Here is a 112,979-nt window from a genome sequence, read left to right as displayed (position 1 = left end):
GAGGTCAATGAGTAGCGGGGTGACGTGTGCCCTCTTCGGTTGGTTGAACACCAGACGCGCCGCCGCGTTCTGGATCATTTGTAGTGGTTTCACCACGCAAGCCGGCAGGCCCGTTAGGAGGGCGTTGCAGTAATCAAGGCGGGAATTCACCAAGGTTTGCACCAGCAGCTGGGTGGCATACTGGGTTAGGTACGGCCTGATTTTGCAGATGTTGAATAGCGCAAAGCGGCAGGACCTAGAGACAGAGGCAATGTGGTCCGTGAAAGTCAGTTGGTCATCAATAATGACCCCGAGGTTTCTTGCTGTTTTGGATGGAACAAGAGACAAGGAGTCAATATTGATGCTGATGTTGTGGTGGATGGCCTGTTTGGCTGGAAAGACCATCAGTTCCATTTTGGCCAGTTTCAGCTGAAGGTGGTGGTTTTTCATCCATGTGGATATATCAGCAAGACAGTCCGAGATCCGCGCCGAGACAGTGGTGTCCTCAGGAGGGAAAGACAGAAACAGTTGAGTATCATCGGCATAGCAATGATAGGAAAAACCATGCGAGCGGATGATAGGGCCCAGCGAAGTGGTGTAAATGGCAAAGAGAAGTGGTCCCATCACCGAGCCTTGGGGCACCCCTGTGGTAAGGTGGTGAGGTACAGACAGCTGACCTTGCCATGACACATTGAACGAGCGCACAGTGAGGTACGATTCAAACCAGGAGTGCGCCTTGCCAGAAATGCCCATACTTGACAGTATGGACAGAAGGATGCGGTGGTTGACTGTATCAAACGCAGCTGATAAATCAAGCAGGACGAGAGCTGAGGATTGAGCTGCTGCTCTAGCTGTTTTCAAGGCCTCTGTCACAGACAACAGGGCTGTTTCGGTGGTGACCACTTTTGAATCCAGACTGGTTTGGATCGAGGAGATTGTTCCTTGATAGGAACTCTGTGACCTGTTTGGAAGCTGCCCTCTCAATGGTTTTTGATAGGAGCGTGAGAAGTGAGACCGGTCGATAGTTTTCCACCTGAGTGGGATCGAGAGACGGCTTCTTGAGCAGCGGTGTTACCCGAGCCACTTTAAATGAAGAAGGGAATGTTCCAGAATTAAATTAAGTATTAATCACCTGTGTTATTGCCGGTAAGACGGCAGGCAATATGGCTTGAAGGATATTGGATGGGATGGGGTCCAGCGGGCATGTAGTTGGACGGCTACCTGTTAGGATTTTGGAGACCTCACTCTCGCTGAGAGGGGTGAAAGAAGGAAATGATGAGCCATTGACGGTTGCGCCCTTAAGGGGGGGAGACAGTTGGTTGAACTGTTTCCCGATGGCTGCCACTTTCTCTGTGAAAAAGGAAGCAAAGTTATCAGCAGTGAGGTTAGTAGCTGGGGGAGGAGGAGGAGGGTAGAGCAGAGTTTTGAAGGTGGAGAATAGTTTCCGAGCGTCAGTTGCACCGTTGATCTTGTCGTTGAAAAAAGTCTTCTTAGCCGCAGTGATGCTGGATGAGAAGGAGGCCAGCAGTGTCTGGTAGCTTGCAAGATCGTCCAGTGCTGCAGATTTGTGCCACTTTCTCTCAGCCGCTCTGAGATTGGAGCGCTGCGTTCGGAGGGTATCACTCAGCCACGAATGAGACTGGGTAGAACGAGCAGGTCTGGTGGAAAGTGGACACAAAGTGTCCAAGCATGAGCTCAGAGTGGAGCAGAGTGATTCTGTGGCATCATCGACACCTAGTGAGGAGAAAGTGGATAAAGGTGGAAGAGCAGAAGAAACCAGAGAGGAAAAGTGGGTGGGAAAGAGGTTGCAGAGGTTGCGCCGGGACGAGACCATCGGAGGGGGGACAGAGGGTTGCTCAATGAGCCGAACATCGAAGCGAATGAAGAAGTGGTCCGAGCGATGCAGAGGGGTTACCGTTAGGTTGTCCGTGGTGCAGTTCCGAGCAAGGAGCAAGGATGAGGTCAAGCTCTTTTCCTGCTTTGTGAGTTGGAGGAGTGGGGACCTGTTGTAGGTCGAACGAGTGAACCAGGGTTCGAAAGTCAGCTGAGTTGGGATTGTCTAGGTGGATGTTCATGTCGCCAAGGATGAGTGTTGGACACTCCTGCTCAGGGATGGATGACAGCAGGGTGTCCAGCTCATGGACGAAATCACCCTGTTGTCCTGGTGGACGGTAGATAACAATCACATAAGTTTTAACAGAAGCAGTTACCATAATTGCATGATATTCAAAGGAGGCATACCTGTTTGAAGGCAGCAGTGGAGTGAATTTCCAGTTGTCTGTAATCAGCAGCCCCGTCCCACCTCCACGACCAGATGGCCGGGGAGTATGGGAGAAGGCATAGTTGGTGGAGAGTGCTGCCGGGGTAGCATTGTTTTCAGGTGTGAGCCATGTCTCCGTGAGAGCTAAGAGCCCTAGGGAGAGGTGGTTGGCATAACCTGAGATGAAATCAGCTTTCTTGAGTGCAGACTGACAGTACTTCCTCAGCTCAGGTCTATTAGCTTTTCTGCGATCTGGGTATATTACACCTTATTATCAATGTGTTGATAGTTTACTGCAAGGTAGCTGAGCAGAATTAATGTATTTTTTTTCTATTAATTAGCAACAATACTTAAGCCTTATAGTTTTCATATCAATAATATACATTGCTGCTACCTGAATAATAAGTTATAAGGATATTATTTAGCCTTAAAATCTTAAAGTATGAATCATGATCATTAATAAGGTTAGTCAACACATTTGTTTGCTAACTAGGCTATACAAATAAACTTGCTTGAGACAAACACTGCTCCAGGCTCACGTTACTATATGAAATAGGGCCTTTCATTTGCTAATTTGGTTTTAAAATATTTCGTACTACATACCGTGTAGGTTATTTATTTATGTGTGAAATGCTACTATGTATGACATAGCCTACCCTTCATCATGACAAGTGTTCCATATGTATCATGTTTCATACTGTAGTAGACTGTAAATAGCCTACTCCTGATGTGGTACCAGGACACTATTTTTGAACATCTCTTATAATGTCATGTCAATCATTGCTTCAGTCTTACCGGATGCTGTAATGCTGCCATTTTACGAGAAATCCACCTGCTGCTTACGTGCCTTCCAAATTTGAACTGTTGTCAGTTTAGGTTCCAACGACACAAAGTATTGAGAGGGAGGGGATGCGCCCTTGCGCCCTCTCTCAAATGTCACACACATCAGACACTTGGAAGAAAAATAAATAATAAAATACAGATGTCCAAACCTCGGGTGACCTCATACCCAGATCGCAGAAAAGCTAATAGACCTGAGCTGAGGAAGTACCAATGCTGGCGGTCCACTGGTGAGTTACAGACAAACTGCCCACCATTTTGCGACTTGCTTTAAAAAACCTTTTATTCTTTATTAATGTATACTTCCTCATTCATTTCACCAACTCTTAACATTTTATATATGTTACTAGTGTGTTACATAATTGTTTTATTGACCAAGTCATTTTTCACCTTGAGAGCCCTCTACTTCTGTTTAGCGGCTGGTGTTTTAAATAAACTATGCTAAGGATATGATTGAGAAATTACAGTGATTGCTAAAAATGTTCTTAACATCCACACCCAGTTAAACTAAAGATGATGGTGGTCCGAGAGCAGACCAGAAGTGGCACACCACCAGAGGGGTGTCGACCAAAATCCTCCCGTGGACCGATGCTTCCTATCTAGGTAGCTGATTATGGGCTTGACCAAGGACTAGCTAATATGCGCATGCTAGAGCTAAGTGTTTTTAAAACTGACGAAGAACATTATATTAACAACAAATGAGGTCAAATATAATGACATAATGCTTGATATTAAATATATTTAAATAAAATATTGCACTCCAAGTAATCAGATCATTTAAGGAATAGCCTACCTCCGGGCATTATAACAGAGAGTTCATGCACACACATTCAGTAGGATACTGTGAGAATTCCAGGCAGCTTGTATTTCACTGAATTTGTCTTGGAGACTGCGCCATTGTCTGCCTTCTATTTGCCACAGTGAATTGGGTTTTTACAAGAAATGGACTCACATTGCTCTTCACTTAGTGTCTGAGTAAATAAACCACATGTGTTCAGTCGGCACATGGCTATTAATAGTCAAAGCTAGGCTATGTCATCTTGGACACAAGCTCGCACCTGCCAGAATGGTGGAAATGCATGAAAAGTGAAAGGTCTGTGACCAATGAAGGGCTATAATATATGGACCTGTTGAGCCTGGTGTCCTTTACTCTGTTGTTGTAGTTGTGATTATCTCTGCTGAGGGCCAGTAAAGCTGCTTGTGATAAATATGTCTCTGGATATACTGCATGTCCATCCTCAATGACTGGCATCTGTGCACAACTGTGCAGAGGAGTGCAGTATTCTTAGGTCCGAGGAGGCACGCCTTGTGCTGAACCAAAGAAAGAGTGTAATAGAGATTCATCGTGTGTAAGATGGTCAGTGCATGACAGATGTAATGTCTCTTCTCTGGGTTCATGTCCTGGCGAAACTGCATTGCACAGTCATGATCACTCCATCTGAAGAGGTTGGATAAAGTTATTTTATTCAAGTGGTTTGCCCAGTAAACATCATGGAATACATATGTATCTCCATTTCCTTTGTCCTCATCTGTGGCATACATGTTGGAATGTATAAAGATGGCTATGTTATTTCACTGAGCCTAGAAAGCATTTGTTTGTATGCTAGTTAGTACTGGCGCTTTACTGTCACTGTCACAAGTGAGCAAATTCTCAAATGGGATGTGAGAAGGGATATTGAAGGCAGGGAGTTGAGTCAGTGTTACTTTCTAAGTAAGTTAGTAAGTTATCTTTATTTGATCAAGAGGGACAGTGTACATTCATGGACATTAAAATGTAAATGCACCCAATTATAGCCAATAGGCTAGTTTCCGTTGGCAGTCACCCTGCCAGAGTGAAAAAAGGCTATACAACCTAAAAAAAAGGCATTAAGTGACAATATATCAAACACAAAATCCCAAAACACAAGCTCCACTAAGTCCTTAACCATGGATAAAAAGGAAAAAACAATGGGTATACAAACAAGTGGTAAACAAAAATAATTCTACTGCTTACCCACTAATGATCACATTTTTGGTTATTTATCAACAATTTTGGTTATTAGATTTCTTTTAAAGCAGTTGAATGAGGTTGATTCTCTAATGTTCTGTGGGAGATGGTTCCATTCCCGGGCTGACCTAACTGAGAAAACGACTGTCCAAATACACTTTTTTTTAAAGGAATTTTACAGTCTCCTCTTGCTGCCCCTCGAGTAGCACTGGTGGCTGCTGTTCTAAAATTGACTAGGCTGCATAGTGGTGGGGGGGCCAGGTCAAACCGGATTTTGAACATTAAACATCAGTTCTTAAATGTGATGAGGTTGTCCCAACTTAAAAATCTGTACTTATGGAGGACTGAACCGTGATGGTGTGATTTAGGTTTTTTGTCAAGTATTTTGAGAGCCTGTTTGTAAAGAGACATGACTGGTTTAAGGGTTCTAAGGACATAACTGGTGGCCTTGAACACTTAACTACCATGGACACTTCACTTGCTGTGCTAATGATGATTAGTGTAATACCAGAATTCAGACCTGGAATTCAATTTTATTGGAAGAGCTATCTAACGAATAAGTGCCTATGAGTGTTTACAATAGCAATGGCAGAAACTTGCATGTGAAGCTTACATGATTTGCCACCTTCTCTCTGTCATTCCAGTTCTCCAGACCAGAAACAAGAAGACAAAAAGTGGCAGAGGTGACATGGACAGAGGTGTGTGTAGCTTCTGCCAATCCTTATATGGTGGCCAAACAAAGCATGGTCATACCACAAAACCACTTTAGCAATCTGGAGAAAGAAAAATGGATACAAAAATATGTATGAAATATACCAACGCAGTATGAAATATACCAACGCAATTGTCACTCACTCTCACTGAGGTAAATCTTCTCTGTTGATTCTGATCTGATCCTTTTGGATTATTGCATTCAATTTATTTATATAAATCCACGTCCCAGTATAACCCAAGTTCATTGTAAAATGTGTCAAACAAACCATTACATTGCAAAACAGGATGGGTGAGCTTAGAAATCCTTTAGACAACAGTTATGGAATTTTACAGTGTGTTGAATGGAAGAACAATTACAAATTAGTTCTAATTTATGGTTTCTTGATTCTTGACATAAAACATAGCCATATAACATATGCTAAATAAGTAAATAAGTCAATAAGTAAAATATGTTAAGCCTGTAATAGGAACCTCTCTTTTTTTACACAGACATTTGTTTAAATATGACTTCCCTGCTACCTAATTTAATAGAAGAATTCATGAATAATATATGTATTTTCCTTCCAATTCGTTTAAATATAATCTATGATGAAACAAAAAAATAGGTAGAAATTTAACTTAAAATATATTTGTGCACATTTCCACATCAGATAAATGTTCCAATTTGTCCCGTCCACATGTGTTACGCTTTGTTTTAATACGAAGCCCTCATCAACATTTCATTTAGAAGAAATTGGAGGTGTAATATAATACATTTTTCCATTTCTTTATACGACTGCCATATCACTGTTTGGGGAACATGACACCAAAAGTACCCTAATACTAAGAGGATGACGCTAAGCTCTACTTTGTACCACAGCTGACTGATCAAAAGAATTTTCACTGCCCTCTTCAACAAACAAAACATACCTTGAAAAGAGCTGTTTAAGTGCTTTGCTGATCCTGATACAGGAAATGCATTTCATCCAGAATATTTCACTACACTCTACTGGCCATTTGATAGTACTGCATGTGCTGGTGTAATCAAGGCCTTGTGCTAATAGTGAATAGTTGCAGATCTCTGCCTCTTCGCATCTAAATTTCTTTTCATTTTTGGCATTACTGTTATTTGTCTTATTCACAGGGAGCATGACCTGCACACATTTATATGTCTTGAGTAAAGTATTTTATCAAACTGTTTCCATTCAAAGGTCTGTGAAGTGCTAAATAACCCAAACCAGTTTCTTAAGGAGCACATTATTATTATAGTTATAGTTTAGGTATTTAGCAGACACTTAAGTTTAAAGGAATTTACAAAACATTATTCAAATCATTCTGAACATTTTCCCTTTTTTAAGTGGAATTTTGAAACATTCATTATTTTATTAAAAAGACCAATTAAAGTTTCTACATGCTTGAGTTTGTGTCATATTGTTGTATGTAGGCTATTCTTTCATATTAATTCCAGTCTCCTGTCCTGTCATAGAATGAATAATAACCAATAGGTTATAAACGTTGTATAGGCATATTCTAGTCTACCTCTTATGATCGCTCAAACTCATACTGGTCCCATGTTAGATCAGATGTCTGTCTAATGTGAAAGAGCTAATAGTCCAAATGCTGCAGTGCATAATGGTGGCTGAATATATCAACAACTGGTCAAAATAGTGACGCACTATACAGATGGGCACAAGTGCATTATGATTTCAGAAAACGTTCTAATCAAGCCGTTATTAATTACTCTGCCACACAGGTTGAAAACGAACTAGGTAGGCTACTCATAAACCTTAACAGGATCAAGTAGGCCATCCCAATTTAGGCTTTCTAGGATTGCATTCTTCGTCCATTAGTTTCTGTCTTGAACTAGTAAGCTAATCAATAACTGCACCTATACAAATAATAAACAGTAGCCTAAATTCTATATACTGCAAATGACTTCTTACCAATCAAGGCCAAGTTGGCCTATGTTTAAATATGAGGTTATGACATGATCTCGAGCTGTCATTTTGTAGCTGTCAAATGCCTCCTGGAAACTGTTGCTATGGTGATTACAGACGTCACCCATCGATGGTTACCATGGTCCGCATGACGTCAACCGCCCTGTAAAATGCCTAGGAAACCCCGGATAGAGGTTACCATAGATACTGGCGGGGGGAGGGGTGCGGTTTAGAGGAAGCGGAAGTGTCAGGGAGAGCGGAAGTGGTACTGCCCTGAATATCCCGAGCAACGAAACGGAGGACAGCTTGATACTGCAATTGTTCAGAGAAAAAAAGGATTCAAAATACATTTTAAATGTGAGTTCCCTTTTAGAGATACGATTATAATATCCAAAGCTAATCGATAAGCCTTCACTTATGTTCGTAATATTGCAGTGATGGCACCCACCGTTGTCAATGGCGGAAGGTGCCTATTGTGGTTTGGGGCTGGGTACAAGGACTTAGGCCGAGGCGTGTGATGTATAGCGAACTAGACCTCTCAAATGTGGTTGCAGCATGATATTTTTTAGGTTTGTCATGTCATGTATACACCCTTGACAAAATCTCGCAGTGTTACTCCAAACACAAAACACGTAGCATGTCGCTATGCTACAGCTACTCTGATTTCATTTAGCTGGCCGTCGTGATAGTAGGCTAGTAAGTTAGTTACGCTATCCAGCAAATTTAGGTGGTGACGGTATTGCTAGCTAGCTGTGCACGGGCCTTTGGCATGCGAGAACAATAAAATGTCATTGATAGTTGGGGCCTTTTTTGGTTACTCTGGTGAATTGAATGTGTGCGATTAATTTGTTACAGCTATAGTTATCCTTCTATCTGATGAGCTAGCTAAATTCCACAAGGGAATGTGACTGAGAGGGCGTAACGTTAGCGAGTAACGGTAAGGTACGCTACCAGGAGTCGGGAGGCTAATATGAGCTAGCAATTCGCTAGCCATCGCTTGAAATACAGCTAAGCATGTAGCTTGCTAGCGAACTACCGATTTTTGAACGCACTGCAGTGCAGTATTTTGCAGTGTGCATATTGCTAATGTTTCACACTTGCTAATGTTTCACACTTCAAGCCAGCTAGCTTTTGGTCTTGCGGCATGGATATAGAAAGGTTAATCTCCAATTTGGTGTGTCGATATGTAGCCTGAGTACAGATACTGTGAGGTACCTGTCGTTTGTGGCATTTTGTTTGCTAAGGGTTGGGACTGTTGTCAGGCCGTGTCTCGATGGCTATCAGTGCAACCCAATTATACGTTAGCGATAGGGTTGTTACAGCTGGTTTCCAACCGTAGACTGTAAAGCCGTTATGGCGACGGCCATCGTAACGTACTTAATTGACGCTATCGGTACACAGATCTTTTACAATCATGTAACTTTCTGTATAACTACAATCATCTCGATAGACTCTCATGTACATAAAATTATGTTGACGTCTAAACGCTTCGTAATGTTAGCTGAGTTTAGAACGTTAGCTAGCGACCTAATGTTAGCTATTTTTGGTTAATCGGTGCCTTTTATGGGATTGCGGGCTAACGTTTACGATATAGCAATGTGACCAGCAGCATTAACCAGCAGAACATTCGCACCTGGTTGCCGTTTATCGATCAGACACATCGATTGGTCATGCTTTATTGTAACGTAGTTACCAAGCTATGCTAACACCCTCCCCTGGGCGTTGTCGCAGTAGTGGGAACACCTAGCTTGCCGTTCCAGCTAGCTAACATGACTATTAGCTTGCCAAACACTTAAAGAAAAAGCCAACTTGAAGATGCCGATGCTTTGTTGCGCAAAATATTATTAGCATAATATACCTTTAATGGTGGACACTTTAATTAAGAATGTTAAACAATAACAGAAATGGACCATTGACGTATCAGTTTACTGTAAATTGGTCTTTAGTTCGCAACTTAGTTACCTAACGGCAGGTTGTTGTGATCTGTGTCAGTCAGTGGTTGTTCGACGTTATTATTGATTCATCTCGCGTTAATTTAAATGCAGGAATCTGCAAGGTTGTTTGGGTGCAGTTACACAATACACAAATAATTTAAATGTATTATGGGAAAAAAAACATGAAATTCTTCAACTGATATATTTTGTGTAAATGTAATCTCTATTGCATGGTTAGTTATAATACAACACTATGATAGTGGTTATTACGTTTATTTTACTATATAATTCAGGAGGACTATAATTCAGGATCGTTATTCATTTTACTTTTGAACAGTCATCAGAAACCAGATCCACTTAGCCCCTCTTGTTGACCTATCCCTCTTTGAGCCCTGGTCATAAATAAACAGTTATCAGATCAAATGGAAAAATACTTAAACTGTGAAACCAAGTTGGAACAGAAGAAAATATGTAGAAAAGGGTGTATATATTTATTGACCCACCTACCTTCATCCTCTGGCAGATTCGACATGGACAAGAGCGACCTGGTACAGAAGGCAAAGTTGGCCGAGCAGGCTGAGCGCTATGATGACATGGCAGCGGCGATGAAGGCCGTAACGGAGCAGGGTCACGAGCTGTCCAATGAGGAGCGCAACCTGCTGTCCGTGGCCTACAAGAACGTGGTTGGTGCTCGTCGCTCCTCTTGGCGCGTCATCTCCAGCATTGAGCAAAAGACAGAGGGCAACGAGAAGAAGCAGCAGATGGCCCGCGAGTACCGCGAGAAGATTGAGACTGAGCTGCAAGACATCTGCAACGATGTGCTGGTGAGCAAGACTTGGCTTAACATAACATGTGTTTCGAAAAAGTGGTTGTATGCGGTGTCCCTGAATTAAAAATGGAAATTAATTTAAATAATTTGCACCAGTTTAATTGGTAAAATTGTTAGTCATAATACTGATGTTGACCTCTCCCTTTTAAACACAGGGACTCCTCGACAGTTACCTCATTGCCAACGCTAGCCAGGCAGAAAGCAAAGTCTTTTACCTGAAAATGAAAGGCGACTACTACAGATATCTGTCTGAGGTGGCAGCTGGAGACGCAAAGAAGAGTAAGTAGATTGAAATGTACTGGGGAAGGGCACTGAGTCAACCCTGTGCATCCGCAGTAAAAGGCTTGTCATTTGATCCCAAAGCTTGACGTGTCTACATTCAGCACGGGTTAATTAACTAAATTACAAGAGATAATCCACAGTATTTTCCATCACATAGCTTCAAACCTTTTACATTTTGTGTGTAACCAAAGTAACTTCAATTTGGAGCAAGACACTGTAAATGGTTTGCCATAGTTCTCCTGAAAAAAAATCCTCTTCTCTCATCACAGCTACAGTGGAGAACTCCCAGCAGGCCTACCAGGAAGCTTTTGAGATCAGCAAGAAGGAGATGCAGCCAACACACCCCATCAGGCTGGGTTTAGCTCTCAACTTCTCCGTCTTCTACTATGAAATCCTCAATTCCCCGGAGCAGGCTTGCAGTTTGGCAAAGACGGTAAGAGCCAATAACACGGCCCTTATTAGTCTCCTTGTGAGCTGCAGACACTCTGTTCCCAATATAATAAAATGTAGCATGGTTAAACTGGACAGGAAGTGTGTGTGTGCCCAACTGTACACTCTGGATCAGTTGTGTTGTATTGTGTTATATTATTTGTTTCTATGGAGTGACTTGTGCATTATTCACATCGGTAATGCTGTCATTCAAATGGATCTGTGGAGCTGTACCTAATTTCCTCCATACTTGGTTTCTGCAGGCTTTTGATGAGGCGATTGCTGAGCTCGATACTTTAAATGAGGACTCCTACAAAGACAGCACTCTGATCATGCAGCTACTAAGGGACAACCTCACTGTAAGCACTCTTACCCGCTGTGCTTTTGTACAGATGTCTTTTTCTTGTTTTTTTGTCCAGTTTACATGTTGTGCTGACAAGAAAGAAGCCCTATTTTTATATAGCATGACACTTCCTTGTTTGTTTATGGATCTATAAATGATTATCTAACTATCTATGTTTCTTCACCCAAACTTTTTCTCTGCAGCTGTGGACATCGGAAAACCAGGGTGACGAGGGCGATGCTGGCGAAGGGGAGAACTAAAAGGCGTTGCACTTCACTGTTAATCCACCCACACTCTATCTTACACATATACAGCCCATACATCCCTGCTCCATCTGCCCCACCATCCCTTTCTGTATGACGAGCAGCATGAATTGTACCTGACCTACCAGTGGTGCCCTTCTCAGAGAAGTTTCCGAGGTGACAGGGTGACGTTCAGTTGTTGGCAAGCCAAGTCTTGTGTGTGAAGAAAAAGAAAATAATAATTTACCCAGTTGAGTAGTAAGGCCATTTTTGTCCCCCCCTTTTCCCTCATAACATTTTTAAAAGGTATATGTTCTTTCACCTTGCAAGTTATGCATTCTAGTACCTCCTTTTGCTTTCCTAGTGTACTGGCATTTGCTGGTTTTATTCAAAGGTTATTAAACTGTCAGTTTAATTTAACAAACACTGTGACGCTTAGTTTTTCTCTACATTTTCATGAATAAATTGTGATTGCTAAAATTCAGGACTGTATGGATTGAGTGGCAGTACAATTCTGCTGTGGCCTCATACAGAATGGTAGAACAGGCTGTATTGTGACACTGACTAACATGCATTTTGCTGTGTAATGCACACCATTTTATTTTGCATATGAAACAAAAGAGAAAAGGGACCCTAGGTTTTGCCATTCCACATCTGCTCAGTTGAAAGAAAAGAAAGACATTCCATCAGAGTGTAACATTGAAGACTAGACCTTTTTTGAACAAACTGGACCATTCTCCTAATGTGCTGTTTATGAACAGTTAACATAAAGGTGCTGTTTGACATCAGTACGATGTTCCCTGTTTGTTCTTAAATGTTAACTTTTCCCCCTTTTCCTTGCATAACGCAGACTCACACTTCAGTAAAACAAAATATTAAAAAACTGTAAAATTGTAAACAATTTTAGAAGTAAATATAAATTTGTCTTAAAATGTAATGTTGTAAAACTTGCTTGCAAAGAAACACCTTAAAGCCGTTACTTTAATTTTTTTTTTCTTGGTTTAAGCTTGTCCTGCAGGCCTTAAGTTGACAGTCCACACTGATCAATCGAGATGCTTCAAGTTTCCTTCTCTAAATGATAAAAGCTATAAGGAGGGACTATAGTAGATGGAAAGCAATGGTCTGTAAGAGCCTGAAAGTGGTTTGAGTACAGAGGGCTGTTGTGTGTATGTAGGAGTTGATGGCCTGATTTCTATCAGAAGTGGACCATCGTGTAGAAGGTTTTGAGAGAGGTTTCGGTTAGTCAGGACGAGTAGACTTTTTCAGACAGATTTGAAGACGTAGCTGAATATCACTCAGTGTCACAATACCTTGTCATCACCATAACATTCCACTTAGGTGTAGAATTCATCTGTCTCAGACTGTCTTGCTGAAGACAATGTTTCATGCACTGAAGAAAAATCTCCCCCTTAGCTGAACAAATGGCAGTTACTCTACGCTTGATAAAAATGCAGTAGTGAATGTGGAACCGAGCCTGTCTGTATATCTGGTATCTCCAATTGCTTTGTTTTTACTGACCAGTATTCTGCCTAAAGTTTGCTTCTGTGACGGTTTTATTGCTTAGCGCGCACGTGGTTGTGAAAATTTAGAATAGCTTAAAAAATATAAAATGACAAAAAAAAAAGAAACCTGGTTATTGACGTAATACTAGATTTGTGTATGTCTTTTAAAACAGTTCTAGTTTCACCTTACATGTTATAATCAGGAAAGTGTAAAAGACAATTTAAAGTGAAATAAAAGTTTTATCAGTTCCAAATTTCCCTGTTTTATTTTTGAAATCAAAGTGTGGCTTTAATTGCATGCTTACCTATAACACTTAACTCTACAATTTATTCAGGCACACACACATTCTTTTCTTTAGCTAGCATAAGTAGGCTTGGTGCATTTTAAGTTTAAAAAGTGCTTTTTACATTGGCAATATCCTTGTAATGCATACCAATATGGTCAGATATTTAATCACTAAAGTAAAATATTGCATGTATGAAACTATTATCATTTTTAATTATTTGGTATTAGAATGATAAGAGATGAAATTACTACTACTATATCCAAATCACACATTTTTGTAAATTACCATATTTTAATGATGCTCTAAAGAAACTTAAAACTTACGGTTTTAAATTCAGTACAAAAAATGTTAAGGAACAAGTCAAGATAACATACTGACAAAGAGCACATAATCATGAATGCAATGTTTTTATTGGATGAAAAAGTGGGCCAGTGCTGAACTTTCTCACAAAGATCCACAACTCAAGTTGTAGAGATAATACACATTCCATAAAGTTTCAGACAGAATCAAAATACACAGATTTTATATAGTTACTTGGATATGCAGTTTGCTCAATAATGTAAACATGAAGTTAACATTTTCTTGCTTAAAGCAAGTGAGACCTGAGAGTTGAACATTTTAAGGCCGTCATCAAATGCAACAATGCCCTACAGTTAATTCTGAGCTATTACAAAATGTAAGCTTAATTGGAGAAATCCGAAACTGAATTAAGAACTTGTTTTCTGAAGGTCAATTTAAAACCCTGTAGGTCATGTTTCTAGCACATTTCCGGTAGACTATTTAAAATAATTGGTTGGTAGGTAGGTCTCTGGAAGTTTCCTAATCGGTAAATACAGCTGAACAGTACTGACATTTTAGTTGTTGAATACCGAGGCCAGAGGAGTTCGAGAGATAATCCCCCTTTATGCAATGGCTATCAGAATGTAAGAAATACATCTTAAATTACTCAAAAAAGTACTTACAGCAGTCTTAACTAACGTATGTCTCAACAACTGGTTATAACATTAACATGGCTGTGTTTAATGATAAAATAGGGCCCCAAAACATTTTGAATACGGCAAGTAGTCATTACAAAAGCATATATAAACAATACCAATCTTTATCTGCGAACAACGGTCATCATGCTTTATATGAATAAAACAGACAGGGTTATAAGTATAACATCCTATATTTTTTATTGAGTTATGTGAGCCAAATTCAAGGTGTGTGTGACTTGTGTATATGCTATCCTCTGATCCTCTGATTTAGGACGGAATTCATGAGTGATTCTGATAAGCTTTGCCCTGTACATCTGACTAAACTAAACCTCAGTATTATTACTTAACAATTATCTATGTCAGTTACCATAATTACCTACACAACATGGTCTGTATTTTGCATTTTAGACAGTATCAATGAATTCACAAAGAAAAAAAGGTTACAGCATAATATCGAAGTGATCTTTCATATTTATATCTTCTTGACCCAAAGATATTCAAAAGAAAACCAAACATTTTGTGAGTGACGCAGATTCATAATACCTTCTGCAACTGCGCAGATTAAAAATATCTATTCACCACATTTGGTTCCTATGTCATGCACAACTTGAAAGCAGAGGATAATTCAACTGACAATGGCCACACTTGTGAGGAAATGTGCGTAATGCGAAGTCTGAAGATTGATATATAGGAGGAGAAATCGAGCTTAGGCTGTCTTGTAGGCACTTGGAACATAAACAGCAGGTCAGGGTAGGGTCCCTCATTTCAATGGGCTGTTGCACCACAAGATCACTTCGTCTTCTGCACTTCAAGCAATAATTTCTCTGCAGGGATGTTCTTTGGATCAATTCTAAGCAAGGTGTTCAGATCCTCAATGCATGCTTTGATTTCCTGAAAGGACAAAGACATATTCCATAATATTAGCAAAACAGTAACATTGGATGTTTAACAGGTATTCACAAATCATACATTTGCTTTTACTAAGGTAATTACTTTTGGAATTATAGCTTTATACCATCCACAAGCAATTTGTTATTATAAATAAAGCAGACAGTAAATGTTCCCATCCTTCCCTTCAATTTCGGTTAAGTGAGCAACTAATTCCACATAACCTCCATGACACAATTAAGAAGGATGGACCACGCCACATGCGAAGATTTAGTTGAATCCCTTTAATTCCTTGGTGGGGCATAACCTTATGTTTTTGCAGAGGACCTGTGCATCCTTAACTTTCTTACTTTATTCGCAGAGGATATCTTTCCAAATCTGACAATTTATACATAAATGATTGTATACGAATAATGCTTGAAACAAATTCTAGCCATCGTGATTTTCTGTTTTTGAGCAGGGATGTGCATCATATCTCTTATCAGGTAACACTTGTGATTTCATACAAAGGCATAAAAAGTAATCCACCCTGGATAGCCATCACATGTTAAAGCTCAATAAGGAGTTTTAGTCTAAAACTAGCGAGCTAACTAAATAAAAGGCTTGCAAAAACCCTGCAAACACCAAAAGCAGCAGAGCTGGCACTTGCTAGCATGCTAAACTGGTGTCTTGGTGATAAAGTTGGTGATGTGTTGTCAGAGCTTTTCTTGTATTTTCATGGGGTGGTCCAACCCGAACCACAGAACTACATTGTGCTTAGCCTGGGTGTTTATCGGTCCTCCACATGATCATATATGAATGAAATGACTTTGATGATGATATCTAAATGACTAAAAACATACCTGAAAAAGTGGCAAATTGTTGCATACGTTACACTCACCTTCATCTCCTTGTTTGCTTGTGCACGTCTGTACAGGGCTTTAATATTGGCTGCATCCAACTTCAAAGCATCTGAGCAATCTTTTACTGCTTCTTTGTACTTCTTCAAAGAGAGGTAACACAGTGCCCTGGATTTAAGAGACAAAAGAGCATTCCTAATAAGTTTACTAGCTTCATGTGCAACTCTTCAACATTAACTGTGAGCAACTATATTATGTTCGCGTGCTGTACCTGCAACCTCTGGTAGGGGGCATTTTAGAAAACTCAAAGGAAATTCACTCAACTGATACACAGATAATGTGTAATGCACACTGCAGGGTGACAAATGTCTGTCAATTATCAAATTGTAGGCTCCTGTAGATATTCCAGTTATAGCTTATAACTTAGAATTGATTTGAAAGCGATCAGATGTATTTGGAACCAGAAAATAGTCTTAACTTTTTCAAATTCACAAAAGGCAATAGCACTGCTTACAATGTGATGTTGTGTTCAAATACTTTTCCGCGTCCTTATAGCCCAGCTACTTGAGACACCAAATGAATCGACATAAAGGACGAAAGATAAGCCTACCTCAACAAGAAAACCTTACAAAGTTAATATGTATATAATACATCATTACAATTCCAGCTGGCAGCGTAGGCTACAATGGCAAACACTGTCTGAAAACATGAGAAGGCCCAACAAGAGCAGAGCTAACAGCATCCACTGTTCAAGCTTTGGACAGCATTTAACAGCTCATAACATTTTACTGGTATACTGAGTACAAGAATCTACAGCGAAAGAGCCTCCAAATCAAAAGATGCTCACCCAGTCTTCATGGTGGTGCATACCTGTTAGTGTAAGTTGTGACTTCTGCAGGGTCTTGTTTGAGGCTCTGTGTGTACTTCTCCACTGCCTTCTTATGCTCTCCTTTCTTCACCAGTGCATTACCCTCTTCTTTCAAAGTCTTGCCTTTTTTGATAGCCACATCACTTAGAACTGAACATGTACAAAGTACAATGAAAACAAATAATGCAAACAAGGGATCTGCATACTTGAAAAGCTCCCAGAATGCAACTTAGGCAATTTGTTGTCCTGTCAGATAGCTTATTTTGTAAGAGTAACATGACCCTACATTGCATATCCGTTACATTGTAATATCAGCTTGGCAAAAATGAAAGTAAAACCACTGTTCTACTATGGGAATAGGAAACTAACTGTCAAAAAACATGAGACATGAGATAATCCTGACAAGTGACCGTAAATACCTGGTTTGTCGTTTTCTTTGATACCATTTTGTTGTGTGTTTGGGGCTGGGGCTTGGGCTGGGGCTGACGCCTGTAAAAGCTTTTCTTTCACTTCCATTGGCACAGTTGGGATAGGAGGGAGCTTCTCTCGCCAAGATAGACCATCCATTTCAGTCAGAACCTTTGTCATTCTGGGGAAAACCAAATCGTTTTTATCAATATTAAAAACTGACTAATTACATAAAGCATACCCTCAAAACAATTCACACTTTTACCTGTTTGTTCCATCATGTGCTGATGGAACATTACAGTCTATCTGTAAGACTGTTTTGTAGTCCACATAAGCCAGTCTGTATCTTTCCAGAGCTTCATAAGCTGCAGCACGACGCATGAGAGACTTCATACCAAAGGGAACCAAGTCAAGAGATCTGTTGAAGACAAACTCAAATAAGTCTCCCTAAGTGTGTGAGTGTACTTGAAAGAAATCTGTAGTGTGCAACAGTGTACAAACAAATCATAGTCTTGTATGTGAAGTGTATGTCCAATTTTAATATTAGCACATAACGTGCAATACTCCCATACTCATTCCCTTGGGTGAACTTACACAGTGCAATCCTTCACACACTCTCCACAGTTACCGTCCTTCAAATAACTGGCTGCTCGGTTTGAATACAGGATGCTAAGATCCAGGTGTTTAGTCGGACCTGTGAAGTTGAATTGTGCAGTTTTTTTAGCCACCATTGTGAACAATTTATAAGAATGGCCTGGAGCTCTTATTAAAAGCATTTCCATACTACAATGTGCCGTTTGGCAAGGGTATGTGGACATCCATATTCTGTTTAATGTTATGTTATATTATATACATATATATATTGTGTCTAATATTTCCGACCAAAATTAATGATCTAAAAAGCACTTAGGTATTTGCTTAGAATTCACCTGCTTTCTCCAATAGCTGAATAGCCTGGCTGTAAAATGATGCAGCATCTCCATACTGGCCGTTTTTAAAATATTCGTTGCCCGTCTGCTTCAGCTCAGACCATGCCTGTGAACGCCGCTTATGAGGCATGACTGCCCAGTCTAATAGAGAACAGATAAGATGTTACATAGCACACAATCCACAACAAAACGATTGTTAGGTGACAAACACTTGCGCGCTTTCCCGGGTGGCCAGTTTAGCTAGTCAGCTGGCTAACGTTAACTTCAATACTGTTAGCTAGTAGCTGCTAATATAATTGGAAGCTAACATTAGCCAGCTAAGCTAGCTAACATTAATCAGTCAGCTTGGCTATGTAGCTACGTATACCCACCTTGAATATCTGCTGCTAGACCAAAATTGAAATATAACGTTATGTTATGCGTCAGACGAAAGGTAGTCGAAAAGCTTGGCAACTTCTTTCAAGTCCCGTCAATGATCCACTAGCTTGCTAGCGTGACAGTAAGTGCTAGCTTTCAGTAATGGTATCTCACTGTACTTTAACTTATTTCAGTGACGTTGCTACTGAGCTAAATAGGGCCCTTTCGCCAAATGACACTGGCAAACGTTAATGTATCCTACCTAGTTAAAAAGATAATATACACAGCGAAAAACATACAATCACACTACAAAAGACGCGGAGAATATCTCAAACGCGTGCTGCCTCACGCACCAAGCTGATCCTTTCGCCGGTTCTATTCCTTCGGCTCCAAGCGGTGTTAAGTTTCAGTTTCAACTAGGACAGCACCAACTTGCGTTGCTATTTGAAGTATAGGTAACGTTGCTATGAACAATCAGTAACGTAGCTGATACGTAACTTCCAAATGCACATCATTTCCTTTATAAGTTAGTTCCAAAGACACGACTGATACTGATTCTCCTTCTCAACGCAACCATCGCCCCTTGTCCCTCATATATGCACGCGCATTTGAAGGCATACCGTCACGCACTTTTGTAGATTTTGATATTTTTGACGTTGGTTGGGAATGGAAACACGTGGAAACCAGGAATGCTATCCAACCTGTGGACGTTAGTGAGTTGTCTTTCATTTCAAGAAAGAAACACATTGACCCCGTAGTGTTATATTTAGGGTTAGGTTATCTCTAGGCAGCATGTTAGCTAAACAAAGAACATCTGAAATGTATGTATAATCAATAGACATAACGTTAGCATATGTGGTCTTCGGGTGCTATCGAAAATATTGTATTGTTGTATTGTTCCGAGCTCATGTATGATCAAACTAAATGGTAATTACTAGTGGTAAAATCGATTTAAAAAAATTATACCCGAGTTGTGACGTCGAGAGAGGGCGTGTTTCTACCAATACAAAATGGCAAGACATGACATCAATACATTATAATAATTCCTTTATTGAATTCGTGTACAAAATGTGTGTTTGGCAATACTTCCATGAAGTCATTTTCATAAACAGAATGTTTATATTTAAGTTAATATGATTGCTAAACATCTGTTGGAGTCTGTTTTATGTTGGTTTTAAAGAGAAAACGTTACACATAAAAAACAGTGTCTTTAACAGGTCGTTCATTTTAAAAGGATACTTCCTTATACGTTACAAAAGTTAGTTGTGCTTATTATCGATTAGGCATGCATGGTTAAGCATGTTTGCTTTTTTACATCAGAAGTTTTTTTTTATTTAAACACACGTGACCTTACATTTAGCTTCCTTTTAAAAACAACACATGGACCAGAAGAACGCAGCAGCAAAAATGTTTTGGGTTAAGTGTTTAGTGCGGCAGATCAGAGACATATATCTGTCCAGATTCACAACGTTGCTTGGATTGAAGACGGTGGTTTTCCACAACGACTTTCTCGTGTCCTGAGTTGGCCCCTGTTTGTAGTTCTGATTGTCCCTCTTAAGTTCACGTAGACCTAGAACATATTCGACTCCTTGCTCTCCTCTCACCGATACCAGTGAAGGTCGTTACAGTAAGTGGTATGTTTGTTGATTATGAAGTTTGTTGGGTTTACATATACCATTACATACAGCAAAAATTCAGGTATTGTCAATACTTGACGTATTTTAAATTAATAGAAACACACGTTTGGTTCTTCTTTTAACCTATTTGCTAGCCTGCTAGCACGCTATATCTCGATATCATACATCCTGTTAGCAATCATAGCTAGCTAACTAGCTAAGTATCTAGTGTTTCGTCGCACCCTAATATAACCTTACTGACGAGGGCATTTAGTTAGCCGACTTTTGATTCTTTTGCATTTTTCTTTCTTTACCATGCAGCTAAATTGAGTCAGCTCTTATGTGATCTTATTTCATGCTGTTGTCCTACGTAGCCATTTAGCCAACGCTAGTCTGTAGTTTAGTAACCTTAACGTGAATTTTAGGTGTGAAATAACGTTAGATTTGCAGACCAACATATCTAACAATAATGTAGATATGACTATCTAGTTCACATGAACTATTGTTGAAATGATAATATTCAACAGCCACCACGTAAAACGAATTGTCCATTTGTACTACAGGTGATGCTAGTTTACTGTCAGTTAACTGTTAGCTAACATTAGGTATGGTAAGTAAAATACCCAAGGCTGGATAAGTGGTCTAATTTAAATCTGAACAAGTTTGTGAATATATTGGAATGTCGTATTTTATTGTCCTCTATAAACCACATCGAAGCTAGATAATATGGTGTGATCCAGGACGCAGTTTCTGTTGTGTCACTGCCCTGCGCACTAAAGAATGTTTGGTTCACCTTTAATGACAAGAGGGCATTATAAGCTTCTAAGTGTGTGGTTTGGTGTGAACTGGTATTGTCTTTTCCTAAGCGTGCACCAGAGTAGCTGGTTCTAGTGTAGTTACTGTCCAATTTACAATGTGTGTTTGTTCATTGCCAGTCTTTGTTCCCCACCCTTTAGGCATTTGACAATGTCCCTGCAAAAGCCAATCATGCGAGGGCTCCTTGCTAAGCGATTGAGGTTCCACTTGCCCATCGCTTTCGCTCTGTCTTTGATTGCAGCAGCAGCCTTCAAGGTCAGTCTGTTTTATGACTAGCATATTTCATTAAATAGGCTCACATATGTCAAGGCACAGATCAAGAACAGTCATTATTTTGTGATCATAAATATGTTTAATGTCAGCCACACAGTTCACAATTCAAATTCAATTTGTTGTACTTTTTTGTCTACTTTAGTATGGTGTCACAGAGCCAAGGAAACAGGCATATGCTGATTTCTACAAACAGTATGATGCCATGAAGGAGTTCAATGGCATGAAGGAAGCTGGTATTTTTGAAAGTGTTCGACCTTCTGGTGAATAAACAAATGTGAGTTTCTTCAATGGGAACAATGATTAATTTGATATTTGTAATATACACTTGACATGGTTACCTTTTGTACCTTGCCAGAATTGGTTAAGATGTCACGTTTAAGGTTATAATTAGTGATTACAAAAAATAGTTTTTTAAATAGGGTGTTTTAGATGGAACCTTTGTAGGAAAATCAATCTTCAGTGGCGCCACTCCTTGTTAACCTCCAATAAGATGCTACAATAAGCCACGAAGGACCGATCGCTTGCATGGATATGGCTTTAAATGGTATGCATCCTTTAACTGCAGGCACATCACAGCCATATGCTAGCATACAAATGGAGTTGATCGCATTCCAAGGGCTTACTGCCAAGTGTGTGCCGTGTGTCACACAGGCTGCCTTTTTTTGTCAGCGCATTTGCTATATTGATGGCAGCCAGAATGTGACGCAACTATTAAATAGTTTATTCATTGTTGAAGTGTGAGATGGAAAGCTATGAATTTAAATGACAACCACTCATCTAACATGTGTTTAATGACTGAATGTAAATAATGAAGAGCAGATACATGTTTGAGTGTCCTTTGTCTTTCACCTTTTTCCTGATTCAGACTGCCTGACTGAAACAAACGCTGTGGTTCGAATAGTAAAAAAAAATAGTGCTATGTCCTTTCCTAACTACTTTCCCTTGACCTTGATGGAAAATGTCATCAGGGCAAAAATTTGAAAAATAGAAAATTCAATCAGGTCTTTATCATGGTTGCTAGTTGCATACTTCCGGGTCATTTCACTCCGTTAGAAACCTTCATAAGCAAAAGAGACTATTCAACCATGGCCAAAGTCTGTGTTTTGCAAAACCCATATAACATTTTGGATGAATGATCTTTGAAGAAAACCTTTGCTGTCTGTTTCTTCTGTGAAAGGAAAATATTCAAGTGTTTATTACCTAAATTGAGTCCAGTGACTCCAGTAATTTGTTTGAAGGTACATGTTTAGTCTAGTTTTAGTTTATAGGTTTAGCTTAGTGTAATTGTTTCATGCTGTTGTATGATTTATTGAAACAGTAATACCCTCTGCTTTCTACAGGTGCTGTCCCACTGTCCATTCCCAATTTAAATTTCTTTGGTCTTCCTATGGACTAGAACCTTTTATGTGATGGTATGAATAAAACAAACATGCTCTACTACTGTGCAGTAGTGCATTGTGTTTTCTTGTGAATGTTGTGTTTTTGTATGAGTGAGTTACCATACCAAATCTGTTTGATGGTTATTCCAGAATAATATTAATAATAATACATTACATTTATATAGCGCTTTTCACACTTCTCAAAGACGGTTAGATTAATTTAATTAGTTTTAAACTATGTTTATTGTAAAATGGTACACCTGTAAGTTTATAATTTGTCTTAAACTTAAATACCTTTTGGACAAGAATAAAACTAACAAATTCCCCTGAGTGGAAATCTGCAACTGCTTATGCTCTTGAATTTATCATGTAAAATCCTCTTCTCTTTCTGGCACTGGTCCTACTGCACACAATTTACTTTTCTCTTTTCATTGCTTTTAGTGTTCTTGTTTGATCAGTTATTTCACTTGCAAATCAGTTTCAGTCAGTCAGTGCCTGCCAAATAACTAAATTTAAATGTGTAATCTCCGTGAATAAGTGGCTTTGCTTTCCCATTGCACTCTTCTGCATATTGTGAACCCACTCTTTTAAAGCCACCTTTTAAAGTTATTCGCAGGAATATAACTTGGCAACCAGTGTATTTAAAAGGTGCTAGATGAGCTAATGATTGATCAATTCTGAGGCATCTTGTAATACGACAATTACTTGGAAGAAAGGTGGGCTAATGCTTTGGTTGCCACAACAAGGTGAGTTTTAGAGGGTGAAAGTATTTAGCCAGAGGAGGTAGATGTTGGGGCAGTGCGCACGTTATAGGCAGGGCATGGTGCAGCGTGAGGCTCAGCACAAGAACTAAGACGCTCAAATGCAGTGAAACATGTTTTGTCATTTGGGTGTTCTGTGTAAACATGACAGTGGAAGACTAAGGGCTTGTAAAAACAGTTCTTCAATTGGAGGCCAACAACAAAACAGGGAAGATCATTCCTTGAACTTTAGCTGGGACGAATGCATAGGCTTCTTGGTGAAGGTCTGACATTTTGCCTCCAAGCAATGTCACCAGAGCACAGTTGTTCAAAATGTTTAAGCTGAATTACAATAATTCGGATTTGGAAATGCCATGTTTTGATATTCAGGATCAGGTACTCCATCTTACTTTTGTGCCAGTTTTTCAAAGCAACATTGTGTCTGGACCAGGGTGATCCAATCCAAACTTTTCAAGATTACCAAATCCAGATTCTCCCACTCTGTTATGACGTTTATGATGCACCTGAGCTTGTTGAAGACCCAGACCAACCTCCAGCATTCTCTCAGAATGAGGATCTGACTGGATGTTTTGATTGGTTAATCTGTGATGATTGTGTCATTATAATTAATATACAGTGATAAACAGTTCAAATGAAATATATTTGTTTGATATTGAAAGCTGTTTGGGAGCCTGATGTTTACTTGATCACTGTAATGGTTTAACAAATGCCAAATATAAATATATGTAAATATACTACATGATACAAATACAATTTTAAATTTGGATTGTAAGCACTGTCCTGATTTTTTGGATCTAAGGTATCCCAGTCCTACTAAAATGTTTTCAACAACACTTGCTGAAGGTTTGATCCAGATCAAAAACGAAACTCATGAGTTGTGTAAATCGTGATCTAATCCTTTTTTCTTTTGAACAACCCATATCTGAAATCTGATCAGATTACTTCTGGGACCAGAGGAGGTAGTTAATCTGTGATATTGCCATAAAGAAATATATTATTTTAGCCATTGAAGTTTGTAACTGCATGGCCAACATAGATGTTTCCTGTCAAAAACAACAGTGATTGTATATTAGACATGCTGACACCTTGATAGCAAATTAAGCCTGTGCAGTGAAGGCCGACACAAGTTTTTGACAGTCGATGAAGGTACAATAATGTGAACTAATACAAATAATTTCGATAATGTTATTGGAAGTTATTAAATGTAACCTTGTAACTGTAAATCAAGTTTTGTAGTTTGAACAGTAATGCATTTACAACCACAGGACGCCCTCTGTCGTCCGAGTTCCTCATTAGAGATGATTTTCCTATAGTCGCTAGTCTTTGTCGAGTACTTCCGTGCCTTGCCTCTCGACTTGCTTCCTGATTATCTGTAGTTACCGTCTTGGTACCCTTCTCTATAAACTAACGTTAGTTAACTATCCTAACTCAGTCTACTGGTACACTGTTGTAGTTAATTGAATATGGCGAAGACCGTTTCGAATACGGGGAAAACGTAAACCATTGTAAAGTTGTATATTCCATACCAGCTATATATCTAGCTAGCTAGCTAGCCAGCTACACCTGCCTAGCCATTCGAGTTAGCGCAGTCAAGATAGCTGAGTGGGCTTGCTATCTGGTCCCTTGTCGCCGCCTCACCTAGCTAACTATCTAGCTAGATAACGTTACCCGGTTTGTTGTCTGAGGAAGGAAATAGTGGAAATCTTTCTCAGATGTCAAAATAAACCATGGAGAACACGGAAAAGGTACAGCTAAGGAGCCATCCACGCAGGTAAGAAATACTTACGGTTTGTTTTCTATCTAGCTGTGTTAGCCACCAAACTAACTAGCAGTTTGAGTGCTTGCTACCTAACGTTACTTAGCTTGAACTTTATAACCCTTAGCTGATCGGCTAACAATAACCAATTGCACATGATTGCAATCATTTCCATGCTTAAGTTACGTAAGCAAGCGAGCTGACAGACTATTTCAGTAATGGTTATTATCTTCTGTTGTCATGACAGGTGACGGTAACTTAGGTGAATAACGTTAGCGGTTGACCACTGTGATCAATGTTAAACCACTTGAGCTCGACTCTCCGTTAACGTTACCAGGTTCTCACGTTGCTACAGTCAGATTTTGTGAAGTTCACTACACCGTTATAGACTTATCTTTGGTAGTGACTATTTGGTTATTTTAAGTAAGGTTAGAGTTCAAAAGCAGAGAAGAACAGAAAACTGTTGATGATGGTTATTGACTTGACAGCTAGGTTGGCCATTTAGTATGCCTCCTGTATTTTTAATCAGCATACTCTCTTGTCTGGCAACCAGCTTTCATAATGTATAGGCAAAGGCATAGGGTTGACAAATAACTTGCATATCCCGCCAGTACACTACTTAGTACTGATAGTAGTTGTTAGATGACAGGAAAGGCTGTTACTACTCGTGTAGAGAAAAAAAGTGTAATGCCGTCAAACAGGCCTGCCGGTACCAGTGCAACAAAGTGGCTCACAAGCCAGAACAGTGATCAGGCTGCTTTGACCTATAGCTCTGGCTTAGTTATTTGGTTGGTATATAGGCTAACCAGTCACATGGACCTGTGAAGTTCTCAATCCTTATCGGCCAGTAGAGGATGGTTTGAGAAGGGTAAAGTACAAGCTCTTGACTTTGCATTTGGTCTTGGTGAATCCTGGGCTATCTGTGTTTAAGTAGGGTTAGGTGGTTAGTGTAGCTAATTCGTATCTGTGTGTGTTTTACAACTGGTCTCTATGTTAAGATCCTCATAGCAATGGGAATTGATATAGCCTAGTACTCACCTTAGGCCATAACTGTGGGATAAGTCTATGCGCTGAGCCTTGTATGGTTTAGACCTTCTCCTGTCACCAGATGAAGATGTTCACCCCTGAGTAGTTTGGTAAATTACTTTGGCTGTATGTAGGTAATGAACATTGTGTTGATCTTCATTGACAGTTTTTCACTGACTGTTGCCACTGGCAGTGCCTCTGCTGTGAACTGGTAGGCTTATCGCCTAGAGCCCTAGACCGATGATGTTTTCATGGAGCAGCTTACAAGCACATTGCATTGGTTTAAGTACATTGTTTGTGAATTGTTTTGAGTAGAGTAAAGTCAAATGTCTTGCGAACGTATTGCACATGTTGTTGACTGGTCTGACATTTCTGGTCTGACCCTTTGAACATGTGGCGTTGGAAATAGTGTAAGCGTGGGGTCTAATCTGGTTTTTTCCCCTTATGAAGAGGCCTTATCTGGAACACTCAGCAGAAAAGAAGAACATAAGGAGTCATTTCCTATGACGGGCCTCGGTAGTTTAGTCATGTTTGTTTTTTAAACAGCCAAAGAGGGAGCATCACATCATTTTTCACAATAGTTCCACTGTCTGGAAAGAAGTATTGAAGTAGATCCTTTGTTTTCAGGGTACCATAGTGGTGGATTTGCTCAACTCCACTTGACCTGTTGACTTCCTCTTTGTCACTACAATGAACACTTACCTCTTCCATGGCCACTTAGACACAGAACACACTTGTACCTCTACCCCTGGAAAAAAATAGACTACATGCAATAAGCTTCATGTTATATCTAATAATATTTTTTTTCATGGCGAGGCAGTATTGATCTATGCTATAATTGTGCTTTAAAGTGAGAGAAAATTACAATACTTTGTTAAGCACAAATTTGTTTCCTAAGTCATGTTATCTCAGACAAGGTTTTAATGTTGCACCATCCCACCCTCCAAATCTCCTGAGTTGTCAGGTTCAGGATGTGTTCAGGATGGACATGGTACCAGAATTGAGGAGAAAATAAAACTTGACTGCATAATTAAGCGATATGACATGAATGAGAGTTGGGTTGGTAAAGGATATCCTCATGGCTGTGCCAATTCATGCATAAGAAGTCACAAGTTTTTAATGTTTTCCTTGTTGGAGAAATGTGTACTTTGATGTTACATGCTTTTTCTCTCTTTTTCCCCTAAAGACAACTTAAAAAGTTGAGCGAAGACAGTTTGACAAAGCAGCCAGAGGAAGTCTTCGATGTATTGGAGAAACTTGGTGAAGGGTGAGTCCTGGTGGTATTTGTATGAGCTCTACAGAAAGATTTACAAATTGAAAACACATTGTGTTGTAGGGGTGGGAATCTCTTGGCACCTCACGATTCGATTCCGATTCAGTGGTCAACGATTCGATTCTAAACCGATTATCGATTCTCAATTCTAAAACGATTATCGATGCATGTCGATTTTTAAATATTTGAGTTTGCTACTCAGAGTTTCAAATCACTTCCTACTTTGTGTTTGATAATTAAAGAAAATCAACAGATGAATTACCTTCTCTATTTTTTATTAGAGAAAAAGCTTTTCCTTGTCACAATTATGACTTTCAATGAACAATGCAATAATCGATGCATTTTAACACAAAATGGATGTGTAAAAAAAAAAAAAAATTTAATTTTTTTTATTTTTAATTTTTAATTTTTTTATTAAAAAAATCGATTATGAACTTTTCTGAATCGAGACGGAATCGTTCTAGAGATAATCGAGATAAATCGAAAAATCGATTTTTTTCCCCACCCCTATTGTGTTGTGTAGTGAGAGTTGCAGGTGAACTATATATATAATATATATATTGCTCTCCATCTAATCTTGGTAGTCTGCTGTTTTTGCAAAATATAAATAGACCGTTAGAGTAACCGCTGACATCCAGTTACCTCCTTTACCCATCACTGAGCATGCCTCTTCACTTCCTCTTACTCAACTTCCTATAGGTGTGTCTTTGTTTTCTCTACTGATGCATGTCTTTTTTTGTTAGTTTTTTCTCTCTCAATCATGTTTAACTCTCAGAATCAAAGTTAGATAGAGGCTTACATCATTACATTTGAACCCTTTTTGCTCTGTTGGTATGAATCAATTTGGTTGTTATCTTTTTTGCAAATATACTAATTTTCGGACTGAAATGCCACAAATCAAACGTCAGGTCCCAAAATTAGGATTCCTTAAGTCAATGGAAATATAACTTTCTTTTAAGCACTTCAGCGCATAGCAAAAGCAATATGTTTAGTTTTTCTTCACACAATGCGCATTAAAGGGACGTTTTGCAGGGTGTTGCCTTTTCCCATGTGAATGGAACTTCCTTTAACTTTGTAAAGGCCACTACTACCCCTGTCTCACCAGAAGTAGCCATACAAAAATCTCTGTGTGCGTCATCATAATTGTTATTGCTGAATGATGCAACCCCCAGCATTACTATAGCCTGCAACTCAAATAGGTCAGTTACATCAGTTATATCATAACCTCAAAGAGAGACTGTGACTATAGTTAGCTGGACCAGAAGAAAGGTTCTGCATGATTAACTCCGCCAAGTAGGTTATGTTTTCACCCATGTCCATGTATTTGTTGATTGATTGATTGGTTGGTTTGTTTGTTAGCAGGATTATGCAAAAAGTTACTGGCATGAACTTGTAGATGTAGTGTAGAATGGGCCCATTGCAAGAATTTAACTGAAAGCCTTTATTGTGTTTGTATTTGCATACAATGAAATGTGGAGCGCTGCTCCTGTTGGTGCCACGAGGGACAACATATAACAACACAACAATATAATAAACTAAAAAGATTTAGAGTAGAACAACGTGCAGTGGTATGAATTACAAGTACACCCCCTGAGGTACATTGCAAATAAATAGAGTAACCCATTCCATTTTGGAGTGGATCAGACTCCTGGGGTGCCTGCATGAATTTATTGTTGCTTTCGCTAACATTTCACAATATATGGCACCTGCACAAATGTAATTTTGCTTTCGCTAACATTGCGAGATGCAACGTTTTCCCCTTGGTGAAAGCGTATTGTAGCAATAAATTCTGTCTTGGTCAGAATAATCAGATATTGTGTGCTTGCGTGGGTGTTTATGTTACCTCAACAGGTCCTATGGCAGTGTGTTTAAAGCCCATTTCAAGGAGACGGGGGAGATTGTGGCCATTAAGCAGGTCCCTGTAGAGTCAGACCTGCAGGAGATCATCAAGGAGATCTCAATCATGCAACAGTGCAATAGGTGATTGCTTTCAGTACCTTCTGTGTGCACCTTGATGTAACAAATGCAGCATTTTAATTAGTATTCTTCTGATATTGTCCTTGAACTTCATATCGTCTCTGGTACTTTGAAAACAAGTCATAACATTTTTCCTTTTGGTTTGTGTCTGTGCAGTCCATATGTTGTGAAGTATTATGGGAGTTATTTCAAGAACAGTGATCTGTGGATCGTCATGGAGTACTGTGGAGCTGGCTCTGTATCTGACATAATCCGGCTACGCAACAAAACGGTGAGACAGAAGTCAACCACTTCCACTGTCCTTACAGAGAAGTGGTTTCGCTGCTGTTGTTCCTCCTGAATAAGCCATTAAAGGCTCTCGCTCACAGACAATATTTGCTTTAAAGATGAAGTGAGCGCATTCCAAAATCTTCAACATCTGTCACAAGAACACCATCCTTGCCCAGAGACCCTTGATTGTTGGACCTAAGATTTTGTTCTTTCAGTGAATTTAATAGATTCAGTGGCATCTATTTAAGAGATGAGAATGGTATGGTGAGAGCTAACCATTATTGTGCTCTGCAGTTGACGGAAGATGAGATTGCCGCTATCCTGCATTCCACTTTGAAGGGACTGGAGTACCTTCACTTCATGCGGAAGATCCACAGGGACATCAAAGCTGGGAACATTCTGCTCAATGCTGAGGGACACGCCAAGCTTGCTGACTTTGGAGTGGCCGGACAGCTAACAGTAAGATTGTCTCACAGTATCCCGACTGTAACGTTAATCACACTTTTAATTGTTTTTGTAGTTATGCTTTCATATCAGATGTCCTAGGTCTTAACAATCTTCACCTTGTGCCATTTTTCTTTGTCTGCCAGGACACCATGGCAAAACGCAACACGGTTATCGGCACACCATTCTGGATGGCTCCTGAGGTGATCCAGGAGATCGGCTACAACTGTGTGGCAGACATCTGGTCTCTGGGCATCACAGCTATAGAGATGGCCGAAGGCAAGCCTCCCTACGCAGACATCCACCCGATGAGGGTGAGTATTTTTCGTTGTAAACATGCGTTGTAAACAGCCTCAGGAGGGGGCCTGATTCTGTAGTATCTTAGCAGACCATTGCTGTATTCTGTAAACTGTAATGCAACACAGTCCTGCATAGAGACAATTCTGGTCAGGCACTTTGGTTTCAAAAGTCAAAGCTTTTACTTTTGTTTCCTAAAACAAAAGGTTTGATGATCTTCTCGGTATGGAAAGACCTCTCTAATATCATGTGACTTCTCTTTTTTTTTTTTTTTTTTCAAGGCAATTTTTATGATCCCCAGCAATCCTCCCCCTACATTCAGAAACCCTGACCAGTGGTCTGAACCTTTCAAAGAGTTTGTGTCACAGTGCCTGGTGAAGAACCCTGAAAACAGAGCCACGGCCACCCAACTTCTGCAGGTACATCAATCACCCTTTGCTCTTTCTCTCTCTCTCTCTCTCTCTCTCTCTCTCACGCACCCACACGCACACACGCACACACGCACACACGCACACACACACACACACACACACACACACACACAGTTACACCGACACAGTTATGCAGCCTGTCTTTCACTGTACTTTACTCACTTTTCATCTCTTTTATGTCTCTATCGGGTCTGTTTTATATTTTTTCATATTACATGGTAGTGATTCCCTCAACACCAATTTTTTTATTTTTATTTTTCTCTGCTACCTCTAATTTCCCTCAGTATTTCAGCTTGTTGTCTTGACTGCGTATTTATGGTGTTAATATTCTCCCTCCTCCGTCCCCTAGCACCCGTTCATTAAGAGCCCTAAGCCCGGCACCATCCTGCGAGCTCTGATCGCAGACGCCGTGGAGGTTAAGCTGAAGAAACAGGAGGCCCAGCAGAGGGAGCAGGATCAGGATGAGGAGGAAAATTCGGTATGGGGTTCAGCCGCACACTCCCCACTTAAAGGGGAATAGAAGAGCACAACGTTTAGAAACCTTGTAAGCTAGGGAGAGATTCATCAGAGCAGTGCACAGCCGTCTGCTCCCTAAATGTAAGCCCTGAGTTTGCATTCATTGTCTTTGTTAGGAGCTTCACACACTCAGCTGTGTAGGTTTGTTGTCTCTGCCTGGCGAATACTTTCCACTCTTACGGCCTTCTTTGTGGCCTGAGCCTTTTGTAATTGGATTAAAACTGGGCTAGGAGCATAGCCAATGAGCATTAATCCAAATTATATTTATTGTAATCGAATCACAACCAGACTCAAAGATCATTCTTGGGGGGTCCCCATTAAAGACCTATGTGACATCAGCCTATCACAATTTCTCCATGCAAGTTCTGTTTGAACGGAACCAAACGAAAATACATGGTCACTTGACAGTACTCACTAATTAGAACTATAAACCAGTGCCGACAAGCCCTCTTGAATTACTTGTTTAAAGACCGAATTCTGAGCGAAAAATGAGCTGGTGACACACAGTCTGGTTTTATACAGTTTGCCATTATCTATTATCCAATATCTAATGTCCAATCATGGAATATAATACAAAGTTCAGAGTGTCCAGCATTAGTAATGGGTAGGACATCAAATGTTCTCAGTGATTTGGGCAGATATCTTACTCGTTTGTGTCATTTATCACTTGCTGTCTTTTTGATACAGTTAAAATTCACTTTGTTTGCATGTGCATATATATTAAACCAGGACGAAGACGAGGTGGACCAGGGCACCATGGTTCGAGCGGGCACCTCTGACTTGGGCACCATCCGGGCAGCTGGATCTCTGGGCAGTTCGGCGGGCACCATGATTGACAGCGGCACCATGGTATCTCAAATGGGCACAATGGTCATCAACTCGGATGATGAAGATGAAGATGCAGGAACAATGAAAAGTAAGTGAGACTTACATTCAGGTTGCCTCCACACTTAATATGTCTGTGTTATGGGAAACATTCCCAGTCATTTTGGAGGGGTTTGTGATTGTCATATTGAAGGCTATTGGGGTTGAAATTAATTGAGTCCTTTCTTGCTTGGCTGTGGCTGTCTTAATTGGTATAGTTGGTGACACTTGAGAGAGAGAATAAATTGCTGCAGTATATCCAGGGTGAATTAATATCATATAATGAAAGTACATTCTTTGTACATCCAGGGAGTTCAGACAACAATCTTACCTGCATATACTGTAGCATGTACTGTATTTTTGATAGAACAAGTTTTGTCCCATTTATATGAATATCGCCATTGACATTTTTGGACAAATGATATATTGAAATCATTTTGAAATTGAGTGCCAGCATGCCCTGTGGCCCTACTGGACCAGGTTGTGGTACATCTCACGTAGGTCAGTTAATGAGTTATCCACTAGATGTCAGTACTGTTTCATTACATGGGAAGGTGTTTTGGCGTGAGGGAATGTGGTGGGTTTTCTCGCCCCTTGTAAAACTAGTTTATGGTAATACCTATTACATTTCACATGCAAATTAACTGTCAGTGTTTTGAAAAATAAATGATGCTATAGAGGGGTTTTATGCATTTGCATCTAAGTACTACTCACTTACTAGACTTTTCTTATGGAGAATTATGATGGGACTCTTTTAGTAATGTTTACTCTTAAGAAAAGGTTCCCTTTAAGTGGAAAATCATGTAGATGCTGATGCGCACTGTTTTCTTTAATAACTTTTACTTTATTGAAGAGCACTCCCTGGAGAAATTTGTAAAATGGAGTAGCCTAAATGTTAACATGTTTGGCTTACTTACACACTCCCATCCATTGTTCTAGGGTTAGATCATAATGCTAATCAGTCATCAGTCACCACATCAAAATGGGCAGTGATTGCCTTAGCAGAGGAAGCTCTATAGGCCCTAGAGCAGGGGTACTCAATAGGCGGACTCCGGTCCGGATCCGGACCCAGACGCAATCAAATTTGGACCGAAGCCAAAAGCAGCATTCTAATTTAATCATGATCCAAACGAGTTTTCATTGGTGTGTGATTTCGCGCTATATATTTTTTTCCTACTCGATGTGGTTTCTATCTTCTGTGTCCAATCCAGAGGTCCAATCAGGAGCTGTAATAACAACATGTGTGTGTCAATGGCAACAACGCAGAAAACGAAAAGTTGATTCCAAAAATCGCGAATTTAAGACAGAGTGGACTGACAAGTATTTGCCTGTGGGGAGCACAAAACCGATGTGTTTAATCTGCAACGAGACGGTTGCCCTAGTCAAAAGTGGTAACGTGAAACATCACTATGAAACAAAGCAGGCACACTTCAAACAAAATTACCCCCAGAACTCTGAGGTAAGGGCCAGAAAAATAAAACCAACTGCAATCATCATACCAAGCAACATGCATTGTAATAGTTAGATCAGCCACACAACAAGAGAGTGCATACCTCAACATACTGTTGTGAGTCTGCCTTTTCAACCATGAATATAGTGGAGCACTCACAGGAGCACACTCACTAATGAACACTTACATCAGTGCCTCCGCCTGGCCTTCACACCTTTTATGCCCAAAAAGCACAAAAAAGCTGTCACCTTTCACACAAATAAGGCCAGACCACATCACCTTTTGTGCATATTTCGAACGTTTTTGTTGGAGTTATATTTTTGGATTTTGACCGTCACTGTTCCGGACCCTGGACTAAATGGAAATTTGTAATTGAGTACCCCTGCCCTAGAGGATGCCAAACATGGCTGACATTACCTCATTGTTGTAGCCAACTACCGTTATACAAAGTATCTTTAAGGCAGCATTAAGAGTGTGTAAATTATAGTGAGATCAAGATATCAATGGCGGCCCACTCTGAGGAGCAGTTTTATCTCCAGATTGATTTTGAATTACATGCTTGCTCCTTCCTGCATTAATGGTGCTCTTATACACCCTTCCTTCCTGATGAGAACATTATATTCTCAGTTGCTCTTCCATTTTAAAGGTATTGATACAGCAAAATAGCCATCTCTTTGTTTTGCTTTTACTGTTTTACTTCCATTTTAGGGCTTTATTTAAACATATACATTTTTCTAGCTTATGTATCTGTGCAAATTTGCGTGCTCACCTGCAGACTGTAAACATCTGTTTGTGGTTACTTTCTGTTAATGTTGATTTACGTGGTATATTTATGACTTCTATGTGGATAAATAGTTTTTTCACATATTCACAATCGTAAATCCTCAGGCATTGTTTTGTTGCAGTAAACAGACTGCTGATGTTGTGGGCTCTCTTTTTAAAGTCAGTTTAGTGCTCCTCAGTGTGTTCCGCTCCTGTTGCAGCACAGACACATTGGTGTCTGCTAGCCTAAATGAAACCTATCTATCAGAATCGAAACAGAAGCTGGATTTGCCCTCAGATACCAAGTGGTGAGAAAATCAGATTTGTACAGATCGTCAAATTGCTGTAAAGCTGACGTTTCTTAAGAAACCTGCACCTGGAAACCCCATTTCCCCTCTAAAATTAAATGTCCCTTCTAGTCACATCCTCTTGGTGACAGATCTGCATTCAGTCCATCAGACTGTGGCCCAAAATAAGTTATTGATTTTCACTAATGGCACTTGGAGAATTAAATGGCAGTTAGTTAGAATTGGCAGGTTCCGGAAAGAGACACTCAGGATAGAAATGGTAGCCAGTGGTATTAGCCTAGTCATATCCAGCCCAATGACATCAGTAATGTTTTAAGACTTATTGGAAGTCCAGTACCTTAAGTACTTCTCAAAAAGATAAGAATATAAATGAATATTAAATGAATGGCCTTGAATTATAGTCAGCCTTCTCTATAACCTCACCAAGGTATTCCATCCACTCTTTTATACTGGCCACTGTGAAGCATACCAAAGGCATTAAGCTAAGATCTGTATGGATTCGGTTCACCACCTCTCGTATGCCTGACACCAAATCTGCACTTAACATTGGCTTGACATTTAAACTTAACATGCATTACTTAGCCTACTAGTTTCCATGCACCCCTATGTAATGTGTGGTGGAGGTGGCGGGGAGGTTGGTCTTGCTTTAGTTTCAGATTTAATTGTGTTTTTGGTGAATAATCCACAATTCCTCCAATTGGAGTCTCCCACGAGGTGTCTGCTCAGGGTGGTATCCATGGTAGTAGAAGGAGAGTTGGATTGCATTGGATTTAAACTAATAATATAATGAGTAATGCCAGGAAATAACGATGAGTCATAGGCTGATCAGAATTTCAGGGAATTGAAGTGCATGAGAAGATAATTCAACTGTATTACAAAATGAGAATGAGAAATCTATGCATTTCACAAAACTTAAAGGTAGTATATGTAAGCCTGGCTAGCTCTCAGCTAGTGAGTTAAAGGATTTCATTGCCGAGCAGATTGGAGGCAGTATATTACTACAGTTGTGCACCCCTACCTTCTCTCCCTTTGCAGAGGTAACCAAATAGTCTGGCCATCTGGCGGAGACTATAGGCTACATGTAGTATGACAACATTTGAAGAGGACCTATTATGCTTTTTCAGTTATTCCCTTTCCATTAGAGTGTTATATAGCTGTTTTGTGCATGTAAACTGGCTTGCAGAGTTACTCTCTCCACCAGAAACAACTTTTCTCAGCTGCTCCTTTGAATTTCAGCCCTTTTCTTTTGTTACAAGATGACGCAAGTCGTAACACAACCAGCTGTCGTAGCTGACCAATCAGACTCTCTGGGCTCTAACAGAGCATTTCAAACAGGGGGTGAATAGAGATGTATATAAACCATAGAAATCATAATTCTTGCATATCCTATGCTGCAAGTTATATCCTATAAATCGTTTATTTGTCAACATCAGCCAAACGTGCTTTTGACGAACAGAATTGTCCCAGTATGTTGAATAAGCCTACTTAACCTTCTTAAGGTTGCTGGCATTTACCATCACATTATATCAAACCTTTGTTGGCTTAGGCTGCGTATGTTCCCAATAGATTATGCCTTCCTCATAGATTAGCTATTCATGTCTGTGTGTTCTGTTCAGATTGAAGCATCATAGAAAATGAAATGTGATTTGATCAAATCCGTTTTCTGTCTAATGGGAGTAGGAAGTAGTTGGATTTTGTGATGAATCAGTAAAATATACAATAAGATATGTTCAAGGATACATTTAGTGTTTTGTATGAGCATTATTAACAGAAATGTTGACCGGCCATTTTTCAATTTATCAAGCAAAAACCAGATCTGCACTTGCATTAGTAATGTGGAAATATTGCCTACTGTGTTGAGACTATGCCAGCATTACAGATGTCTCAGGAGTCTCCTGATCTGTTCTTTTGTGTAGTTGTATTAATAGTTTCATAACTTGAAGACTGATGTTATGTAGTTCCAGTGCAAAACCAACCTCTTGTGCATTGCTTAGTTGTGCACTAAATCTACTCTAAAGAGGGAAGAGTGGGCAAGACAATAAGGAAATGTCTGAATAATTTAAGAGCCTGTGAATAAATGATAAGCAGAGGGTCTTAGCTCAGTGGGGGGTTTGAGGTGTTATTTGTGTCAACATGAGGTCTTTTTGCACATATGGATTATGCGCATGAAGTGGGTACACGTATGATTGACCTTCCAAGATGCATGTTCATGTTCTTAAGGTTCCTCCCAACTGTCCACAAGGTTACTGCGGTGGAACGTCAAAGCCAAAGCCCATTTAATCCGGCTATAGAGTGAAACCATTAGAAAGGCCACATAAACCTATTACTCAGGCCATGGCCTGCCTAATGGAGCACTGTAATGACCACAGAAATTAAGTGTTGTCTCATAAAAATACAATGATTCATATCAAGCGTCCTGTGGTTATATGTGCAGAATACAGATAAGAAAGTGGTCAGACATCTTAGGCCTGTGCTTCTTATACAGCACTTCAGCTTCAGTCAGGGAACAACTGCTTAATGCAGATGTCAAGAACTGTTGGTGAATACACACACGTGGTATCATCAGACTTGTGGATGGTTTTGTGGAGTTGTTCTTCTGTAATGACATCTCTGCCTTGTGCTTGTTCTTCAGGGAGAGAGGAGACCATGCAGCCAGCCAAGCCGTCGTTCCTGGAGTACTTCGAGAAGCAGGAGAAGGAGAAGGAGTCCAACAACCACGGAGAGTCTCAAAACGTAGCCAACAATGCAGATAAAAGCAAGATCCCAGCAGAAGTAGACATGGAGGTGGTAAGTGAAATGTTCATTGCAAACAGTCCCAGGTATGTTAAAGGCCAGTCTCAGACAGGTAATTCATTTCAGCAAGACTTACCTGGAACATGGCTGACACACAAACCCCCTTTTTTACCTACCCCTTGAAGCCACACATTAAAAACATGCCCATGCGCACAGAGCAGATGAGTATGTCAAGGAGGAGACTACTTTTAGTGCTGTTGTCTGAGTCACTGCCATGTCAGCGTGGTTCCTGATGTCCTGGAAAATCAGCAAACAGATGAAACTTAAGTTGAGGGAATGTAATGATGACATGAAGTTACATGTGTTTTGGATTTGTAATAGCCCTGACGTCGCATTGTGTAAAAAAAAAAAACAACATTTTTATTTTTAGTAAACAAACCTAAAATATTATAGTTAGTAAGAGACCCAGGCAGTGGTGGAGGAAGTACTGAAGTTTAGTACTTAAGTAAAAGTACAAGTACCCAGGAAGATAAAAGTAAAAGTAAAAGTACTACATCAACAATCCTACTTAAGTAAAAGTAAAAAGTACTTACTTTTAAATTTACTTTAAGTGTTAAAAGTAAAAGTACTCACGCAATGGGTTGTCTCTCAATGTCTAGGCTGTGCCATTTTGATAAAGAAATAGCTACTGGTAATAAATGCCTCTACAGATGTCACTACTAGTAATAATTATAAGCAACAACATTTGTTAATTGGAAAGGTTGGTGTACTTATTGTGCCTACCATCTGTAATACTGTTCACACTATATCTTATAATTCTGCGGATGACAAGTTATCTACCAGGGATTATTTGCAAAGTTAATACCATTAAGCCAAACCAATAAAGACACCATGTGATATCTTTAAATCTTTTATTTAATTGTAAACGTGTAAAAAAGGGAAACATGGAACATGAAAAACAAATGTGATTGTAAAACTTGCCAGAACAAGGCACGCTAGCTTGACATAGCTAACCTACCAGCTTTATCTTACCACTATGTTAAATATATAATGAAGGTCCAATCATGTTTTTTTTTATGCTATTGCTGTATGTCAACATGCATTTCGCTAGATAACATTATAATATCATGTCAGTAAACGAATTAAATACATATATCAATATTCAAAAGTCAGGGACATTAACTTAGCATAGCAATCACTCTGCTTACCTCGATATGCTACTTTAAATTTGAGGGCGAATTATTGAAGGCTAGCAACTCCTTTTTTTTTGAGGGAGACAGGAAATGCATTGAAACCTCCAGGAGTCATTCTTGGGGCCTTTGAACTCGAACATATCTTTTAAATAGGGCCAAGGGTGGCTCATATCAGAGGGCTCAGTTCAGGCCGACTCTGGATCCATGTTGAATAGGCAGTAGTCAGGCTGAATCTTCAACTATAACAGGCAAAGCTACCGCTAGTGCTGCTGCCAAGCGCGAACTCTGATATCATTGGAGTTGATAGAGCCACCTGATTGGTTTAAACTTCCAGAACAGCAACGCAATCCATAGTTTGGTGTAGGCAATATTTTGGCGAAACTATGTTCATAAAATGTAACGAGTAACAGCACATATTGTAGAAATGTAGCGAAGTAAAAGTATAGATAATAGCTAAAAAATGTAATGGAGTAAAAGTAAAAAGTATGCACTATTATTTTTACTTAAGTAAAGTACAGATACGTAAATATTTACTTAAGTAAAGTAACGAAGTAAAAATACTTCGTTACATTCCACCACTGGACCCAGGTAAGTGTGAGTTGACTGTATCTCTGAGTTCAATCAAGTCATATCGGAATGGTCTGCGGAGAAGCCACAAAAAGACTTCTATCTTTGTCACGGTACCATCGGTTGTAAAGAAAAGGTCTTTCATTCAGACAGGCTTTCAGATTTTCGCATGCCTCAAGAAACAAATACATTCCTGTGTCATTCCACATCACCTGTATTGGCTCTGGGACTATATATATTTTTATCACATTTATATCACATACGCCGCCTTTTTGGAGGTGAATGATTGATGGTCTGTGACATCCTGAGGACAGTGACTTTGTTCTCTTCTGTAGTCTTGTCACAGAGGTTTGTTTTTCAAGCTCACCGTAACAATGATACACAGTGACAGAGTACTGAAGACGGCACAGTTGCCTCATCAGATGAACACACAGGCTCTGGGAGTTTTTCTGTTCTGTTCTGTTCATTCTGTGTTTTCGAAGGTCAAAGAAGTCCTGCAAAAGTTTCTCTCCCTGGTGCTATGCAAACAGCCTGTTGTAGAAATGTAGTAGCCTATTATTGCAGGAATAAACTGTATCACACTTCATGAAGGCTCAGCCAGGAGTGAATCCTCCGAGGTGTGAACATGTTTAGTATTTGAAGTGTCAGTTGTTAGAATTGGTCTGCTGACTTGCTGAAAGGGAATGGTGGCGTGTCCTATTTTTAGGCCCCTTTCAAGCAGTCATTTGCTTTTATTTCTGGCCCGACTTGACGCTCTTTGTGAAGCAATGTCTCCAAACTGTATTGACATCTTGAGATGTCTGTCTGAAGGAGCTTTGAGAATCACAGCAACGCTCGTCAGTAGCCCACAAGCCTCTCCTCATCCACAAATAAAATGTACTGCTTTGGGGATATACAGTGCAGTGCTTAAGAGCCCTTACAGTTAATAGAATTTCGTTTATGCATGGTGGGCTTGTGGTTTTAGTTCTTCTAGTGCTTCTCCTCTTGCAGCGTGTGCGGTGAGCTTGCAGTGAGCCTTTGCAATGCCTTGCCATTCAATTAACCAGTTCAACTAATGGATTGATTTAGTTATGTGGCTATAGCCTAGTAACGCTTAAAGCTGGTGCAGCCATTTCCTACAGCTAATCCTTTGCCACGGTTTAATGACTGCCTGCGGTATGAATGCACTCACTGCAGGGTTTTCAGCTGTGCCAAGAACTGAATCTCACTACAGTGTGTGATCATCAAACAAGTTGTATGTATAATTTTCAATACATCAGCCAGAGTGGATGTAAACAGAGTATTCAGACATTGCTGACGAGTGCCTTTAAAGATGTGGAAAGTCTTTAGAGTATACTCCCCTTGCTCTTGACTCAGTTTTTTCCTGTTTCAGTCTTAACTCCTCTTCCCAGACAATAACATCATTTCAGATGTATTCATTTTAATATGGTGTAGATCATTTAAAACTCACCATCTAAATTGTACTGATTGTAGATTATTTTACTCTAAAATTGAATATGCTTGTTTTTCAAATTAGTAATGAGTCTTTGAAAGTATAATTAATGTTTATGTGAAATTACAGCATTTCACATTTGTAGAAATACACACTAATTATAATTGTTAACTTATTGCAAACATGTAAGTGCCTTTTTATTTGTTGTGCAATAAAGCTACATTTAAATTTAGTAATTTACCGTATTATAGTAGTTGAACCATTCTGAAAGTGCATAACAGTATGTTCTCTACAGGGAATGTGTAGTGTGCTGCAACAACCTTAACGCATAGAAGATAAGATTGGCTTCAGTCTATTGATCTGATATATTTTTGTCTCCTACAATGACCCTGTAAGATGATCCATGGTTTGTAAGACCATTTGCCTTATCTTTTTTTCTGGACACAGTATGTAACAGTACAATGACTTCACAGATCATTGATCTCAGTGGCCATAAATTGTGACGTATATTATTATATTTATATATAACTCATTTATTTACTTATTAGCTTATGTTCTGCTATTTATCCTCTCCTGTCTTTATTTGTGACAAAGAACATAGTATTACAATAAAGAAAAATGTAACCCAGTAGAGGTAGTTGTGTGTCAGTCAGAATGCCATTGAAATGCTTTAGTCCTAAATTACAGCTAGCCATGCCAAAAGCACCTGTTATTTTTTTCCCCGTAATGGAACCATTCCTTTCAACTTGGACCTGAAGTTTTTCTTGGCCATATCAGTAGCCAATCTATTCAATCTTAATAGAATTAATTTGAGGCAAGCCACCACTAAATCTTCATTTCCCTTTCCTTGTTAGCAAGCACCATGACTGACATTGTGCCAATTCTAAAAGTTTCCTTCAGCAAACTGTTACTGTCGGTGTACATGTAAGTGTTCAGGCTGTAAAGTGCAATGCATCCATCAGTTGAGCCCTTCACAGAAGTAACTCCAGCTATAGGTTAGTATAGAGGCATTGTGTAACTTCAGAAAGCCCACAAATATATAGGCATCGCCTCTGTAGTCTGTATATAGTTAGATACTCTACAGCAAAGTACAACATGTCCTTTTCTACACTTCCTTAGAGTTTGTAGACGTACGCAGAGTCTATGTAATTCCGAAATGAGTTGGTACCTGACATTAATTCCCTGACTTCTCTGGTTAGTGCAGGGTATGCCTTTTCCCGCTCACCCTTGCTGAATGACTGTTCAATCTGCTTCTTCTTAGCCTGAAGGGTCAAGACTCGTCACTTAGCACAAAGATACCAAGGTCACTGTTATTTTTTCCTCCCATCGATCAGGGCAATAAATAGCCACAAACTGTGCTTGTCGGAGCCGCAAGGAATCCACAGAGGGAAATGTAATAAAACACAAGGCCATGACCCAGGTTTACTGAGCTCGTTGCTGATGGTGTGAAATTGCTGTGACATTGGTGTTTGGGGCAACAACTGTTCTGAGACCTATGCCCTGGGTCAAGCTGTTTTTGTCCATCAAGTCTACATCGTTTTGATTTGTCGACACAAGACCATGTTGTCTTTTTCATCCACTGCCTCGATTGCATCCTTACCGGCACAGTGTATGTAGTTGCTGTTTTTAATGGCTTGCTGTTGAATGTGGTGCAGAAGAACTTCCATGACATTTTAGGTTTGTGTGCAGTGGACTCTGCCCTGATGGTGGTTGTGTGTGTTTCTGTAGATGCGCTCGTGGAGCGTGGAGGAACTGAGGAGGAGGCTGGCATCTCTGGACCCTCAGATGGAGCAGGAGATCGAGGAGATTCGTCAGCGCTACCAGACCAAGCGCCAGCCCATCTTGGATGCCATCGAGGCCAAGAAACGGCGGCAGAAGAACTGAGCCGCCACAGCCAGCCACTCAAGGCCGTGATTACTTCTGAAGTTTGATCGAACACATTCCACGCTGCCTGGCATGCAGACTTGCTCGTTAAGTTATTTCAGTGCACTTGAAATTCATGTTGTTATTCTCTGTAGGTACTGCTAGATTGCGGCTGTGGATGGTACTGTATTATTTCACTAGCAGGAGGGTCAAAGTTGCATTTTTGTCTGCCATACACTGAATTGTACTTATTTTCTTAGTTTTGTCAGGTTTTTTTCTAGTTCTGTCATAATGACTGGTACGAACTGATGGTTCTTAGCATCCCTTTACTGTAATCTGCCATTATAGAGCAGGTCTTTTTTCAGCTTCATTTATTTTTCGGTGTAGTATCCTTGCAGCCATTCTATCTCAGTGCTTTGTTCAGGCGTACATAGTGGACCACAGAGAAACTGTCCAGAGCACTGAAACCTTATATAAGTCAAGCACTGTAGCAGCAAATTAGACTGATGGATTGCAAATGGATTGTACTATGCTGGAGACACTGCTTTTTCATGCCTTTTCCTTGACTGTAAAAAAGCTAGATTCTTAAAGGGTTTGAAAGCAGTCTTCACAAAACAGACATGTTCAGGCCTCATCCTGTTTAAAGTGCTGACTAAAAACGTTGCATTCATATGGATTTTCTGGTGAAGTGCGTATGCTTGTGGTCAAATGATGTAAAGAGCTGTGCCCAAAGCTAAAACAGTTATACACAAGTTACAAGTTACAAACAAGTTCAAAACAAAATCATGCACGCTCATCATAAACCTAAGGAGTGTATATCTGCCAAGTCAGAGCCAGTGAACATAACAGCCCAAAAAGAGGAATCACACATCAGTTACAAAGCCAGTGTTGAAAAGTGAGGGAAACAATAATTTTGTATACAGTACAAGGGAACAAATCTTAATACAATATTGCTTCTTGGTCTGTGTGAACCAGTGAATAATAGTGCACTTCATTGATTTATTGCACTGTGCATATTTTAAATATATGTCTAGTTGAGTAACAGCACAGTTGAAATTTTGCTATTTTTCTACCAAGAAAAGATTTTGAAAGCCTTAGGAACTTATTTTTTTTATACTGAAATTGTATATCGTTCCACTTTGAAAACGGAATACATATCTGGCATTTATTTTCAAACAGGATTTGCATGTTTGTGCGCATAGCCTCTCAGGTTGTATTGTCTCAGGTGATTTTATAGATATTTCATAGTTATATGAATACATATGTACTACAAACGAGTACAATTCTATCCACGATTATTATGTCCTGCTGATTTTAAAGGGAAGATGCATGTATTTATTTTCAATTGCCTTATTATGTGCTGTTTTTGACCTATTATGATGTCTTAAAGCATTGGGTTTGGTATCTATTGAATTGTTACATGTTATGAAATGATTACCTCCAATGTACCCCATGTGACTGCCATAAGGACCTTGTGGAGAACTATTTGAAACCAGCCTTATATATTCGTGGCCCATCACACTGTTTGTGTAATTTTAGGATTTGACTCTGAAAATGGGCTGTTGTTTTCCCCTGATACAAGTCCTGGCTCGTAGATTGAGGTAGCCATTACTGGAAAGATTTTCTTCATATAATGTGAATGATGTGCTGTTGCTACTATTAGTTTCCTTGGTTGTGGAATTAAGTTCTGACTGGCCCTGCCTTAAATTACAAAAGAAAATATCTAAAGAAATTGTCATTGTTTTGCATTTAGAGTTTGCCTGTTTTAAATTGTCTGTAAAATTAAACCGACCCCAGTTTATCCGTGGAATGTTTAATTGTGTTGAAACTGAATGGGGAAAGAACGTTTTTTTCCCAAGCCCTCTTATATATCGCCTTGGTCGCCAGTTGCATTTCTTAAAGTGGAAAAAAAAAGTTTGTTCTCCCAGGGGTTTTATCGCTTACTGATGTCTTATATCCAAATAGCCCAGATGAATATTTAATAAGGTCAATATTTGACTTTGAGCTGGACTACGATGCACTGTCTGGTGCAGTGGTGTTTGTTTCATAGACTCCCTTCAACTCAACCGCCCTCATCCTGCCTTTTGTCCCATCCCACACCCATCTCGTCTTGTCAGATACAGATTAGGATCACTACTCTAAAAGCGGGCAGTGCACATAGCTACCAAAAGAAAAGGGACATAACATCACAAGTACTCTTTATTAGATATATTTGTTAAATACGTCATATCCCTATGTTGCAGTACAGACTACTTTTCTGATGAAACCTCGAAATGAACACACCGATGTGTAGCCTAGGTCTTGCCAGTGAAACCATTTCTCTTCTAGCCTGTCAGACCATGTAACAAACTAATGATCCATTCTCACATTACACTTAAGTTTGCTTAGGCCATTTAGGGACAAACGTATTATAAATGAATGGCAAAAGCAATTTTTTCTGCCAATTCATTGGTGTCTCATGCAGTTTTAACGGTTGCAACCCAGCACTTCTATACATCCATTAATGTTATTCACACCGCCTCTGGAGAGATATTGACTGAAGCTGTTGCAAGAAATTATTTTTTATTTCTGTTGGGTGGTCAGGAGCAGTTTACAACCATTTCTTGTATCCCTTAAGTAGGCACTACACAGCATTGTGATGCTTTATGCAAGGTAGATCGTAACTGAAAAATTGGAGAGTATTTCATATTAACCACTGCCTGCAGTCTATAAGGGGTTAATGGCACAGGTAGCAAGCACAGTTGCTACACTATTTCTAACCTAGCATACATACATGAACCATGTCATGCATTCTGAATTGTGTGGACTGTTATGACATGTAGCAATGTGAATGCTTGTTTTGGAATACAGTACCTGTTGTATAGAGGAAGATAAACAATGTGGAATCTAGCATAAGCGACAAACACATTGATCTTTATGCATTATCTGTTCAATGATGCAAAAGACCAAGGGCCCTATTTTAATAGAGAAAGGTGCCCATGCAATCACAATGACTTATTGCAAGGTTAAAAGGTCTGGCCGACAGCAGTTGCTATTTTTGTTTGCACGCACTATCCGCCCAAGGGTTGGGTCAAGTCCAGTATAAATAGGAGGATGATATCAATTTGAACCTTCCCTTAGTCTAATGGAAGATTCCAACCAACACACACCTGAAGAAATGTTTAGGTTTTCTTTTATGTTTTTTTGAGAAACTATTAGCTAGGGGTGGGCAAGCTAGACAATAGTGAATGTTACCTACATATGGAGGCGTTTAAAGTTGCAATAAAAACATTCAACATGTGCGATATGTATGAGTGCTTACTCTTAAGACTAGATTTGTTTCATGGATCTCTTAAAAACTGTGACAGTTTTCAAACTGTCTGACATAACAGTAAAATGATTGGCACTAGCAGACAATTCTAGAGTTCTACAATTCTAAGTGCCAAATCTCTGTGACCAGAAATTCAGATCTTACTAAAACCTCTCGATGTGCAACATATGATGCAAGTCTTCTCAAAATATTTGACATGTTTTACTTGTTTTCTGTGAAAACATTACAATAAGTTATTATAGAATGTATTTTGCCTTCTATTTTTAATGGCATTTTAACGCCTCAGTAAAGAATGCAGCATTGGTTCTGTTTTAACAGCTGTAACATTCACAAAATACATGGTCTTTCTTCAGATTCATAATATGGTTGATGGAAGACATGTAGATATAGGCCTAACGGACAATATGTTGTGAAAAAGAAGCTTATATTACATATAATGCGCATCCAAAAAACGGAAACTTACGGAAAGTGAGCTTGGAGTGCAGTTTGAAAGCATTAGTGGTGGGATGTACATTACAGCGCTGCACTGTGTTATGGACTCAGAAGACTGTGTTTGAGGTGGGCAGTTTGTGCAGGGTGTGAAAAGAGAAGAATTGAGTAAATTGTTCCCAGGAGGAGTAATCCCTTCAAGACATATCCAAACTGTGAAACTTAAGTGTAGAGCCACGGCTGATTGATCAGGGATCAAGGCAGACAGTCATAAAAGCAAGCAGAGGTCCTGCACAGTTATTTTTGAGCATGCTGTAAACAGGGTACTGCCAAATGTAACTATATTGTAGCCTGAATGTTTTCATTTATGCAGGATCAACATATTCTTTCAAGACCATGACATGTAGTTCAGCCATTTAGCCAGGGAAAGAGAGAATACTCTTCTTAAATTCTATAGTGTATCATGCTTCAGGGAAGCAATACTGAAAATGAATGTCTTTGATTTTAATATCAAGATATCCCATGTATAAGTGTTGAATATTTGAGGATTAAAGCTATGTGTAGATAAGATTTGTAACTCAGAGCTGGTAAAGTTCTTTCTTTCTGTCTACAGGAGGTAAGTGCTCAATGTAACTATAGTTCACCACCCCACCGTCATCGTCATCATCGTCGTCATCTTCCTCCTCTAGATACTGACTGTCCCCGTCGGATCCAGCATCCACGTCCATCTTCAGCTTCTTCTTGTTGCTGTTGCGCACTGACGCTTCCAGGGCTTTCTGTTTGCGGTAGAAGTGGGAGAACTTGTTGAAGATGATAGTGATAGGCAGGGACACCACCAGAGTCCCGCCGAGGATGCAGCCGGAGGCGGCCAGCTTGCCCGCTACCGTGACGGGCACCACGTCCCCGTAGCCCACAGTGGTCATGCTAACGGTCCCCCACCACCAGCATGCTGGGATGGTGTCCAGCCCAACGTCCTCCTCATACTCAGCTGTGTAAGCCATGCCTGAGAACACGGACACGCCCACACCCAGGTAAAGCAGCAGGATGCCAACCTCTCTGTAGCTGTGCTGCACAGAGAGACAAGGGGAAGCGAATGTAAGGGTTAAATTCAGTAATATCTATTAGTAGTCTTTATTTCCCTCTAGGCTATACTGTGTATTTGTGTTGAATAAGTCATTGTCAAGGTGATATTCCCGAGATATTTGGGCATTTCAGTCTGCACCAAACATAACAGCAAAACATTCAACATCCAACCCAATAACATTGTCATTAATGAAAAAGTGAGAATTGAATACCAAACAATTTGTATTAGAATGTAGTTTTGTACATACTGATTATTAAATTCATTGTGAAGCATATTATAATAGGTTTCGTTCTCCTCAGATTTTCATTACATACTTTGATTTTCGGCAATAACTAGTACTAGGACATATCATGACCAAGCAGCTCCAGCTGCCACCATGGCAGCCCTGATCTCTTACTGTGGTGTTGCTTAGAGCAGGAGAGTACTGAGAAGGATCGATGTAATGCTCTTCTCCCTTAAGAATTCTACAGGATCAAATTACTACACATTCAGGATGATCCAGGCTTGGATTCCATTAATAATGCAATGTGATACAACGTTGTACATATTACAGTGTAGGCTAGGCATCTGCACATACTAGCTTGTCTCACCCTTAGTGTTGCTCCCAGTGACCGTAGGCCTGTTGAGTGTCTGGCCAGTTTCAGCACTCGGAATATCCTCATAAGTCGGAACACCTGCATCACCTTTCCCAGGTTTCCTAGCTCGGATTCACTGCCCACCACCAAGTCAAAGAGTAGAGTGACATAGATAGGCAACACTGAGATGATGTCAATCATATTGAGTGGCATCATAAAGAACTTCCACCGGTTTGGTGCCAGAAGCATGCGGCTCACCACTTCGAAAGTGAACCAGCAGATGCTGAAGGTCTCTATCGTCTGCATGGTGGGGTCCTCTATTTGCTTCCCACTCTGGTCGTAGACCTGGTACTCTGGGATGCTGTTAATGCACATGGTTGCAATGGAGGTCAGGACCACAGAGATGGACAATAAGCTAAAGAGCTTGCTGGGGATGGAGTAGCCTGGGTTCTCCAGGGTCAGCCATAAGCACCGACGGACATTGCCACATTTCATGTCCTGGAATAGCAAGATGTCTTTGTTGAGGTCTGAGATTTCATCTACAGATGTGTCCACACTGCTTACGTCACTGTCCTCGTCCCAGTTCTTGTGTCGGTTCTCCAGCTTGCGATCATGGTAACGGTAGCTGCAGCAACTGTCCAGGAAGAACTCATTGATGCCCCAGTACTCAATCTCTTGGCAAAATGAGAAAACGCACACCCCCTCCATGATGTGAAGCTTGCCCGTCTGGTAAAAGTGCAGGATGTAAGGGAAGAGACCCGGGTTGCGGTCAAAGTAGAACTCCTTCAGCTGCTCGTCGTAGTCGTCACAGACCTGCAGGATAGCCTCCTCAGACTCGCAGGCCAATAAGCGTCCCAGACGAGTATCGGGGAACTTGCGCAGCGTGCTGGAGAACATGCTGCGCTTCAGCCCTCCAACGTTGATATCCACCAGCATATCTCCTGGGTCCGGGGCCCAGCTAGGTAAGTTGTCCTTCACCATAGTCCCCTTCAAAACAACATAGAAGCACCTCAAATGATGAAATGTGATATTTTGAAGAAAGTCGCCAAAAATAAACCCATTGAAATTTCCCTTTGCACTTCAGAGTTAAGAGATCTACACAAATATTGGTTATAGGACATTTTTACTTCCCAAAAAATTGTGAAGTCAAAGATATCAATGGTTATATCTCTAAGTTATAAAATATAGGTGTATTTCTGCAAGAAAATGGTTGCGATGCAACAGCAGTCGACCTTTGCATACCATAAGGTTTGACTCTCCTACCACCTGTTGTTGGGGCAATAAATATCATCTAATAAGTCGCAGGGCAATCATTTTCTAATACCAATGACCCACTGACATTCTGTCACACATAGGCTGGTAAAACAGACACTGCTATTAAAATATGAATCTGTCAATTTTCAATGTTCATGCGGGAGGCGTCTTCCATCAATTATAAGACTATGGAACAATGATTGGGTTGGCCTCTGATAGGATATGAAGATAACACTTGGTCTTATGCAATGGTGAAGTATGGATGATATCGATGATAGAGATTTCCAACCAAATTTAATATGGTTAGCCGCATCAGTGTACTAGCCTAATCTATTATATTACTCGAAGTTAGAGACATCCTTGAGAAATCCATCCACCACTCACAATTATCGCACGTTTATTTTATCACAATAAAAATAGGGAAAGAAAATTTGCCATTTTCTGTTTTATCAAAGAACTTGCAAACAACTGTTTTATCATTCTCTGCTGTTGCCAACCTCCCTCTGTTTGCCAATGTCTCTAACTGGAAACTGAGTACGTCCGAGATTCAGCAACACATGATTAACAGGAACTTGTTAATGTTAAGTTGCAACTCGAGAATTGATGTAACTGCTCCAGTACTCTGTGCAACCCCTAGCAGACGTTTTTGTCCAAAGCAACTTACAAAGGGAATCAAACCCGGGTCAACTGCTTAGACGGCAGCAATGCTAACCACTATACCACCAACACATAGGACTTCCCCCCATTCATTTTCAATGGGAAATTCAATCAATTAAAAATGAAAACTAAAACAAAATCAGTGGATCAATTAGCTGAGTAGGCTACAAGCACACTACAAAGCATTAGAACCGGCCTGTTTTGACTGCAATGGAATCGATATGGTGAAAACTAGGAGTTGAAGAGGTGCCAAAAATGACCAGAATAATAATAACACTTAGGGAGACCAATATGTGATTGCTTGCTTGTGCAATCACATACCTAAGGGGAAGCACAGTAGGCTATCATTATGACTTAGTCAACATTTTACAGTATTTATTCTTTTCAGTTTTGAAATATAATGTATTTTTACAAAATCTCAAGCTCAAAAAGACCTCAATCTACATTATAGAGAGTCCACAATAGTGTTGATTACATTTCATATTTTAGTAAGGAAACTAAGTAAACAGAGCAAAGCCTAATCAAACCTCTTAATGCAACATAACTTCCTCATGCAACAAGGTATCCAATAATAGACAGAAAGGGGAGTACTCTCTTAATGGTACCACATCTGGGAAAAAGAAACCTCATGTTGAAAGTGAAGCTATCTATAGACTGGATGCAAATGGCGCTACAGCAGAAAGTGCTAAGTGCCCTCTTATTGAGTAATAATTTCATGTAGGTTACATTCTCTTGCCACAGCTGTTGACATACAATATGCACTGAGGGGCACCTGCTTTGTTAGTAGATGCTCCCTAAAATAGACAGCAAGTCCTTCTCTCTGCAATGAAAAACTATGAAATGCTACTGGTACTGTGCTATTTTGCTGCCATACAAACCATCAATTTTGAACACAAACTCTGAAGTAATAAGTTAGTAGGTTGTTCACTATGTATTTAATATTCACCAATTTCACCAACTTTTCTGTTGTTTGGGCTGTGTATGTCTGTCTTTGATGACACTGAGAATCACTAACAAACCTGAGGTAAAATTTTCGTCACTTTCATTATCTTTTGCTAACCTTGACGCACATAAATGTTGCAAAAATGCTCTCCTCTCCAGAGACCTGCCTATATCTGTTAGAGAAGACGAGATGTATCTATAATTGAAGAGAATGAAAGCTCTCAGGTCCACTGTGTTTGAAAAATCAAATACATAAGATACAATTTACAGTGTCTCTGGGTGATGTTAGGAAAAGCATTTGCAATGTCAGCTGTAAGCATGTACCCCAAGCCCAACAATATTCGACACACTTATTCTGATGTATATTCTAATATATATTCTAATATTCTAACATCTAACACACTTATTCCCCCAGATTCAGTGCCAACAAACTTAGAATGGACTCTAAATTGTTTGTTGTCTATACCTTAGGCTACATCTCCTATATGAACGGTTATCATTGATTTACTAAAAAATAACAGTCATTGTACATTGTAAGGACTTACTCTCAAAACTCGAATTATCCTCTTCTTTTTCTTCTCAAACGTCCATCTATGTTCTTGAATTATAGAAGAGCTGTAGGGAGCTGACCCGAATAAATCCTAAGTTTACCGCCATTTCGTGCGTTGTTTTGGGTAAGAACCCACAGGCTATGTATTTACGACTCTAGGAATCTATGAGCCATTGTATCTTTTCATTTAAAATCGCCCCCTACGAAGCTATTACTTTACTGCACAGCAACTAATGTGCTTGCGGTCGGCATATCGTCGGGTGCGCGCTTTGGTTGCTACTAGTGGCTCAGAGAATAAGGGTTCATCGGAATTTTACGTGCGTGTCTGCGAGGGATCGTGTGTAAGTTGTGTCTCAACAGAAAATGATAGTTTGGTATCACAACACCGGCTAAAGCATTTAATTGCAGAATAATAATATTACACATCATATTATAAGCTTAACGATGAATCATTGTTTCGACATTCTTCATTTTTGGCAGACTAGTTTATATGGGCACGATTGTATTGTAAGAGAACAGTTTGATTGGTTCCAATAGAACTTTTGTAAAGAAAGAGGCAGAATAGGGGACAACTGTTGTTGGTACTTAACGTGAAAAGCATGCCAACAAATGGTTAACCATTAAAGACATATTAAATTACAATTCTCTAGATAAACATTTATAAAACACGCAAGTCTTTGATTTGCTAAAATGTGAATGAGAATAGGCTCTAAAATTGTCATTAATAAGATATTCCGATTCCATTCATATGACATTTTATGAAGTGGCCTCTGTTGGCAGGGTTCATGGCATAAGAGGATGTTTAAGAGTATCCAGGTTCTTCCCCCCTTCCCTATTGTAAATGATGCCTCCTGGTGTTCAAAGCAGGTAAACACTTCCATTCAGTCTGCTACCCTACTGTGGTCTTTCACATGAGACATTCCTTCTTGTCATCTTTGTACTGAAATAGGAACGACCTAAACATAACCACCTGATATACGTACACGCCTCAATATATCTGAAAAAAAAAAAACATCCACGGTTGGTTCAATTTTGCAGATTTGATGTGCCCACCACAGACCCTGATGTCGTGCCTGGACTAGACAAAACTGTAACTTTATACTTATTATCATTACAGAAAGAGAAAATGTGGCTCAAATGTGGCTCAATAAAGGTTACGTTGGCTGCACTGTTAGCCAGTTTATTTGCATTTAATTTATTATTTTATTTGCAGTTCCCACGGCTTTCCATTAGCATTGAGGTCACAGAGCAGAACACCTCTAGGTATAAATATAAAACCTACAATTCTCACGACAATTGTATTTGGACAGGGTATCGAAGGGTAATGGTGAAGGTTTGCACCCACATTCCTAAAGGACATTATAAATACCCTGCAGGCAGGAAATACCATCTAACAGTGCTCTCTCAGTAGGCTACAGCCAAGTTAAAGCCATGTTATTAACCCTGAAGGAGCCAGAATGACCAGTGACTCCAGGTATAAACCGAATGAAGCTTAAAGCAACAGTATGTATAATATAGACTACCATGTGAAAATGTACAGCACGTCATTAACAACTATATCACCAGCATCATCATCAGCATACCAGTTAGAATGCAAGCAAGCTTTTATCATCACAAACTGGGGTTTGGCAGGTTTTTTGCACACCTTTAGGTAGCTCCCTAGTTTGATACAAAAACAAACTACTACCTTTATTAGCAGACTGTCACTAAGGATTATGTTGGGACCTGGGAAAGGATGCAAACCAGCATAGGTTAATAAGAAGTCTGGCACTCTGCCAAGGAGAGAAATGCTGATTATGAATTTGGCCATGCATCTCTGACTCGTGGTCACCACCAGAGGGCAGTGTGCGTAATGAGTGAGAGAGCTCTCAAGGTCTCAAGTGCTGTGCATGGAAGTTGTTAGCTTGTGACAGATGATATCATTATATGCATCATTTTTCATCTGATCAGAGACTCGGGAAAGGAGGTGGAGTAGAGTAATCATTTGTATGTGATGATTTGTTGGGATTTTTGGTGTCTGCATTCCGATCCGTAATTATAATATATATAGGGGGTGCATCCCCCCTAATATTCAAATATGCTCAAAATGCCCCCCTCCCCCCAATATATTGAAATAAAAACAAATTTGCTATGCCAGGCAACCACACAATATTGGAAATACATCGTCAATTGAGAATCAAATAACCACCATTATGACATTTTCATATGATTTGATTTTATATTATTTTTGTAAATAATATAATGTTAATATTTTACACCAAATCATATTGCTTTACGTTATTTGGTGCAAAAAACATTGGGTTGACAATATAATGCTATAATACCTGCATAAGCCTGGTAGAAACACACACATGCTGTTTCTAGATGCATATTCATAATACGTTGTGCTTTCATTTCTAAAACATTTGAACACATCCCAACATTATTCCAAATGCAATATACAAGCACAAAAATAATCTTGTTCAAGTTTAGGCTTCAGGTTGGAGAATTAAAAATATGCATTTTGTTTCATGACATGCAACTTTAACCCTTTAATGAACACACCCTCTTGCTAGAACATTTCAGCATCCTTCTCTTCAGTTTGACTTTAACAATGATGGCTTTGCAGGAGGGTTTGACATGTGTTTGGCAAATGTCTGATCCCTAACACTATAAATTAGAGGAGTGAGCAACCTTGGAATAATGTTTGTGTCATGCCTCGACCGGCCAGGAGATGCCGCCAGAACCCACAAGCCCCTGAGATTCGGCCCAGAAAAACCCCGGCACATGTCTCAAGCCCTTGCCAAACGAACTAGGAAACCCCATGCCAGGTGATCAGAGGAATCACCTGTTCCTCGTTTCAGGTGGCTGTTTTAAGCCCCTTGTTTCTGAGCTTCGTTGCTCAGTCATGGGATTTCTACCCGAGGGACAGTCAACTCTTTTATGCTCACCTGCTCCTAGCAAGAACTTGCTCCTGTGATATATTGATCCTTGCTCACCGCAGCTCACGGTCTGTTGGACTTCCTTTGTTTCTGTGATTTTGGATACCTTGTGGACTTTTTGAGTTTGTTGCCTCAAGACGGCGTTTTGTGTTATTTACTGGAAGGACGTCTTTTGTTTACCGTGTGCCATTGAATCCTTTGTTTGTCCTGGAATAAAACCCTCTGTGAGTCCTCCAAACCTTGTCTCCTGCAGTTGTGCATATACAAGATCCTAACAGTTTGTGATCAGGTAACATAGGAATGTTATTTTTGAGCGATGCATTGGGAAAAAACTGATTAAAACAGCATCAGATAAAGGAGTGATATAGGACAACATACAGAGAAGCAGCTGAGCTCCGTGTAATAAAATGGTGTTCTGTGCCTTTTTGGCTGAAGCAGTGTCCCCTTTTGCTGCTCTGGCAGTTTGAAATATCATAAAGTAGGTATAGATCAGCGTCAGCCACACAAATGACATATAAAGGGTTTGCACCACCTTCACTTTTTCTGCATGGTATCTAGTGTTGTATAAGTTAAGGTAGATACAAAAGATTACTGATGAGAAAAAGCCTATAGGCCGTGGCAAGGACAATAATAACAGCAGGTACAAAGCCGACTCCCCAGGTGAGAGCAATGATAATGTAAGTCCTGCGTACTGTGTAGATCTGGGCATGATGGAGAGGTTTGCAGATGGCAATATAACGCTCAATAGCCATACCTGCCAAGATAATTGGTGTGTTTGTGTGTGGTTGAACCAATCACACTCCAAGTATAACACATGGAGGCACTCAAATTTGGATAGGCGTAAGTCAAAACATACAATGTCAGAGAAACATAAATCAGGATCATATCGTTCACTACTAGATTCATGTACAGAATGTATCTTGAGTCACTGTGAAAAACAGAGTTCTTGCAGAAAGTCAAAACTATGATCCCATTGATGCAGTTGATGACAATACCCAGTATAACAATGATAAGGTTTTTCACCAAAGCCTCCTGAAAGTCATCTCTGTTAGTGAGATTCATCACTATGTGCCTCTCCTGTAGTACAGAAAATAACAGCAACATCAGTCCATGAAAAATACTTTATACAGTTTGTCATATGAAAAAGACATGTAGATGCATTTCTTAGGACTTAGAATTATGAATGGGATTATGAAATGGACAGAAGTAATCTTACCTCAACCCAAATAAAGACAAGAGTAGGGCTTCTGTCTGGTAGATTAATATAGACCCCTTGTGGTTGGCTGAAGACAACGGAACTAATGTGGGCGTTTATAATTATTGTTCTCTGAGCACAGTGCCATGGGAAAATGTGACTGTTTCATCATCAATGTATTTGCTTAATTCTTAGTGCTGATCATATTTCTATTGTCTTCCAGGCAATACAAATAATGTTATATGGATAGAGATGTAAGAGACAATGTGAGAAAATAGTTTGATGCCCAAAAACATAATATTGTTTTGCATTTTGATAAGTTATTTAGACATAATGTCGTGTACATGTGAATGTTATTTTATTCATTATTATCAAACCTATTTTTGTGAGTTAATTCATGGAGTGGAATGTAGAATCCAGTAGTGGATCATCAGTCATTTGATTCCTATATGCATTAGGCCGTTATGAAACAATCAGGTTAGATCAACAGTTTTCTGACCGAGCTGACTAAGACCCTGTTTACACGGACACTAGATTGCCTCAATCTGGAGAGAAATGTCTCCGGATCGACCTTTCGTCTACACCAGACCTGGGCAAAGTGCGGCCCGTTGACTGTCCCTGACCGGCCCGCGGAGGTCAATGGTAAATTAGGAATCAAACGTAAATAAATACCTGTACTTATTATACGGCTCTTCAGAATGTTCCAAAAAGTTCCGTTGATTTGAATGGGCCCTCCCAATGTTCGCAGGTCTGTAATTTCTTTATATTCACTGCTGCGAAAAATGTATAACTGCTGTCATTGGCAACGGGTTTTGTGCTTCTAATTCACATCTTTCATATCATTCCGCAAGTAGTCCGGTCATTTTAAGGTAACTGAAAGTCATTGAAACTTGAAGTCAGAAGTTGGGTTGCGTGAAGAACTAAACGGCAACAAAATCATTAAAAATAGGTATTTTGGAGGAATGTCTTTTGTCTATTGTTTTGGCAAGTAACAGTGTAATAAGCGGAATATTTTTTTCCGTAAAAATATATTTATTTATTTCCGTAGGCCTACATTCGTGCGTGTGGGTGTGCCTGCGAGCATTTGCGCTGATAAAAATTGATATTACTATTCATTTGTATATTTATAAAATTGCATTGCAAGATTGCTCTCGTGTGTGTGTGTGTGTGTGTGTGTGCCATGTGTATTGGTCGTCTGGGCACACCTTTAATACTGCAAAGACATGCTCATTTTCAAAATCGTTTTTGTTGGCGTTTTTACTATGCCTGCACCACATTTTTGATAGCCTAAATGTAACATCTACTCTTACCAGTAGCAGTTAATCAAAAACATACAATTTAATGTTTTTTATAAAGAGATACAACTTATATTGAGCAGAATTGAGTTCAGCCTATTGGTCCGGCCCTCCACAACAGTCCCACTATCTCATGTGGCCCCTTGGGGAAATGAATTGCCCACCCCTGGTTTACACGAACAGGGCGGATCCAGAGACTGAATCGGCATACTTTCGAATCGGGGTTCCAAAGTGTGCAGATTCGAATCTTTCCGCGGATTGGTGTTCATCTGCACGCCGATCCGCACACTTTCTAATCTGATGATGTAATTGCCCTACGTGATCGCCTCGCAAACCTCAGCCTGAACCCTTATTAACCCCACTGCATCACTTGATAACAGCAACAACATAAACTAAATGTATATGACGTGGCGCCTTTTTCGTGACTTACATTTTTCTTCCGTGCTTAGTTGTTTGTATTGGGATAGTGTGCTGCTCTACCTACACGTGGATAGTTTATCGTGGTCTTACTTAGCCAGTTGGACGTAATTTTTTAGACCAGCCAGAACAATGGACACGACCAGCATTATTTAATAACTGAATGGGTTGCCATGGCGCAGCGAGTGTGGCAGCTTGTTTTATTAGCTCTCCAGCTAATGGATTCCTATAAACCTTGCAGCTATTAATTAAGACCTTTGTCAGGTTTTTAATGGCACACACGACACACTGGAACACACACGTGCATATATGGAGGCGACACAGGACACACACACACGCAGGTAGGCCTGAGGTTGCGGTGAATTTATTTTCTGCTGTTTCCCATCCTGGACCGTCCTTCCTCAAGGACCTCCCAGGAGCAGTGGGCAGCTTGTAGCGCCCAGGGACCAAGTGAAGTGAACTGTCCATCTTTGGTCAGGGATGGACATGTGTTCTGTTATTTTGCATGTTTTTCTGTTGGGGTGCTTAGTGGAGGAAACCCCTTGTGAACACTGGAAGAACATGCAAACTCCACACAGAAAGGCCCGGGAGATAGCCCACCTGAGCACTGTGCACTCTGGGGAGGACCTGCCCAATATAGCTTTCTAAACGACTGTTCAGAAGAATTTCGAGGCTTGTGTGGCCGAGCCGTCTCAATACCCGTATAGCGTTGGTGGCATAGTGGTTATCGTAGCTGCTTTCTAAGCAGTTGACCAGGGTATGATTCCCGGCAGACGCATGGATCCTTTCTTTACAGAAGTCTCAATTCCCTGTTTCTCGTGTAATTCCATTCATATTTGAAACTTGCATAACTTTTGACTGCTTGGAGATAGAAAGTCCATTCCAGCGCCAGCCGACTCATCTCACTGAGAGCATTCTGTAGAGCGGTAGAGGTCAAATTCCGCAGCGGGCCCAAGATAGGCCAGTTCTTGTGCGCTCCTTCTCAAAGTTTGCTCTTCATGCAGTCAGGATGGCAGAGCGGGCGAAGACGCTGCACGGCACGAACGTGGTTGGCTCTCACCTCCAACATTTCCATCATTTCCCTGGCTGTTCCTTCGGTAGCTGGCTCTCTAGGTTCCAGTGTCTTGGAGGCGTTGGTTCAAATCCCAACGCTGCCATTATAACCAGCTGGCTTTGCTCTCTCCACTCTAACTTCCTCACAGACGAATTTTGATCAGAAGAATTTGACACTCCTGGTAGTGTGGCCGAGCGGTCTAAGGCGCTGGATTTAGGCTCCAGTCTCTCTGGAGGCGTGGGTTCAAATCCCACCACTGCCATTATCTTCTGATACGGGAGGACTACCTCATCATACCTCACCTAAGCCAATGTGAGCGTCCTTACCTGCATGTGCTTCGGGTCTTGGAATTCTTAGCTTGCACTGCCTTGAACAGATCAAATTTGGCCATGCTGTGGGACACAGCTGTTTCCTTTACTTCCAGAGAAGTCTCTCCTTTTTCCTAGATCGCTGCTTTTGTGCTGAAAAAGTAAAGCTAAGCCAGTCAGTTCAACGGCCCGATCTGTACAGCCGGAACCTTTTTATCATATGTGTAGCGTTGGTGGTATAGTGGTGAGCATAGCTGCCTTCCAAGCAGTTGACCCGGGTTCGATTCCCGGCCAATGCAAGCATCAATTCTTTACACAAGTCTACAAGATGTTGGCCTTGGCATTCTGACGTGTTCTCGCATCGCTTCTACTCTGTAGGTTCTCCCCAATGCAGTTGCTCCACCGAAAAAGGCACACGTCACCCCGCTACTCATCGAGCTCCACTGGCTGCCAGTAGCTGCTCGCATTAAGTTCAAGTCACTTATGCTTGCCTACAGAGTGCTTACTGGTTCTGCTCCCACCTACCTAAATGCTCTTGTAAGGGCAAATGTTACACCCAGGACGCTGCGCTCGTCTAGTGAGCGTCGTTTGGCACTGCCGTCCGTGCAAGCACGGCAATCCAGACTATTTTCATTTGTAGTTCCACGTTGGTGGAACGAACTGCCTAGTACTACCAGAGCAGGGGCGTCCCTCTCTACCTTCAAGAAGCTTTTGAAGACCCAACTCTTCAGAGAGCACCTCCCCTCCTAACTGGCACCTGACTAGCGCTTAACTTGCACTTCAGCACTACATTCCTGCACTTCTTTTTCCTCTTTTCTAGGTTGTTGTTTTTCTAATTCTCATGTAAAGTAGTATTTATTGTTACACCATGCTTTTTTATTGCTCTTAGCTTGACTGTTCTCTCCCTTGTACGTCGCTTTGGACAAAAGCGTCTGCTAAATGACTAAATGTAAATGTAAATGTAAATGTGCTGAAAAAGTAAAGCTAAGCCAGTCAGTTCAACGGCCCGATCTGTACAGCCGGAACCTTTTTATCATATGTGTAGCGTTGGTGGTATAGTGGTGAGCATAGCTGCCTTCCAAGCAGTTGACCCGGGTTCGATTCCCGGCCAACGCAAGCATCAATTCTTTACACAAGTCTACAAGATGTTGGCCTCGGCATTCTGACGTGTTCTCGCATCGCTTCTACTCTGTAGGTTCTCCCCAATGCAGTTGCTCAACCTTCTGCTCAGAGCCTTTGTGTATCTCACGGTAGCGTGGCCGAGCGGTCTAAGGCGCTGGATTAAGGCTCCAGTCTCTTCGGAGGCGTGGGTTCAAATCCCACCGCTGCCATTATGACCAGCAGTGCAAATACAGCCCGTCAATATAGTGTTCTCAACGACTGTTCAGAAGAATTTCGAGGCTTGTGTGGCCGAGCCGTCTCAATACCCGTATAGCGTTGGTGGTATAGTGGTTATCGTAGCTGCCTTCTAAGCAGTTGACCAGGGTATGATTCCCGGCAGAAGCCAATGTGAGCGTCCTTACCTGCATGTGCTTCGGGTCTTGGAATTCTTAGCTTGCACTGCCTTGAACAGATCAAATTTGGCCATGCTGTGGGACACAGCTGTTTCCTTTACTTCCATTACCTTTACCTTTACCTTTTTATCATATGTGTAGCGTTGGTGGTATAGTGGTGAGCATAGCTGCCTTCCAAGCAGTTGACCCGCGTTCGATTCCCGGCCAACGCAAGCATCAATTCTTTACACAAGTCTACAAGATGTTGGCCTCGGCATTCTGACGTGTTCTCGCATCGCTTCTACTCTGTAGGTTCTCCCCAATGCAGTTGCTCAACCTTCTGCTCAGAGCCTTTGTGTATCTCACGGTAGCGTGGCCGAGTGGTCTAAGGCGCTGGATTAAGGCTCCAGTCTCTTCGGAGGCGTGGGTTCAAATCCCACCGCTGCCATTATGACCAGCAGTGCAAATACAGCCCGTCAATATAGCTTTCTCAACGACTGTTCAGAAGAATTTCGAGGCTTGTGTGGCCGAGCCGTCTCAATACCCGTATAGCGTTGGTGGTATAGTGGTTATCGTAGCTGCCTTCTAAGCAGTTGACCAGGGTATGATTCCCGGCAGACGCATGGATCCTTTCTTTACAGAAGTCTCAATTCCCTGTTTCTCGTGTAATTCCATTCATATTTGAAACTTGCATAACTTTTGACTGCTTGGAGATAGAAAGTCCATTCCAGCGCCAGCCGACTCATCTCACTGAGAGCATTCTGTAGAGCGGTAGAGGTCAAGCAAATTCCGCAGCGGGCCCAAGATAGGCCAGTTCTTGTGCGCTCCTTCTCAAAGTTTGCTCTTCATGCAGTCAGGATGGCAGAGCGGGCGAAGACGCTGCACGGCACGAACGTGGTTGGCTCTCACCTCCAACATTTCCATCATTTCCCTGGCTGTTCCTTCGGTAGCTGGCTCTCTAGGTTCCAGTGTCTTGGAGGCGTTGGTTCAAATCCCAACGCTGCCATTATAACAAGCTGGCTTTGCTCTCCACTCTAACTTCCTCACAGATGGTTCAGAAGAGTTCGACACTCCTGGTAGTGTGCCCGAGCGGTCTAAGGCACAGGATTTAGGCTCCAGTCTCTCTGAGAGGCGTGGGTTCAAATCCCACCACTGCCATTATCTTCTGATACGGGACCGCAGGTCGCAGTCTCTCTGGAGGCCTTGGTTCGAATCCCACTTCTGACAAGAGCTTCCCTTTATTGTGTTGGCAGACAAAGGACAGCCTGTCTCCTCCAAGATGTCGTTCACGTCCACCTTTCAGATGCACCGGATCAGACTCCTGAACAAACGCATAAACCCGTTATTGTAAGTGAAAAAAACGTCTGAGGAGATTTGCGAGGTGTCTGAGCCAGCTATCTAAAGTTAGCATGCTACTACCCACAAGGTAAACAGCGATGGGTTGGAGCAATCGCCACGTCGCACAGTTGAACATTTTGGGAGGTAAAAGGTGAAGTGTTGCTTTTTGGTTGCACTAAAGGCAACTTGCCCCGTGTGAGGATTGAACTCACGACCTTCAGATTATGCGACTGACACGCTACCTACTGCGCTAACGAGTCTTTGGATGCAACCACAAGGTTATCTACGTGTCTAACGAAAGCCAGGGGGTTGGACTGAAGATCTAAAGGTCCCTGGTTCGATCCCGGGTTTCGGCAGCTCTTTAAGAGTTCGGCTGCAGTTTCACCTGACGCATTTGCAAGGAGCCAGTCAGTATTTCCTCAAAGGACTCAACACCTCCACATGATGCGAGGCCTCATTTTTGGCAGGTTTGGGTCAGTGTACGAGGAGTAAGGATGAAAAGCCCTTTTTGGGTCGTGGCAAGGGCAGAGCAGCACGTATTGGCACCACGCTGTACCTCAGCATCCTTAAAAGCACACGATTCTGGTGGGACTCGAACCCAAAACCTTTGAATGGCTTCTTCCATTGCTCACTAGAAGTCCATTGCGCCACAGAACCCATTTCCGCCACCTTTTATACGCTACTACCAGGGGCGGCTCGTCCATAAGGGCGATTGGGGCGACGCACTGCCTAGGGAAAAAAAAAAAAAAAAACTCCTTATGTATAAACGCAATATCCTTGTAAGTCGCGTAAATGACACGTAAATTTAAATGTAATATTTTTTTTTCTGTCGGATTCTACCACTAGACCGTCTGATCTGTCTCTGTATGTCATTGTCGAATCAGGTAACAGTCGTTCAGTCAGCCTAAAGTCGTGCTTCAAATGGCCCCACCCCTTCTGGGGCGATTTGGGGCGAAATGAAAATCGCCCCAGACCTCTCCCATTGACTCCCATGTTAAATCCATTTTTTTCACAAAACAGAGCTCTCAATGCATTCTCTATGGCTTCCGGGAGGGCTCGCCCCTCCTGGTCTTGTCATAAGTAGTGGACGTAAAAGCCTATACGAACGTCATACAGCTTCGACGGAGGCATATTCTGTCAAGATGGCTGCCCTGTCCAGTGCAATAACTCGATTCGCTCTTTGACAGAAACTCCTTTTTAGTCGGCGTACTAATGAAGATCAATTGACAACAAAACAATTAGGACTTCCTAGACCAAATGTGTCCATTCAACAGGTTTCTACCAAGGGAGGGAAATCCTACATCCAAGAATTGGAACGAAAGAAAATCGCGTGGCTAATGCGGTCTGTATTTCATATACCACTGTCACTTTTCATAGGTTTTACAGTGTGTTTCACAGTTCGCTTCTTGCACTAACACTGAATAATTTTTTATGTGATGACTTATTTTGCTTTTGTAAGCCAATACTTTCAAGATCAGTCAATAAATATTGTTGTTTTTGACTTATGTTACCCCTTCTTTATGATGTTACTGGACATATCATGTGTCCTGTTAAGCTATGTTACATCATACAACATTTGAGACACGTGGATAATGAAAAAGTGGGATAATTTAATGTGGAGCCACATCATGTTTGCTTATGAAGGCTCCTGGATGCAACTTTCTTCTATAGCTTTCCACCTGTAACTTGCTACTCTAGCTATGTAGCAAGAGGGGACATATTACTGTTGTGTGCTGCCAATAGTGGACAAAAAGGTATTGCTGTATGAGTTAATCAGCTAACTTAATGTACTTACTGAATGGGTCGCCTTAATCATTATAAAAAAATTGCCCCCCCTGAGAATTTTTTCAGGAGCCGCCACTGGCTACTACATCCACTGAAACGTAGCTTTTCCCTAATTCTCGTAGACATCCATTGCTTTCACCACGTTCCGTGGCCCTGTGCTCCACAACAACCTTCGATAGCTCAGTTGGTAGAGCGGAGGACTGTAGTTGAATAGACAGACATCCTTAGGTCGCTGCTTCAACTCCGGCTCGAAGGAATAGTTGCCTTTTGCCGGTCTTTCTCGCCATGTTAAGGCCAATGGTGGCCAAAAATGCTACTTCCCTGACCCGCGGCGGTGTGGGTTGATCTATTGCAGTGTTTTTTTTCCCTGAGGATTCTATATGTGGGGCGTGGTTTTAGTATTGTAAACTGATAATACCTTTTGGGGGGAAGGCATGTATCTTGCTTTTGTTTGGACATTGTGTGGGGGCTTTCATGTTAGACATGGTTGGCCATTAGTGGGGTTTATGCCTATCGCCTAGTGGGCTTCTATGTACAGTGAATCTGTGCCTACAGTCCTGTATCCATTCTCCTCGTGGCAAATAAACATTTGTATAACCATTTTTGATTCTGAGTGTTGTCTGTGACCTGAGTGTTGCTGTACAAGGGGGTGTTTTTAATGACAATCTGTGTTAAAACAGCACAATGATAACAATAATAACAGTAATGATAATAATGATGTTGTTGAAAATAATAAACAGGGATGATGCCAATGACAACATTAATAAAAGTAACATTGCATGTTATTAACAAGTCAATACAAATTATAAAAACACTGAAAATGATGGAAAGATCTGCATGCGATGATCCCTTGGCAATGGACATTCTGGTTCTTCAGGTACAGGTATGTGGGAGAAGAAATAAATAATTATTACACATACAGAACACGAATATATGTGTTATGGGCCTCATTTATAAAACGTTGCGTAGAAACCATCCTACATTTGATCTCAGACGTTTTCTGAAATGGTAAGTGTTATTCCCAGAAAACCTACGTACACCCAAAAAACACGTGTACGCCATTCCTGCGTTTATAAATCACAAATGATCGTGGAATTGTGCGCAGCTGAATGTTCTCACATCTCCGCCCTCAAAACGCCCCTACTTAATGTAATTAGCATATAAATTGAGCGCATTCTCAAGGCACAAACTCTGTGATGATGGCAAGTAGAAAAGATCCACGAAAAAAGAACTATACCGAGGCCGAAACCGCTGTATTGCTGAGGGAGGTGGAGATGCGGGCAAATACACTTTTTGGAAGCCTGTCTGGCAGCATACTGCCCAAATCTAAATATGTAGCCTGGCAAGGTGTAACCCAAGCTGTTAACGAGGTTGGGGGGAATCAGAGGACCCTGCCTGAGGTTAAAAAAAAATGGGCAGATTTGAAATTGCATTCAAAAAAGCGCCTTGCAAGGCATATGGGAATGTTGAGGGAGACCAGGGGTGGTGGAGCCACATCCACTCTCAGTCCAGAGGACGAGAAAATTTGCGCCATTATCGGAGAGGAAGCTGTGCAAGGTGTGTACGTGGAGGGCGACACGGACCTTTTGTCTGCAGGAGGTTCAGAAGGTATGTGAAATTAAGTTTTTGCTTATTGAATAATGAAACTTCAAACACTGTTGTAATTCTACACATTTATTGGTGCAGAGGAACGACCCATAAGGAGAAGGGCTGGACATGGGATAAGACAGGCACCAGCAGGCGCACCTGCGGCAGCCACACCTGCGGCACGAGTAGCACCCGAAGCCGCATCTGCGGCAGCACCAGAAGTCGCATCTGCGGCAGCAGCACCTGCGGCACCAGCATCGGGGCCTCGCCGGCCATCACCGGCTTCCTCTTCGGCCCATCATGCCAGGGTCTTATCTGAGGCCGTCCTACAAACACAACGGGACTTGAATGAGTCTGTAAGTGAGGTTGTTGGGGAACTTCGTAAAGTGCAGCAAGCTCTGGATGGAATTAACCAATCTCTGTCCGCTATTGCAGGCTCTTTGAGCAAGCTACCTAAATAAAACATTCAAGAAAATGTGAACATGTGTGCATTTATTCTTATCAACATTATTTACCTGTTGGTATAATCGGTGAATCAGCTCCCGCCTTCTTCTCAGCGCAGTGATGTGCATGTTCTCGCCAGCTGGGATGGGAGGGTGGTCGTCAGGGTCCATGCGCATTTCCTCTTCTGGTAGCTCTATGCCACGGCTTACACAGATGTTGTGTAACACACAGCAGGCTAGGATCACCTGGCACACCTTTTTGGGGTCATAGAGTAGCCTCCCTCCCGATGTATCTAAAGAACGCCACCTTCCCTTCAGCATGCCTATGCTGCGCTCTACTACCGACCGCGCATGGGCATGGGCTGTGTTAAAGTGGGCTTCCTCGTCGGTCTCAGTGAGCGCAATCGGGGTGAGAAGCCATGGCTTCAGAGGATAACCTCGGTCACCTGTTGGCGTAGAAATGATTAGGTTAGGCCTTATGTACGCTCTAAAAAGCAAGAACCAAATTGGGCCAAATTTACCTAGAAGCCAGCCGTCTCTGCCTGCTCCATCCTCCAGTCGGTTTCCAACGCTGCAATTACGCACGATGAAGGAGTCGTGCGTCGACCCTGGCCAGCGAGCAACAGCGTTCAGGATGACCATATTGGCATCACAAATGACCTGTACATTTATTGTGTGGATGTTTTTTCTGTTAACATAAATGTACTGGTTCAAATGTGGAGCCCGTATGGCAACATGAGTGCAGTCTATCGCATCTATGACGTCTGGGAACCCTGTTTTTCGAAGGAAACCCTCTTTTACATATCCCTGTTCCTGGGCACTGTATGGGAATGATATATATTGCGGACATAAACGGATCAGACCGCAAAGAACATCGGGCAAAATTCGGCTGAACGTTGACTGAGATATACCGGACCGGTCTCCAATCTCTCTTTGGAACGTGCCTGTAGCCAAGAACCCAACATCAGACAAAACCTGAACCTGTACAGGTATGGCCTGGTTGCGGCTGGTGCGTCTCTGTAGACGAGGGCCCATTTGGGCACAAAGCTCTAACAGAGGCGTTCTTGGCAAGCGGTACCTGCTAATCAACCATTTGTCTTCCTCTGCCAAAAAGTCGGCGCGATCTCGAAACACCCTCTCTCTCCTTATTGCCTGGTTGGCAATGTCCTCTAATCACGCCAATGCAGCCATATCTCCTTCTGAAAACAAATAACTATCAGGCTTTTTATAGGCTATAAATTGAGCGAAATGTTTTACACTTGTGGAATTAAAATTAATACCTATTAGACAAGAATGTCATTCATGTGTGAATTATCCTAATTGTTTAATTTATTTTATTGAGCAAAACATTAATTTGGCCTTTCACCATTAGCCCTAATGGTGACGGGTGGTGGTGACGATGATGAAACTGCGTGTCGGCGCTCGGAGAGTTCCGAATTCCTGCAGTACTCCAGTATTGCCACAAGGAAATGTACTTACACGAACTAGAACCAGACGTAGACATACGTCCTTTTCTATGTCTAAGACGGTTTTTATAAATCTGTACTTAGACGTGGATTTGATCGCTCTCAGATCAAATCTGTGCGTAAGTACGTTTTATAAATGAGACATATATGAGACATATATATGAGACATATATATACATTTATATATATATAAATATACATTTATATATATATAAATGTATATATATACATAAAATTAGTATAATTGACACAAATCAGCAACATAAAATAATACAAATAACAATGGATGAGATCCATTGTTATTTGTATTATTTTATGTTGCTGATTTGTGTCCTATTGTGTCAATTATACTAATTTTATGTGTTATGTAAGTTAGGGGAAATGCACTTATGGAACTCTTAATTTGACTCTTAATTTGATATAAATACCCGCGGAGAGGATGTGAATAAAACTAAACTTAGAATCCCCAAAGTCCTAGGTTCGTATCCTGTCTGCGGAGCGGATGAGAATAAAACGAAACCTAGAGTCGTCAGTTTGTATCCCGTCTGTGGCGTGTCCAAATAATTTAAAACATTCAGAAATTTCATATGTGTGTTTAAGCAGTTAGAAATGCATTTCTCACATAGATATGGATGCGGAAACACCCACATTTTCTTCCTTCTTTCTCCTTTCTTCTTTTCTCCTCTCTTTTCTCCCTTTTTCCTTCTTCCCCCTCTTTTTTCTTATGGCCGCCAGCTTATATTGCAGCTTGAAGTCAAAAGGCCATGTCACAAGTGGGATTCAAACCCACGCCTCCATACGGAGACCAGCTCGGCTTGCATTTCCAGGAAGTAACAGGCATTTTGGTGATGGCTAAAGTGGTCTGGTCGAGTGAGTAGGGCAGAGAACGCACTTGATTTTCCATCAACTCGGCAGCTCTTCTTTGGAGGCCTTATCAGATTTCATGCGGAAAGATACCTAGTCAGACTCAATTCTTGAGTCTATCTTCACACGTTTACCTCCTCGGAATGGGGTTGGATATTGCAGCCTGAAGTCAAAAGGCCATGTCAGAAGTGGGTTTCGAATCCACGCCTCCATACGGAGACCAGAAATCCCTCTACTGAGGAAAGTACTTGAGTCAGGCGCATTAGACCGGTCGGCCATCCTGACTTGAACGGGATGGCAAGAACAGCTCCAACCATGTTGGTCGGCAGATGGGGGAAAGCTCTGGAGTTAAATTAGTTTCCGGTTGAAGTACCCTACCTGTGTTTGCCGTTTGTTCAATTGCGAACTGTGGTAACCTAGCCAAAGACACGGACCACGAAGAATGATATGTCGAGTTGAAGCTTTATATGAAATAGCAGAGGTTGCAATACAGAGTATACTCAGGTACTTTACTCGTGCATACAGAGAACCGGGAAGTGCTAAACTGGTGTTAATTAATACTAGAGCTCCACCTAGTGGTATAACAAAAGACTGATATTGTAAACATTACTACACTCCTCCCCCACTAAATTCCAACATTCCACGAATACAAATCAACTTGTTAAATTAAGCTAATTTAGTGTCATTGTCTTTTATACACCTTAACTTTAACAACATTTCTATTTGGCATATACACTTACAACTGGCACATTCAATTCAATTTAACACATACAGTGATTAACTAACAATCAGTCTGTCTGGCGGTTTTCGAGCACGCTGTGACCTGCGCACCATCTCCGGGGCTGTAGCTGGCACTGCCGGTGTAGGTGTTTTGGGTGGTTCAGGTGACGGGGTCACAGGAGGTGTCTGTGGGTCCATAGTCAACTGTCCCTCCTCTCCAGGGGGCGCAGACACTTCCCTGAGTGACCTTTCCTCTGGTGATACTCCCACAGTAGGCTGGCTCACCAGGGGAAACTCTGAGGTGCTGATGATCTCTGAGCCTGGGTCACGACGTAGGCGGACGTGGTCTTGATGTCTGCGGAACACACGTCCATCAGTCAGCTCAACACCATATGAGAGAGGACCTCTCTGCGTCAGGATAACCCCAGGTAGCCATTTCTGACTAGAGTTGCTGCTGAAATTTCTCACATAGACATTGTTACCTGGTTTCAGCTGTCTCTCTTGTGCATGTTGATCATGTCCCTCCTTTTGCTTTTCCTGCTTCCTCATCACCGTGGCCTTTATTTCTGGACGCAGCAGGTCCAACTTTGACATAGGCCTACGCCCCATCAACATCTCTGCTGGAGCACGGGCAGTAGTGGTCTGTGGAGTCAAACGGTATTTAAACAGAAAACGGGAAAGCCTGGTGCTTAGAGTGTCACCTTTCATTCGCTTCAGACCCTCCTTCACCGTCTGGACAGCGCGCTCCGCCAATCCATTCGAGGCTGGGTGGAAAGGAGCTGTACGAACATGCCGAATTCCATTCTGTTCCATGAACTCACCAAACAGCTCACTGGTGAACGTCGGACCATTATCCGTGACCACAGTGTCAGGCAACCCATGAATTGCGAATATTTGTCTGAGCTTGTCTATGGTTTTGGGGGCTGTTATGTTGCTCATGATGTGCGCTTCTATCCACTTGGAGTGGGCATCCACCATTATGAGAAACATCTCCCCCATGAACGGGCCAGCAAAGTCCAGATGTAGTCTAGACCAGGGGTGGTCTGGCCACACCCAGGGATGCAAAGGGGCTGGTGGCGACATGTGCTGATTAGACTAACATTGTGTGCATGATTTCACCTTGTTCTCTAGGTCTAAATCCATCTTTGGCCACCAGACATAGGACCTTGCCAGGCTCTTCATTCGCGACACACCCGGATGGGTCTCATGTAGCTCTTTCACAATCTGCCAGTGACCTGGGGGAGGGACGACTACTCTCGCACCCCAGAAAATGCAGCCATCCTGTAGGCTGAGTCCAGTCTTGCGTGTGGCATATGGTTTCAGTTCCTCACTGTCGACCACACTGGGCCAGCCCTGTAGCAGGTAAGTCTTTACTTTGGACAGCACCGGGTCTCTCTCTGTCCACTGCTTGACTTGGGCTGCCTTTACAGGTGTCTGTGACAACTTCTCTAATGAAAAAAGCTGTCTCCAGAGGCACATATGTTGAGACCGGTGTCTCAGGCAATGGCAGGCGACTCAACGCGTCAGCGTTTGCGTTGTCCTTCCCTGCTCTGTACACTATGCTGTATTGGTAGGCTGACAAGATGAGTGCCCACCGTTGGATTCTTGCTGATGCTAGCGGCGGAATGCCGCGCGTTTCACTGAACAGGCTCATCAGGGGTTTATGGTCAGTATAGATCTTAAAAACACGGCTATATAAATACTGATGGAAACGCTTTACTGCAAAAACAATGGCTATACCTTCTTTGTCTAACTGTGAGTAACCTTTCTCTGCTGCTGTCAGTGTCCTTGAAGCAAATCCCACGGGTTTCTCAGAGCCATCTTCCATGACATGTGAAAGGACTGCCCCCACTCCATAGGGCGAGGCATCACATGAGAGCACAATGTCTTTATCTGGATCATAGTGAATGAGCAGCTTTGCTGAATGAAGGAGTTCTTTCACTTCTTTAAACACTTTCTCCTGCTCTGCGCACCACTGCCACTTTGTGTCATTGTGCAGCAGCTTGTACAGTGGGGCTAACACCTTCGATAGATCCTGCAGGAATTTTCCATAGTAATTCACCATACCTAGGAATGAGCGGAGTTCTGTGACGTTCTTAGGGCTTGGAGCTTCCTTGATAGCCCTCACTTTGTCCTCAACTGGACGGAGCCCCTCTGCGGTGATTGTATGTCCCAGATAAGTCACCCTCTCTGCCATAAACACACACTTTTCCCGTCTCAGGCACAGCCCTGCGTCTGAGAGTCTCTTGAGCACCTGCTCTAAGTTTTCAAGGTGCCTAGCCTCAGAAGCCCCTGTGATTAATATGTCATCCAAGTACACGGCTACATGTGGAATCCCTTGCAATAGAGTGTCCATTGTCCTTTGGAAAATGGCCGGGCTGGATGCCACTCCGAACACTAGGCGATTGTACTTGAATAATCCTTTGTGTGTATTTATTGTGACATATTGTTTTGAATCCTCATCTAGGAGTAGTTGCTGGTAAGCATGGCTCATATCCAGCTTTGAGAACAGCTTACCTCCAGCCAGTGTTGCAAACAGGTCGTCCACCCGTGGCAACGGATACTCCTTCAGCTTTGAGACTTGATTCACGGTCAGCTTGTAGTCTCCACAAATCCTTGCGGTTCCATCTGCCTTCAAAACAGGAACGATGGGCGCTGCCCACTTTGAAAACTGGACAGGCTCCACGATGCCAAGCACCTGCAAACGTTCCAGCTCTTCCTCCACTTTGCTTTTCATTGCATAGGGCAGTGGTTCTCAACCGGGGGTACGCGTACCCCTGGGGGTACGTGAAGGCAGTCCAGGGGGTACGTGAGATTTTTTAAAGATATATTTAAAATAAGCATCCATTCAAAAATCCTTTAAAAATAGTTATTATACGGCTCTTCAGAATGTTCCAAAAAGTTCCGTTGATTTGTATGGGGCATATGTGGGTTAAATGTCTGCGTTCGCAGGTCTGTAATTTCTTGATATTCACGCTGCGAAAAGTTTATGACCGCTGTCATTGGCAACGGGTTTTGTGCTTCTAATTCACATCTTTCATATCAATCCGCAAGTAGTCCGGTAATTTAACGTAACGGAAAGTCATTGAAACTTGAAGTCAGAAGGTGGGTTGCTACGCATTTGCGTGAAGAACTATGTTTTCTTAGCAGAAATCACGAAATGGCAACAAAATCGTTAAAAAGAGGTATTTTGCAGGAATGTCTTCTATGGTTTTGGCAAGTAACCGTATAATAAGCGGGATATTTGTATTTATTTCAGTAGGCCTACGTTCGTGCGTGTGGGTGTGCCTGTGAGCGTTTGCGCTGATATAAATTGATATTACTATTGCTCTCGTGTGTGTGTGTGTGTGCCAGCCATGTGTATTGATCGTCGGAATGGAATTGTTGGAATTACGATCTGAAGTACACACATTTCTGATTGAGCACAGATCTCCCCATGCCACCTTGTCCCAGGACACAGACTGGCTTGCAAAGATGTGCTATCTGGCAGATATATTCAGCGAACTGAACGAACTGAATATGTCTCTGCAGGGAAAAGACACCAGCATTTTAAAACTGTATAACAAGGTGGGTGGCTTCCTGAAGAAAGCAGAGCTTTGGAGAAGAGCCTCTGCACAGGGGGATTTCACCTGCTTTCCTCAGGTGGATGATTTTCTCTGTAGTGAGGATGTGGACAGAGCTTCAGTCAAGTTGCTCATCGTGGGACATTTGACTAACTTGATTGAAAATTTCCATTCCTACTTTCCTGACATGGAGGGGAAATCTAAACAGCTGGATTGGGTGAGATACCCATTTCACTTGTCCGAAACAAATGGAAGCAAGCTACCTGTCACTTATCAGGAAACACTCCTGGAAGTGTCATCTGACCGTGGCCTCCAGATGAAGTTTGCCACATCCACACTCACACAGTTTTGGGTGTGTGTGAAGCAGGAGCACCCTGACCTGGGACAGAAAGCTTGGGAGCAGCTACTACCCTTTGCCTCCACATATTTGTGAGGCCTCCTTCTCTGCAATGACTGATCAAAACAAAGCAGAGAAACAGACTGTGCCTGGAGAAGAGCTTGATCACAGCAGTTGCCTCCCTGCCACCAAGACTGACAAAGCTTCTCAGTGAAGCACAAGCACAAGTTTCTCACTAAAACTCAGTTCAATGCAACAATGTTCAATGTTCAGTGTTGATAGTTTAATAAATCAGACAATGATGGCATAGCGCTGTGTATTACATCTTTTTTTTTAATCAAAAATGATCTGCGCTGGTTAGGGGGTACTTGGCTGAAAAAATATTTCACAGAAAAAAGATTGAGAACCACTGGCATAGGGCACCACTCTGGGCTTAAAGAAACGTGGCGCTGCCTCGGGGTCAACATGAAGCTTCACAGTCACGCCCTTAAGTGTGCTCAGCTCTTCTCTGAACACATCACTGTAGCGCTGCAAAATGTCCTCTGTCGTGTGAGCATACTTAATCTCATGCCAATTCAGTTTAATTTTGCGAAGCCAGTCCTGACCCAATAAACTGGGCCCCTTACCCTTGGCTATTACAAATCTGCCTTGAGCCCTCTGACCTCCAGCTGAAATGTTCACATCTAACACCCCCAAATGAGGTATAGCCGGACCTGTGTATGTCCTTAGTCTGAGTGTTGATGGCTTAATAGGAGGTGGCTTGTGTCCCCATGTCCTCCTGTAGGTCTCCTCACTGATGACTGATGCTGTAGCCCCAGAATCAATTTCAAACATTATGTCCTTTCCTTCAACAGTCACTGTTGCATAATAGGGCATAGACGGTTCCTCGTTGGTATCCACAGCAAACATGTTGAATGCACAGGCTGCAACTCCTTCATCTCCTTCAAGATAATGTGTGGGCGCTTGATTCTGCTGGGCTTTCCATTTTTCATTCTTTGCCTTATTTTCAACACTCCTGCACTTTTTCGCTAAGTGTCCCTTTTTATTACAGGCATGACATACAGCTTCTTGAAATTTGCAATCATTTGCATAGTGTGCCCCTCCACACCTAATTCATCCATTCAACTCTCCTTGCTGGTTTTACAGCCTCTCTCTTTACGTGGTGCACAGCCTGTGATGGGGATCCTATCTGACCACTTTGAATGTCTTTGGCATTATTTGCCGCCATTTCCATCCCTTGCGACATTTCTAGTGCCTTCTTGAAACTCAATGGTGGGGATTCCCCCAGCAAACGGCGCTGAATGGCGTCATTGTTAATGCTGCACACTAATCTGTCCCGGTGCATGTCATCTAAAACTGCCCCAAAATCACAATGTTCTGATAGCTGCCGTAATTCTGCAAAGTTAGCTACAGACTGACCTGACTTCCTAAACTTGTTGTGGAATTTGAACCGCTGGACGATTACCGATGGCGTTGGGTTGTGGTGGTTCCCAACGAGCCTGACCAGGTCAGCATATGGAATTTCCCCCGGTTTCCTCGGTGTGGCTAAGTTCCTTATCAGTTTGTAAGTCCTTGCCCCACACACACTCAGGAGAATGGAGCGCTGTTTAGCCTCCTCTGTTACTCCATTAGCAGCGAAAAAGTGTCCCAACCTTTCCTCATACTCCGTCCAGTCCTCGTCCCCCTCCACGAATTCACCGATCGTTCCAAACGTAGCCATCTGAACGCGAGGCTCTCCTGCAGCCACTGGTACTCTGAGCTGTTGGCTCTCGTCTCCAAGCTCCTCTTCACTGCTTTCACTCATGGAGATAGCCGCCTAGCTTGCACACTGTTTTTTAGCTAACGCTAACAAACAAAAACGGAATGTAAAAAATACATCTTCCAATTTACCTCGTCGCCAAAATATGTGGTAACCTAGCCAAAGACACGGACCACGAAGAATGATATGTCGAGTTGAAGCTTTATCTGAAATAGCAGCAGGGCCGGAGTGGGGCCACTTTTCAGCCCGGGAATTTCAGGCCCAAGACCGGCCCACTTTTTCCATGGTAGTGGAAAGTGGATAAATGAAGCAACAGTTCAGCTCTTACTATCCTGTAGTTTTCTCTTTATTAATACCATGGTTCAACAAATAATGTAAAGGTTAAATAATAATCCACTTAAGCTGAGAAGTTAACAAAAAATATTCCACTATTCCACGAGGATAGGTTGATAAATTAACAAAAGCAGAAATACATAAATAAAGCATTTGAAACGTATCCCACTCTTCAACAAAGAGGCATATTGAACTAATGTTTACAGTTCAACTCACAGTACAGAAGTTACATTGCGAATAGCACCAACAGCATCTACAGCATCAGTAACCGCCTAAGCAGTGCACTGGTTTCAGCCACTTTATCTAAAATAACTGTGTCGTTGCTTATAGACATGAGGATTTCCTTCTCTGTGCACATTAACATGAAAGCCTCCAAATGGTCCTGACACAATGAGCTTCGTAGCCTATTCTTTACAAATGTTAAGGTTGAGAAGCTTCTCTCACATGCAACCTGTGTGATGGACAAAGTCAATAGAAACTCATATGCTAACCCAATGACATGATACGCATCTGTTATATTTTGCTTGCGAATAGGTTGACAACGCTACAACGATATTAACCAACGCTACAACGTTAGCCTAATAGTTACGTTGCTAATCATTAGGCCTATGTCTCTCTTTACCAGTTGCCACTTGTGTTTGTCCTCTAGAAAATAAATCGGTAAGCTTGGCACATTTGGCAGCATCCTCCTCCAATGCCTTTCTTTTTTTCAACCTGGCTTTTTCAGCCCCTCTTCCTCCCATCCATCCTCTCTGACGCATATCGTTGGGGTAGGGCCGGCCCAGCTATCGGTAGTCTGAGAAAACTTTTTGGAAAAGACGGGCTATGGACCCAACCAACTCTATTTGGGAGGGGAGAACTCCCTCGCATGGTACAACCCATGCAGAGGCTGCGGTGTCAGAATGCGGAACGTGTGTAGCCTACTTTAAGAGAAGATGGACTAACGTGACAAATGTCAAAAAATAAAATTCTCGACCGGCCCAGAAGTGAAGCGGCCCACCGGGAACTTTCCCGATTCTCCCGATTACCCACCCCGGGCCTGAATAGCAGAGGTTGCAATACAGAGTATACTCAGGTACTTTACTCGTGCATACAGAGAACCGGGAAGTGCTAAACTGGTGTTAATTTATACTAGAGCTCCACCCAGTGGTATAACAAAAGACTGATATTGTAAACATTACAACACGAACAATGGACAAAGCGAAACTGACCGCTTGATTCAAAAAGCAGAGCTGGAGGCATTTAGCACACTGTTTGGGCATGGAATGAAACAGCCTGTTTGCCAGAGTTTTGAAGGGGGCACCAGGATTTGAACCTGGGACCTCTTGATCTGCAGTCAAAATGCTCTACCACTGAGCTATACCCCCTGTAACTGCTGTGTTTTTCCCCCAAAAGATATCCCTTTTTGTATGAAACTGAAACTCAAAGGCTGCGGAGCTTTCTGAAGAAAAGGCGTGGGGATGTAGCTCAGTGGTACACTGTAAAACCTGAGAAGTCAGTTATCAGTTATCACTACTTGTGTATTTTGCTTTATGTTAACTTGATTTATGTTCACTTCTACCATTTAAGTGATTACTACTCAGCACTTCAACTTTACTACTCAATCTATTTGAGGACACAGGTTGCCTTAAACTATTTGAGGTATTCCAACTCACAAAAGTTATTTAGCAGGAGACACTGATCAATGACATTGTTTTATTGAAATTATTTTTGTAACATGTCATCTGTTAACATTTGTTCCATAAAACTTCCATACACTTGAAAAGCTTCATTAGCTGAAAATAAACAAACAAACAAAAACACCAATGTGTTTACGCATACCAAACCTAAAATGTGCATCAAACAAAATAAAATCAAAACAGATTCACAAAAAATAATGTATTCATTTTCGTACCCTTGACAAAATGTGCTCAAATGCTATCAACCTCTCATTGAAAGAGGAAAAAAATGTTTACTAACCATCCGGTATTTCTCTATAAACATTTCAAACATGTCTTTGCACTCTGAGGAACAGCTTAAATGAAAAGCATTGACAGAAAGAACTTTTTTATGGTTAAGAGTGTGAGTGTGTGAAAGAGTGAGTAAGAGGATGTATGTGTGAAAGAGGGTTCGTGTATGTGTGCGTGTGAAAAAGAGACAGAGATAGAGAGGAAGAAAGAGGAAGCGTGTATAGCCTACACAAAAAGCATGAGAAAAAGAAAGAAATATTAAGAGGAGGGAGTGTGACAGACGCAGAGACTGGTGAGTGTGTAGCTGTGTGTTTGAGAGATCAAGAGTGTCTGTGTTTATATACACTTAACAAGTGTGTGTGTGTGCGTGCGCGCACACGTGTGAGTGAGAGAGTATGTTTGATTGTGCATGAGATTTGAGTGTGCTTGTCAGTGTGTGTGCGAGTGACAGAGTGAAAGAGAGTGTGGGTGTGAGTGAGTGTGCTTGTCAGTGTGTGTGTTTCTGTGTGTTTGAGAGAAAGTGTGTGAGAGAGACAAGTGTGTGCACAACAGTGTATAAACCAACGCAACTTCACAAGATTTTAAGTCTTCTGTCTAAACACTGAGGTCTAACTCATTCTTAAGTGACAGCAATTTTGGCTTAATCTGTCTCCTGCCATCTAAATTCAGCAGAACAATCTAAATAAATTCAAAGAATCCCTTGAATTTTTCTGAGTATTCCAGATGAAGAGCATCAGGCCAAATAAAATGACAAGTGCATCTGCCCAATATTGGTGAGAGAACAACATGATCCTCCAGAATGCCAGCCACCTGTTGCGGGCGGAAGGGAACTGCTGAGGCATTCTCATCTGTAACGGCCAGAAGTGCGACTGCTCTCCTTTGGTCTTCGTCAAAGTCTGCTTCCTAAAAATACAGGGGAGAAATACAAGAGGATGCAAAGAATTATTGCCATGTGAGTGTGTAATAAATAATACATCATGGGAGTGTGTGAAAGAGACAGTTTGAAAGTGTGAGAGAGGAGTCTTGTGTGTATGTGTCTGTCGCATATGTGAAAGTGAGAAAGAATGTGTGTGTGTGTGTGTGTAATGCTATGTTTCCATTAGGACGTTATTCGTCCCGCTCTCATTGGGAATGAATGGAGACGATATCCCGTCTGTCGAGCAATGAAACGTCTCCGCCTCCCTTCCAAAGTTGACGAATCTTTAACTCTATGCAAATGCAGACCAGGCGGTAACCAATCAGTTTGACGTGTATAAAATAGGGGGATGATGAATTGAATAAACCCCAAAAAGGACTGTATTGCTAGTTGTGAAAAGGGTGACAATCGCCACAGGTCTGTCCGGTTAGAACGAGAATGATGTCAATGTCCCAATGATGACAGATGTAATGAAGTATTTATTGCAAACACTCAAGCCTTGAATGGCAGGATGGACATGAATGACGATGAACTGTGATTGAATTATCCGTAAATGACTGTGAACTGACTGATATAATCCGTGTTTGAACCGTGGTTTCTACAGAATGACATAAATAACAAATATACAATATTAACAATGATATATACACCAAGCATAACTATATTATCCACACGATGAATATAACGGCAATGATCTGAACATGGATACGTTACTTTAACACCGTGCCGCGTAACGGTGAACATTCCATTATCTCCGTTACTAACATTCACGTGAATTAGCAGTAACGGAGTGAAATACACAAGACTGTGAATGATTAATATGCTAAATGCCTAACAGATATTACCTACACTGATATTAATAGACTAAATCGCTAAACCACACATATACTATATACAAACACTCACATTCACAAAGACGCACGGCAAGACGAAAGTGAATGTCCTTGATAATGGATTGTCCGTTTACTCCTTGATGAGAATGCTCCTCTCCAGCTTCTATTGACCCACACACTGGCCAGCGGTGGGTCAGGCTTATATAGGGGAGCTGAGGGGGAGCTTTGAAACCGTTGGGTTTGACCAAATGGTCAGTGAAATTCCACTGTGCACGAGCCCCACGGAACTCTGGGATCAAATGATAGGATGACCTCTCATGGACCCCAGGTCCCGTGAATGGCCGGCACAGTGGGGTGCCCAACTGGATAGAGCTGGTGGAGGCAGGCGTTTTAACAGCCGCCCCCAACTTTGCGTAGAAAAGTTGTTCCCTGATGTTAGACAGTGGTATCTAGTGGGAGGGATGGAAGTCTGATGATTCTGGCAACAGGCCGCGTGTATGTCCGGTCCTTGACCTGGACCTGCGCAGTCCGTATTCTGCCATCAGCTCCTGGAAAGACTGCCGTGACTTTACCAACAGGCCACAAGGCACGTGGAAGCTGCTGGTCAACAATCATGACAATGCTGTCAGCTGTGAGTGCGTCCCTTTCCTGTTGCCACTTGGAACGGGTCTGTAGTGATGGCAGGTAGTTCCTAATGTACTTGACCCAGAACTGGTCCGCTAGGGCCTGGCACTGCTTCCACCTGCGGCGGCTGAGGAGCTCTGTTTCTGAGTAGATTACCTGAGGAATTGATGGATCACGCCGCCCCATCAGGAGCATGTTGGGTGTGATGGGATCTGGATCCGCGATGTCTGATGACGTGTAACCCAGTGGCTTTGAGTTGATGATGCCTTCCACTTCGATCAGCACTGTCATCAAAACCTCCTCCGCAACCGACTGAGCTCCCAGGGTGGTGTGTAGGGCAGATTTAATGGACCGGATTTCTCTCTCCCAGGACCCACCGAAATGTGGGGCATTCGGGGGGTTGAATTTGAAGCTGATCTGCTGACCAGCCAATTGGGCCTGTAGCTCGGGTGTGAGAGCTTTGAAGGCATCCTGTAGCTCTGAGTTGCCACCTCTGAAGTTTGTGCCTTGATCTGATAGCAACTCATGCGGCTTGCCTCGTCGCGCGATGAAACGACGTAGAGCCATCAGGAATGCGTCCGTATCCATGTTTGCTAGCAGATCAAGATGCACTGCATGGGTTGTCAGACACTTGAAAACGATGCCCCATCGTTTCTCTGTCCTCCGTCCAATCTTGATGAGGTATGGACCGAAACAATCCATACCTGTGGAGTAGAAAGTGGGCTTGGAAAGCCGCAAGCTGGATGGGGGCAGGTCAGCCATTCTGGGGATGACTGGACTACTGCGCCATTTCCGGCACTCAGCACAGCCGTGCTGGTGCTTTCTGACGGCCTCTCTCCCCCTCAATATCCAGAACCGTCGCCGTAGCTCAGCAAACACCCTCTCCGGGCCTGGATGCATGAGTCGGCTGTCACCATTCTGAATAATGAGCTTGGTGATGGGGTGATGCGGATCCAGCACTATGGGGTGCAAGGTGTCTTCCTCCAGGGACTCGCACCTGCGGAGCCGCCCCCCCACGCGGATCAGTTGGACCCCTGAGTCGAACTCAGGAGCCAAGGTGAGCAGTCTGCTGGATGCAGAGACAGGTTTCCCTCCTGAAAGACGAAGAAATTCCTCCGGGAAGCAGTCCCTCTGCACCGTCCGGATGAGATCAAGCTCAGCTTGTCTGAAATCCTCTGCTGTGGGGACAGTGGGCGTAGCCGCCCCATGACGTGCTTTGACAGAGGCTTCCAGCAGCTCTTGGTAGCTGCTGAAACCCCCTGCATCTGGAAGTGACGAAGCAGGGGTCACCGAAACGTGGCCACAGAAGTGTGACTTCCGCAGTTCCACGGACTCCTCGGATGCTGCAAAGTCTGGTTCTGCTGGCCATGTAGTCTCATCCTGCAGAAGGAATGATGGGCCGTTGATCCAGCGGTGCTCACCCAGAAGTTGAGACAGGGTCAGGCCTCTGGTTATGTCATCAGCAGGGTTGTCTGCTGATCTGACATGTCGCCAGGGACTGCCTTCTGTCAGCTCTTGGATGTCAGCTACTCTGGTGCCAACAAAAACCTTGTAACGGCAGGACTGTGACTGCAGCCATTGCAGAACTGTGGTGGAATCTGTCCAGTGTGTGATGCTGGCTATGGCCAGGGTGAGTTCCTTTTTCAGGACTGCAGCTAGCTGGGCACCAACGTGTGCAGCGCATAGTTCCAGCCTGGGGATGGATTGCTGCCGTACTGGGGCTACTCTTGATCTGGCTGCCAGGAAGGCCACTTGGATGTTGCCTGCCTGGTCCACTGTCCTGAGATATGCCACAGAACCATAAGCCTTCTCTGATGAATCAGCGAATACATGTATGGTCTGTATACATGATGACACATCAGTCCCAGGCTGACTATAACACCTTGGGAGTGAAAGTGACGGAAGCTGATGGAGTTCACCCTCCCAAGCGTGCCACAGCTGGAGCAGGTCTTCTGGGAGCTGGGGGTCATCCCAGTCTCTTTTCTTGCTCCAAAGACACTGCACCAGGATCTTGGCCCGTGTGGTGAATGGGATGAGGAGGCCAAGTGGGTCGTACTGCCTGGCTAGGACCCGATAGATGCTCCGCATGGTGGGCTCAGTCTGCTCTGATTGACGGAGCCGGTATGTGAGGGTGTCTGACGCACAGTGCCACAGTAGTCCCAGTGTCCGTTCTTGTGGGTCAGCTCCATCGTGTGACAGCCAGAGCTCACAGCTCTCTGATCTGGCTTCAGATGGCAGGTGACTGATGATGGCGGGCACATTGGTGGCCCACTGGCGTAGCTCAAACCCACCGGAGAGGAGTAGAGGCTGTAGCTTGTTGACTAGCTGCTTGGCTTCTGACACTGATGCAAAGCTCTGCAGCAGATTGTCAACATAGAAACAGTGCTCAACTGAGTAGCGGGTATCTTCCTCTGGGCTGCTGTGATCCAGGACATGTTTCTGGAGAGCGAAGGGTGGCACAGCATGGACTGCATGTCGTACCGAATGGCAGCACCTGCCATTCATACACATCTGGTGCCCTGCTTCGCTCCATGTCCCTCCACAGAAAGCGCAGGAAGGGCTTGTCTTGAGGCAGGAGACGAACCTGATGGAACATCCCCTTGATGTCAGAGGTCACTGCAGTGGAGTACTGCCTGAAACGGAGCAGAACTCCCAGCAAGGATGATCCTAGTGTGGGACCTGGAAGGAGTTGCTCATTCAAATTGCCACCCCTGGTGTGTGAATGAACAATTGTACACGATGCGGTCCTTGCCGTTGTGATGGACCATGTGATGGGGAATATACCATGCATCATCACTGGTGTGCACTGCAGCAGGGGGAAGTTTGTTGATGTAGCCAGCATCCAGTAACTTCTTTATCTCCTTACTGTAAGTGTCTGCGCGGACCGGTTCATGAAACAGCGTTTCTCAGTCCCACGCAGATGGCCCAGTACGGAGTCTGTGCTGGCTTGAAGAGGCGGGACCTTTTCCTTCCACAGGAGGGGGGTAGCATACCTGTCAATGCCATCCACCTCCACTCTGACTGTCTTCTCCTCCAGTGTTCTGACAGCGGCTGTGTCCTGCTTGGACCGTGTAATGAGCTTCTCATTACGGTAGGGCAGGACATCCATCTGCCAGAGCTGAGCCACATGTTGGAGCAGCTCAGTGGTGGGAGTCAGAACTCTGGTAAATAGACATTGAGGGGTGGAGGATTGATGAAGGAGGACTTTGGCAGGGCCCTGCAATGTCCATCCAAGGCGTGTATTCAGCGCTGCAGGTCCACCTGGTGGGCCTAGGAGCACCCGCTCGACCGGGGTGATCAGATGAGGATAATCAGAGCCAATGAGAGCAGTGGTTGGGCCTGATTAAATGACTGAAGGGGCAGACCCCTGAGGTGGTGATATGTCCTTTGCAAGGCTTTGACCGGGTGTGAGTGGTAGAGAGGCCCAGCTCAGACGCAGTGAAAGCCTGCTCTATTTTGTATCGCTTGTGTGGTTGACTGGCTGATGCAACAGAGAAGTTGACTGACCTCCCTGGCACAGACCTGATATCCTGACGGATAGTTCGGAGTGCCAGATCCTCCTTCCGTCCTTGCAGGCCCAGCTTCTGAGCAGCGCTATGTAGCAGGATGGTGCGCTCTGACCCGTCATCCCAAGATGGCGTAGGTTTCCATCTTGGTGTCGCCGTTGAACAAACACACCTTCACCATTTTCAGCAGCACACAGCTACCCCTCCTGGCAGGATCGAGGTAGTACGTGACTGGATGCTGAATGGTGGGGGCTTGCTTCTCTGGTCTGGCGTTCACGTCGTACAGCACTTCCAGGTGGGTCCCGTTGCATTTTGGGCATCTGGCCTTCAGATAGCACTGCGCTGCTTGGTGGTCCCTTCCACACCTCCAGCACCGTTTCCCATCCTTTATCCAGTTCACCTTCTGCTCCTTGTTCAGCTGCTTGAAGGCTGCACACTGATTGAAGAAGTGCTGGATATCGTCACAGAACGGGCAGTACTTCTTGGGCGGTTCTGTGTTACGTGATGGGGCTTGTGCTGGATAGCTTGCCTTTACAGGGGGGTCACGTCCGAGCAGGACAGTGGTTGACCGTGTCGCTGGGCCTTGCTTCGCCCTGGCGCCTCTCTGGCGGTCTGATCGCTCCTCCATCGGTGCTTTGGAGTGCGTGAATGGCACCTCATCCTGCTGCACTCGGACCTCTTTCTCCAGCCACTCAGCGAAGTCCAGCAGTGTGGGGATTGGTGTCCGAATGGGGTCGACGTAGCGCTTGAACTGGGTGCGCATGTCATGTGGCAGCTGGACAAGAGCCGTGACACATGTGAGCCACACTCCAGTTCTGTTCGCCCTTCTCTCCCCAGCTGGTCCAACATCCCCACAAGGGCCCGCACCTTCAGTGCGAACAGGCGGAACCCCCTGCTGTCCCCGCTCTTGACTGGAGATTCAGCAAGGACCTCATTGATGCGCTGCAGAGCCAGTCTGTGTGGCTGGCCATACAGCTCTGTGAGGGATGCCATCGTGTTAGTATATGGATACCGGCTGTTACAGTAAGAGTCTGCTATCAGCAAAGCATCCTCCAGCTTCAGGTGGTCGACTAGGATCTGATACTTAAACCGCTCAGTTGCATCCGCAGGCAGGATGTTCTCCAATGCCAGCTTCAGGCGGGCAAACTGGCGGGGGTCTTCAGCGGTGAAGCACGGGATGTGAGGCTTTGGTCCTCTGTAGGTGCTCTCTCGTCGGGGAGGAGTAGGTGGCCCATCGTAAGGACCCTGCCCCAGTGGCCTCAGTCCAGCAACCGGGTATGATGCTGGGTTGTGAGGACGAACTGATGATGTACGTGGAGGCATGAAGGGCTCCATGTACTCCGGCGTTGGCACATTATATTGCAGTGCTTGAGGTGCTGGGCTGTGCTCTGGACGCATATGCATGCTCTGCATATGGTCAGTTAGCTCAGCTACCAGCTGTGGTGGCGGATGATGTGGGCGTTGCACCTGCCACGGAGATCCCTGTGTTGCTGCACTGACCATGTCATGGTACAACACTGGGCGGAGGTGGTGGCGGGAACGTGTCATCATCCGGTTGGGCAACCAGCTGATAATGATGAGACGTAGGCCTCTGTAAACCTTGCAGGTCATCCGCTGGCGGAAGGAAGGGCTGCCTGGTTGTCAGTGGCGTGGACGAGAAGTCCGGGAAAGGAAGCCTTGAATAGGGATACCCCACTGTCTGCGACGTGGGGTCGTCCTCTGGATGCGGCAGCGAAGCTGGTGGTTGTAGCTGGTGGTGCATCTGATGCACGTGGTGAGAGGGCTTGGACAATTTGCTGCATATCCAGCCTTAATTGCTGATTGTCCTCCTTCATCTCCCTGATAGCTGAGAGGAATGCCTCTGGGAGTGGGCTTGACTGCTTCTGTCCAGCAGGTGGTGCTAGAGTGTCCTCATGGCTGGGACTGATGGCTCCACCAACGGCTTGGTCTGGAATGGTGTGTGGAAGGTGACGTCTTGGGAGTTCTAGCAAGAAGTCATCCAAGTACCGTGGCTGACGGCCCTCACGGCGAGCACGGGTGTTGTCTCTGGGCATCGACATCCTGGACTGTAGTAATTGCAAAAATCCGGCTCGAAGGACCATATAAAATAGGGGGATGATGAATTGAATAAACCCCAAAAAGGACTGTATTGCTAGTTGTGAAAAGGGTGACAATCGCCACAGGTCTGTCCGGTTAGAACGAGAATGATGTCAATGTCCCAATGATGACAGATGTAATGAAGTATTTATTGCAAACACTCAAGCCTTGAATGGCAGGATGGACATGAATGACGATGAACTGTGATTGAATTATCCGTAAATGACTGTGAACTGACTGATATAATCCGTGTTTGAACCGTGGTTTCTACAGAATGACATAAATAACAAATATACAATATTAACAATGATATATACACCAAGCATAACTATATTATCCACACGATGAATTATAACGGCAATGATCTGAACATGGATACGTTACTTTAACACCGTGCCGCGTAACGGTGAACATTCCATTATCTCCGTTACTAACATTCACGTGAATTAGCAGTAACGGAGTGAAATACACAAGACTGTGAATGATTAATATGCTAAATGCCTAACAGATATTACCTACACTGATATTAATAGACTAAATCGCTAAACCACACATATACTATATACAAACACTCACATTCACAAAGACGCACGGCAAGACGAAAGTGAATGTCCTTGATAATGGATTGTCCGTTTACTCCTTGATGAGAATGCTCCTCTCCAGCTTCTATTGACCCACACACTGGCCAGCGGTGGTCAGGCTTATATAGGGGAGCTGAGGGGGGAGCTTTGAAACCGTTGGGTTTGACCAAATGGTCCAGTGAAATTCCACTGTGCACGAGCCCCCACGAACTCTGGGATCAAATGATAGGATGACCTCTCATGGACCCCAGGTCCCGTGAATGGCCGGCACAGTGGGGTGCCCAACTGGATAGAGCTGGTGGAGGCAGGCGTTTTAACAACGTGTGTGAGAATTGGCAGCTGAAGTTGTGCAGATGGGCGGGAGTAATCAAAAAATCAAAGCAAGATGGCGGAGTCTCAGGATTCTGTTACTGGGAAATATTTTATGTGAATAAAGGTGAATACAGGTGTTTACACGACTTTTATATGTCTACATCGACTCGGTTTGTTGTTTATATACTACACGAACACTGTCAGGGCAAACAGAATATTGTAGGTCTTATCTGAAGCTCGCAACCATTATTGTACGCTTGCTGCTAACACTTTAATTGAAGATCAATGTAGAAGCTAGCTGGTTTGTAACCTGTAGCCTCATCGGTGCGTTTTGCCTCTGGTATGTGTGATATCGTGATTTAACTGGCTGATATAAATGAATCAGAGAAAACAAATGAATAAAGAAATACATTAATGGATAAGTAAACAGTGAAACAGTGACAGCTGCAACATCTATCATATTTCCATGACTTCATAAGCTCATCTGCTATATTAGCGCTGCACTGCAACCGAACTTGCTACTTAACAGAGAAACTTGATTTTTCTGACAATGCCCCCTAGACGGAATACCGCCTGCCGATAATTCGCCTGAATGGAAACGTAGAGTAGACTGTGTGTGTGTCAATCTGTACTCAATGGTTCAAAATGAGTATTTTCCCCAGTAAATTAGTATTCTTCCTTAAGTGAAATATGTACTGCGTTAGTGGGTGCCACAGGCAAAATTTGCCCGAATCTGTTGGTGGCAGCCATTTGTAAACTAAGAGCAGATGCGACAAGGTAACTTCATCCATCGACGTCAATAGTCTTCATTGTAGCATGATTGTGCAAGAAGGGAAGGACAAGTTACGAGGATGACATTAAAGCGAGAGAGGTCTGAAACTGTTGTGGATGAATGAATGAATGAATGAATATGGTACATACCTTGTGTAACAACCAGGCTCTTAGGCTCGTTACAAGAAACCGAAATACAACAAAGTTAATCCAAATGCAAAGGTTTAATTTCCAAATTCCCAAAGTTTCAAGTTCCAAAGTTCGGTCACAGCACATGCTATACACAATCTGTTCTCTTGCTCCCCTCCTCTCTTGAATTCAGGAAGTGCCGGTTCTTTATAGCACAGGGACACGCCCCCCCAGGTGGTTGATCACAGGCACCTGGAAGACAGACAGTGAACACAGCCCCACACGCACGCACTCAAATGACACACATACGCGTTCACGCAGATAAAACAGGCAGAGCCGACGAACCCAAAGGAGTTCGTCACACCTTGCAACTCTTGAAGATATCAGATGCATCCTCTTTCAGATACAGCGCCAAACCAAAAAGGACCGTCGTTCTTATCGCCTGGACGTCGTTCTTATCCTGTTGAGTTTTGGGACATGGACAAGGAGCTTTGAGAGGTTCTGCGACTATATACAACACAGTATTGTTAAACAACTCATTCATGAGTTTCTGCTTGTACAGCTTCAGGAGGTGTGGCGTGTAACTATCCAGCGATGCAAAGAAAGAAAATGCCAGGTTCTGATTGGTAATACGGTGAAACTCCTTGTAAATCTGTGAAAAGAACAAACATCAAACAAATAAAACATACATTTTGGGAATGTCATTGTAAAAGCGTTTGAACACATTCTACCCTATAACTACCCATCAGCTTTTCACTTACCTTGACTTCACAAAAGAGGGCAGGCAATCGCTCTTTCAGCTCTTCTATAGGCTGTGAAGAGTTGATGATTTCCTCCCGTCTCAAGGCAAAGGTTCGTTGCATCAGCAGGAAGATGAGGGCTCCATCTCCGCAGACAGCTTCTGGAATTCACTGGAAAGTTCATTTCTTTGAGCCTCTAAACTCTCCTTACTTTCACCCACGGGATAGTTTGGGAGATAATTCATTTCTCCTCTCCTGGGCCGTTTGATATGAGAATGGGATGATGCAGCACTTGGATTGCTGTGACTGCGCCTCCCTGCATTAATCGATACATCCTTAATGCCCGCTCGGCTAAGTTTGGTCCTATAGTTCCCCATTTTAAACCTGACACTATTCTTCAACCCATCATATCCTGTTCCGGTCTTTTCCATCAAGCATGCATGCTTCTTCACTAATGCCTCAGCAGCTTTCCCAAACTGTTGACCACTTGGGTAAGTTGTGTACTTACATCTCAACAGCCATGGCCTCCAATATGTTGTGTTTTTGATCTTTAGTTAGCTTTAGAGGTTTTCCTTCTTGCTCATAAGCTGTATTGCCTTCACTCAAAATAAACTCCACCTCATAGGTGAAAGTGGGCACATTAAAGTGGTCAGGCCAACTACAGCTTCTCTCTGGTGAGACGATCACTGAGAGGATCACTGTGTCATTAGTGCTGGTAGAGCTGAGATCTAAGTCGGTCAAGCTAACTACCTTGACAGTTGCTATGGATGGAAGGTCCTCTATGTTACCCCAATTGCAGAGAGCATTATTGAAATAGGGGTCTTCATACTGAAGTCTAAAATCATAAAAGAGGTCGAATTTAGTTTTAATTTCAGATATCAGGTCATCAACTGTCTCCGGGGGAGAGGGCAAGATCAATTTTTCTGCATTTTGATCATCAAGGATGATACGCAGTTTCAAAGGCTGTCATCATTAGTATGTTTAGTTGGCAATGATTTCCAGGGAGGGCAGTGAGCAGCCAGTGATGTTTTGTGCTGTGTTGATGCTCCTTTGGAAGGCTCTCTTGTCTGCCACAGTGCAACCGGCAGGGGCGGCTTGTCCATAAGGGCGATTGGGGCGACGCACTGCCTAGGAAAAAATAAAAAAATAAAACTCCTGATCTATAAACGCAATATCCTTGTAAGTCGCGTAAATGATGACATGTAAATTTAAATGTAAATATAGCTGCAAGCAGCGATGCGGATTCCTCCAAAGATTGCGAAACCAGGGGAAAATGTATATTCTTCACAATTTTGGAAAGAAGAGTAAAAGAAGGAAAGAAGAGTGAAGAAGGGAAAGAAGAAAAGAAAGAAGTGTCTTGCTAAAGGACGCTTTGACAGGGAATTGAACTTACAACCTTCTGATTACTAAACGACTTCTCTACCCCTGTACCACTGACGGCCAGGTTAATATCTCAAAGATTTGCTTAGATATTACTTCACTTCCTGCTTGGCGGCTTTTCTGCTGAATTTGAGTGGCTGTACTGGACAAACGGTTGTGAGGATCAAAATTATGTTGTGTAACTTTTGTGAGGCTTGGTCTGAAGATCATCTCTGGTGATTTTGAAGAAGATTTGACCAAAATTGTAGGAGGAGTAGGCTTTCAAAGCAGTTTGATAAAACCATAAATAACGGAAAATCTATATAACCGAAAATTGGCGCCATTGAACGTTGAATTCGTCTTGATCCAAGGAATCCAATGGTACATCATTTTTGAAAATCGGTCAAACGGTTCAAAAGTTGTGTGTGTTAACAAAAGTCCAACTTTGACCCGTTGGTGGCGCTAGTGTGGTCTAGTGGGATACATGAAACTTGGTGTGAGTAAAGAAGGGACTGTCCTTAATGAGTGTGCCAAATTTCAGAAAAAGTTACCATACGGTTCTAGGGGCTGCCATTGACTTCCCATTGCAGAAGAATAATAAATATAGCTGCAAGCAGCGATGCGGATTCCTCCTAAGAATGCGAAACCAGGGGAAAATGTATATTCTTTACAATTTTGGAAAGAAGAGTAAAAGAAGGAAAGAAGAGTGGAAGAAGGAAAGAATAGAGGAAAGAAGAGTGAAGAAGGGAAAGAAGAAAAGAAAGAAGTGTCTTGCTAAAGGATGCTTCAACAGGGTATTGAACTGACAACCTTGTGATTACTAAACACCTTCTCTACCCCTGAACCACTGTCACCCAGGTTTATATCTCAAAGATTTGCTTACATATTACTTCACTTCCTGTGAATTTGAATTTGAGTGGCTGTACCGGACAAACGGTTGTGAGGATCAAAATTATGTTGTGTAACTTTTGTGAGGCTTGGTCTGAAGATCATCTCTGGTGATTTTGAAGAAGATTTGACCAAAATTGTAGGAGGAGTAGGCTTTCAAAGCAGTTTGATAAAACCATAAATAACGGAAAATCTATATAACCGAAAATTGGCGCCATTGAACGTTGAATTCGTCTTGATCCAAGGAATCCAATGGTACATCATTTTTGAAAATCGGTCAAACGGTTCAAAAGTTGTGTGTGTTAACAAAAGTCCAACTTTGACCCGTTGGTGGCGCTAGTGTGGTCTAGTGGGATACATGAAACTTGGTGTGAGTAAAGAAGGGACTGTCCTTAATGAGTGTGCCAAATTTCAGAAAAAGTTACCATACGGTTCTAGGGGCTGCCATTGACTTCCCATTGCAGAAGAATAATAAATATAGCTGCAAGCAGCGATGCGGATTCCTCCTAAGAATGCGAAACCAGGGGAAAATGTATATTCTTTACAATTTTGGAAAGAAGAGTAAAAGAAGGAAAGAAGAGTGGAAGAAGGAAAGAATAGAGGAAAGAAGAGTGAAGAAGGGAAAGAAGAAAAGAAAGAAGTGTCTTGCTAAAGGATGCTTCAACAGGGTATTGAACTGACAACCTTGTGATTACTAAACACCTTCTCTACCCCTGAACCACTGTCACCCAGGTTTATATCTCAAAGATTTGCTTACATATTACTTCACTTCCTGTGAATTTGAATTTGAGTGGCTGTACCGGACAAACGGTTGTGAGGATCAAAATTATGTTGGGTAACTTTTGTGAGGCTTGGTCTGATGATCATCTCTGGTGATTTTGAAGAAGATTTGACCAAAATTGTAGGAGGAGTAAGCTTTCAAATGTTTTTTGATAGAACCGGGAATAACAGAAAATCTATACAACCGAAAATTGGCGCCATTGAACGTTGAATTCGTCTTGATCCAAGGAATCCAATGGTACCTCATTTTTGAAAATCGGTCAAACGGTTCAAAAGTTACAGTGTTAACAAAAGTCCAACTTTGACCCGTTGGTGGTGCTAGTGTGGTCTAGTGGGAGACATGAAACTTGGTGTGAGTAAAGAAGGGACTGTCCTTAATGAGTGTGCCAAATTTCAGAAAAAGTTACCATACGGTTCTAGGGGCTGCCATTGACTCCCATGGTACAAGAATAATAAAGCCTACAATAACAATAGGTTTCCTCCTGACGGAGGAATCCTAATAATACCTACAATAACAATAGGGTTCCTCCTGACGGAAATCCCATTTCATTGTAGGGGGGGACAATACATGGTCAAATTTCAGAGAGTAATTCCGGGGGGGGGGGGACATGAAAAAATTGCTTACACGAGAGATAGCATAAACTGATACCGAATTATCTTATCACATTTATAAACAGAAATTCGTCATTTTAGAATTCTCTAAACAGCATTAAATGTACCAACACGAAATATTTATTTTCAGACAAATAATGTCCAAAGTTCAAGAGAACTTGATGCTCAAAATAAGTTATAAAACAGCTCATGGACACTTCGGCAGGGAATCAAACTAGTAACCTCTTGATTATAATACGACTTCTCTAACCCCTGTACCACTGCCACCCCGTGTCGCAATACCAGCATAGTTAATGGACCTCAGGAAAAGATGACATTAATTTATCTTCAGATAATTTAACAAATCTGGAGAGGCACTGAGATGTAGACCTACGTTTATTAACTAGCATGAACCTGCCCCTGACAGGACAGTGTCCTAGAGACTATCTTAACAGTGTTAATTACCGGCATGCGTGTGTTATCGGCAAACGTTCACGTTGTCATGCCAATCCATTAATACACGTATGTATACTTGTGCATATCAATTGGAACTTCGTAAATGAAGTTTAGAAAAAAACTTCTTCTTTACATGTTCTTACTGCGTTCGAGAATGAGGTAAATCTCTTTACATATCGTGTATCATAGCGGCAGCGACAGGGGACAGAGGAGGAAACAGTCTGACAATCTGACCGTGTAGGCTACTGGGCTGATTAACTGAAACACAGAGCTGCCGGTAGCCCTGCCCGTTGGAAACAGCATGTGAACCAACCCACTTTGAGGAATAGAGGGAACATGATTTTTCAACACTTAAAAAACACATTGTTTTACGTCTATAATTAGCACCGCTTGTGTCATCGTATTTTTATTTCATATTACTATATTTTTCAAAAAAAAAAAAATTTTGTTTCCAATGATTGTTGGGGGGGACAACTTTATGACACGTCCCCCCGGGATCTCCGCCTATGCTTGGATGTCGAAGTTATGATGGTTATCAGCCAGTTTGTTAAAAAAAAAACGACATCCTAAGTTTATTTATAGATTAACATTATGTATTAGCTTCCCCAAACGAACGGTTTTCGAGACGTATATTTGTCTTTTTCAACTTCTACGACTCGTTTAACACTGCAAGAAAACGTGTTTCTAAATATTAATATTAATGTTTACGGTGACACATTACAGGAGTCCGTTTGCACTTATGTTAGCCATCGGCCACTCCCATTTCGTTCCACTTACCGCGTTGGTTTTCGAAATATTAATATGCACGCCGCCTGCTTTTACATACTGTCTTATGAAAACGTTTTGTTACCCCTCTGAGGCTGCATGATAATTTACTCTGTCTTCACCAAAAAAAGATCACAGTGGTATATTGTTCATTTTCTAGTTAACACTGAGTACTGGGGTGTTTTCCAGACAAAGATATTTAGTGTAGTAGTGTTTAGTTGTGTGAAATGAAATCAAATGTGAAAAATAGGCTGTGCAAATATTTAGGCACCCTAATCATTTTGCTGATTTGAATACCTGTAACTACTCAATACTGAATAATTGCAACACATAATTAGTCTGATTAGCTTGTTAAGCCTTCATTTCTATAGAAAGGTGCATCCAATCACTAGAAAAAGTATTTAAGGTAGCCAATTGCAAGTTGTGCTTCTCTTTGAATCTCCTCTGAAGAGTGGCATCACGGGGGCCTCAAAACAACTGTCAAATGATCTGAAAACAAAGATTGTTTAGCTTTGTGTTTTAGGGGAAGGCTACAAAAAGTTATCCCAGAGGTTTAAGTTTTCAGTTTCCACTGTGAGGAATGTAATCAAGAAATTGGAAGGCCACAGGCACAGTTCTTGTTAAGGCCAGAAGTGGCAGGACAAGAAAAATATCGGAGGCAAAGACAAAGGATGGTCAGAATAGTCAAAGACTACCATCAGACCACCTCCAAGTGCATCGCTAAACAATTCAGCGCACCTTGCACAAAGAACAGCTGTATGAGAGAGTGATGCGGAAGAAATTTCTGGACACACGCCACAAAAAAGCTCCCTTGAGCTATACAAAAGCACATTTGAACAAGCTAGATTCATTTTAGAACAAAGTGCTGTGGACTGATGAGACAAAGATTGAGCTATTTGGTCGCAATTTGGCGTTATGCATGGCGGCAAAAGAACACAGCATTCCAAGAAAAACACTTGCTGTCCACAGTAAAATTTGGTGGGGGGTCCATCATGCTGTAGGCCTGTGAGGCTAGTGCAGGTACTGGGAATCTTGTTTGAAGTTGAGGGTTGCGTGGATTCAACCCAATATCTGCAAACTCTTGAAAATAATGTTCAAGAATATGTCACAAAGTTGAAGTTACGCGGGAGTTGGGTGTTCCAGCAAAAAAACAACCCAAAAAATTGCTCCAAATCTACCAAGGCATTTATGCAGTGGAACAAGTATAATCTCCTGGAATGGCCATCCCAGTCCCCAGACTTGAATATTATTAAAAATCTATGGGATGACTTGAAGCGGGCTGTCCACGCTAGGCAGCCATCAAACCTAACTGAACTGGAGATGTTTTGTAAGGAGGAATGGTCCAAAATACCTTCATCCAGAAACCAGACACTCATCAGAGGCAATAGGAAGCGTCTAGAGCAGGGGTCGGCAAGTAACTTGGGCCGCGGGCCAGTATTTTTCCTCGCCACTAGGTGGCGGGCCAAAGTCTGGGTTACTGCATATTAAGACGCTGCGATAGGTGCACTCGCAACAACTAGGCCTACATGGAGAATGGATAGGTCTACTACAAATAACTAATGATAATAAACCATGTGAATGAGCCCATTGGTTGTCTGTTTGAATAATTTAATTATTTTAACGAACTCTGTCTTAACCCCCTGTCAATATAGCCTTGCCTATTGTGAATAATAGCAATGATGAAGTTTTTTCAACATTGAGCCTCCTAATTAGACCTAGGCTACTACTTAGAGTCCATCTTAGACTACTTTTATTTCGAAATAGTTGGTTGACGCACCTCCTTACAATGTTTATTGTTTGGGAAAATAGCGTGCAGAGAGAAATTAGCATACAATGTCTTTGTCAAAAGGTCTGAAGAGGAAAGTTGACAACAACAGAGCCTATTAAACCCGGCTTCACTAATGGAAAGCCCATGTGTCTCATCTGCAACAAAGTTGTTGTGGTTTGCAAAGGGTACAATGTCAATGATCAGGCTATGTCTCTTCAATTTAAGGAGTGATGAGGCTGGTGCACTCAATAGCACGCTATCGACTAACATTACCTCAGACAAGGTAGCTAGCTAGCAGGTTAGCTGGCAAAATAGTCTTACAAAACGAGATGACGATACAAATTTTAAAAGACGTTTTTTCTGACTTCCACAAACAGAAAACACAGCCGATTACCCGCGTTGTCATTATTGGTGCACAAAAACAGCTCTCACTGACGTACACCGGTGCTTGCTTTGTAGTAACAAAGTGACTTGTCATTTCTATGAGTGAGGTAACGTTAAAATTCGCTTTATTGAACGTCCTTCAAAAGTCCCCCCATAAAAGTGTCATGGGTTTACGATCCATTTAAATTCCATTGATCTACCGATGTCAATTCAGAGATGCTAGTTATAAACCAACCGACACTTCTCTGTGACAGCCATACGAAGACGTTACGAGAGGGTTGCCTTGCCAGAACAAACAGGAGGATGCTAGATAATATTACTATTTCTAATGCGTTTTTGAAATTTGACATCAACATGGTCTGTCATCCAAACGTGGTGGCTCGTCATCGTTGGTGCACATAAATACTGTCTCATCCAGTGAGAATAGACGCGGGCGTTTAGGATTACTAGCCATAACTGTAAAACACAGTGTTTCTCCTCAGGCGATCTGTCAGTAGTGAGATCTAGCGATAAAAAACTTCAGAAAAGTCAATGACAGGAAACCCAGTTTCCGGTTTCAAAATAAAAGTAAAATGTTAATCTAACCATTAGCGGGGTATTATTTTCATGAATTAATGTTGTAGTATAAAAACTGTCTCTTTAAAAAAAACTGCTACGATCGGAATAATTTGACGGGCTCAAAAAATGAACTGGCGGGCCACAATTTGCCCGCGGGCCGCCTGTTGCCGACCCATGGTCTAGAGGCTGTTATTTTTACAAAAGGAGGCTGTAGTAAATATTGATGTGGGTGCCCAAATGTATGCACCTGTCTAATTTTGATAAGATGCATATGGCATATTTTCTGTTTATCCAATAAACCTTATTTAACTGCTGAAATAGTACTTTGTCCATGAAGTATTATATATATGACAAAGAAGTTGCTGATCCAAACACCCAACAATTAATAAATAAAAATAATGGAAATTATCAGGGTGCCCGAACTTTTTCATACGTATAATGTATAATGGTCTATTGTTCTATACAAATGACTTGTTTTCCAAATATGTTTTGACAAGCAAACGTTAATCTAGGTATCAACCTCATCCATCTTAAAATAATTAACACACAATTCAAAAAATAAGTAGCTAGTTGGAAAAAGTCTGTTACTGTCTAAGCAGTGTGGAGCTGGCAGTTGGTTTACTGGACATTCTAAAGACGGGTACCAACTACTGCCAACAACTGCCAACTTCAGAATGTTGGCGTTAGTTGGAGAATGTTGGCGTTTGTTGGGGCAGTGTGCAAGCTGCTTAAAGTCGTGCTTCAAATAGCCCCGCCCCTTCTGGGGCGATTTGGGGCGAAATGAAAATCGCCCCAGACCTCTCCCATTGACTCCCATGTTAAATCCTTTTTTTTCACAAAACAGAGCTCTCAATGTATTCTCTATGGCTTCCGGGAGGGCTCGCCCCTCCATGTCGTGTCATAAGTAATGGACGTAAAAGCCTATACTAACGTCATACAACTTTCGACAGAGGCATATTCTGTCAAGATGGCTCCTGTTCAGTTCAACTCGATTCGCTCTTTGACAGAAACTCCTTTTTAGTCGGCGTACTAATGAAGATAAATTGACAAGAAAACAATTAGGGCTTCCTAGACCAAATGTATCCGTTCAACAGGTTTCTACAAAGGGAGGGAAATCCTACATCCAAGAATTGGAATGAAAGAAAAAACGCGGTCGTGAAGTGGCTAACGCGGTCTGTATTTCTATATACCACTGTCACTTTTCATAGGTTTCACCGTGTGTTTCACAGTTCGCTTCATGCACTAACACTGAATATTTTTTTATGTGATGACTTATTTTGCTTTTGTAAGCCAATACTTTCAAGATCAGTCAATACATATTGTTGGTTTTGACTTATATGTTACCCCTTTATGTTGTTACTGGACATATCATGTGTCCTGTTAAGCTATGTTACATCATACAACATTTGAGACACGTGGATAATGAAAAAATGGGATAATTTAATGTGGAGCCACATCATGTTTGCTTATGAAGGCTCCTGGATGCAACTTTCTTCCATGGCTTTCCACCTGTAACTTGCTACTCTATCTAGCTATGTAGCAAGAGGGGGCATATTACTGTTGGGTGCTGCCAATAGTGGACAAAAAGGTATTGCTGTATGAGTTAATCAGCTAACTTAATGGGTCGCCTTAATCATTATCAAAAAAATTGCCCCCCCTGAGAATTTTTTCAGGAGCCGCCACTGGCAACCGGAGTACCACGCCAAGATGCAGTAGGTCAGTACACTTTCGATAGTGGTGCGGTAGAAGGCCACTATCAGTTTACACTTCAGGTTGTTTTTCCTGAGTACTCTCAGGAAGTGTAGTCGCTGCTGTGCCTTCTTGACTATTGCTGAGGTGTTGGCAGACCATGACAGGTCATCTGTTAAGTGGGCTCCTAGGAGCTTGAAGGTGTGGACCTTCTCCACACAGTCCCCGTTGATGTGGAGTGGACCTTCTCCACACAGTCCATGTTGATGTGGAGTGGGGCCAGATCTGCACTTTGCCTCCTGTAGTCCACAATTATTTATTTTGTTTTTATGGTGTTCAGTGACAGATTGTTGTCTGAGCACCACACTGTCAGTTTCTGTACCTCATCTCTGTACGCTGATTCGTCGACTCCTGAGATGAGTCCAATCACAATGGTGTCATCAGCAAATTGGATGATGGTGCTGGTAGGATGGGTCGGAGTACAGTCATGTGTGTACAAGGAGTATAGTAGTGGGCTCAGCACACAGCCCTGTGGAGAGCAGGTGCTTAGCGTGATGGTGGAGGAGAGGTGGGGGCTGAGCTTCACAGTTTGTGGGCGGTTTGTAAAGAAGTATTTTATCCAGGTGCAGATGGAGGGGGAGAGGCGTAGTGCAGTTAGTTTGCTGACTAGTATGTCTGGGATGATGGTATTGAATGCTGAGCTGTAGTCTATGAAGAGCAATTTACATACTGCTCTAGCAGTACTATACAGGGCCCTGTCAAACTGGAGAGCAAGGAGCGGCTGCGTCCGTCCGCACCGCCATTTTGGACCATAATACTCATAGTTATACTTATAATTTACATGAGAGTTCATGGTCCTAAAATTTGCAGACGACACATCAGTCATCGGCCTCATCCGTGATGATGATGAGTCTGCATATAGGCGGGAAGTTGAACAGCTGGTCCTGTGGTGCGGTCGCAACAACCAAGAGCTGAACACGCTTAAAACCGTGGAGATGACAGTGGACTTCAGGAGGAGCCCCCCAGCACTGCCCCCCCTCACCATATACAATACTGTGTTGGCTGTGGAATCCTTCAGGTTTCTGTGATCCACAATCTCCCGGAACCTGAAGTGGGAACCCAACATCAACACAATCATCAAGAAGGCCCAGCAGAGGATATTCTTCCTGCGCCAGCTTTGGAAGTACAACCTGCCTCAGGAGCTGCTGATCATGTTCTACACCGCAGTCATAGAGTCTGTTCTGTGCACTTCAATCACTGTCTGGTTTGGATCGGCCACCAAACTGGATAAGAACAGACTCCAACGGACAGTCAGGTCTGCAGAAAAGATCATCAGTGCCAACCTTCCCACCATCCAAGACCTGTACACCTCCAGAGTCAGGAAACAGGCAGGAAACACTGCAGACCCCTCACACAAACTATTCAAACTCCTTCCCTCTGGTAGACGCTACAGATCACTGTTCGCCAAAACCTCCAGACACAAAAACAGTTTCTTCCCCCTCGCCGTCTCACTACTGAACAGCTAACCCACTGTAGCATATATAGCATATATATTTATCCCTGCACTTCTTGCACTCTCCACTTCTTTTTTGCACTATTGTTGTGTAACATTTCACAGCTACTGTATATAGCCATTCCGCCTTGTATACATTTTTGTTAAACTTCTTAGACCGTTGCACTGTTTGTTTTGTATTGTATTGTGTTGTATATTATATATATGTATATTTTGTGTAAGCACATTGAGAGCCACTTTACCAAGTCAAATTCCTTGTTTGTGCAAACTTACTTGGCCAATAAAACCTGATTCTGATTCGGTTTGGTTACTGTGTAGTTCCCGTACTTTCCCCAGATCTAGTTTTAACACATGGAACCTGGGATGCTTTGGCTACCCTTGTTGTAGTAGCCACATAGTTATATATATATATATATATATATATATATATACCCTTTTTATATATGTCTGATAGTTTTCCTTCTGTTCACCTTCCTGCAGTGTGCGTGTCAGTGGTTGTTCTACTGTGGGTGTGTGTGTGGGTGTGTGTGTGTGTAGATCTCACCTGGGGATACTTCAGTGTGTGTGTGTGTGTTAATTAATTGCCCACCCCTGACCAAGATCAACACACACACACACACACACACACAACCAAGATCAACACAAACTACAGACGGCCATGAGATTTAAAACGTACTAAAATTTAATCATCCATAAAAGCTGGAACAGTTCTTGACGGAACACAAGAAGCAATATTAGAGTTGGTTTAATAGAATATATTTTAGCTTCAAGACATAGAAATAGATCCTTGTACTCCCCCCCCTCCCCCTCCCCTTGTCACCTCTATAAAAGACCTATTTTTCTTACACATTATTCTGCAAAAATGGCATTACAACAGTATGTTATGGGAACTATGAAAAGCCAAGTGACTAGGTATAAAATAATGTCACGTTGGAATATCTGCTGAAGAGAATGTCCATACACGTTCGGGAGACAAAAGAACATCTATTTACAGGGTCGGTAGTGGGGCCTATTGCACACACACACACACACACACGCTGATCTGTATTGGGGCCTAGTGCGCACACACACACACACACACGCTGATGTACAAAAACAGAAGCATGGCTTCAAGGAGGCGAAACTTCAACTTGGTTCCACTTGCAACACCTACACATAATTACAGATGTGGTCATGCTGTTTATTCATAAGTATCAACAATCAACACAACTACACTCCTCACCTTCCATGTTTTCAAATAAACTATATCGCAAGAACGAAAATACTGTCAAGTCTCTCTCCTATACGTCTTCAAGCTTCCGTTGCCAAACACTGCCCTCTGGTGTGGGGAGCGTGTCATAGCCTCGAATTCATAGTGGTGATGGGAAATTAAGTTGTTTTTTTTTTTTTTTTTGCTGTATGTTTGCTGATATTAAAACCAAGAGGAATCCTGCTGGGATTCTGATGCGTTGCGCTCTCTCTCTCTCTCGCTCTCTCTGAGGCCAGTCTTGGTAATGGAGTCGGTTTCTTCTGGTCCACCGCAAGGGTAGCAGGGCTGGGGAAGGCTGGCACGGTCCAATGGGGCAATAGTTCTTCAATACAGCACTCTGCCAGAGAAGAACAAACTTTAGGGACAAGCGCAAACGCAAACACACACACACACACACACACACACACACACACACACACACACACACACACACACACACACACACACACACACACACACACACACACACACACACGTGGCGTGGCCATCGACACAAACGCTTAAAGGAATCATGGTGTTCATGTGTTTCTATTAATGACAGCCAGCAGTCAATATAACAACTAAACATCGGAACATGTCTTTTTATGACAATTATCCACAAAGTGTGCAGCTTTTGTCGCTGCAGTGGTGTATCTTTCTGGGCTTCTGGAAGAACATTTTTTTAAATATTTGCGGCCTAAAATTCCTGATTTCGCAGGAGCTTTTCCAAAAATTACAAAGAGGACAATTCACAACTTTTTATCGCAACTTTCACTTGTTTCGTCAATTTAATTGCAACAAAAACCTAAAAATAAAAACTTTCATTGCAAATGAAAGTTTTTATTTTTAGGTTTTTGTTGCAATTAAATTGACGAAACAAGTGAAAGTTGCGATAAAAAGTTGTGAATTGTCCTCTTTGTAATTATAATTGAGTTATGTGTTGAAAAATAATTGATTAATAAACAAACATTAATTCATCAAGAACAAAACGATTGAGAAATGGTCCTCTTAATAACCTCACCAATATGCCAAACAAAAGATTACCAGGACTACAAAAATTTGCAATGAAAGTTTTTATTTTTAGGTTTTTGTTGCAATTAAATTGACGAAACAAGTGAAAGTTGCGATAAAAAGTTGTGAATTGTCCTCTTTGTAATTATAATTGAGTTATGTGTTGAAAAATAATTGATTAATAAACAAACATTAATTCATCAAGAACAAAACGATTGAGAAATGGTCCTCTTAATAACCTCACCAATATGCCAAACAAAAGATTACCAGGACTACAAAAATTTAGCAAAATAGGCTTTACTTATCTACAACGAAGTGCACATGTTGGCATTACAAAAGGACCAGTAAGACTGAATAAAATGTTATGAATGTCTCAGCCTTCATATGACGAAAAAAACAAACAGCCTGTGTCACTATGATCCGTCTCGTCATCTGACGTCCTGCCTGTGTTTCTGCCGTTCTCATTGCTTATCAATCTGTTTTGCTATCCTTGTTTATTTATTTTATCCGTATAGGTGTTGATGTTCAATTTCATATATTAATTTAAAGTCGTCCAATTTCAAGTCATCCATTCTTCAACACTAGCTGCTACCTTGTCTTCAAACAGAAAGTAACGTTAAATCTCCATGGCAACAGCTCTTGAGGGTTTGGCAAATAATCGGATTTATTGCTTCCTTCATTATTCACAGCAAAATACATAATTTTCGTTACATTTCATAGATTCATTACCAGACTCTGTGTAAAAAGGGCCGCGCACAACTCGCGGAAAATGATAAAAAATGGAAGCCAGATCTACTGTATTTCTGAATTTTCGGTGCGGACATTCTGTACGTACGTTCGGTTTCCACGTCTGTTGTAGCCATTCTCATTGGGCCTCATTGTCGACCCTACCTAGGAAAAGATCTCTGCCGGATTCATAAACGCCTGGATATTAGTTTTTTAAGGCTTAAAAGTGTCCGTAGCTGTGCACTGATTCTTAAGCCCAATTCTGTCTGCTGGTGGGAGCGTGCTCACCTGTGTGTGCGCGCACGTGTCTGTGTGTGTGTGTTTGTGCGCATCGCGGCGGAACTCCGCCATGCGCGATACAGAGAATTGTAAACGCGCGACCATGTAGAGACAGAAATGACATGCCGTCGTGTAAATAAGATAAATAACATAAGGCTATTTATTTTGTTTAATAAAAGAACAAGCTATAGACCTGTTCTATAGGAAAGGTAACCTTAAATTACTTCTGTTGTGATCTGGCGCTTTATAGAAAATAAAATTGAACAAAATTAACTTGACCTTTCAGGGGGGGCGCGGGGTGCCGTTGGGGGGGCGGGGCGCCCCCCTAGTATAACGGTAGGGGAAACACTGGTGTGTGTGTGTGTGTGTGTGTGTGTGTGTGTGTGTGTGTGTGACTAACCAGGCTCAGAGTGCCTATGAGGTGGCTCCAGGGGGGCGTGGCTACAGTAAGGTGCAGTTGGACTTCTTTTTGGCCTTCTTCTTCTCCACCGGAGTTTTCCTGTTTATCTGCCTCACCAGGTCATAGAAGATCTGCATGGAGAGAGAGGGGGAGAGAGAGAGAGAGAAGGAGAGAGGGGGAGGGAGAGAGAGAGAGAGAGAGGGAGGTAGAGAGAGAGAGAGAGGGAGAGAGAGGCAGAGAGAGAGAGGGAGGGAGAGAGAGAGAAGGAGAGAGAGAGGGAGGGAGAGAGGGAGGGAGAGAGAGAGAGAAAGAGAGAAGGAGGGGGAGAGAGAGGGAGAGAGAGGGAGGGAGAGAGAGAGAGAAAGAGAGGGAGGGAAAGAAAGAGAGAGGGAGGGAGAGAGAAGAAGAAGAGTGGAAATGTGTGTTATCACTCCCCTTCACGCAATGGTAGGCGTCACAAAAGGATGAAAAAGGCGATCAGTATTGTGACTCCAAATTTACACTTCATACTCATGTGTGTTCAGAGTGACCAGCGCATGTCTGTGTGTGTCATGTGTGTGTCGTGTGTTCAGAGTGACCAGCGCAGGTCTGTGTGTGTCATGTGTGTGTCGTGTGTTCAGAGTGACCAGCGCAGGTCTGTGTGTGTCATGTGTGTTCAGAGTGACCAGCGGGAGCTTACATCCATAACGTTGATCTTAGACTTGGCTGAGGACTCTAGTTCATGTTCTGTGTGTGTGTGTGTGTGTGTGTTTACATCCAGAACATTGATCTTGGACTTGGCTGAGGACAGTAGTTCATGTTCTGTGTGTGTGTGTGTGTGAGCTTACATCCAGAACATTGATCTTGGACTTGGCCGAGGACTCTAGGAAGGCACAGTGGTTCCACTGTCTGGCCAGATTCTGCCCCTGCTCCTTCCCCACCACACGCTCGTCCTCCAGGTCACACTTATTCCCCACCAGGATCATGGGCACCTGGAGAAAAGGAGGCAGAGAGAGAGAGAGAGAGAGAGAGAGAGAGAGAGAGAGAAGGAGTTTAGTTCACTTATTTCTCATTATGTTGTGATGTGTGTGTGTGTGTGTGTGTGTGTGAGAGATGTGTCGTGTGAGTGTGTGTTGATTTCCCCAATGCAATGATGTGATGTGATTGTGTGGTGTGTGTGTGTGTGTGTGTATGTGTGGGTCTGTGTGTGTGTGGATGGGTCTGTGTGTGCATGTATGTGTCTGGGTCTGTGTGAGTGTGCATGTGTGTGCGCGTGCGGGTCTGTCTGTGTGTACGCGTGTGTCTGGGTCTGTGTGTGTGTGTGTGTGTGTGTGTGTGCGCGCGCAAGCGTGGAGGCAGACAGGTACGAAAAATAATCACCTTGCACTCACTCACCTCACTTTCTGCTCTACAGTGTCTGATGCCGAGGGGGATATATCACAAAATTCTGCCCTCCTTCATCCTTCCTTTTCACTCATCCCCCTCTCCCACTCATTCCTCCCTCTCTCTCTCATCCCTCCCTCTCTAACATCCCTCCCTCTCTCTCATCCCTCCCTCTCTCTCATCCCTCCCTCCCTTTCTCTCATCCCTCTCTCTCCCTCTCTCCATTCCTGCTCCCCAAAGGATCATTCATCACGTGAGCCCTGGTGGAATTCAGCCAGGGGGCAGGAGCCTGCTCATGTCCAATGAGAGGTGAGAGGAGGCGGGAGATAACCTGAGAGCGGATCAATCAGACTGTGCTAGCTGAGGTGTTATTCAGGGTCACAGGGTGCATGACTGTGTATGAGTGTTCAGAAGGTGAGCACACACACACACACACACACACACACACACACACACACTCACGTCCTCCGTGTCCTTGACCCGTAGGATCTGCTCACGGAGGTCCTGGAGGTCGTTGAAGGTGGACTGTGCTGTGATGGAGTAGACCAGAGCGAAGCCCTGACCGTTCTTCATGTAGAGGTCCCGCATGGCTGTGAACTGCTCCTAAACACACACACACACACACAAAGTTAGACGTCCTGCATGGCCATTAGCTGATCCTAGAGTGCGCGCGCACACACACACACACACACACAGACCACATCAGAGGACCTATGTGACTGCAAACTGGTCCTGGAGGGGACCATTGCGCACGTACACACACACGCACATACACACACACACACGCACACACACACACAGTTAGGAGGTCCCACATGGCCATAAACTATTCCTAGAGCACAAAAAACACACACACACAGCGTTAGCCATCTTACATGGTTGCAAAGTGCTCAAGGAGCATGTGGGTGCAAACACACACACACACACACACACACACACACACACACACACACACACACACACACACACACACACACAGCTCCTGAAGCACAGCCCTGACAGACAGATGGAGCGAGTGACTTACTGTGCCTGCTGTGTCCAGGATCTCCAGCATGCATTGCTGCCCATCAACTTCCACTTGCTGCAGAGAGAGAGAGAGAGAGAGGGAGAGAGCGAGAGAGAGAGAGAGAAAGACAGGGGGAGAGAGAGAGAGACAGGGAGAGAGAGAGAGAGAGACAGGGATAGAGAGAGAGAGTGAGAAAGAGAGACAGGGATAGAGAGAGAGAGATTTCATCAGGTGATTATATATGGAAACGGAGCTTCTGAACACAGGGTGGTATTCTAACTCTACTGGCCATGTTGAGAAGGGCCAGGTGCGGAGTGCGGAGTGTGACTCACCTTTCTGTACGAGTCTTCTATTGTGGGGTCATATTTCTCTACAAATATCCCCTGGACAAACTGAACTGTCTGTACGGAGAGAACACAGGGTCAGGATGAGACAAGGAGGACACGCACACACCGCACACACACACACACGCATATAGACACAAGGAGGACACACGCACCGCACACACACACATAGACACAAGGAGGACACACACATAGACACAAGGAGGACACGCACGCACACACACACACACACACACACATATAGACACAAGGAGGACACGCACGCACCGCACACACTCACGCATATAGACACAAGGAGGACACGCACGCACACACACACACACACGCGCATATAGACACAAGGAGGACACGCACGCACACACACACACACACACGCACAGACACAAGGAGGACACGCACGCACCGCACACACACACACACACACACACACAGACACACGGAGGACACGCACGCACGCACACACACACACACTTGTTGTTTGTTTGTAGTTGTCCATCGAGGCCGATGATGACGTCCACTTCTGACTCTCAACGGTGAGTTTTCTGGTGGCTGTATAGTCCTATCCTGGATCCACAGGTCTTGTCGCAGGTGGGACATGCGAATGTAGTAGTGGTGGTACTGGCAACCTTGGTTGTTTTTCTTGTATGCCTTCTTTCTTGCCTTTCCTGTCTCCTGGCTGTCCTGTCCTCCTCCAGTGCTTTGGTCCCGTCTTGGCACATCTGACGCCAGGTGTTACGGTCAGCAGCCAAGCCCTCCAGGTCCCCAGGCCTGATTTTGCACTTCTTTAGCGCTGTTTTGATCTGGTCTTTATAGCGCTTCTTCTGCCCTCCAGCAGAGCGTTGGCCTTGGGCGAGCTGGCCATACAGCACTTTGTGAGGCAGCCGATTGAGGGGCATCCTTATAACGTGCCCCAGCCATCGTAGCTGGTAGTGGGTGATGGTGGCCTCAATGCTCCTACAGCCTGCTCTCCTGAGGATCTCGGTGTGTGGCACTCGGTCACGCCAAGTGATTCCTAGCATTCGCTGGAGACAGCGGATGTGAAAATGCTCCAGGGACTTCACATGGCGGCTGTAAGTGACCCATGCTTCACAACTGTAGAGGAGGGTGGTGATGCAAACTGCTTGATACAGAGATTTTTGTGTAGTGATATAAGTTCTTGTTTTGGAAGACCCGGCGCCTGAGTCTCCCAAAGGCAGCTGATGCTTGATTGATTCTGTTCTGGACCTCATTGTTGATGTTATTGTCCTCAGAGAGGATACTCCCCAGGTATTTGAATGATGGTACTACAGACAGATTCTTACCAGTGATGTTGAAGATGGGTGGCGTGGGTGGGATGTTGGTGCTCCACTGACAGACTACCTCTGTTTTGGTGATGTTGATGGTCAGCCCCATCCTGCTGTAAGCCTTCACAGCTGCATCCAGGACAGCCTGGAGGTCTTGTGGAGTGTGAGCCACAAGAGCGCAGTCATCTGCATACTGCAGCTCAAGGACCCTCACTCTGTGCAGCTTGGTGGTTGCTTGCAGCCTCCTGATGTTAAAGAGGTTGCCATCTAGCCTATAGACCACTGTCACCCCGCTGTTGTCCTCAATTTCCTTATGGAGAAGCTGGGTGACGCATAGGAGGAAGATGTTAAAGAGCACTGGTGCTAGTACACACCCCTGCCTGACCCCTGTGCACACAGGGAAGGAGGCAGACTCTTGTCCTCCTATTGTCACCCTAGCATTCATACCATCATGGAACTGTCGGAGGATGTTGACAAACTTGCTAGGGCATCCAAACCGGAGCAGGATGTCCCACAGTAGGTCTCTCTGCACAGTGTCGAAGGCTTTGGAGAGGTCGACAAAAGCCATAAACAGGTCTTGATGTTGCTCCCTGCACTTTTCCTGAAGTTGCCGGGCTGTGAAGACCATGTCGACTGTACTCCTGTTCTTTCTAAAGCCACACTGTGATTCTGGGAGCAATGACTCTGTGATGTTGTTGAGTAGCCTCTGCAGCAACACCTTGGCCAGGACCTTACCAGCAACAGCAAGGAGGGATATACCCCTGTGGTTGCCACAGATGGTCTTGTCACCTTTGTTCTTATATATGGTGACAATTTTGGCATCCCTCCATTGCTGTGGGATGTTTTCATCAGCCCATACTTTAGTGATGTGTTGATGTAGCGCTCTTGTACAGAGGTAACCACCCTGTTTAAGCAGTTCCGCAGGGATATTGTCCATGCCAGGGGACTTGTTGTTCTTCAGAGAGCGGACGGCTGACAGAACCTCCAGGAAGGTCGGGGTTGGTTAAGGATGTCAATCGGTGGAAGTTCAGGCAGTTGATCCAGGATGGTGTGGTCTGCTTCAGAGTCCTGATTAAGCAGGGTATTAAAATGTTCAGCCCACCTCTCCAGTACACTGCTCTGGTCTTTTAGGACTCTGAGCCCATCTGCGGTTTTACACACACACACACACACACACACACACACACACACACACACACACACACATGCATATAGACACAAGGAGGACACGCACACACACACACACACACACATATAGACACAAAGAGGACACGCACGCACACACACACAGACACACGGAGGACACGCACACACGCACGCACACACACACACACACGCATATAGACACAAGGAGGACACGCACACACACACACACACACACACACACACACACATAGACACAAAGAGGACACACACACACGCATGCACCGCACACACACACACACACACATATAGACACAAGGAGGACACGCACGCACGCACACACACACACACACACACACACGCACAGACACAAGGAGGACACGCACGCACGCACCGCACACACACACACACACACACACACACAGACACACGGAGGACACGCACACACACGCGCATATAGACACAAGGAGGACACGCACACACACACACACATAGACACAAAGAGGACACACACACACACACACACGCATATAGACACAAGGAGGACACGCACACACACACACACATATAGACACAAAGAGGACACACACACACACACACACACAGACACAAGGAGGACACGCACACACCGCACGCACACACACACACACACACACACACACACACACACACAAAAACAGAATAATATTTTGGGTATCACACACACATTCACAATAAGGCCTGTGGTGTGTTCTCACTGATGATGACACTAAGTCAATTAAACAGCTGCCTGACTGCACACACACACACACACACACCCAGACCCGCCCGCCCACACTCTAGGGCTGTCAAAATTGCTCAAAAATGACGTTCGAATATTCCCTTTAAAAAAACACATACATTCGAACATATTCGAATATCTGGTTGCGCATTAAGGCACTTGAATAACAGGATAAATTAATACAACGAGACATAACTACTTGTATAGGTAATTTTTTTAAGTTTTAACATATTTAACAACATATTACCTACACAAAAATAAGTAAATGAACTAATGGCCAAGACTGCAGACCTTGGCCTCTCGCTCGCTCGCCCACACGCACTCTTTCTTTCTTTCTCTCTCTCTCTCTCCCTCATCGTCGCGCCCTCTGCATCGGTTTAAATGAACGACAACAATAAACAAATGCTGAGTGCTGATCAAGAGTTTCGTGCAAGCAATTTAAGGTCGCGATTCTTGTCCCAAATATGGCCGGCTTCATTCAGTGATTGTAACTAATATTATTAACATTAATTGAAGTTTTACAGTATAGAACCGACATTGAACGCTCCGAGCGAGCTGGGCTGTGGTAAACATGAAACTTTTCCTTGGCATGAAACGGCAAATAATCAAACCAGTGCATGAAGCTGTTGTAGCCTATCTAATCTATTTTATTCATGCAATATACAGTCAGTACAGTAGCGACTAGCTCACACTAGTAATGTTTCTGTTAACGTAAAATAAAATGACACACGGTACCTCGGTTCCAGTGCTTCACAGAACTCCCTGAAGCCTATCCCATCCACCACACTGATCGAAATCACTTTTTGCGTGCAGGCCTCCTGTCGTGCCGCAGACAACGAACTTGTGGCGGACTGCGCAAAATATGTATCCAGTCGTGGCTGTTTCGCTGAAGTTCCACATATTAGGCCATATTCAATTGGGTGCACATTTTGGAGATGTAGCCTCAAGTTGCTAGTTGTTGAATGGTTAGCTAACTCTAGCTTGACTTAGCTTACACACTAGTTTAGCTGTAGGCTCAACAAGTTTACAATCAACTGACCAAAATCCGAAACATTTCCAGACATAACTCTTTAGATTTTTGGGGGTTACAATCACTTTCTCTGCTGCGGTCAAGCTGGGTTCTGCACCTTCTGCCATCTTCCACGCAAGTCAACTGTTGCTGTGCCAGACAGTGCAACTCCTGTGACCTGTCCCTTACCTCAGGCGCGCGCCCACCCGCAAAGTAGACAGTCGCGCCACTGCTGCCGCTATTGTGTTTTTTTTAGGGCTGTCAGCGTTAACGCGTTAATCTATGCGATTAATGCGGCCGCGATTAACGCGATAAAATATTTTAACGCAATTAACGCAACTTTAAAAAAAAAAATTTTTTTTTTAAAAATCTTTTTTTTTTTTGAATGCCTTTATTTGGATAGGACATGAAGTTATGACAGGAAGCGAGGCGGAGAAGAGGTGGGGAGAGCATTGGGAAATTACATCAGGCCAGACTTGAACCTGTGTCCCCTCGGGCAATGTAGCCCGTAAGTAGGGGGCTTGGCCTACCATTTTATGGGAGCGATGAGGGCAGGGCTCGAAATTGGCACCCGCCAAGCGCCAATGGCGTGTAGATTTTTGGGCTGGCGACTAAATTGTGTCCGATACCCCGCCACTTGGCGAGTGACATTGCGGAGTACAGCGCCCGACTACCGCTTCCGTCATGGTTAAAAATAGCTTGCAACGCCAACATGAACAGTGGGAGAGAATTCTAAGAATTTCTATACAACTATAACAATTTGCACGCTAATACAAAGTTCTAATATTTTGAGCGCGAATCAAAAGTTGCAACAGACTAACTTACTTTACCACACGGAAAGGTAAACGTCAGTGGGCTTTAACCGGTCAGCTGTCAGCTAGAATCCAGAAGTTCGTTGTCTCTGAATGATGTTAGCAGCAGCTAAGCAGCTAGCTATCCTAGCCTGTCACCCTACTGGATCCATCATTAAGATAAGTTTTATACTTCCTTGTCAGGCTGACAAGAAAATCAACTATCGATAATATGATTTCGAGCTTGTCTCCACTGATGTTGTGCAATGATATCCCCTGTCCTCCCGTCTCCCGATAAATTAAGCTAACTAATTTTTACCTGCTAGCTATCGCTAGCTAGCATGGGGAGTTGCCATTGACTAGCGAGCTACAAATGTCAGCCAACAATGCAAAATCAAATGATATGGCAGAACAACGTCAATACCAGGCTGTTTAGTTACATTACAGGGAAACCAGCCATCAAGTACATGGAATTGAGTTGTATTATTGTCAACACAAGTTTTTTGTTTTATTTTTCGTTTCAGGCTCTGGGCTCTGTAAAGCGCCTTGAGACAATTGTACTGTTCTGGGGCTATATAAATAAAATTGAATTGAATTTATAAATTATTTAAAAAAGTAAAATTAGTTGATTTTGTTTAATCCATTCTGAGAGTGATTAACAATGATATTAAAATCATAGGTAAAGGTTGTTTTAAGTCAAACAATGTCAGAGTAGGTCTGAAATGCCAGGTTTAATATTTTGGCCGGTAAAAAATATGATTGGCTGGTAATTTATTTCATCTACCAGCCATTTTGGCTGGTAAGCCAAAAAGTTAATTTCGAGCCCTGGATGAGGGACAGGTGGGGCTTGAATAGCCCCCCTTGTTCAAAGTGGGGAATGACAGAAAAAGTTTGAGAACCACGGTAGTTGAAGATGGAGAGAGCTGAGGGATTGTTGGGCGGAAAGTCTCTGTTTAAGAGCCAAAATGACGGAACAATCGACAAAATTAAAGTTGTATGTAGCATTTGTCAAGCTGAATTTAGTTATCACCTTAATGCAAAGCACCCGACAGAAAGCAGTCCCAGGTTAGATGATCGCCAACCTATACTCCACGACCAGTCCATGAAAAGGTTACCATTTGGGGTGACTGTCGGCCCATCAACATAGTTGAGGACAGTGGGCTGATTGAAGTGATTCAAATTGCTTCAGGGGAAATTCTTACGATTTACCGTCGAGGGGCACCATTGTGTTAAAAAAAAAATACAATTAAACAACAGTGTCTAAAATACACGCTGTCGGAAGTGATTACTTGTTTATTTATAAGATTTAGTCTTAAGAAGAAAAAAAAAACTTTTAATCGCGATTAATTCATTTCAAAATGTGCGATTAATTAGTTAATTTTTTTTAATCGATTGACAGCCCTAGTTTTTTTTTTTTTTTTACATTCGAATATTAATTTTCACATTCGAAATTCAGTTTTTAACAACTATTCCAATATATATTCGAATTTAGAATATTCGTTGACAGCCCTACCACACACACACACACACACACACACACACACACCCAGACCCACCCGACCGCACACACACACACACACACACACACAACCAGACCCACGCACACACACACACACACACACACACACACACACACACACCCATATAAGAACTGAAGGTGACCAGCATGTGGCAGAGGGAGGGACGTAACCGTGGCGATGCCCGGCTACTCATAGATCATTAGATCAGGGTTCTAAGTGCTGCAGTGAGGCTCTGCAGGAAGTGACAGATTAACCTGAGGCCGTATTAACACACAGGGATCAGAGGAGAGCAGAGGGACACGCACACACACACACACACACACACACAGAGACTAGAGAGACACAGACACACACACACACACACGACAGAGAGACACAGACACAGAGTGGAAGTGTGTATGAGGGTACACTGCTTAACCACCAACACACACACACCAACACACAGACACACACACAGACACAGAGACTAGAGAGACACAGACACAGAGTGGAAGTGTGTATGAGGGTACACTGCTTAACCACCAACACACACACACCAACACACGGACGGACACACACACACACACACACACACACACACACGAGGACTCACCAGGGCGGACTTCCCTACGCCTCCTGAGCCGAGCACCACTAGCTTGTATTCACGCATGGCGGGGTCTGATCACCGGGCAGCGCAGCAGTCTGAAGCGGAGAAACACACACACACACACACACACACACACACACACACACACACACACACACACACACACACACACATCTTTAAACTCCAAACTTAGTCGGAAGATGACACACACTTTAAACAAAACACTCAAAACTTAAAAACTGCCTAAAGAGGAGAAACACACACACACATCTTTAAACTCCAAACTTAGTCGGAAGATGGACACACACTTTAAACAAAACACTGAAAACTTTAACTGCCTAAAGAGGAGAAACACACACACACACACACACACACCTTTAAACAAAACAGTCAGAAACAGAGGAAAATATATTTAAACATTTAAGGAAAACAATGAAATCATCCAGACCAGCCCTTTGTGATGAAGTTACATGTGTGTGTTTAAAACAATGGGAACGCGAACGCACACACACACACACACACACACCCTTCAGTTTTACTTCAGAACACAAAGACTGAGCTCATGGGTGGGGTGGAGTGGTTATGAGGTCCCCAACGCTCTGCGCGTGTGTGTGTGTGTGTGTGTGTGTGTGTGAGAGAACAGCTGCTCTGAGTTTGAGCAGAACTCAGACCAAGCACATCACTCTGGGAGTGAACAACTGCACCGCAGGTTTGATGACATCATCAAGCCGAGACATGTCTGTAGTCAAATCAATCAGAGCTGAGCGCCTACAGCAGTCAGTCGGTAACCATGGCATCCTGCTCATCACCTGCTCAGTCACAGCCAACAAGACTGAGGAGTCACAGTATGTTCTTATGCACCTATACGATACGGTTCCTTACAAACGCCTGATTCAGCTACTCGGCTTATTTTAACAGCCACACCACACTCTCATACATATACACACACACACACACACACACTTTACCAGAGGAGAAAAGCCTCTGAAGATAACAGCAGGCAGCATCACTCCTGAAAGAGGCATCAGCTATTGTAAATACACAGGCACACACGCGCACGCACACACACACACACACACACGGCCTCCATCCATGGATCTGCCACTGGGGATTCCAAACACAATACAGAACATTCACACTATTCTGGGAAAGCATGCCGCACATTCTCTGAGTTTCTCTCTCTCTCTCAGTTTCTCACACACACACACACACACACACCATAAAAGGGCAGTGGCATGAGGGCCTGGCTTCCCTGTGGTGTCTGACAGTCTCAGAGCTACAAACACAACACAGCTCCCTCACCCCACACTCACCTCACACACACACACAAACACACACACACCTCAAACTAATGAGACACTCAGGAGAACAAATTACACACACGTGCCGATCCACACACCAGAGCAATATGACATCACAGCTTGTTTCCACGCTGCTAAGGAGAGGCCTCTCGCCATGTAGGGCAGAAAGAGAGGGAGTGTGTGTGTGTTTATTCATTTCAGTGTTTATCATCACACACACCACTGCTCTGCAAAAGGGTGTGTGTGTGTGTGTGTGTGTGTGTGTGTCAGATCGGGTCTCCTAGAGGTAATCTAACACAGGACAAGGTGTGGAGCACCCTGGAGAAGAAACAAAAATGACTTAAGGGGGATGGGGTGTGTGTGTGTGTGTGTGTGTGTGTTTACATACAGACATTCAGAAGCATTTCCTAGCACTATAACTATAAGTCTACAAAATATCATCAATGTATGGTTGGACTTTAAGTATTAACACGTATTAAAGTTTTTAAGAAATCCAGGATCTATCACCCACACACACATGCTCTG

General features: G+C 42.7%; 6 protein-coding genes, 1 long non-coding RNA gene, 8 other non-coding genes and 2 pseudogenes across 21 annotated transcripts in view; 11 read left to right on the top strand and 6 right to left on the bottom strand.

Annotated features, from left to right (window-relative positions):
- The first annotated feature begins 7,892 nt into the window (after positions 1 to 7,892).
- Positions 7,893 to 13,506, top strand: ywhaba (tyrosine 3-monooxygenase/tryptophan 5-monooxygenase activation protein, beta polypeptide a). 2 transcript variants are annotated; one of them, XM_012829363.3, is made up of 6 exons: positions 7,893 to 8,053; positions 10,154 to 10,454; positions 10,615 to 10,738; positions 11,011 to 11,174; positions 11,434 to 11,529; positions 11,717 to 13,506. In XM_012829363.3, exons 2-6 carry the CDS (start codon positions 10,161 to 10,163, stop codon positions 11,771 to 11,773), a joined length of 735 nt encoding a protein of 244 aa, XP_012684817.1. In that variant the 5' UTR covers positions 7,893 to 8,053; positions 10,154 to 10,160; the 3' UTR covers positions 11,774 to 13,506. The 2 variants fall into 2 exon arrangements, with proteins under 2 accessions (XP_012684817.1, XP_031423803.1); XM_031567943.2 differs by lacking the exon at positions 7,893 to 8,053 and having other exon boundaries at positions 10,140 to 10,454.
- Positions 13,507 to 13,935: 429 nt separating this feature from the next.
- tomm34 (translocase of outer mitochondrial membrane 34) lies at positions 13,936 to 19,623 on the bottom strand. Of its 3 annotated transcripts, none has more exons than XM_012829361.3 (8): positions 19,164 to 19,623; positions 18,454 to 18,594; positions 18,119 to 18,218; positions 17,790 to 17,942; positions 17,536 to 17,705; positions 17,119 to 17,266; positions 16,290 to 16,416; positions 13,936 to 15,412 (listed from the first exon to the last, which is right to left on the bottom strand). In XM_012829361.3, the coding sequence occupies exons 2-8, from the start codon at positions 18,581 to 18,583 to the stop codon at positions 15,311 to 15,313; spliced, it is 930 nt and encodes a 309-aa protein (XP_012684815.1). In that variant the 5' UTR covers positions 18,584 to 18,594; positions 19,164 to 19,623; the 3' UTR covers positions 13,936 to 15,310. The 3 variants fall into 3 exon arrangements, with proteins under 3 accessions (XP_012684815.1, XP_012684813.1, XP_031423801.1); XM_012829359.2 differs by lacking the exon at positions 19,164 to 19,623 and adding an exon at positions 18,825 to 19,157; XM_031567941.1 differs by lacking the exon at positions 19,164 to 19,623 and adding an exon at positions 18,825 to 19,157 and having other exon boundaries at positions 17,119 to 17,239.
- A 697-nt stretch (positions 19,624 to 20,320) lies between these two features.
- On the top strand, positions 20,321 to 22,987 carry LOC105901862 (cytochrome c oxidase subunit 6C-1). Of its 2 annotated transcripts, none has more exons than XM_031567944.2 (4): positions 20,321 to 20,437; positions 21,383 to 21,497; positions 21,658 to 21,789; positions 22,856 to 22,987. In XM_031567944.2, exons 2-3 carry the CDS (start codon positions 21,393 to 21,395, stop codon positions 21,781 to 21,783), a joined length of 231 nt encoding a protein of 76 aa, XP_031423804.1. In that variant the 5' UTR covers positions 20,321 to 20,437; positions 21,383 to 21,392; the 3' UTR covers positions 21,784 to 21,789; positions 22,856 to 22,987. The 2 variants fall into 2 exon arrangements, with proteins under 2 accessions (XP_031423804.1, XP_031423805.1); XM_031567945.2 differs by having other exon boundaries at positions 20,340 to 20,444.
- A 1,980-nt stretch (positions 22,988 to 24,967) lies between these two features.
- On the top strand, positions 24,968 to 46,098 carry LOC105901859 (serine/threonine-protein kinase 4-like). Its single transcript, XM_012829358.3, has 11 exons — positions 24,968 to 25,426; positions 27,624 to 27,704; positions 29,562 to 29,690; positions 29,844 to 29,958; positions 30,252 to 30,416; positions 30,548 to 30,715; positions 30,980 to 31,117; positions 31,479 to 31,607; positions 32,375 to 32,561; positions 37,662 to 37,816; positions 42,683 to 46,098. The coding sequence occupies exons 1-11, from the start codon at positions 25,383 to 25,385 to the stop codon at positions 42,836 to 42,838; spliced, it is 1,467 nt and encodes a 488-aa protein (XP_012684812.2). The 5' UTR covers positions 24,968 to 25,382; the 3' UTR covers positions 42,839 to 46,098.
- A 215-nt stretch (positions 46,099 to 46,313) lies between these two features.
- si:dkey-43k4.5 (potassium voltage-gated channel subfamily S member 2) lies at positions 46,314 to 51,862 on the bottom strand. The gene is made up of 3 exons (XM_012829334.3): positions 51,614 to 51,862; positions 48,231 to 49,202; positions 46,314 to 47,623 (listed from the first exon to the last, which is right to left on the bottom strand). The coding sequence occupies exons 2-3, from the start codon at positions 49,194 to 49,196 to the stop codon at positions 47,135 to 47,137; spliced, it is 1,455 nt and encodes a 484-aa protein (XP_012684788.1). The 5' UTR covers positions 49,197 to 49,202; positions 51,614 to 51,862; the 3' UTR covers positions 46,314 to 47,134.
- A 2,279-nt stretch (positions 51,863 to 54,141) lies between these two features.
- On the bottom strand, positions 54,142 to 55,601 carry LOC116220472 (annotated as a pseudogene).
- A 3,079-nt stretch (positions 55,602 to 58,680) lies between these two features.
- Positions 58,681 to 58,762, top strand: trnal-uag. Its single transcript has one exon. It is a non-coding gene; the product is annotated as a tRNA-Leu (tRNA).
- A 273-nt stretch (positions 58,763 to 59,035) lies between these two features.
- On the top strand, positions 59,036 to 59,107 carry trnag-ucc. Its single transcript has one exon. It is a non-coding gene; the product is annotated as a tRNA-Gly (tRNA).
- A 745-nt stretch (positions 59,108 to 59,852) lies between these two features.
- trnag-ucc lies at positions 59,853 to 59,924 on the top strand. The gene has a single exon. It is a non-coding gene; the product is annotated as a tRNA-Gly (tRNA).
- A 133-nt stretch (positions 59,925 to 60,057) lies between these two features.
- trnal-aag lies at positions 60,058 to 60,139 on the top strand. Its single transcript has one exon. It is a non-coding gene; the product is annotated as a tRNA-Leu (tRNA).
- Positions 60,140 to 60,462: 323 nt separating this feature from the next.
- trnag-ucc lies at positions 60,463 to 60,534 on the top strand. Its single transcript has one exon. It is a non-coding gene; the product is annotated as a tRNA-Gly (tRNA).
- A 133-nt stretch (positions 60,535 to 60,667) lies between these two features.
- trnal-aag lies at positions 60,668 to 60,749 on the top strand. Its single transcript has one exon. It is a non-coding gene; the product is annotated as a tRNA-Leu (tRNA).
- Positions 60,750 to 63,593: 2,844 nt separating this feature from the next.
- trnay-gua lies at positions 63,594 to 63,680 on the top strand. Its single transcript is given in 2 exon segments — positions 63,594 to 63,630; positions 63,645 to 63,680. It is a non-coding gene; the product is annotated as a tRNA-Tyr (tRNA).
- A 1,418-nt stretch (positions 63,681 to 65,098) lies between these two features.
- On the bottom strand, positions 65,099 to 74,208 carry LOC116220471 (annotated as a pseudogene).
- Positions 74,209 to 75,790: 1,582 nt separating this feature from the next.
- On the bottom strand, positions 75,791 to 75,863 carry trnac-gca. The gene has a single exon. It is a non-coding gene; the product is annotated as a tRNA-Cys (tRNA).
- Positions 75,864 to 98,364: 22,501 nt separating this feature from the next.
- LOC105901888 (ras-related protein Rap-1A-like) overlaps positions 98,365 to 112,979 on the bottom strand; it is a 29,969-nt gene continuing 15,354 nt past the window's right edge. For all 3 annotated transcript variants that reach the window (XM_012829399.3, XM_012829401.3, XM_031567940.2), the window contains exons 2-8: positions 111,160 to 111,248; positions 104,050 to 104,118; positions 103,736 to 103,792; positions 103,174 to 103,314; positions 102,177 to 102,320; positions 101,350 to 101,480; positions 98,365 to 99,291 (exon numbers count right to left, since the gene is read on the bottom strand). In XM_012829399.3, coding sequence (XP_012684853.1) covers positions 101,391 to 101,480; positions 102,177 to 102,320; positions 103,174 to 103,314; positions 103,736 to 103,792; positions 104,050 to 104,118; positions 111,160 to 111,216 — 558 coding nt within the window. In that variant the 5' untranslated portion in view covers positions 111,217 to 111,248 and the 3' untranslated portion in view covers positions 98,365 to 99,291; positions 101,350 to 101,390. The remainder of the gene's footprint in view (positions 99,292 to 101,349; positions 101,481 to 102,176; positions 102,321 to 103,173; positions 103,315 to 103,735; positions 103,793 to 104,049; positions 104,119 to 111,159; positions 111,249 to 112,979) is intronic.
- On the top strand, positions 108,250 to 110,510 carry LOC122132916. Its single transcript, XR_006152427.1, has 2 exons — positions 108,250 to 108,501; positions 110,453 to 110,510. It is a non-coding gene; the product is annotated as an uncharacterized LOC122132916 (long non-coding RNA).

The sequence above is a fragment of the Clupea harengus genome, chromosome 5 (assembly GCF_900700415.2).
Source record: "Clupea harengus chromosome 5, Ch_v2.0.2, whole genome shotgun sequence".
Classification (NCBI taxonomy): domain Eukaryota; kingdom Metazoa; phylum Chordata; class Actinopteri; order Clupeiformes; family Clupeidae; genus Clupea; species Clupea harengus.
Note: the sequence above shows the minus strand (reverse complement) of the source record. Positions and strands in the feature narration are given on the sequence as shown.

Coding starts and splice junctions, on each gene's coding strand:
- ywhaba (XM_012829363.3), top strand. CDS start 10,161: ATGGACAAGAGCGACCTGGTACAGAAGGCAAAGTTGGCCGAGCAGGCT. Junction 10,739..11,010: donor AGCTGGAGACGCAAAGAAGA/GTAAGTAGATTG, acceptor CTCTCATCACAG/CTACAGTGGAGAACTCCCAG. Junction 11,530..11,716: donor TACTAAGGGACAACCTCACT/GTAAGCACTCTT, acceptor TTTTCTCTGCAG/CTGTGGACATCGGAAAACCA.
- tomm34 (XM_012829361.3), bottom strand. CDS start 18,583: ATGCCTCATAAGCGGCGTTCACAGGCATGGTCTGAGCTGAAGCAGACG. Junction 17,943..18,118: donor TGTGTGAAGGATTGCACTGT/GTAAGTTCACCC, acceptor TGTCTTCAACAG/ATCTCTTGACTTGGTTCCCT. Junction 15,413..16,289: donor AAGCAAACAAGGAGATGAAG/GTGAGTGTAACG, acceptor TTGTCCTTTCAG/GAAATCAAAGCATGCATTGA.
- LOC105901862 (XM_031567944.2), top strand. CDS start 21,393: ATGTCCCTGCAAAAGCCAATCATGCGAGGGCTCCTTGCTAAGCGATTG. Junction 21,498..21,657: donor TTGCAGCAGCAGCCTTCAAG/GTCAGTCTGTTT, acceptor TGTCTACTTTAG/TATGGTGTCACAGAGCCAAG.
- LOC105901859 (XM_012829358.3), top strand. CDS start 25,383: ATGGAGAACACGGAAAAGGTACAGCTAAGGAGCCATCCACGCAG. Junction 25,427..27,623: donor CTAAGGAGCCATCCACGCAG/GTAAGAAATACT, acceptor TTTCCCCTAAAG/ACAACTTAAAAAGTTGAGCG. Junction 29,691..29,843: donor ATCATGCAACAGTGCAATAG/GTGATTGCTTTC, acceptor GTGTCTGTGCAG/TCCATATGTTGTGAAGTATT.
- si:dkey-43k4.5 (XM_012829334.3), bottom strand. CDS start 49,196: ATGGTGAAGGACAACTTACCTAGCTGGGCCCCGGACCCAGGAGATATG. Junction 47,624..48,230: donor CACTGGGAGCAACACTAAGG/GTGAGACAAGCT, acceptor CTCTCTGTGCAG/CACAGCTACAGAGAGGTTGG.